At 40.4% G+C, this 144,179-nt stretch overlaps 3 protein-coding genes and 4 pseudogenes across 3 annotated transcripts; 6 read left to right on the top strand and 1 right to left on the bottom strand.

Moving 5' to 3' along the window:
• Positions 1-34,240: 34,240 nt before the first annotated feature.
• On the bottom strand, positions 34,241-53,008 carry LOC142106625 (nicotinamide N-methyltransferase-like). The gene is made up of 4 exons (XM_075189620.1): positions 52,985-53,008; positions 40,937-41,018; positions 37,528-37,754; positions 34,241-34,645 (listed from the first exon to the last, which is right to left on the bottom strand). The coding sequence occupies exons 1-4, from the start codon at positions 53,006-53,008 to the stop codon at positions 34,241-34,243; spliced, it is 738 nt and encodes a 245-aa protein (XP_075045721.1).
• A 6,843-nt stretch (positions 53,009-59,851) lies between these two features.
• On the top strand, positions 59,852-76,041 carry LOC142106624 (nicotinamide N-methyltransferase-like; annotated as a pseudogene).
• Positions 76,042-77,507: 1,466 nt separating this feature from the next.
• On the top strand, positions 77,508-80,411 carry LOC142106622 (splicing factor U2AF 65 kDa subunit pseudogene; annotated as a pseudogene).
• Positions 80,412-83,725: 3,314 nt separating this feature from the next.
• On the top strand, positions 83,726-101,841 carry LOC142107302 (nicotinamide N-methyltransferase-like). Its single transcript, XM_075190645.1, has 3 exons — positions 83,726-83,882; positions 87,926-88,133; positions 101,421-101,841. The coding sequence occupies exons 1-3, from the start codon at positions 83,726-83,728 to the stop codon at positions 101,839-101,841; spliced, it is 786 nt and encodes a 261-aa protein (XP_075046746.1).
• A 1,477-nt stretch (positions 101,842-103,318) lies between these two features.
• Positions 103,319-111,308, top strand: LOC142106621 (splicing factor U2AF 65 kDa subunit pseudogene; annotated as a pseudogene).
• A 4,116-nt stretch (positions 111,309-115,424) lies between these two features.
• Positions 115,425-128,593, top strand: LOC142108019 (nicotinamide N-methyltransferase-like). The gene is made up of 3 exons (XM_075191711.1): positions 115,425-115,575; positions 119,652-119,859; positions 128,173-128,593. Exons 1-3 carry the CDS (start codon positions 115,425-115,427, stop codon positions 128,591-128,593), a joined length of 780 nt encoding a protein of 259 aa, XP_075047812.1.
• Positions 128,594-136,404: 7,811 nt separating this feature from the next.
• LOC142106620 (splicing factor U2AF 65 kDa subunit pseudogene) lies at positions 136,405-139,605 on the top strand (annotated as a pseudogene).
• The last annotated feature ends 4,574 nt before the right edge of the window (positions 139,606-144,179 follow it).

The raw sequence follows: 144,179 nt of genomic DNA, 5'->3' as shown, positions 1-144,179 counted from the left end.
TTTGAGGTTAGTCATCACCTGAACATGGTTTAAAGTCTATTCTAACATCTGATACCGTGATAGCAAGATCTGACCAAAATTAAGATGGACCCCGATTGAGAACCTTCAGCAAAGGACATGTTGCAGCATTTGGTCATAGTGAACGTCAGGACGCTACTCAATTACAACTCCTACAGTGACTTCAAGCCCTACCATCTTGTTTGGAGTCTTTGCAAACGGCCTTACCGGTTACCCGGTCATCTACTGCTACTGAATCCAGAACCTCTGTCCAGGTGAAGACGCCATCTTCCTTACAGTTGCCTACCCCTCAAAAATTTGACAGTGATCCTAAATGTTGTTGAGAATTTTTGAACCAATGTTCAATTCAATTTGATTTGCTTCCACAAAATTTCCCTCCTGATAGAGCTAAAGTTACCTATATCATATCTCGTCTCACTGGACAAGCTCTGGCATGGTCTTCTCCTCTCTCTAGAGGGATGATTCTCTTTTGAAAGACTGTGCTGCATTCACAGCAACTTTTCGAAAAATTTTCGATGAACCTGCATGGCTGTCCTCTACTGCCTCAAGTATTCTCAGTCTACGTCAGGGTACTCACTCTCTAACTAAATATGTGATTCAGTTCGGATTCAGTTCCGTACACTTTCTTCTGAACTTCAATGGAAAAGCAAAGCTCTCGTGGCTACCTTTTGGCAGGGCCTTGCAGACCGAATTAAGGACGCCTTGGCTTCTCAGGAAATGCCCACTACAATAGATGTCTTAATCTCCTTGTGTCATCGGGTCCATATTTGTTGTAGAGAGAGAGCCACAGAGAAGAAGTCTCCTCGACGTAGTGCTAGTAAGATGGTTCCTCGTTTCCTGTCCTCTAACACTACAGATGAACCTATGCAACTAGGATGTTCTAGAATCTCTACTGAATAAAGGGGAAGAAGAGTGACTAAAGGACTTTGTATTTATTGTGCTGAACCTGGGCATCTCCTAGCCCAGTGTTGGCTAACCTGTGACACTCCAGGTGTTGTGAAACTACAAGTCCCAGCATGCTTTGCCAATATATAGAAGCTTATTGCTGGAAGGGTAAGCTGGGACTTGTAGTTTCACAACACCTGGAGTGTCACAGTCCAAGCCTCGTGCCCTAAATGTCAGGGAAAGGCCAAGCTCTAATCTGTGCTCGAGAGGTCAGGTTAGGGCGGTTTAAATCCTATCCAGAATTTAATAGATCCTCTGCTTGTATTGTCCCTGTCACTTTTCACGGCCCTAAGGGGTATAAATATCTTTCTGCTTTTCTGGATTTTGGGGCAGATGAGAATTTTATTTCATCCGCATTAGTAGAATCCTTAGCTCTGCCTACCCCTCATCTTTCTACTCTTGTTATGCTCAAAGCCATTGATGGAAGTCAGATTGCTAATGGAAGAGAACAGAAACGTATGGTACCTCTATTCCTTTAAACTGGGGCTCTGCACTTTGAGAAACTATCCCTCTACATGTTAAACCACACCTCCAGCCCAGTCATTTTCAGCTTGTCTTGGCTCTGTCTGCATTCCCCTCATATAGATTGGAGTTCTTTTCAAATACTTTCCCGGGGGCCATCTTGGTTTTCCAAATGCCTTTTACAAGTTAATCCATTACTTTCTGTTGCCTCCTTTGAAAAAAAAGTCAAAACCACACTTCCTCCTTGGTATTCATCATTTGCTGATATCTTTGATAAAGGGGGATCGGAGGTATTGACTCCATACCGTAGCTGGGAGTGCCCAATTGATCTCCTGTCGCCTAAAAGCCGTATTTACTCTCTGTCAGTTCCGCTAACACAGACCATGTCCGACTACATCAAGGAAAACCTTCAACAAGGGTTTAACCGTCCATCCTCCTCTCCGGAAGGTGCCGGTTTCTTTTTCATGAAAAAGAAAGACGCCACTTTACACCCCTGCACACACTATAGGGGTCTCAATGCTAATACCCTGAAGAATTGGTATCCTATTGCTCTAATAACCGAATTGTTTGACCGCATGAAAGGGGCGCAATTCTTTACAAAACTGTAGTTCGTGGGTGCATATAACCTAATCAGAATAAGGAAGGGTGATGAGTGGAAAACCGCTTTCAACACCAGAGACAGTCATTACGAATAACTGGTTATGTCCTCCGGGCATAGTAATGCACCTGCCGCATTTCAAGTGTTGTGAGACCTTCTCTATTCCTCAGTCCTAGTCTATTTAGACAATATTTTAATTTTTCTCAGAATCTGTCCTCCCACAGGCATCATGTTGCTGAAATACTATCCAGATTAAGGGCTAACCATTTATTTTGCAAGCTTAAAAAATGAGTCTTTGAAGTCACCGAAACTACCTTCTTAGGTTATGTTCGTTTCTGAACACAGTCTACAAATGGACCCTGAGAAAATACAAGCCATCATAGATTGGCCCATTCCTTAAGGCGTGAAAGCTATACAACGCTTTTTTGGGTTCACCAACTATTACAGTTTATTAGAGATTACTCCACCACTTTAGATCCCATTGTGGCTCTCCCTAAGAAAGGTGCTGACACTAAGAATTGGTCTTCGGCAGCTCTTTCGGCATTCTGAAAAAGACGTTTTCTACAGCTCCAGTTCTTAAACAACCCGATACTTCTCTACCGTTGTTTGTGGAAGTAGACGCCTTAGTGGTAGAAGTTGGCGCAATCCTTTCTCAAAATGCCACTTCCATCCCTGTGCATTGTTTTCACGCAAATTCCAGCTGGCTGAGAAGAATTATACCATTGCTGATAGAGAGCTCCTGTCAATAATACTGGCATTATCTGAATGGAGATATCTTCTGGAGGGACATTATTTCCTGTGACCATTTTTAAAGATCATAAAAATTGCTCTGTCAAGGGCGTTTCCTTGTGAATTTGAACCTCTGGATTCTGTCAGTCGTCCCCTTTTGGAACCCAGATTTCTACAAGTTACGTCAGTATCTCCTGACCCACTACCACCACCTGGTAGAAGCTTTGCACCTCCGAACCTTCGTAAAATAATTGTGCAATGGTTCCACTCTTCCAGATTTGCCAGTCATGCAGGACCTTCCAAAATTATTGAAGAGATTTCTTGGAATTACTGGTGGTTTACTCTCAGTTCCGATGTCAGACAATTTGTAGCGGCCTGTCATACTTGTGCTCAATTTAAGACTACTTGCCAGTCGCCTACTCTGCCTCTTTTGCAGATTCCAGTGCCGTCTAAACCATGGTCAGATATATCCATGAATTTTCTGACTGTACTTCCTCCCTGTAGAAAATTCAACACTATTTGGGTGGTCGTGGACCATTTTTCAAAGATGGCACACTTTGTTCGTCTCATTGGTCTAATGTTTAGCAAATTTGTTTGTCAAAGAAATTTTCCACTTACATGGATGTCCCCTCGAGATTGTTTCTGACCTCCCCGGTCAATTTACATCCAAATTTTGGAGGTCTCTATGTAAACTTTTGGATATTCAGTTGAATTTCTCCTCTTCATACCATCCTCAATCCAACAATCAAACTGAAAGAGTAAACCAAGATTTGGAGACCATTTATTCATTTGTACTCCTCCGCTTCTCAGGACAATTCGGTGGATCTTTTACCTTGGGCATAGTTTTTCCATAACAATCTCTACCATGAATCTACATCTTCTTCTCTGTTTTGTATTGGTCTTCATCCTAATCTTCCGAAGTTCAAGACCCTCCCTATCACCCAAGTTCTGGCTGCCAGTGATTTCCATTGGGACTTCACATCTATATGGAATCAAACACTTAAATGTCTCAGGAGGACTTCTTCTTGTTATAAATATTTTGCTGATAAGAAATGAGGGGCTGTCCCCCTCTTAAGCTTGGGGACAAAGGGTCTGATTCATTAGCGGTCTTTCCTTCTGCGGAAGTTGCGATGCATATTTTAAGAACAAACAGTGAGATAAGAAAATAGCGATTCAACAATGGACGGATGTTAAGAGACACGCCCATCTTAAACCCACAACAGAAAATAGGATGCAACATGGAGATCCGTACAAGGACGGATCTTAAGCAGTCAGTTAATTTTAAATTAAGATTCGCTTCTTATTTAAAGATGGTGTTATATAACAGCAAATGTACAGGTGCGAAGGGTTTGTTTACAAATGTTAAAACACAATCTGGAGTGTATTGTGTAGAATTCTTGTAACCTAATTTTTCACATTAGCATTTATATAATTATATTACCTTGGACAAATGATTTTAAAGTGGTATTGCTATAATATATTAATTGCAAACACACTGTTCAGGGAAGGGCTAGAGTGCTTTCATCACAGGGTAGGGAGGGGGGGGGGTGGAAAGGAACACCACATCTTCCTAGGGAATGCATGGAAAGACCACCTCATTGTACTCATAAGAAGGGGAGAATGCTAAAGTTTGGGAATACCTGCTACCCTCCTCACTCACAAACTTCATTATTACTAAAAATATATGGGAGATAAGATCAGCATATTACCTTAGTGATTACTACTTTGAATACCAAACATAGCCTTAGTATCTGTGTGCAGTTTGTGGGCCTGAATCATTAAGGAAGATAGACTTTGACCAAATCAGTAGATATTTTTAATTAGCAAGGGGTAGTATTAGGATAATATTTAGCACATAAGGAAAGTAATGGTTTGTTTTTCATGTAACAAGCAAACACAAACACTTGACAGCTTCATTTTTACTCTGATATTCAAAAGTGAATCGACACAAATAGAAATCGTGGAACCGCGCTCTCTAATAGTTTGCGCAAGAGCTGCACCAGCTAAAGGGTATCCCTCCCTTAAAATGCAATTGAATAACAGAATGACTGGGCGCTCATTTGCTATGGATCCCTATCTACCAAAGATATAGTGTGAAGTTATGTATGCAAAATGACAATAGGGTATGACAAACTGCTTAACAATTTAATCCAACTAAAAGCAAAAATAAAATGCAAAGATAAAAGATAAAAGGGTGCAGATAATATTATAGCGATTATCTGTATGTCACAAATGGCAAAATGCAAAGACAGTCAAAAACAATACAATGGAACAGCATTTAAAATGCCAATATCCTGGTATCATAAGCATTCTATACAATAAAAACCCATACAATCTGAATAAACAAATGAAATGACGATAGCTTTCAGCCAAAAATGTCAAGTGAGTGTTCCTATGCCGGATTCCAGGGGTGATTAAAAAATATTCTGAATAATGTTACCACCAGTGTTACATATCCATCCAGGCTGGTAATAATAGTGGTCCAGACAAGGAATCAGAGAGAGGTGGTTTATGGATAAGAAGTAATATACTTGCTTTTTCAAGGGTTTGTCAAATACATACATATGTAGCATGAGCCTCCCTGGGCGTCGTAAGTACACAAAGAATCACAGAGAAATATGCTAGATTAAATATGTTTAATATGAAAAATATTTTCAAGGCTTTTTTACAAAAAGGTAGTTGGTAAAATGTGACATGAAATGAAAAATTTTTTCTTCAAATCAAGTCCTTAATTTATTTCAAAAAGGAGATTGAAGACCATTTTTTGTAGCAACTTTTTGCAAATAAGGCAACAATATAAAATGATTCTGCACAAACATCTTCATATTCTTCAAATGGTTCATGACTTAGCAAAGGTGGTAGATGACAAAATACACATGTGAAGGTGTAGATCTCTCAATCTCAATCTATAGATCTCTTGTTCTGCAGCTATATTAATTCAGATCACTTAAAGAAAAACATCAGCAAAGGTTTGTTTAGCTGTGGATGCTGCAAAGCATGTACATACATTATATTATTATTATTATTATTATTATCATTTATTTATAAGGCGCCACAAGGTTTCCGCAGCGCCGTACACAATACATACATGATAGACAATAATTATTACGTGGTTCATTACATCCATTTCAGAGAAATTAAGGATGTTATTAATTGCAGATCCCAACACGTGGTCTATTGTTTCACATGTCCATCTTATCTTAATTATGTGGGAAAGAAAATTGAAACAAAGAATATTAGAACAAGAATTGGGCACAATCTACAATGCAAATACAGATCAGACTAAACATAAGATTCTGACACCAGTTGAAAAATTCTTCCTTACATACCTTTAGGGGAACCCCAAAGGAATTAGAGCGGAGATGGAGACCATCAAGCCAGCCATAAGAGGAGGAGATGTTGACAGAATATTAGAAAAAGAATCACGATTAATGGTTTTTTAAATCCAGTATTTTTATTGGAAATTTTCAAGGTACATACATACCAACAACAAAACAAAAAATAAACAAATACAGAAGAAAGAAAATACAGTCGCAAATATGTCAATATTAAATATAAAATATTGGTTAAATTGTAAGACACCAGTATCGCATAATGATAACATTTGTACAATACTTAATTAGGAATATACATCGTAAATACTCTTGCATACGTACTCTGCAGAGGCGGGGCTCTGCTTTTTGTTATGGACTTTATTATTGTTATTATGTAATCCAGGGGAACCAGACCCTCATGTATTCGGGACATCATGACTCGAGGATACAAAATAAAATGGAGACTCCACCCAACTGTACCATATATTCTCAAACTTTGGCAATGCCTGCCTGCTCATGTAAACAAATCTTTCATGCCCTATAGTGGCATTAACCAGGATTTTCCAAGTCTTAATTGTGGGACTCGTCGAGGCTAACCATAAGCGGGCTATGCTAACCTTAGCCACCATAAACAACTGGGAAATATAAATTTTTGTCAGCTTGTTGACCTTTCCCTTCAGACGGAGCCCAAATAAACAGGTGGCCGGTGACCTAAGTGGGACTTCAATTCCCGTTTTTTGAACACATCGTATGACTCTTCGCCAGAAGTTTTGTATACAGGGACATTCCCAAATGAGATGCCAGAAATTGCCATTTTCCGAACTACATTTTGGACATTTAGAAGTGCTATCGGGGCGGAACTTAGCCAGCCTAATAGGAGTCAAGTAGGCCCTATGCAGAATGAACACCTGTATTTGCTGGAATTTTAATGATGCTGTGTAGCCACTAGTGCTATCCATGACCATCCCCCATTCTTTGTCTGTTAAGGGACCAATATCTATTTCCCATTGATTTCTCAGGTCATTCAAGTCATTTACAGTGGATTCATACAAAAGACAGGAGTACATACATGAAATCAGACCCCTGTTGCTCAAAGCCTGTAACTGCTTTCTCAGTGGGGCTATGGCAACCACTGGTGGCTCCCCTTTGAATTTTGTGTACATGGCATGTCTCAGTTGGAGGTAGGAAAAGAACATTGTTCTAGGCACAGAAAATTCCCTGGACAACTGTTCAAAAGATTTAAGAACATTTACTTAAAATATAGTTGACCTACAGCCACCACACCATACCGGGACCACCGCCTGGACCCCACCACTGTGTCCAACTCCCTCAATCTCCTCGCCCCCCAAATAGGAGTACATGGATCTATATCTGTGAATCCCACCATTTTATTACTGACTGCCCAGATCTTAATTGCCTGAATCAGGAGCGGAGAAGCCTGTGGGCCGAGCCTCCCGGACAACAGTGACTGCAAAGGCGTATGATTGGCATTGAATTGATGAACTAATATCCAGTGTAGATCCTGGTAACCCGGATCGGAAATCCATGCCTTAAGGTGGGTCAGTTGAGAAGCAATATAGTACAATTTTAAATTTGGAAACGCAAGACCACCACTAGCCCTGGACCTGCACAACGAGCTGAGCTTAACCTTGGCCCTCCCCCCTCCCCAGACCAGAGAGGTCAAATAACGGTCAACACTGCGAAAGAAAGAGGGTGGGATATATATAGGTGATTGCTGAAGTATATATAAAAACCTTGGCTGCACCACCATCTTAATTAAGTTTATCCTGCCAGACACAGAAAGAGGGAGCTTCCTCCACACATGTATTTTTGATTTAAGATATTCAACATAAGGCTGTAAATTTAGTTCCATAAATTCTGAGGGGGTGTTAGTGATCCACAATCCCAGGTACTTTAATTTTGGTGTCCACCTCAGTTGGAGATCTTTTAGTGGAGTAACTGGACATTTCCAACCCACTGGGAACACACTGGACTTATCCCAATTAATTTTCAGACCGGAGAATACCCCAAAACACGATTAATGGTTTTAATGAATTGTGTGGCACCAAAAGGTCTGAATGAGAAAATAAACTATTCAGTATTTCTATAATCCAGTGGTGTTTCAGTTGTTTAGTGACCCAATGCTAAACCAATGTGTTGATTTATTTCTGAATTGTAGGGTTGACCTCAAAAGAAACCCTATATTTCATATATGTAAATTTGATATAATTATTTAGAAATATTCCACTTGCTCATTATATTATTAATGATTAATGAAAATGTTGTTGCATAGACACAGGGTTTAGGTACTTTTTCCACTGCCAGCAATTTTTTTTTCCCTGTAGATAAAATAATTTCAAAATGACTAGTAGACGCATAGGATAACCAATTGGACATCTGCTACACTTTATAGAGATTATGCATCAAAATTTAAGATGAATACTTTATTTCACAATTAACTTTTTTTTCGCTAGTTCATGTTTATTTCACATTATAGATATTACATCGATATTTCACATGCACTGTTTAGGCAATTAATTATATTGGGCCTGATTCATCAAGGAACTTATTCAAGAAATTTCTTACTTAAGTCTCCTGGACAAAACCATGTTAAAATGCAAGGGGTGCAAATTGGTTTTCTATTTTGCACATAAGTAAAATAATGTCTGTTTTTTCATGTAGTACACAAATACTTGACAGCTTATGTGTACACTGAAATTTAAAGTTGATATTTGTGTGCTACATGAAAAACAGACAGTATTTAAATTATGTGCAAAATAGAATTATTATTATTATTATTATTATTGTAGATTTGTAAGGCACCACAGCGCTCCACAGTGCCCTACAGTATGGAAAACAGTACATAAATAAAACAGGGACATACAAGGTAGACAAAATAAATGCAGAAAAGAAAACAAAGGGTATGAAGGACCCTGCTCATTAGAGAGCTTACATTCTAAGTGGAAGAGGGCACAACTGAAACAAGAGGATTAAACGTGTTTCAGAGTGGAGATTTGGATAGTTGTGAGGATGCATTAGTGTGAAAAGTGTTATCAAGGATACAGTCATCTCTAAAAAAAAGATGGGTTTTCAAAGAGCATCTAAATATTTGAAGGCTGTGGGAAAGTCTGATTGAGCGTGGTAGGGAATTCCTATAAGTGTCGAGCAGCACGGGAGAAGTCTTTTAGGCAGGAGTGAGAGGTGGTTACCAAAGACAAGACAAGGCGCAGGTCAGAGGGCGGGAGAGTGTTTTGATATGAGATTTGAGATGTATGCAGGAACTGACTATGGATAGTTATTGTCCTTGAAATTCTAGATACATGCAAATACATTAAAGAACTTGATTGATGTACAATTAGTGGATTATACCTAAATATACATAATGGGCCTATATAGACATAAAAAGAGTAACTTTGCACCTGGGCAACATCATGTTGCATTGGAGGGGGAGGTAAATTTAAAATGTGGGGACACATGTATAGTTGGGATAGGGCACGTCCCAGATAAATTTTCAGTTTAGTGTAAAATAAGCTATCAAGTATTTGTGTGCTACATGAAAATACAGATAGTATTTAGCTTATGTGCAAAATAATAAACTAATTTGCACCCCTTGCATTTTAACACGGTTTGTCCAGGAGCAAAATTACTCCTTTTTTTTGCTTTACACTTCTTAATGACTCAGGCCCAATGAACATATTTAGTGGTGTCTTAATGTGCTAGTATGCACACCTGTCGTATCTGTTGAAAACAGATGTGGTGAATAGGATCATTTGAAATTGCTTTAGCGATATAAAGATTGTTTATATATGCTGAATTTATTTTTTATTGAAAAGTATGTGTATTGCAAGTTGCACCCTTTTAGTGGGTTAACAAAAAAAAATTCTACATATTTTGGGGAAGCTTCAAAATGACTGGAATTGTGCAACTGTGGAAGAACTTGTTAGTTTCAGATAGACAACAAAGAGCTGGAGACGAAAATAACAGATCAGACTATACTATACACCTGCAAAAAACTTCATATCTGTCTTTCTGTTACTGACTTGAAAGTAAACAGTCTGCACAAAAAGTGATATCTTTGTGTTGACCACAATGTCACAATGTTGGAGGCGATGAATAAGGTTCCAATAACTAGGAGTTTGATAAATGCTAGCCCCAAGTAGAAGACAGGATTTTAAGTTTGGACTATAACAGTCATTGCAGGTCCCATCAGAGTGAATGAGTGCAAGAGTGCAGATAAATGACATTTTATTATTATTATCTTTTATTTATATAGCGCCATACAGAGTACAACAGTACAGAACAAAACGAGTAAAACTGAGACTCCAATAGCTCCAAGCATAACACGTACAGTGACATTGGAGGAGAAGAAATGGTAGTGAGACAGAAAAGAAGAGGGCTCTGCTTGTAAGAGCATACATACTAAAGGGATGGGAAACAAACCACGAGAGGAGTCAGTGGAGGGAATCAAGCGCAAATGGAGCACAAAAAGGGAAGAGGGAGGTGAGGAAAACAAGCATGGAGAAGGTTAGGAGTATGGTTGGTAGGCTTTGAGGAACAGATGGGTTTTGAGTGCCTATTTGGAGGTGCTCAGATTAGGGGACAGACAGATGGAGCAAGGGAGGTCGTTCCTGTGGATGGGGCAGCACAGGAGAAATCTTGAATTTTGGAATGGGATGAGGTGATCAGTGCAGAGGAGAGGCGACAGTCATTGGCTGAGCACAGGGAATGGACGGGAATGTGAATGGAGAGGAGGTTAGAGATATATGGGTCAGTGGAATGGGAGAGGGTCTTGTAGGTGAGGGTGAGGAGTTTAAAGAGGATTCTATAAGGGAAAGGGAGCCAGTGTAAGGCAAGGAATAGAGGGGAAGCAGACGAAGAGCGGCGTGAAAGAAAGATAAGTCTTGCAGCCGCATTGAGTATAGTGCAAAGGGGAACAAGGTGGAAGTGGGGGAGGCCGGTGAGAAGAAGGTTACAGTAATCAAGAGTGAAAATGATGAGAGCAGGGATAATTGTTTTGGTGGCATCCTGAGAGAGGAGGCGCCAGATGCGGGCAATGTTCCGTAGTTGGAATCGACAGGATTGGGAAAGAGATTGAATGTAGTGAGCAAAAATTGAGGGTTAAGTTGAGGGTGAAACCCAGGCAGTGGAGTTGGGGAACAGGAGAGATGGTGGTGTTGTTAACAGTGATGGAGAGGTCAAGGTGGGGTGAAAATTTAGAAGGAGGGCAAACAATGAATTCATTTTATTCTTTTGATTAATTTTATTCATTTATTTACTTCACATAAATGCATGCAAATCTAAATGTAAGTTTTTGGTGGTGTTATCCTTCTCCTGATATCATATTATAGCTTAGCATGTTGGTTGTTCATATCCTCATCTATTCAGCTCTGTTAGACATTTGACTACTAAGTATTTCAAGTAATAAGAATAGTCCATGAAACCTCACATTGGAGATATAAGTGTGTCACTGTGAGTAATGAGGGTTAATGACTTTCTCTTGGTGCAGCAATTGTTTTAAGAATCTCCTTGTTCTACATCCAAAGCGGATACAGGATATAGCTTTAACAATAGCACAGTGTGCATTTAATTTGACTTTATTGATGATAAATGTAAACTGCTACTTGGACAAACTAATACACTTACATTTTCACAATCATATTAGCAAACTTTTAATGATGACCCAGCTGCTGCACTGCCTAGTGAATCATGTCAGGGCAACCAACCATTACAGGCTGTGCCAACAAAGTCACATTGTTAGAAAATGATGGGTTGCATCTGTAATAAGGTCACATTATGGTGCACACAAAAGCACACAAAATTAGGGTTGTATATCAGTTTGTATAAAGACGCCCCCGGTGTTTTCAGCAGTTGAGCATTTGCCAGGGGGATTATAAGCATTCAAAGTGGGTTAAAAGTATCCTCATGTATCATGAATATAGACATGATTTCTGCACGGGGACAGGGGTTGTAATACATTTGCAGTGGTCACATGAAGCCAATTGCATTTTAACTCCAATTGAAAATGTGTAATGTATTGACAAATACATAATTATTGATACAATTTAAATATTAAAGCAAAATATCTGAAAGATTAAATCAAACAACAAATAAAAATGGATTAAATACTGTAAGGAAAAGTACATCGCCCACTACACTGACATAGCAGGAACATAGTTATAACCTGGTTTGTAATGTTACTGTAGCTAAGTCCTTAAAACAAAATAGATTACTGAATGGATGAATGGGTAGATGCATTATTATTATTATTATTATCATTTATTTGTTAGGCGCCACAAGGTATCCGCAGGGCCACACACAGTACTAACAGTAGTCTATACAGAACAATGAACAAAAAGTACCAATACTTCTGAAGCTCCAGCCAGTCATATGCAGTAAAGACGGAGCGGAAGAACAGGTATGGAGACAGGAGGGGAGGGGGCCCTGCTCATATGACCTTACATCCTAAGGGAGGGTAAACAGACCAGGCACAAGAGGAGCCAGTTGAGGCAAGAGGAGAGAAGGGAGGACGAGCAAAAGGGAAGAGATGGGGGTTAAGTAGATGGTTGGTAGACTTTGAGGAAGAGGTGAGTTTTGAGTGCACGTTTGAAGGAGCACAGAGTAGGAGAGAGACGTATGGAATGAGGGAGGTCACTCTAGAGAAGGGGGGCTGCACGGGAAAAGTCTTGCATTCTGGAGTGGGAAGAGGTGATAAGAGTGGAGGAGAGGCGGCGGTCGTTGGCCGAGCGCAGGGAGCGGGCAGGAGTGTGAATGGAGAGTAGGTTAGAGATATAAAGGGCAGTAGAGTTGGAGAGAGCCTTGTAAGTGGTGGTGAGGAGTTTGAAAAGGATTCTGTAGGGGAAGGGGAGCCAGTGTAAGGCAAGGCAGAGAGGGGAGGCAGAGGAGGAGCGGCGTGAGAGGAAGATGAGTCTTGCAGCCGCATTGAGTATAGAGCAGAGGGGGGAGAGACAGGAGTGGGGGAGGTCAGTGAGGAGGAGGTTACAATAATCGAGACGGGAGATGATGAGTGCATGGATGATAGTTTTGGTGGCATCCTGAGAGAGAAAAGGACGGATGCAGGCGATGTTGCGTAGTTGGAAGCGACATGCTTGGCAAGGGAGTGAATGTGGGGGGCAAAAGAGAGAGAAGAGTCGAGGGTGACACCCAGGCAGCGAAGTTGGGTGACAGAGGAGATGGTGGTGTTATTGACGACAATAGAGAGGTCATGGTGGGATGGGATATTCAAAAGGAGGTTCCCAGGCGCTTGATATGAAAGTGCCTGGTTAGGCGGCTGCAGACAATCTGCTCAAGTAATTTGGAGGCATAGGGGAGAAGAGAGATAGGGCGATAATTAGCAAGAGAGGTGGAGTCAAGACTGGGTTTTTTGAGGATAGGAGAGATGCATAAGTAGATGGATGGATAGGTTGGTAGGTGGATTTTGGCATTCATGGACGAGTGTGCCCATGCATGGGTTGATGGATGAATAAACAGATACAATGGGGGGTATTCAATTGTTAGCGAGATCCCCCGGAAATTGAGCGCTCAAAAAATATTACCGTTAATACGGTAATATGCGCGCAAATAACGTTAATATGGTAATTTACTCGTTGGATTTCAGCTCGCAGCTCAGGGAGCTGCAAGATGAAATTCAGCGAGTAATTACCGTATTAACGGTAATATTTTTTGAGCGCTCGTTTTCCGGGGATCTCGCTAACAATTGAATACCCCCCAATGGCTTTTAAATACAAGTGGTGGTCAGAATGGATCGCAGAGTCTATATGGGAGGCAGCAAACAATTGAGGTAAAAATTAAGTCATGTTAAAGATATACTGGGCACTCAGCAGAAAAACAAGATAATCTATCATGGTATCTTTCCACTGACCTGGCCTTACAGCTGCAGGCATGCACCCTGGCACTTTCTCTTAGCCCATAAGCTATGAGGTAGATCTCTAATCTGAAATTCAGTGCCCTTTGACCATATTTATTAATTAACAGAAAACAATATCAGTAAAAATATACACATGTTTTTACAGTGATATTTAGCTGTACAATTGTAAAATAGTGATAATGGGGGGTAGGAAGCTAATAGTCTGGGAAATTTGGTGATGACCATATAAAAACTTATTTATGACTATTAGCATCAGACTCCTTGCAAAAGCAGTTCTGATTTTATTCAATGCAATATGACCCCCCCCCCTTAACCCTTAATTCTCAGGACCAATAATAATAAACATATGCTTATATTTTCAAGAAATACTGTGTGCAAGAAGTAGCTTCAGTTCAAGTTATTTGTATTCTTAATTAACATTCTAATTGTTACACTGATATATCATACATACTCAACAGGTTTCATTTACTCTATTAGCATATTTGGTATAGCATAGATGTTCATACAATACATTACACTCATTGCCTGTTTTATAAACATATAAGTTATTGCGTGTGTTTGTAGCAACTATAGTAGTAAGTGTGCGTATGAGCCTGTATTGTGTGGTGGGAGGGTGTAGTATGAATCAGTGCCTATTGAGTAGTTTGTTTGTTTTGCATAACTTGGGGGTGGGTAGGTGCACCAGTAAGGTGATTCTCCTGGAGAAAAACTATGTTGGTTCTTTCCTGAAGGCTCCCTTCGCCTGCTTAGTCGGCAAATCCAGCCAATTTACATTATTGAGAGGACTTTCAATCCCATTATTGGTGTAAAGTCTAAAGATCATATATATCACAAGGAGAATAGTATTTGAGAGAAGAGAATAAAAATGAGTCTACCTGGATCCTAGGGGAATGGGTGGGTGAAATGAGGGAGTGCGATGAGTAGATGAGTATGTTGGTGTGACAGTTTAAGAATGAAAGACCCAAGGTTTTGCCCGGGTTCAGTGGGAATTTGACCATAAATATAAGGAGCTACTCCAAGGGAAGGGGGTATTTATTCTGAGGATTGATTCCTGGAAGGTGTGGGGCTGACTGGTGTTGAGTTTCTGTTTTCTCTATTAGCGGACCCTGAGATCATCGCTGTACTGTTCCTGGGGAAGCAAGCTTTTGCTCCATCTTAAGACTTGTACTCACATCATTCCATCAGGTGATACTCGTCAGGTTCTGGGTGAATTGGTGCATCAACAATGGAAAGAAGAACAGAAGATGCTGAATCTAGGTTTGGTGCACAATACAGTCTGCACTCAACCCCAAGTCAGAGCTCAGGTAGGCAGGTAGCAAACATCCCTGTCACTATAATTTGTACAGAAAGCCGGATAGCTTGGCCGGCACTAATTTTTCTATTGTATTAACAGGGATAATAGTACTGTATTGCTCCATACTAAGGACACGGAGATTCAGAAGGAATTGAGTTACCTCTTTTGATAATTGTCAAATTCTTACAACAATCTGTGTCAAATTTTAGACCAGCTGGATTCTAGGAGACTAATTAATTTATATTGTTATTCAGATACCCATTACTAGCAGATGATTCAGGCTAAAATAGGAATGAATAGACAGACATAATATACTTACAAGCTTTAATTTTTCAATTCCCATCACAGCATTTATAAATCACATTTTTATTTATATATCACCTATAAATTTTGCTGCTTTTAATTTCTATATATTTTATTAATGATCAATAAAATTTATATTTTAATATGATATTTTTGGTTTACATGTAAAACAAAGATCAGCATATTTGAGTACGGACTGTATTGTGAACCAGCTTCTTCAGTTCATCTTTCTCTTGTTGATGACTGTTAGGGCTGGTTGATAGCATCTCTATTTGATTCATTTTGGGTAATAATTCAAGATAGCTATGAACAACTATAAAATTTGACAGACTGGTTTACATTTTAATATTATAGTAAAGAGTTAACAATCCCTCCATAGCATACTAATGTGACAATATTTTCATTCATGTATATTAGAGCACCCACAGGCATAGGGAGACTGATATCTAGAGCACCACCATACTAAGCTTGGAAAAAATGTATGTCCTTGCTGCAGTGATTTTGCCAGGAGAGCCAAATTCCCAGTGAAAACTAAATAGAAGGGGAATACCCGTCAGTATTTGTAGTTGTGCTGATGGAGAATCCTAGTTACTGGCAGGGCCGACAACAAGGGGGGGCCTTACTATTTCCCCGGGCCCAGGCATGCCAAGGGGCCCGCCCCTCACTGCTCACATTTTTTTTTGTTCACTTAATTTCTTTAACTTCATTTTTTTAGCTGTTTTTCACATGATCGCAGGGCCGGCATCTCTCTTCCCTCCTCTGTTTGCACTGAATGTCGGATGTGACATCATCACACCACGCTGAACATTCAGTGAGGAGCGGCGCAGAGAGTGCCAAGACAGAAGAAAAGTGAAGAGATGAAAGAAGCCAACACAAAGGTAAGTAAAAGAACGGAGTAAAGCAGAAAGACACAGGGTGATGAAGAAGAGGGGGGGGGAGAAAGGCACAGGGTAATGAAGAAGAGGGGGGGGAGAGAAAGGCACAGGGTGATGAAGAAGAGGGGAGGGGAGAGAAAGGCAAAGGGTGATGCAGAAGAAGGTGGAGAGAGAAAGGCACAGGGTAAAGAAGAAGAGGGGGGAGAGAGAAAGGCACAGGGTGATGAAGAAGGGGGAGAGAAAGACACAGGGTGATGATGAAGAGGTGGGGGAGTGAAAGGCACAGGGTGATGAAGAAGAGGGGGGAGTAGAGAGAAGGGCACAGGGTGATTAAGAAGGAAGGGAGAGAGAAAGGCACAGGGCGATGAAGAAGATGGGATGAGAGAAAGGCACAGGGTGATGAAGAAGAGGGGGGAGAGAGAAAGGCACAGGGTGATGAAGAAGAGGGGGAAAGAAAGGCACAGGGTAATGAAGAAGAGGAGGGGAGAGAGAGAAAGGCACAATGTGATGAAGAAGAGGGGGGGAGAGAAAGGCACAGAGTGATGAAGAAGGGCGGAGAAAGAAAGGCACAGGGTGATGAAGAAGAGGGGGAGGAGAGAAAAAGGCACAGGGTGATAAAGAAGAGGGGGGAGAGAGAAAGGCACAGGGTGATGAAGGGGGAGGAGCAGCATGGCAGAGTGCGAAGGAGGGCAAACGCAGCATGGCACAGTGTAAAGAGGGGCAAATGCAGCATGGCACAGTGTGATGAAGGGGGGCCAGGTGAAGGAGGGTACAGAGGAGGTATGGTCTTTTGCGGCACCAACCTGCAGGTCGTGGTCCTGTGAGTGGGTGAACAGCAGAACGGTGTGGAGGAGCCAGGCGAAGTGAGTAGAGACTAGAACCCACAGGTATATGGTATGGGAACAGGAACACTAGAGATAAGACTGATGGGCAGCAACAAATGAGGTACTAGGAGAACGGAAGTCCTGTGGTATAACAGGGAAAGAGCAGGAGCTGTCACAATGGTGTATCCAGGAGTGATTGGTAGAGATACTGGAACAGCGGGAGTACAGCACTGGAGTTATGCTGAGCACACACGGGAAAGAAGAGGTAGCTTAGGGAAACAGCCGATGAGTCACCTAGGCAGTTGCAGCTCACAGTGATAACGGTTAGAGAACTGGAGCTGTCACGATGAAGTACATCAGAGATGGTATAATAGTACTGGAGCAGCAATAGTTCAGTACAGCGAGAGACTGAGAGTAAACTGACATGGTGAAGGTAACTCGTAGTAACAGCTGATGAGTCACAAAAGTAGTAAAGTCTCTGAGTGGTGGCGGTGAGAGAACTGGAGCTGTCACGATGAAGTACAGTTGAGATGGTAATATCAGTACTGGAGCAGCGATAGTTCAATACAGCCGGAGACTGAGAGCAAACTGAAGTAACAGAGGTAACTCGTAGTAACAGCTTATAAGTCACAGGTGTAGTAGCGGCTCTGAGTGGTAGCTATGAGAGAACTGAAGCTGTCGCAATGGATTACACTGGAGAGGGTAGTAGCAGTGCTGGAGCAGCAATAGCTCAACACAGAAGGAGACTGAAAGCAAACTGAAATAATTCGTAGTAACAGCTGATGAGTCACAGGTGTAGTAGCGGCTCTGAGTGGTAGCCGCTACTACACTGAGAGAACCGGAGCTGTCATGATGAAGTATACTGGAGATGGTAAGATAGGTACTGGAGCAGCGATATTTCAGCTCAGGCCACTAACAGAGAGCAGACTGGAATAGTGGAGGCAACTCGGATTAACAGCTGATGAGTCACAGGTGTAGTAGAGGCTCTGAGTGGTAGCAATGAGAGAACCGGAGCTGTCACGATGAAGTACACTGGAGCTGGTAAGATAGGTACTGGAGCAGCGATGGTTCAGCACAGGCCACAAACAGAGAGCAGATTGGAATAGCGGAGAACCACAGGGAGAACAGGAACCAGAACCACAGGCTACAGGAAGTGAGCTTGAAGAACAGGCATCAGACAGGCGAATCCAGGAGGTTTAAATAGTGCTCCAGAAATGCTCAGCCAATGGCAAGAGGAGGGAGATCCAGAAGTGCAATAGACTTGCAACTGTGCAGAACTGAATGTAGCTAAATGAATGAATGAAGTTTGTCTGATGCTGGAACATGGCAGTTTCCAGATGAATGAAATGTGGGTTACGAGACACGTACTATTTGCGGGACCGAAGCGTTACAGTATATTTATGAGATGTAAATACTATTTATTGCTGGGGCTGTTTGGATGGAGGGAAATAGGTTAATTTATTAAATGGGAATACTATTATTTTAATGTTGGGCCTGGAGGAAGGCCTAAATATTAATCGTGGGTGCTATTGATTTAATGCCGGGGCTGGGTGGATATTTCTAAATGTACCCATTTTTTTCCAAATAGGGCCCCCAACATTCCAGGACCCAGACAAGCTGCAACTTAAGAAACCTGCAGCCACAGGTGGTGAAAGTGACAAGAACAAGTAGGAGAGGGCAGGAGAGTCTGTGAAATGTTGTGATTCTTGTGGGACAATCCCAATTTTTGGTGACTGTTCTGCCCAATGTAAGGTGCAGACAAGACTGTGAACTCTTTATGTACACACTGCATTGTTTATATACTACACTGTGGTTCTTGCTGTCCTGAAAGTCAGGAGTGCTTGGACATATGTCATGCCCCAGCGAATTTAGGGTCTAGTGCTTTTCACCTGCTAGCCACGCCCCAGTGATGCATAGCAATGCCCCCAATGATATGACCACACACACTTTTAATTTTTTACTATGCTCAACTATAAGGGGGGCCCCATAAAGTTGTTGTACCAGGGCCCTGAATTCCTCTTGGCAGCCCTGGTCACTTGTTGAATGTCCCTAGGTTTTATGATGGTGGGGGGGAGTTAGGTTCTGAAACAACTGAAGTTACATATCTTGAAAATCAATTGCATCCACAGATCTTGTAGCATTTAACAGCATTCCTTAATTCGAAAGTAATGAAGGCGAACTAAAATATTCTGCAGCGTCTTATCAATAGATGGCTTAGCCTTAAGCGCTCTGTGTGACTGAACCATCAAGAGTTTATTATTATTGAGATCCGAAAGCAGATGCTTGAAGAAGCCATTCAGGGAATCAGGTAGGTAAGTTGTTCCTTCATGACCTATTCTCTTGGTCCTTTTGTTTCTCTTTGATGGTTTCCATTTCTGAGCGCAGAGTTGTGAGCTCCCATTCAAAGTTCGCTTGAGTACAGCAAAGTTCTGTCAGTTTTAAATTCAAGCGTATAAGTCCTTGAGTGAAGAGCCACTATTTCTGGTTTTGAATTTGACAATAGCTTTTTTTGTTGAAATGTAAGTTTGATGTTATTGCTAGGTATAGTGATAGCTGCTTGAACAAAGGGATCAATTTTGGCTTAAAATGGAGAAACAGGGCTAGAAGAGTGAGATTGATCAGAGAATTGTGAAGAGGCCATTATCTTTTTTGGGGATCGGCTAAGATAGGAGCTGTGCTGCCTGTTGCAATGTTTCTTTTTGGCAGGCATTTGCCAGAAAAGTTGCACAGCGCCCTCCACGTAAAAACCCCAAACATGGAAAAAAGGTAATAAGGGACAAAGAGGAAAGAATGGGAGGAAGGACAAGATGGTGCACTCCTACTAGTAGTCATAGTCATGGTTACTCGGGACCCTGGCCCAGAAGGGGAGCTTACATATGGTCAAAAAAGTTATAATAGTGGGCAAGTGTATTAGGGGTTTTGCAGAGGATGAGAGTCTCAATACGATGAAAACCAGGAGATACTGATTTTCAATCAACTAGAATTACAATCAGTTATACAAGTATAGCTGTAGTAAATACTATAAGCGTTGTAATTGCAATTGTCCACTGGAAGGCAGCAAAGCCTTGGAAATAATTTATTGTACTTGAAAATTGTCTATATATATATATATATATATATATATATATATATAAGATCAAATTTAACAAAAAAACAATATATATGCAACAACTTCCTGATTTAGTAAAAATATTGAGTCGGTCACACTGTACACAAAGTGATAGATTACTGTACTGTGAAAATTGCAATAGAGTACAAATGTAGCACCAGCTGTCACAAACCGCAGCGTCAATGCGAGCCGACACGGCTTGTTGTTTACTGACACCCTGCGATCTGGCCATTACCATGCAACAGGTTCGTCACTTCCTCATCGTCCTGGCCGTCACCAGGGCAACAGCCGGCTGTGCTTCCTTGCCGGAATGCGGTGCTGAGTGAAAGGAGCAGGACGCCCCTTTCACTCAGCACCGCATCCCGGCATGGAAGCACAGCCGGTCGAGTGCGCAACATTAATCAATAATTAACAGCCTTCTGGGGCTGATTAGTGCAGGAATAACCACTGCTTTCGGATTGGTCACCAGTTCTATTTAAGGCAGAGGGGACTTAGTCTCCCTGTCGGTTATAGCATCCTGTGTGCTGCACATTTTGCTGGCCTACTCTGTTCCTGTGCATACTTTGCTTCTTGACCTGATTCTCCATTATGACTCTTGGCTTGCTTCTGGACGCTGCATGCACTCTGTTTTCCTGACCTAGACTTCGTTTTTGGTTATTCCTGCTTGCTGCCAGCCCTGACCCTTTGGCCTGTCCCTGACTACTATACCTGCTATGGACCGCTGACCCCAGGCTACTTCTGACCACTGCTCTTGGCTATTGCCTCCTATTCCCGCTGCGCTACGGCTACCACAGATAAACTTTTACTATGCTAGAGCTTAAGACCTGGGTGCATCCAAGTACCTCCGAGCACATAAAGTTCTACGGGAAAAGCGGCTGCTAAAGGTGAAGACCTCTTTATCATCTGCTCTAAAAGTTTATCTTGGTAGCTGTTAGCCCTAATACCAGCACTGTATAGAATGTCTATGGCAGAGAAGTTTGCTTGGACAGAGTTTGTCACAAAAAATAAGAGAGACAGATTGACATTTGAGCCACTGAGGATATATGTGTTCTGTGGGGAACGGTTGAAAAGTAGCTCCTGTGTGCAGGGGCCTTGGGTTTGTGTGATGGTGAAGTCTGAACATTGGAGTGCTAGCAAGTGGGGAGTGACTAGTGGATTGCCAAGGAACATGGTGTACCTGGTCTCACTACTAAGTGTGCAGGAACAAGCTCCACCAGAATCTCCACCTCTCTGAAGTCAAAGTAAAAATTCAATATGGAGGCTCAATCACAAAGTGACAAGGCACAATGATTGCCACTTTAGCTTTATACAGTGTCTGCAGAATATTTTAGTGCCATTTGTTGTGTGTGAAGGCCCAGGACTTGGAGCGCCCCTAATTGACTTGGCATGCCCCACTATTGTGATTGAAGGGAATATGACAGGTACTCCATTAGGGACAAGTGAAAGGGAATCCGCAATTTTAGATATGGTATAGGAGGGATCCACTACTTACATACCTATGACCACACATGGCCTGAGAGCGAATCCGTGAGAAGCATGCTGAAATGTCTCATTCACTTGTAAACATGCGAGCAGCAAGCTTCGCCTGAAAGGTGCTGCAGGGCCTTACAAAGGTCATGGATCATTGCTTGAGTCCAGCAGCACTTTATGTCAGCAACACTGAAAAGAATCCAGACTACAGGGCTGCAAAAAGAATATGTGTTCTGTTATGTGCAAGCTAATTTCTATTCATATAAACTGCAAATATGTACTTGTGACTTATTTCCTAGTAATAGCTTGATATGGCTCAGAAGGAGCTGAGTACAGCCAAGGGTTAATTAGTTCAAACTGAGGGGCTTGTAGGTTAGAACCCAGACCCATGGCTATGAATGGGCACCTTGTATCCATTTATAGCAGGTCACAAAAGTGAAAACCTTAGAATTATCTCTTTTAGGACAATGATATGCACCAAAATCTAGACATCTCGACTACAGATTGCAATGGTCACCACACTCACTCAAAAAGATAATGCACTCTGTTAGGTTGTTTAAGGGTATGTGTGTGTGTATTTACATACACACATTTAAGTATTTATTTATATTTTATTTATCTTTGAATATCTTGTCTCTGTATTTCTCTTTATCTTTCATATATATATATATTAATGGTTAAGATTATAAGACACTAATGACTGTCAAAATGCTAAAGATCGCATCACTGAATACTTCTAGATGCTGATTTCTTTATTACAAAAAGTGTTTGTGCTATAATGATCACTCTCTGAGACTTATACACTGCAGGTATAGGGTTAATTTAACAACATGTGTTAATGATTTCTAATTAAGTTGAACCACATATAAGATCGCCAAGATCTATGTCTATTAGTTCTCTGATGAAGTTGCCTGGAGGCGATGAAACGTGTTAGATTGATTTTGCCACACTCTGATATTTTTATTTGTCCAACGTCCCATGGTGGTTTGAATATTTTTTGATTCACCGGATATTTGTGGACAGCCGCTATACACCTGAATATATTGGTCAAGACTGTCGTTTATGTGCTGCGCACATTTAGTGCGCTAGGAAGAGTTCCATCTGCTGTGCGTGTACAGCCAGCTGCTTCCTAAGAACTTAGTTCATTGACACTTTTTTCCAGGGACAGTGATTTCATTACACCAGGGACGTGAGCGCTCAAGTTTCTCCGTGGAGGTACCTTTCTATCATACCGTCTCTCCAGTTATCTGGTAAGGAATGCACACCATATATCAACACACGGTTGGGCTATCTCTCTGACTATAATCTCTCGATATCCTTGGTCCTATCAAGTTGTCATTTCAATATCTTCACTATTCTGGAACATTATATTATCTATGCGGCTTTGAATATCACCACGATTCATCTGTACCTATGGAATATATTTTATATATTTTTTATATTTTACAATTTCATTATTTTCCAGCTGTTGGTTTTTTATATGCGCATTAATTAGGTTATATGTAGGTGCACCTACTGTACCAATCATTGTGGTATATATTATAGTGGTTTTATACTACCTTGAGCACAAGTATATTTGTGCATGTGATAATTGTGTTGATTACATTCAATAAATATATTCTTTTTAACCCTCTGCAGTGCATTATATTTTTGAGTGAGTGTGGTGACTATTGCAATTTTTGGCATTATCATTGCATTTATTGTTTGGGATAGCAGATTCCATAGCTTTGGCATCTCACCACTCAGTCATTATTAGTACTGGAAATATTTGTTGTATCTCGACTACAGAAACTTGTTATATGTTGTTTCAGCTGTGTTATGTCAATGGACTAGGGAACAGGAAATTATCCTATCATAGTTTTAGGAGGCATGTGTGGTATGCAGTGGAAGAGGAAATTATGACCTGTTGTGTGGAGGTAAAATCATGTTTGTAAACCATTCTGGTGAGAAGTCGGGACAGGGTACTTAAAACCTGACTTAGAAGCTGTCGTCCACAGGCGCCATAAAACTCTAATTTGCATTTACACAGACCTTTCAGTTCTGACATCACAGAAAGGAGGACTGTGGGCCCTGCAGCATGGTTTTACCACTGGCCTGTGACCCTAAGGATTCGTTCACATTTGGGTGTCCATCTGATATTGAAGAATGTCCCATTTTCCTGTTTCTCCCAGCACCATAAACTTGAATATACGATTCTATATTTTATCCTTTTTATTTTATGAGACCATTGCATTATATATTTGTATCTAATTTTATTAATTGTTTTATCTTTAGCATTGTGGTTATAGTTTCCATATTAAATTACACTTATTAAGTTTAAGTCTCTGTGTTCTTACGAATTCACACGACAGTTTGATCAAAACGCTACATAGATGAAATCGGGGAGAAAATTGTGGTTTACGTTAACTCTGATTAAATTGTGATAGAATAGTTTTAAGGGAGACCCTATGGCTTCCTAAATAAGAGAAAAAAACCCTTGGTGGTAGCATAATTGGTAAGGCAAAGTTTGTGTGTGGCAAAGATAGGGTAAGATTTAAACATTTTAGTTAGAAATACCAGGTGGTTGTGTGTGATTAAATCTTTGTCACACACACATTACGCAGGCTCAGGTGAGGACTGATTGTTTATGGTCTATTCAGCCCTCATAAGTACGTTCTTGTTAATGATAGACGTGATGTTAAAAGAATTCTTAATGAGGCTGTGTGGACAATGTATATATATATATATATATATATATATATATATATATATATATATATATATATATATAATGTATAGATAGATAGACATAGATAGATATAATAGGAGCTTCTGTACAGATACCATAGTGCAGGTGGTAGGAGTAACTGGAGTACAGAAGACAATCCAGGAACAGTCCAATGGGTCATGGGTGCAAAACAAACAGAATAGTCTGAGAAAGGCCGAAGGTCAGGCCTCCGGAACCACTCATTGGTCGAACAAGTCCGATTCTTTCTTCTTCTTTCCTGCCGGGTCTGTGTTTGCAGTGTTCTTGTTATAGCGAGAAGCAAAAATACCATAAGCCTTTTGTTGATTTATTGTGACCATTATATTAAAAAAATTGTAATAAGTGTACAGCTGTGAACGGAGTTGATGAACGTACAATACACAGAAAGCTGTACAATAGAATGAATGGTGATTATGTTTTTGCTTTTCCTGAATCTCAAGCTTGTGTGTGTTGTGTGCACTGAGGTTCAACCCTTTATTTAAATTTATTTAGCATATTGCTGCTTGGAGGCCATATATCTTTACAGTGTGTACAGTGTCACGAATCTTTGAGACGATGGTTATGACAGACAAAAATCACATGTCGGCCATTAAATCATGTTAGAATCAAGTAAAACGTGTATAGTGTGTACGCATGAATCAGCATGCTGATTGGAACTTCAGTCATTGATCAAATTGCTAACGATATAGCATTATAAGAAATTTTCTGTAGTGCGTACCCAACCTAACTATAATGTAGAGGTGTTTAGCTCAACCTACAAACTAGTAACATCTTGAATCGCATAGGTATTCTTCTGTAGAATGCATTACCTCTATTTTGTACTTGTCTGCTCTCTTTTTTTTCTAATAATTTCTCATTAATATCCATTGAGGTTGTTAGCAATAGTTAAAGAAGGCAGAGATAAACGAGTATGCAAATGAGTAGCACTTAAGACTAATAAATAACGAAAGATAAAAGTGTAAACAAAGAAAAAAGGTTTGTAAGGAAATAAATGGTAAGTAGGATCAAATGTCTAATGTGCTGTGACATAGGTAAACTATACTACAGGATGTAATGCCTTATATTCCAGCATGTCTTATTACATCTGTACTGTACATCCCTGAGGTTGTATCAAGACATTTTCTGTTAAAATAAAAGGGTGATTTAAAAAGCACCAATTACCTAAAAATAGTTGAGGCACCCATTTTGTGATTCGGAACCAGTGATAGCACTGGGGCACTTCATGGTTAATATTCCTGAGGACTAACTAATACTCATGAGGCTCTGACTAAGAGGTTTTTATTTCTTCTGTTGATCTTTAAGTACCCTTTCCAGTTTTCTTACCGGCTTTTCTAAAATGAGTCTAGACATTTTACCTAATTGCAGTTGTTTCAAGAGGTAGCTTCTCAAATGTGTATGTATGTATCTATCTATCTATCTATCTATCTATCTTTAAATTTTCTAGCTTAAAAAAATAAGAGCATATATAGAGGGTTTTGGGGCAATATATGAAAGGGCTTTTATTGCTTCCATTTCCATGCATTCACCTGGTCCCCTAATTTTCTCAGCAGAGTAGAACAGGAGTTCATGAGAGATAGGTAAACCTTATCACTCTAGATAGTTTTTACAGTGAGCGATGAGTATCACATAGCTGCAATGGTGATAAAATGATGTTAAATTGTGGAAACCGAACATTTTTTTATCGCAGCCATGATCAAAATTACAGTTATTTCCGCGAAAAGTGTTAGCTTCATAAACAGGCCTCTCAGTCTGAGAGTATCACGACTCATCTATTACTTATAATTATAAGTCCACATAAGATTGCACAATTTTAGTTAGCTTTTTAAGACTAAAATCAGGCCCTTAATGTGCATGAAGTAAAACAATGTAATATTGCTGAAAAAGATATTGTGATCTCAACCATATTTGAAATATCTTTTGAACCACATAGATGAATAACCATGTTGTCATTTATTCAATAGATGTAGAACAGGTTTTGGCAAGAGAACTGTCTACATTTACATATCAAATGATATGAGCCAACTTCCTATCAAATGGATTCCTCACACACGAGGCTGGAATCTCTCTCTGTCTTACAATCATATGAAGACTTCATGGGCATGCACGAATTTATGGATTTTATTGGATTAAATGTAAGGAATTTAGTACCAGGCAGATATTTAGAGAGTGTTTTTAATGTGTGTATTTGGTTTAAAGATGGTTAGAATGTGAAACTGTACGTTCTAGAGTTTCTATGGTATTTTGAATGGATTGAATTGAAGGTAGTTTGTAATGTGAGTCTTTTTGAAGTAATGCAGCTTAGTGCTGGAGAAATTGAGTTCATGGATTGATAGTTAATATGGCAGCAATATGATATACAGTGTGTTAAGTGAAGACTGTGCTTATGCAGACAATAGAAAAAATAGAGGTTGATCTAATCCCTATATGCCTTCAATATGGCTGCCATTTTAAGTTAATATGATCACCATGATCAGACATGGTGTGAGATACATGGTGTGAGATACATAATATCTTTGCTGCAATGGTAAAAGTTTATATGTGAGCTAGGTGGAATGTGGACAGTGTGTAATGGCTGCTGCAATGCATGATGAAGCTTCCACTACACATTTTGAACTTAGAGATACGTGAAATTAAATAATAAGATAATAAATGTTATAATGAATGTGAGTAGAATGGGATATAAATGGTATTTGAGGCTTATATTGTTGTAAAATGTATGTTGAAAATTAAAATGTTTGTTGTTGGATCCTTAAAATGGAGTACAGTCAGAGGGTATCTCCCCCATAGCATACACCCCACCCCACACACAATACATATCACACACCCTACTCAATAGGCACTGAATAGGCTCATACACACACTTACTACTATAGCTGCCACACACACTCACAATAATGTATATGTTTATAAAACAGGCAATGAGTGTAATGTATTGTATGAACATCTATGCTATACCAAATATGCTAATAGAGTAAATGAAACCTGTTGAGTATGTATGATATATCAGTGTAACAATTAGAATGTTAATTAAGAATACAAATAACTTGAACTGAAGCTACTTCTTGCACACAGTCTTTCTTGGAAATATAAGCATACATTTATTATTATTGGTCCTGAGAATTAAAGGGGGGGGGAATCATATTGCATTGAATTAAATCAGAACTGCTTTTGCAAGAAGTCTGTTGACGCTAATAGTCATAAATAAGTTTTTATATGGTGATCACCAAATTTGCCAGACTATTAGCTTCCCACTGCCTATTATCACTATTTTTGTCACGGGCACTAGGAGTCTTTACCCAGGGATCACCAGGTGGTAAGCTTACCAGAGCAATGTAGATGGTAATAGTGTACTCTGGTAGCAGGGTGATCACGGAACAGGCAATAGTAGATGATGAGATGCTCAGGAAAGTCTATGACTAGCAGCACTGGTAATATGGAGGTAATAATACACGAGGAACTGTATGGACAAGGGCAAGTGGAGGTAGTCAGTGGTCTGCGTTAGCAAGTTGTACCACTGCTATAGTGAGGAGGAATGTCCAACAGAAACGAGGAGGTGATGAGAGTCAGCGGTCTGCGGATAGCAAGTGGTACCGCTGTCTGAGTGAAGGAATGGAATCCAAGTGGAGGTATCCGGGAAGTCAGTGGTCTGCGGTAGCAAGTTGTACCACTGCTATGTGAGAGGAATGGAACAGGTGATACCGGAACAGGAATCAGTGGTCTGCCTTCAGCAAGTTGTACCACTGAAAATATATGTGAGGAGGTGTACGGGGAGAGACTGCAACACAGGATGTACACGGGCACATTAAACACGATCCACAGTAATATGCACAATATATATAAATGACTGAACAGGTCTGCAAATGTAGGAAGTCTCTGAAGTAATCCAGCACAAGGTAACATAGTCTATGATGGCAAAAGACTCAGCGGATTGCAGACTCCAGAGGAGAACCAACACAGTCCAGCAAGATATGCAATACACCAGCACAGTCAATGAGAAGTATGCATACCGTGGTTCAGAAGGCAGTCAGATAGGAGTGCAGTGATACCTGGGCGGCAGGAGGCCGACAGGATGAGAAGTCCCTGGATGTAAGAGGCAGGAGTCTAGTAGGTGCAGCGCACAGGTAAGTAGACCAACAGGGACACGAATCCACAGGAATCAGTAAAACATGGAACTGGACTCATGGAGGACCCAGGAGAATGGAGATGATCTAGCAGAGGAGTAGCTGATGAGATACGAATCCAATGCTGACAGGAGGGTAGCGACCAGGGGAAACAGGAAGGCGTGGAGAGCGGATCAGCAGTAGATGGACGATAGGACTGGCAGCGGCAGCAGGACTCTGCGGACCCACGGGAGAGATGAGATGAGGCTGACGTGCACAGGAGCAGCGGATAGGAATCAGCTAGCAGTCACGATGATGAACACAGGCGAGTTGCCAGCTGGAGGCTGTAGTGCACGGAGGCAGCGGATAGGAATCAGCTCACGGTCACGATGATGAACACAGGCGAGTTGCCAGCTGGAGGCTGTAGTGCACGGAGGCAGCGGATAGGAATCAGCTCACAGTCACGATGATGAACACAGGCGAGTTGCCAGCTGGAGGCTGTAGTGCACGGAGGCAGCGGATAGGAATCAGCTCACAGTCACGATGATGAACACAGGCGAGTTGCAAGCTGGAGACTGCAGTGCACGGAGGCAGCGGCTAGGAATCAGCTCACAGACTTGATGATGAACAGGTGAGTGGATAAGGAGAGAAGGCTGTAGTGCACGGAGGCAGCGGATAGGAATCAGCAAACAGTCACTATGGAATATAATAGCGTTGAAGTGGTATAGGAGACTGTAGTGCACGGAGGCAGCGGATAGGAATCAGCAAACAGTCACAATGGAATATAATAGCGTTGAAGTGGTATAGAAGACTGTAGTGCACGGAGGCAGCGGATAGGAATCAGCAAACAGTCACGATGATACAGTTGATGGTAGAAGTGGTATGGAACCACAGTAGTAGAAGTGGTTTGGAAACCACAGAGGTAGAAGTGGTTTGGAAACCACAGGAATCAGCAGCGCTGAAAACACGAGGAATTCAGGAACACCTTCAGAGACTCATAGGGAATGAGACTCCAAGATCAGGCAACGTGGTGTTGACCACAGGTGCTTAATATAGGGAGTGTTGCCTGATCTGCCAATTAAGTTAAAGGGACATACACTGAAGGGTAGAAAAGGGCTGCGCATGCGCAGACCCTCAGGATGGAGGACGGCCACGGTTCCTAAATGTCCGGGAAGAGGCACTCACGGTCCGGTGAGTGACAGTACCCCCCCTTTTAAAGGTGGGCACAGAACGCCTGGAACCGGGCTTGTCCGGATTTTTGGAATAAAACTTCTTCAAAAGGGCAGGAGCATTAAGATCTTCAGCTTTGATCCAAGAGCGCTCCTCAGGACCAAAGCCCTTCCAATGAACGAGGAAACGGAGGACTCCTCGCGAAATTTTTGCATCCAATACCTCAGTAATCTCGAAATCCTCCTCCTGGTGAACTTGAACTGGCTGCGGAGCTGAGGGAGGAGTTGAGAAACGGTTGATGATAAGAGGTTTGAGTAAAGACACATGAAAGGCATTGGAAATCCGAAGATTCTTAGGAAGAAGAAGTTTAACACATACTGGATTGATTATTTGGATGATCCTATATGGACCAATAAAACGAGGGGCGAATTTCATAGATGGGACCTTCAAACGAATATTTTTGGTAGATAACCAGACACGATCTCCAATTTTTAGTGGTGGAATAGCCCGCCTCTTTTTATCTGCAAACGACTTATATTTGTTAGATGTCTTCTTTAAACAGGTTTTGACCTGAGACCAGATATTTTTGAAGGTCTGACAAACAGTCACCACAGCAGGAACTTGGGTGGGAGGGAGGGCAGGAAATTCCGGAAAAGACGGATGGTGACCGTGAACCACCAGCACTTGACTTTTTGAAGATGACTCCTGAGATCCATCTTCAACGTCCGATGACGTCACGAACGCCCGATGAGGAGGAAGGCGTTCAGACTGAACCTTATCACACAGATCCGTAGATGAAGGATCCTGTGGAGGAGGACCTGGTGGAATAGACGAATGCTGTCTTTTGAATGAAACCATTTGAGAGAGACAACGATGATGACATTCAGCTCCCCAAGATGTAACTTGAGAAGTGCGCCAGTCAATCTGGGGAGAATGACATTGAAGCCATGGAAGGCCTAAGACAATCGGACTTGTCGTAACAGGAAGAATTAAAAACGAAATCTCTTCATGGTGTAGCCCACCAATCTGAAGCGTTACTGGAGACGTACTCTGGGTGATGAGACCATTGATGAGACGTGATCCATCCATAGCAGTCACAGTAATCGGTGTTTTCAAAGTAATCACTGGTAGGGACCATTGATTCACTAGGGATTTAGAAATGAAATTTCCTGCTGCTCCAGAATCAATCAATGCCTGTGACTCAAAGGATTTGGTAGCAAAGGAAATCGTAACATCAAAAGCGCAGGCTTTTAATTTCGTAGAAGATGGAGAGGACTCCAGGAACCCTAACCTTATCTCCCCAGTATTGGTTAGAGCCCGGCATTTCCTGGGACAAGAATTGAGCATATGCGTAGAATCGGCACAATAGATACAAAGTCTATTCTTTATTCTTCGGTCCCTCTCCTCTAAAGTTAATTTGGAGCGACCTATCTCCATGGGTATCACCGGAGATGAAGCTGGGTGAAATTGAGGATTTGAGAGAAGAGGTGTTTTAACCGAAGTTGTTTTCTCAGGTTCTCTTTCACGAAACCTCAGGTCTACACGATGGCAAAGAGAGATCAAATCTTCTAAAGAGGAGGGTAGTTCTTGTGAAGTCAGTGCGTTTTTAATTTTATCGGAAAGCCCCTGCCAGAAGGCGGCAATTAATGCTTCAGTGTTCCATTGAAGTTCAGAGGCTAAGATCCTAAATCGAATGACGTACTGAGCCACAGTGCGAGATCCTTGGCGAAGACGGAGAATGCTAGATGCAGCGGAAATAACACGACCTGGTTCATCGAATACACTTCGGAACGTGGAAATAAACTCGGCACTATCCTGTAACAATGGATCGTTTCTTTCCCACAGAGGGGAAGCCCATGCGAGAGCTTGTCCAGAAAACAATGAAATAAGATAGGCCACTCTGGAACGATGGGTAGAAAAATTTTGAGGTTGGAGCTCAAAATGAACTGAGCATTGAGTAAGAAAACCCCTACAAGTTTTGGGGTCTCCATCGTATTTTGACGGAGTAGGCAGGTGAAGCGTGGAAGCTGTAAACACCTAGGATGGCACTGGGGAAACGGAGGAAGGCACAGGAGCATCAACAGTAGTTGTGGCATCTTGCACAGACGGTCTTTGGGAGGCTAACGCCTGGTAACACCGCAGTAAATGCCGTTGGCGAACTTCCTGTTGCTCAATACGGGTAACCAGATGCCGCAGCATCTCTTTGGCTGTAGGTTCCGTATCTGGGTCTGTCATGGCCTGATCTTACTGTCACGGGCACTAGGAGTCTTTACCCAGGGATCACCAGGTGGTAAGCTTACCAGAGCAATGTAGATGGTAATAGTGTACTCTGGTAGCAGGGTGATCACGGAACAGGCAATAGTAGATGATGAGATGCTCAGGAAAGTCTATGACTAGCAGCACTGGTAATATGGAGGTAATAATACACGAGGAACTGTATGGACAAGGGCAAGTGGAGGTAGTCAGTGGTCTGCGTTAGCAAGTTGTACCACTGCTATAGTGAGGAGGAATGTCCAACAGAAACGAGGAGGTGATGAGAGTCAGCGGTCTGCGGATAGCAAGTGGTACCGCTGTCTGAGTGAAGGAATGGAATCCAAGTGGAGGTATCCGGGAAGTCAGTGGTCTGCGGTAGCAAGTTGTACCACTGCTATGTGAGAGGAATGGAACAGGTGATACCGGAACAGGAATCAGTGGTCTGCCTTCAGCAAGTTGTACCACTGAAAATATATGTGAGGAGGTGTACGGGGAGAGACTGCAACACAGGATGTACACGGGCACATTAAACACGATCCACAGTAATATGCACAATATATATAAATGACTGAACAGGTCTGCAAATGTAGGAAGTCTCTGAAGTAATCCAGCACAAGGTAACACAGTCAATGATGGCAAAAGACTCAGCGGATTGCAGACTCCAGAGGAGAACCAACACAGTCCAGCAAGATATGCAATACACCAGCACAGTCAATGAGAAGTATGCATACCGTGGTTCAGAAGGCAGTCAGATAGGAGTACAGTGATACCTGGGTGGCAGGAGGCCGACAGGATGAGAAGTCCCTGGATGTAAGAGGCAGGAGTCTAGTAGGTGCAGCGCACAGGTAAGTAGACCAACAGGGACACGAATCCACAGGAATCAGTAAAACATGGAACTGGACTCATGGAGGACCCAGGAGAATGGAGATGATCTAGCAGAGGAGTAGCTGATGAGATACGAATCCAATGCTGACAGGAGGGTAGCGACCAGGGGAAACAGGAAGGCGTGGAGAGCGGATCAGCAGTAGATGGACGATAGGACTGGCAGCGGCAGCAGGACTCTGCGGACCCACGGGAGAGATGAGATGAGGCTGACGTGCACAGGAGCAGCGGATAGGAATCAGCTAGCAGTCACGATGATGAACACAGGCGAGTTGCCAGCTGGAGGCTGTAGTGCACGGAGGCAGCGGATAGGAATCAGCTCACGGTCACGATGATGAACACAGGCGAGTTGCCAGCTGGAGGCTGTAGTGCACGGAGGCAGCGGATAGGAATCAGCTCACAGTCACGATGATGAACACAGGCGAGTTGCCAGCTGGAGGCTGTAGTGCACGGAGGCAGCGGATAGGAATCAGCTCACAGTCACGATGATGAACACAGGCGAGTTGCAAGCTGGAGACTGCAGTGCACGGAGGCAGCGGCTAGGAATCAGCTCACAGACTTGATGATGAACAGGTGAGTGGATAAGGAGAGAAGGCTGTAGTGCACGGAGGCAGCGGATAGGAATCAGCAAACAGTCACTATGGAATATAATAGCGTTGAAGTGGTATAGGAGACTGTAGTGCACGGAGGCAGCGGATAGGAATCAGCAAACAGTCACAATGGAATATAATAGCGTTGAAGTGGTATAGAAGACTGTAGTGCACGGAGGCAGCGGATAGGAATCAGCAAACAGTCACGATGATACAGTTGATGGTAGAAGTGGTATGGAACCACAGTAGTAGAAGTGGTTTGGAAACCACAGAGGTAGAAGTGGTTTGGAAACCACAGGAATCAGCAGCGCTGAAAACACGAGGAATTCAGGAACACCTTCAGAGACTCATAGGGAATGAGACTCCAAGATCAGGCAACGTGGTGTTGACCACAGGTGCTTAATATAGGGAGTGTTGCCTGATCTGCCAATTAAGTTAAAGGGACATACACTGAAGGGTAGAAAAGGGCTGCGCATGCGCAGACCCTCAGGATGGAGGACGGCCACGGTTCCTAAATGTCCGGGAAGAGGCACTCACGGTCCGGTGAGTGACAATTTTACAATTGTACAGCTAAATATCACTGTAAAAACATGTGTATATTTTCACTGATATTGTTTTCTGCTAATGAATAATTATGGTCAAAGGGCGCTGAATTTCAGATTTGAGTTCTACCTCATAGCTTACGGGCTAAGAGGCAGAATAAATTTTTGCAATCAAATATACCCTCTGGAATCTGAAAGTTTGTAAACATTTTAAACTCTGCAATTTCACATCCACTTTCAGCCACTGCTTCCTTGACAATGTTTCCATCAAGTGACATACGTGGAAATTTTGCCTCTCCAATCAGGTAATATGAGACTCCACAGTAATCACTTAAAACCAAATGTCCACCTGGATTGATCAGAGATACAATATTCTTAACAGCAGTTTTAAAGTCTCTGGTGGTTTTGCAAGCACTAGTAAGGCATGCTACGGCGAGCACACAGTTCATCAAAGTAAGAGATTTGGGCTGCAGTGGGTTGGTCTTGGTGACATCACACTTCATAAGTGAGACGTTTCTTCTTAACTTCTCTGCTTTCTCCTCAGAGGTGATCTACAAAAATAATTTGAAAATAGATAAATAGTTTCAGAAGTGAAAAAAGAATGGCACATGTGTGATTGTTTTTTTGTAGCACAGAATGTGAAGGGGCACCCCTAGTAGCCTAAGCTGCAATTGTATGTGTACCTTGTGCCCCAGCTACCTGGTTGTTACTCGCATACATTACCATTCCCGAATACACAGATGTTTAACATGTGTGAAGCCTCTAGTATTGTGGTGTGGTGCAGTGCAGATGAAATTGGGTGCCAGACCATCACAGTTCAAAATACAAAAGATAAACTTGATTTAACTCCTCTTCCTCCAGCACAGAAAAGAAAAGAGCATTTGTAAAACTACACATTTTAATTGTCAGTCTCCTCCTGCTCATTTTCTTCAGCAGTTGTGATCACTATCTTCTCTCAACACACTCCTGCACAATACTTATAATTTCACAACATGTTTCAAGCTAGCAAGTCACATACCAGCTACTGCTACTGGAAGCAGTGTTTCCAGAGCACATTCCATGGTAGCATCACACAGGCTTCTCAAGTTCATTTAGCGCACCTGATTGCAGGCATGCAGATAGCCAGCTCACAAGTCCTCCAAAACCACTATCCCAATATCCAGGTACTGTCTACTTTATGAAGTACAAGAATCCCCTCATCCAGGGACTCCTCTGCCATGCAGTCTCCAACCTCCACACTATCCACACTCACAAAGCTATGCTGCACTGTGCATGGTATGTGGGCACTTTCCAAGGAGGCTACTCCATGGGAATACCTGATAATAGGAGTACTCAGACTTTCACACAGCCTTTAACCCTGTGGTGCCAAATACTGTCTATGTGCTGTGGTGGATCTTACTTCTGCGGCTTCATTAAACTGGGTCACATCATAGCTACTCCAACATGCTGGGGCCATTTCCACACTGTAGGGAATACCCTTTTGGTGACTCTTGTCAATTTGGCCCTGTTCACTCCCGTATGCAGTCCTTAACATGTCCCATGGTACCCAGCATGCACCCCCTTTTTCTTCTGGAGTTTTAACTGATGGAGATCTTGACTCCCTAATGGAGACACAATTACATGTCTCCTCGACATGTGCTGCACTCCCCATTACTCTTACCCCTCCCAGGACTACTTTACACCTATGCATTGTGACATAAACCCCACACACACCCCCTCTGCGAGGGACATAGGACCACACACCTATCTTCCAGGGTTTTAAAGGCTCGGGTCTCCACATGACCCAGCAATAGTCTGCACTGGTGCTTTTTTTGCCATGAGGCTAAGCGCCACCCACCCGGTGATACAGCTGTTTGCATCGCTGGCACCTACCATGGAACACTACCTTATTTATACTGAACACGCCCCACCCCCCAGTCTCCCCGGCTTCCATCACCGAGGGCTGGGCCTATCACTGTGATATGCTACAGGCATAAAAAAACGATGCAGGGCACATTAATAATTGCCTTCTGCTAACTAGCAAAAGTAAGTTAAATGACACTTTTTTAAATACATTTTTATCAGACATTCTTAAATTAAAAAGGAAGTTCATTGCATAATAAATAGTTAACTGGAAACTCTCCTTGTGCCAGTAACAATAGCAAGGGTGTGGTTTATTGTTCGGGGGGTACGCACTGCTTGGTGCTCCTGCAGTCCTCCATAATAGCAGCATGCAGCATACATTCCCCTCTCCATAATAGCAGCATACATTCCCCCTCCCTCCCTCCATAATAGCAGCATACATCCCCCTCCCCTCTATAATAGTAGCATACATCCCCCTCTCCTCCCCTCTATAATAGTAGCAACCATCCCCCCCTCTCCTGTCCTCCATAATAGCAGCATACATCCCCCCTCCCCTCCATAATAGTAGCAAACATCCCCCCTCCCCTCCCCTCCATAATAGCAGCATACATCCCCCCTCCCCTCCATAATAGCAGCACACATCCCCCTCCTCACTCTCTTTGAAGCTTGTGCTTGAAGTCCTACCATTTTCTCCTTCCTGTCCAGCAGTCGCTGCCTGGCTCTTCTCTGCTTCTCTGCTCCTCTGTTGACTAGCAACGTCATGACATCAGATGCTGAGGGGCAGAGGGCAGAGTTCAGAAGGGGGAGGAGCTGTGTGCCGGTCGCCATTTTGGATGCGCCGGGTGGCCGGCAGTCTAATTTTGAGGTCTGTTAGCTGTCAGTAAAAAGGCAGGTAGCGGGCAGCCACTGCTCCCCTTTGGGCTTGTGCCCTGCGTGCCGGCACCGCCCCGCACCTGCCTAGTTACGGCTCTGGCTGCCCTAAATGGCTATTCTTAGCTGTGTTGTAATTTTTATGGCAATGCATTTATTGCATTGTTCTGTAATACTATGTACTGTTTTGTTGTACACTCTCTGTTTGGCACTACGGACCTTATGTGACGCCCTACAAATAATGGATAATAATAATAATCTACATAATATTGCCTTTGTTTAAACTCAGATATTTTCAGCATCTCACACAATACAAACAAAGGACCATAAACATTTACAAACACTCTTGCTTCAAATATTTATTTTTGGAAATTATTCCTGGATGATCCCTTTACATGCTCAAGTTATTGTTTCCTTGTACGTAAATAAATGTTATTTGTATTAATTATATGAAATTAAATCTGGCCATGTAAACAAGTTACAGAGGTTGTCTACTTAGGGACATCTCCCACTCTGTGCGTTCTGCCCCCATCTAACAAATGAGGTATTTTTACCTCATGGGCTCTCTGTTGTCTTCCATCGGAAGTTGGTCTGGGCTGTGTATGTGAAGACGGCGCTGCACAGATGCACACTATTCATTTCTATTCAGCACATAGAGGGAATGCATTGCACCAAAAGTGGACACATCCTTTGAAATGTTATTGACTGATCTTACTATATACCTACCTGTTGATTGAAGGTGACAGACATATTTTAGGTATGGAGACCAATCAAAAGCCTCACTGCTATCTGTCAGCCATTTTTCAATTTCTTGTAGGTTTTCCTGGAGAGAATCAGTAAGGTAAATTTCTTCAAAGTTTACACAGGCAGGAAGAATATGATGTATAGAGGGACCTGCACCAATCTCTATCAAGCTCTTGCCTTTTACGTGATCTAATGAGAAAAAAATCTAGCATTTTATCTCTCCTATCAACAACTTTTCAAAGGGCCGAAAGAACAATATATTGTACAATGGGTGCACAAACATATACAAAGGCAGTCAACACATACCACAAATACTAATATCATAAAAATGCTCCTATTTTGCATGAACAGGCATCAATCTATACCTCTAACACACAGTTTGTGAAGTACTTTTACAATGTTACTTAACACTTGTCAGATCTTACTGTCAAGCAAGCAGAAACAGGAATACTAGGTCTTTAGTGGAACTAGAGATATGCGCAGACCCCCGTGTTTTGGTTTTGATTTTGGTTCTAGAACTTATTTGTGGTTTGGTTTGGTTCTGGTTTTGCACAAAAATCCTAAAAGGTTTTGGTTTTGGATACAGCTTTAATTAAAAAATGTGAAAAATAGGAAAAATGATATGATTTTGAGCTGTTTTAGATCCTACATTATTATTTATAACTTTAACAGTCATTTACAGTCTATTTTCTAATGATCTCTTTACAACTGCCACCTCATAACTGAAAGGGTTTCAGAAAATTGCTAAAGCAAATAAAGTGTGGAATTCCACCTTGTTACTACCTCTTGCTGGATGTGTTATATATGATTAACAGTTAGATTATCCGGTGGTAGTCACAAAAACGACTATGGAAAATCCGGCATCCCTTTTAAGGCAGTGCCGTGTGTACATCTACATTGTACATGCGGCGCTGCCTTAAAAGGCCACCTTAATAAGAAGAATGGGCAGGTCGCACTTTAACATGATGTTGTTTGTAAACGCCGGACTGTTCATTAGCCACAATTGTTTACAGCAGTTATTCCAACCTGTCGTTATCAGCTGAAGGGAGAAATCGTGAAATTCACACTTCTCCTATTGTAGAAAGTGATGTCTGATTTTCCATAGTTGTTTTTGGGTGTGTGGCTCAGATTCATACAGCATCCTGCTTTTCTCCACTAAATAGTTCAGATGTCTAATCTATATATACTATAATGTACTATTGCAACAACCAGTAGCCACTGCCATTATAGGACATGTTGCCAGAGTGGATGCAAGGGGCGTAGTTATCATTTGAGATCGTGATAGGCTGCTCTCCAACTCTTCCCATCCCTTTCAAATAAACGAGCAATTGTATCCAACTGTTCTCATTCTCGCGTGGCAGTCCCAATTTTCATAGTTTTACACTGTACTTATTATCAAGGGCAAGCTGCTTGCATCTAACAATAGTACACACACAGCTGGCCCTTAATGAGCAGTACAGTGGGAAGCAATTGAGGACATTGGGACATACCTCACAATTATCCTTGTGTCACTCACCGGACTGTGAGTGCTACTTCTAAGGCAGCTAGGAACCGTGTCCGTCCATTATTATGAGGTACTGCGCATGTGCAGTCCCTTTTAACCTTCAGTTCTGTTCCTTTAACTTAATTGACTGATCAGGCAACACTCCCTATATTAAGCACCAGTGGTCAATACCACGTTGCCTGATCTTGGAGTCTCATGGAGTCTCATTCCTCATGAGTCTCTGAAGGTGTTCCAGTGCCTCCTCGTGTGTTCAGCTAATGCTGATTCCTGTTTGCCGTTTGTGGTTTCCAGACCACTTCTATTCCTGTGTTTCCTAGTGACTTCAGCAGCTGATTCCTATCCGCTGCCTCCGTGTATCTACAGCTACAGATTACTGCAAACTCTCCTGTGTTTCTTCGTGACTCCAGCAGCTGATTCCTATCCGCTGCCTCCGTGTATCTACAACTACAGATTACTGCAAACTCTCCTGTGTTTCATCGTGACTCCAGCAGCTGATTCCTATCCGCTGCCTCCGTGTATCTACAGCTACAGAGTACTGCAAACTCTCCTGTGTTTCATCGTGACTCCAGCAGCTGATTCCTATCCGCTGCCTCCGTGTATCTACAGCTACAGATTACTGCAAACTCTCCTGAGTTACATCGCTACTGTTCCAGCTGATTCCTGTTCGCCACTTCAGCGTGTCTACAAAGTCTGCTCGTCTCAGCGCTCCAGTCTGCATTCTACCTGCCGTCAGCTGACCCGCTGCCTACTGCTTCTACAGTGTGTCCATTTGTGTCAACTCGCCTGTTGCTTCGAGTCTACGCTCCTCGGCTTCCAGCTTTGCTACATCGCTTCAACTCTTCCGTGGTCTCCTGCTGTTCTATTCAATATACTACTGCTTCCTGAGTATTTGTCATCTTTGCTGTCCTACCTACAGTGCGCTGCACCTACCTGCCGCTTCCATTCTGCAAGGACTTCGCATCTCGGCTGTTCCCGGCCTCTCAGGTATCCCTGCAGCTATCCCTAACAGCCTGCTCATCTGAACCACGGTATGCATACTTCTCATTGACTGTGCTGGTGTATTGCATATCCATCTGGACTGAGTTGTCCTCCTCCGGAGTTTCCATCCTCTGAGACTATTGCTATTATTGACTGTGTTTCCTTTTGCTGGACTATTTGAGTGACTTTGTTTATCTGTGCAGTGCTGTTCATTCATTATTATCATTGTGTGCAGTTCAACGTGGGATCAAGTTCAGTGTACCCGTGTAGACTCTACATAGCATTTATCTCCTCGTGTCCTTCCTCACATATATATTCAGTGGTACAACTTGCTAGAGGCAGACCACTGATTCCTGTTTCCCTGTGTCACCAGTTGCATATATCCTCTCACATAGCAGTGGTACAACTTGCTACTCGCAGACCACTGACTCCCCCGTGACCTTCACCTGGATTCCATTCCTTCACTACAGACAGCGGTACAACTTGCTATACGCAGACCGCTGACTTCCACCTCCTTATTACTCCTGGACATTCTTCTCACTATAGCAGTGGTACAACTTGCCATGCGCAGACCACTGACTACCCTCACGTGCCTTGTCCATCCAGATCCTCGTGTTCAGTTACCCATTGTTTACCAGTGCTGCTAGTCATAGACTTTCTGAGCATTCTCTAACCATCTGCTGTTTCCAGTTCCATTATCACCCTGCCATCAGAGTATCATATACCAACTCTACTGCTCTGATAAGACCATCAGCGGGTGATACTGGGTAAAGCCTCCTAGTGCCCGTGACACCTTGAAGTCGAGTCCTGGCTGAGTGAGACTGTCACACAAATTGGGACTGCCCCACCAGAATCAGGACAGTTGGCAGAATGCGCTGATCTCTCCTACCTTTCTTGAAACTTCTACTAGTTGCTGCTACCTGTATCTTAAGCTGAGTTGCTGCTTGTCTGGATCCTGGAATGTTTGGGCCCTGTTTCGAAAAATAGGTATATACATAAAATATGGAAAGTATTTCAGTGAGTGAACAATTTAGACCTCCTTCCCCTTCAACCAGTCACAATGTTAAATCAATAGGATCCACATTTAATAATAAGGCCTCCTTTACTGAAACCAGTTACATTACAGGAATAGCATTCATACTTAATAAATAGACCTATTGCCTCCTCACCAGCTCTGACATTAAATAGCATTTACATTTAATAATTAGTGCTACTTCCCACCAATCAGCACCAATATTAAAGTAATAGCATTCAGAATTAATAGATAAACCTACTTTCCCAAACATGCATTGACATCAAATAAATGGTACTCACATTTAATAAACACACCTATTTCCCTCTGAACAGCCCCAATGTTAAATAGTTAGTATTCCAATTTAATAATTAAACCTATTTCCCACAAATTATTTCAATATTAAATGAATGGTATTCACAATTAATAAATAGCTCTCCTTCCTAAACTCAGCACCATATTAAATAAATATCCACCAAACAATCCTAGCAATAATTAAATAATGCCATCACACCACCTTAAATTAAAAACATTACTATATGCCACAATTAAATGAAATAGCCCCATCATCAAATAAATTGACATCCACAAATAAATTAATATTCTCCACTTACTTTTCAATGATTATCAGCCTTCCTCACAATTAAATGAATAACCAGCCTCCAACCCTATTACAGTAAAAGCCGCCCCCCGACATTTACATTCTACCATCTGGCTCTGTAGATTTCAGGGCCAGAATCTTCTGTCTGTCTCTCTTATTTCCTTGCTGTCAGCACACAATTCTAGCAGATTGATCTTTAAATAAAGTGCAGTAAAATCACAACTTTTGCTATATAAATAGCCTCTTTCACCCTCTCCAGCCATCTCCAACCAATTTTCTTAGCACAGGATTACAGCCTACACCCTATCCACATGCTAAAATGACAGAGAACAGGGTGGAGGGCTATATATATATTAGTATTATTATCTTAGATTTGTAAGGCTCCACAGTGCCATACAGTTGGGAAAATGGTACATACAAAAAACATGGACATAAAAGGTAGACAAAAAAAACAAACAAATAAATATGAAAACAGAGAGCTTATATTCTAAATGGAAGAGGGCAAAGATGAAAGAAGAGGAGCAAATGTGGCTCAGAGTGTACATTGGGACAGTTGTGAGGGTTCATTAGTATGAATAGTGTTATCGAGGAAAAGTTCACCTCTAAAAAAGAGATGGGTTTGCAAAAGGCATCTAAAGATTGCAGGCTGTAGGAAATTCTGACTGAGTGTGGTAGGGAATTCCATAAGTGGGGAACAGCACGGGAGAAGTCTTGTAGGTGGGAGTAAGAGGTGGCTACCAGAGATGAGTAAAAGCAAAGGTTAGAGCTAGATCTAACAGGGCGGGAGCCAGAGTATTTTGATATGAGATTTGAGAAAGGTAGAGTTGTTGAGGGCTTTGTGGATAAGGGTGAGTAATTTGAATTTAATTCTGGAGGACACAAGGAGCCAGTATAGGGATTTGCAAAGTGGTGCAGCAGATGTGTAGCTGTGAGAGAGGAAGATCAGTCTTGCAGCAGCATTTATGATCAATTGAAGTGTGGCTATATGGGTGTCAGGAATGCCAGAGAGCAGGAGGTTGCAATAGTAAAGACAGGAGATGATGATAGAATGGATGAGAGTTTTGGCAGCATGTTGAGTAAGAAAAGGGCGTATTCTGGCAATGTTTTTTAGGTGGAATCGACAGGACTATGAGAGAGTCTGGATGTGAGGAATAAAGCAGAGTGCGGAGTCATGTGGGATACCAAGGCAGCGGGCTTTGGAGGAAATTGTGGTGTTATTGACAGGGAGGGAGATTTGAGGGGAGGTGGTGACTCTGGCAGGAGGGAAGATAATTAGCTCTGTTTTGGACATGTTGAGATTTAGGTAGCGTTGAGACATCCATGTGGACATAGCAGAAAGACGGTTACAGGAGATAGTACAGAAGGAGAGAGGTCAGGGGAAAAGATATAGCTTTGGGTGTCATCAGCATAGAGGTGGTCTTGGAGGCCGAATGAGCGAATTAGTGCCCCAAGAGAAGAGGTGTACAATGATAAATGTTAAGGGCCAAGAACAGAGCCTTGTGGGACCCCAACTGATAGTGGGAGTGGAGGAGAGGATGTACCAGAGGTAGAAACACGAAATGGGCTGTTCGATAGGTAGGAAGTGAACCAGGAAAGAACTGTGACACAAAGGCAAATGGAGTGAAGTTTGTGTAGTAGAAGTGGAGGACCAACAGTATCAAAAGCAGCAGAAAGGATATATAGAAGATATCGATCCAAAACTCTTGAGATCCGACATTTTACCAGAAATTATATTTTGCCTCTTTTTTTCCCATCCAAATTTGGCGCACAAATCCAAGTTGTGTTCTGGTTCAACTCGAATCCTCAAAGTTTCAATCTGTTGGATACTTTGAATCCGAACCGCTAATTTCTACTTGGAACTACAAAAAACAAAACACAACAGGTTTCAAAATTCCCTGTTAGGGCCTATTCAATTCCCAGTATTTCCGTATGACAATGACTTGACCTTCAACTCTATTTTCCCTAAAACGATAAATTAAAAAAATATATATTAATGTTATAAAACTATATATATGTTTAGAATAAAATATTATTCAAAATATATTATATTATTTTGTTGCCATTCCAAATAGAGAAAAATACTTTATTCAAATAAATAAACAATTTTTCTTTCAATATCTTCTACTATTGCCATCTTGAGCTATAAAGAAATCAGGATTGCAGTAGTAAATAGGAGTAGCCTTAGATAGCCAGGGAGAATCCCATCTCTTGCAGGAGATATGGGTTTATTTATGAAAGGGAGAAAAAAAACCTAAGTGCCACACCTACCAGAGGAATGGTGTCTGCTACCTATAGAAAAAGGTATATATGTGTATAAACTATACAATGTTGAAATCAGTTGCTCTTGACAACTCTTGAAATTATTAGACTTATAATTTACTTGTATTTAGAGCCCACAACACTGGGCATCTTAGCGGTGCTAGTCATTTCATCGGCTACCAACAACCCAATACTACTTACCCAAACAGGGATTACCCAACCATCACCTTTCCTACATACTTGTGAAGCCAAATATTTATTATAGTGATTTGCAAGATTTGAAATCATATAACAGGGCGCAAGCTGTAAATATTATCACTTTTAAACCCGACAGCATTAGCTGTAGTCTTAAATGCATAATTTAAGGAGGCGCTGCCTCTATAATTTAAAAGCCATACTAAAAGTCATTGTGGACCCGGCACCTCCTTAAATTATCTCTTTAAGAGCATAAATAATACTATTGGGTTTAAAAGTAATCTCATTTGCAGCTGCCGCCCTGATATATGATCGCAATTCTTGCACATCAGTATACTAAACAGTCGGCTTCACAAGTATGTAGGAAAAGAGCTGTTCAGATAATCCTTGTCAGGGTAAGTACTATTACCTTTATCATGCTCGGTTTAACGTACCACACTCTATCTTAGTGCACAGCATACTAAGTGATCTATTTACAGTCAGTATCTTTCCTACAGGATAAGTATGATTCAGTAGCACACAATTAGAAGTTAATAACACTAATAATATGGCTAATTTGGATTGCTATAAAATCAGTCATTTAATAAACTAAATCTAATTGGTAAGATACTTGGTTGAATAGCGCTAACATATGCGGATGAGACATCATAGCAAAGAAGGATACTGAGAAGATTGCTTTGGGTAAAAAAAATAAACTATGAGTAACAGTGCATAGCCAAATTTTTTGAAAATAACAAATAAAGTAATAGTATATAACTTAATTGTATAAAAAGTTTGGGAATTTAAGAAACATTTTCCTTAAGTGATACTAAATATGAGAGTGTGTATTTGCAAGCCCTATTGTGGAATAATGTGAATACAAGAAATCTTAGATTTTCAACATTAGCTATGAAAATTAACCCTCAATAATAGGGTCTAGGAAAATTCAGAGAGATAAGTTGTAGATATAGATATTTTAAGAAAAATATATCTCTACATCGTGACAAAGACCCAAAGATATAGATAGATAATAAGAGCATTGGGTATTTCAAAACAGGATTATCTTCTCCTCTTGATTTTAATTATAAAAATACATAGTTTTCTAAACTTTTCACAAATTAATTTAAAAACAATTTTTTCGTTTGGGAAGAAATTATAGCATATCAATTAGATTTGGTTTGAATATTAGCTAATAAAAATAAATTTTAATGAAAAAACAAAATTCAAGATAAGTCATTTGTGAATTCTTGTGACTCAATCCTGGTAATAGATAGTGTGCCTCCGAAATTAGAGCTCCCTTTTTCTTCTTTATCTTGATTACTATATTGGATCTAGGAGAGCACCCCTTGAGAGAAAATAAGTTATATAAATTTGGGACATATTACCAGTTGGAAGTGAAAAAAATGTTGATAGAATATAATTATGGTCCGGATAATATCTTCTTATATATAACATACTTGGAGGTACCAGCTGAAATTGCAGTACCCACAAGAGTTTTACCTAAATATTGTCATCATCAGCATTATTTATTTAATTATTTAGCCCCACCTTTCCTCAGTGCTGTACATAGAATATCTGTCATTCATATCAGTCCCTGCCCCATTTGAGCTTACAGCCTAAATTTCCTAACACACTGTGACATAAACACTGGAATAGTATTTTCGGACAGGCATGTTTGTCTCAGGTTTGTGATGTACATGTTTTAAAACCCCATGGAGAGTGTTTTGTGTGGGAAGGAACCTCCCAAAAAGAGTGTCCTCAACTTTAGGAAAAAGCTGGGAATGGTGACTAGGGTATAATTGGAGAGAGAAGGGCGGAATCCAATTATAAGGCTGTAAAAGAACTCATGTTTATGACATAATTGTGCACATTATCTTCTTATTCTATATCTGGATATGCTCGTTACATTACCATACGCATTACAATTTCCCTCTTATGACACACCTACTTCAGTCCTTTAAACCTAATTTATTGTATCACATAGATTTCTATTTATAATATTTCCTGTATCAATACATTATAAATTCATAACCACAACGCAGATATATATGTATGAAATAGAATCTTTACTTGTACAATAATGTAATAATATAATTTTTCATAACATAATCTTATACATGGTACATATAATAGATGACATTCTCTGGGTAGGTATAATATCTTATTAATTTATTACAATTATGTATATGTGCCTATGTGTATGTGTGTGTGTGTGTGTGTGTACATTACAATTCACATGTTGATTGCCTAAATGCACACTAGATCTATATATAACTATTCCAAACTATTACAATGCAAAGTCACCACCCAAAATGGCTGACCTCACTTAAGGCTTTGTTATGAGCACGTGCTACCAGAATGTGGCTCAAAAGCCTAATTTACTAACAATGCAATTTTCATAGCCACAGCAACAGATTTTAGCTTATTAGACTACACAACCAGTAATATATATTTATCTAGCATTGTCCACTAATTTCCCTTTGGTTTCACAGGGTGGGGATATCTACAAACTGTAAAAAGAAATCTACTTTTTGCCCTAATGAGAATATATGCCTCCAAGTAATGGTTTTTGAAGATATGGTGTAAAAAGATTTGGATAGTATTAAACTTAGATCAAAAATCAAATTGAGAAATAAATCCGACAATTTAAGAAAAGATGAAAGAAGAGCCATTAAAGAAATACAATCCTGGGAAGACGTAGTCATTAAGCCGTCTGACAAAGGTGGAAATATAGTAATATGGCCAACAACTATGTGCAAAGAAGAAATATACAAACAATTAAGAGATAAAAATTGTTATCGATTAGTATTTTCCAATCCTTTGAATGACTACAAATCATTGTACGACCGAATAATTAAAAGAGCTCTTGAAAATGGGGTCATTACAAAACCAGGCGAATGACGACCCAATGTTCAATTCTTTTCCGATTGATCTCCTTAAATTTATATTGAAGAAAAAAATTTGTTTTTGAGAACAAGTTTTACTTACAGGTACGGGGAGAGCGATGGGGGCAGCATGTGCCCCCACCTTCGCTAATCTTTATCTTGATAGATAGGAGAAAGAAATCGTTTTTAGTGATAGTTTGAGGAAATATACTGATGATATCATGATTTGAATGCGTTATATTGATGATATCCTTATAATGTGGAAGGTCAATCGGGAAATGTTCGAATGTGATTATTCTTAACGAAAACCCTAACAACTTACGTCTGACATACGAAATGCACCAAGAAAGTATTAATTTCTTGGATTTGGCCATCAAGAAGATGTGTGATAGAAGAGTACACAGATTTATGTTGTAAAAAAAACCAGCCACGAGCGATAGCTCCAATTTCCCAACTGTAATTAAAAATATACCTAAGGGAGAGTTTCTAAGATTAAAATAAAATTGTTCAAATTTATCTGACTTTGATGAAAGAGCTGAGGAGCTCAGTATTAGATTTTTACAACAAGGATATAATAAAAGACTAATTAAAAAAGCCTATAATAAGGTAAAAATGAGAGACAGAAATTAATTAGTGTATGTCAAAAACAAGTGTATGAGTGACAACAAAATTAGATTTGTGGGCAAATCTATTTTTGTCGGGACTGGAGAGAAATCAAAAAATATAATACTCCACTGGACCATTTTGTTGTCCGACGCAGACCTTGCCAAAAGATTGGCATGACTAGCAGGATGCCAAGAGAGAGTATTTTGGAACACGTTGGAATGATTAGAAATGCTAGAACAGATAAGTAAGAGTAAGTTTAAACAAATTACCTCTGTGGCATACTATTTCTTGCTAAAGCATGGAGGTAATCCTCGGGATATGAAGGCATTTGGCATTGAACATGTGAGAATGGGTATAAGAGGAGGTGATGTAACCAAGCAACTCTTACAAAGGGAAAGAAAGTGGATATTTTTAATTAATTCTGTGATACTGACTGGCTATGTTAGCTTTTTGTAAAAATATTCTAACATTCAGTGAAGTAAAACCTTGATATGTTAATGTGATATATCTACTATTGAGGTCCATCTACGACCCTATATAAGTATGCATAATAATTATTTCTATACAAATATGTCAATAATGTTTACAATTGACTAATGTTTTTATATTTGACACACTATTTTGAGGAATCTGTTCTTCAGTTTCACCCTTGGATATAGCTGAAATATTCAGGAAATACTGAATACTACATTACATTGGGGGAATAGCTAATGTCAGGCAAAATACATGGCCCTCAGGATTTAATGATTATAACTAATATTTTGATTGGGGATCTATATATTTAGCAATTGAGATATCCTTGTCCACATGTTTAATATTACTATAAATAGGTCCTTTGTTGCTATTTTGCTACCTTGATAGGTAGAAAATCTCTGCGCTCACTGGCTTTTAAATGATAAATAGCATAACATGTAATTCTAACTTGTCAGTCAGTACCTAGACAAATTGAATGCAAGAATAAATATAGTTCCCCATGAATAACTGTACCATATATAACTGGATATAAAAATAAAAGATTTATTAATTCTGTAAAAACATATAAACATAACCAAGAGGCCTCAAGGGTACAGTGTATTGGACTACTAAATACTATATACAATAAATACTACTATAATCGTATAAAAACATTAGAATACATAGGCAAAACCATGGGACATACAATTCAATTGACAGAGTAACAGATTATACTATCTCCAGCCAATCAGTCCTGGTATTATAATGTTTATCTGATAAATGGAATTGATGTATAGATCATATGTGGTTGTGCCAATATCAAGAGCTGTCAATAAATAGGTTGCCTGGACATAGGAGGCAAAAATAGGCCAGGAGTGGGTCGTGTCCAAATGAGGATAGTTCAATGCATGTTGGATCTATGCCTGATGAGGAGCAAATATGTGGTCATAAATCCAATAAGGTCTAGGACCTGTAGTGAAAATAACTCATCCTAGTATAGAATGATACTTGCGGTTGATGGTAAATTAGGGAGTTCCAAACGTGCCCGGTTAATAAATGATGTCCTGTGATGTTTGCTCTATAGTACAGCTTCTGGAGAGACTAGGTCAGGGAAGGAGATAGCGGGTGATCTTACCGCTATTGCCGGGATGCTGATTCTGCGTTCCACTAATGGAGTGCATACGTATTTCCGGTCGTGACGTCACTTCCGGTTTGTCTATTGGCCAATAGATTATGATGAAGGCTATCTTGGATATGTTTGGGGTACTATCTTATATAGTCCGTTAGACCACTTTTGGTATGTTTCTTGTGGTACCAACTAATTTATGACTATATATTCTGGAGCATATCATCAATTTTTGAGGCCTTTTCTTTTTCTTCAATTTTCATTGATCTAATAGATGATAAACATTAGTGAATATCATCTTCAGGTCAACATTCTTTAACATTTTCACTTTATTTTATTCACTTTGATATAATTTAATAATAATGACACACTTATCACCTCTGTATTATTTTTTATTTACATTTTTTATTTATATTTTTTATCATGCTACATTTTTAATTTTTCACATATACTTTTTTATTGTATCAACAATATTATTACTCAATACTAATTCAATAATAACTATACACTGCAATCAGTGCTCATCTTGTGGAAAATAGAATATCACTAAATAATTTATACATATCTATACACCCATTATAGTCTAATACCTGAGATTCAACTCTTTTCACTTTCACTTATAATATGGCAACCTGACATACGTGATATAATAAAATAATAACCAAAATTATAATAAACAATAACAATAAAAATCACAAATGAGAAATTTAAAAATTAAAAAACAATATAAAGAATAACAATTAATAAATAAAAATAAACAATACGAAAAACAAAAAACAAAAACAATAAATAAAAATACACAAAAATACACAAAAATATATAACAAATTAAATAAAAAAAAATATATAATAAATATATATACAAAGTAAAATAATAGAATTATAAGCTATATAAAAAATAACCAAAAGGATAATTTTCTTGAATAATAAAAATATAAAAATAATAAGAACCTTTATTTGATATTGTTCTAAAGAGAGGAAATCATTTTCATTTTGTATGATTAAATATACCCAATTGTGTACTATGAATATGTCAAAGAATTACCAGCATTTTTTTCTGACTATGTGCTATAAGATAATGTTAAAAACCAACCTATAACCTGTATTACATTGGTAATTTATGATTGGCTGAGATACTTGTCAATCAACTTAATGGATGCCGATTGGCAGTTTGAAGCATAAAACTATCACCCTGGCAACAGCCAAGTAATCCCCATGACTAAGCCATCATAGGTGAAACGTACATCTGGCCAGACGTCATGTCATGTGACGTAAGCCCTGGAAGTGGTAGGGACTGTTTACGGTGTTCGGCCGCTAGCTGGCGCTTTTGGTATCTGCTCTAGTTATAATTCTTAGTGCAATTAAGTCTGGTCACAACGAGTTTAAAGATGAGTGAATGCATAATACCACTAAGATGTGCCTGATACAATCGACTACTATTTGGCAGAAAATCTGCATACTACTGCCCTTCTGATATATAGGGGGAAGATAATCAATGGCACTTTACCATTGTGGCTGCACACTCTCAATTATTATTGGATTATATACAGTAGCTAACTAACACACAGTGTAATTATCTGAGTAACTGATTGAGGACAGTTAGATGATGTTAATGAGGAATATTAAGAAACAAATGAAATTGTATATACCAATTAGGGAAACAATGTTGCTATAGATAATCCTTTATGTAATAGGCATAACTGTAGGACCTAGATACAAACAACACCAACGTTAGACATATTGTCTTATTACCTAGTATATAATTGTTGCTTTTGACCAATATATGGGAATCTTCTTATGGTTCATGCAAAAGGATTACAGAAAGATGAATAAAGAATATAAGAATGCCCATATGGCTCATGTTTAAGGATTATAGAAAGATAAATAAGGAATAAGCAAACAAGATAATACAGAATGCTATATATTGTTTGCATTGGTTTTGAAAGAAAATCAAATAAGAGGCTTAGAACATAGCCATAAGATGTTACAATACCATACATTAACTTTATAATGGAAATGTTCTAATTGGTCTAAGCCATGTGAGATCTAATATTGTTAGGTCCAACATTTGGGGCATTAAATATGTATGATCAGTTCCAACATAGGGTCTATCTTGTTATTTTAATCACTTTTTTCCTACTTCAACACTTTATTTTTATATATTCGCCTATTATTTTGGTTGATAATTGATATTTTAATATTACTTAATAAAGTTTCATTTTAGTTGTTTGTGGCAACCAATTGAGACCAGAGTGTTTCTAGATTCAACTCTTGTTCCTTTTGTCCTTCCATGTGCTTACTGAATGTTGAAAGAAGCACCCCCTTACAATATAGTAATAATTAACATTAATAGTGAGGAAGGTCATAACTTGGTGCTGAGCCTATTTCCCCCTTTCCCTTCTTTGACATGTCTACAAACTTCCCAGCAACATTCCCTAATTTCAATTCAAACTATGTGCAACCAAAGAAGTCTTTCTATCTTATCACACATCTGTTTAACTAGTAGCCATTAAGGCGAGGGGATGAGACCCAGCAAGGCAGATTACACAATTATAGGCACAGTCAAATACAATGTATTTCAATATATACACTTAAAACTAACACATCCTTAAAGTAACATCTTATTTAACTTATATCTTCCTAAATAACACACTTACAATCAAACACTTCTTAAAAGATATACCACATGGCCTGTGGCTCTTTCTTCTATTTATAACAAAGAATTTTTGTATTCTTAATATCACCTTGCTGCCATATCCAGCAGGCACATGATGTCTATTGCATGGCACAATCCAACTCCTAAGATATTTCAAAACCTTAAACTGCATTACTTTTTAAACACACTAACATTTTGTAAGAATATATGTATTACAATAAACAATAATGCGCTATGGAAATATATTTAACCGTTATCTACTCCCTCATGTTCAAAATGATACCAATGCCCAGAAAAGGGCCCATGTAGCAAAATCCTTGTGTCTGTCTGTTTCCAAAATGGAGAGAGAAATCATCTGTGTAACACACAGTCTGATTCAAAAGGACTGCCTTGGTCTCACAGAGCTGATCACAAAACTTAGAGGAAGGATAATGGTATGGGACTGGTTTTCAGAGTTTGGGCTAGGCCTCTTATCTCCAGTGAAGAGCAATCTTAATGTTTCAGCTTACCAAGTCATTTTGGACAATACTTGCTTCCAACCTTGTGACAACAGTTTGGGGAAGGTCTTTTTCTATTCCAGCATGACTGTGCCCCAGTGCACAAACCAAGGACTAGAAAGACATGGTTTGATGAGTTTAGTGTGGAAGATCTTGACTGGCCTGCACAAGCCCTGACCTCAACCCCATCAAACACTTTAGGGATGAACTGCAATGAAGATTGCGAGTCAGGCCTTCTCGTTCAACATCAGTGCCTGACCTCATAAATGCTCTACAAAATGAATGGGCACAAATTCCAACAGAAACACTCCAACATCTTGTGAAAAAATGAAAAAGCCTCCCAAGAAGGGTGGAAGCTGCTATCACTGCAAAAGGTGGACCAACCCCATGTTAAAGTATATGTATTTAAATACAATGTAATTACAGACCTGCTGGTGTAATGGTCAAGCGTCCACATGCTCTTGTCCATGTACCGTGTACATGTATATATATATATATATATATATATATATATATATATATATATATATATATATAGACTAGTGGTTGCACCTGCAAGGCATGTTTACAAGGGATGTCAGTGTGATCAGTCTGAGTCTCTGTTATCTGTTGTGAGTAAACTGTGTTTGCTGGAACTTGTTATGTTTTTGTTAAGCCCAATTAACTTACCTGAATGTTTTGGAGTATGTCCATATTAGCAAAAAGGAGAGCAGGGATTTTATCTTAGCTTAGAACAATAAATAAGGAATAGACAATAAATTATTGAATAGTAAACAATCACTATGACATCACAGGGTCATGTGATCACAGTGGTCACATGGTACATAGTGCAGGCTGCTGGAATTCCATGGTAGTCAGTGCAGGAGCTGCAGCATCACTGTCTGTTAATGGAGTCACTCATGTAGAAAAAGGTAAGAGGAAGGGGTAATGACGGGGAGCTAGCGTGTGAGATTGAAGCTGCAGTGCAAGTGGTGGGGCATGTGTGAAGGTGCTGGGCAGAGGAGGGCATGTGTGAAGCTGCAGTGCAATAGGGGGGCAGGTGTGAAGGTGCTGGTCAGAGGGTGGCATGTGTGATGGTGCTGGGCAGAGAGGGTCATGTGTGAAGATGCTGGGCAGAGGGGGGCATGTGTGAAGGTGCAGTAAAATAGGGGGCCATGTGTGAAGGTGCAGTGCAACAGGGGGGCATGTGTGAAGCTGAAGTGCAAAAAGGGGGCATATGGGAAGGTACTGGGTAGAGGGGGGCATGTGTGAGTAAAGCATGTGGGTAGAAGCCTCTTCCCCACACGGCTCCTCCTACACCAACAATACCCTGACAACACTCGCCAGGTTTTCTCTGATATTCCCCATGACACAGGCTCATAATGTTTTCCCTCACATGCCCCGCTGCCTCAATCCCAACACCCCTCTTACTTCAAAATGAAAAGAGGCACCTTTTATTTCAAAGAGGAGTAGAGCCTTATCAGCAAATGAGATAATAATACAGAGACAATTATTGCCATAGATGTTGTGGTTTTGTTTTTTAAAAAATACTGTATCTAGTCCCATTTTACTCCGATGATATTATCATTACAGGCCATAAGTATAATTGCTTTTGTCACAACACCATACATAAAAGATTATCTCACAAAAATAACAATACATCCAGTTTTCTTCCCACTTTTTATGTGGCATACTTCAGCCTTCTCACTTATCCACAACTTTTACATTTTGATATTTTTCAGGCATTCATTGCAGGACACCAGGAACCATTGGAGGACAGTGCAGGGACCAGGCGTAAGACCAATTTAAGACATTGTAGAAGTTCCTCCTGCTCTATACCCCTCTCCTATTAGGCCATCAGTTTAATTTAATTGCCCAGTTTAGCAGGGCATATTTTTTATTACTGGGGTGGTCTTCAAAGTCTGCGACTTAAGTGTCACAGCGCGGATGATTGTGAAACTCTCTGAGCAGGAGATCGGAGGTAATGAGGTGGAGCTTACGCTAATACCCCCACTCACAGTGCTGGATTCCTCTGCAGGACCTGGCCATAGTTGCTACAGGGGTTCCCAGGCAATGATTGCAGGAATGGCAGTCACTGCTTCTCAGTGCTCTGTAGGACGGCAGGACTGTGACTGTTAACCTTTTATACCACAGTGCTGGAAGATAGGTTTAGCAAGTTGTTATGGGCCACAGAAATGGGTACCTCTTAATGTGGGTGCAGGCTTCATGTTTCCATAAGGTGCCTGGGTCAGGTGGGGGATACTGGGTATATGTAAGCCCCTACTAGGCATTGGACTGGTGGAGGGTTCGTCCTTTTGATCAGCTGCCAATGCATTTCTGGGGGAAGGTGGTGCTTTCTTTTCCCTGCACTTTCTCTCCAGTGGTCTGTCAGTCCACGTGTGCAGTCACCAGAACAGAAGTCATCTTGGATCACCAGCACTCCTTTTCTCTGTTCCTCTTAAGGTAATAGGTTTTTTGGGTTTTACTAAGTGATTGGTCCCAATGATTTATTGGGCTTTAGGGTTGCCTTGCACTTCTTTTTGTGATTGTGTGCTGCTTCTATCTGTTCTTGTATTTTTTATTCTATCTGTGCTTATGTCAGATTGGAGGTTGATTCTCGAGGGCTATGGCTGGGGTAACTTATATGATAAAGTTTATCTGTTCCAGATGAAAATTTAAATCCCTGGGATAGGTCCCTAGCCACCTCTATGGCTTAGATTGCTCAGCTAGTCAGTTCCCTTTGGCTCTTCAGGGAGTCTGGCTTTTCCAGTGTCTGTATTGTTGGGCCAAGGTCATTCGGGTCCTGTGGCCGCAGCCTGGTTTTGGTTTTCTCCATTTTGGAGAGGATGTTGGAATCCACTAAGTGTAATTCCAGGAGGCTGGTGATACACCAACCTGAGAATGAGCCAGACTCTGAATGTTCTCCCCATAGGGAGGGCAAAGGGCTATATATGTAGCACTCCTGCTTTGGGCAGGAAGTCACCACTTACTGTCAGGGGGTGAAGAAGTTGATACAATGCTATAAATATGCAGATGAAAATTAGCCACAGTGGAGCGTGACAAGGATAAACACAATAGCAGTCTATTCACAGCACAGATGATAATATGCAGGTGTCCAATAGCCACGGCGGAGCGTGACAAGGATAAATACAATAGCAGTCTTGTTATATGCACATGAACAGACTTGCAGCAGGCTGTGAATCAGTAGAGGCACAATAGAGAGAAAACACAGTCTTTGTAATATGCACAAGATGATACTTGCAGCAGGGAAGTCCCACTAGAAGTGCTCCAGCACTGGGTAGAGAACTGAAACTCATACACAGGAAAGACACAGGGTCAGGATACACAGGAGTCCAAGGAATCAGGCTAGCAACAAGTTGCACTCACAGTGAGCAGATGTCAGTGCTGGGTTTAAATAGAGCAGGTTATAGTGACCCGCCCTGAGGGTGAGTCATGTGATGCACAGAAAAACAGAGCAGACAGGGAAAGTAACAAAACCTGGTCAGGATTGTTACACTGAGACAGCAAAGGTGGCGATGTCCATCACCTTGGCAGGTATTTCCCACTTTCCATGGCTCCACGGGCCAGTGGATGTGGCTCTGAGTTTTTTCTCATGGGCACAGCCTTGCTGGGGCTGGGCTTTTAGGCATGTGCAGCTTCTCTGCTATCCTGAACTTCTGTTCTACCTTTTCTTCTCTTTCTGCCTTTGGGTGACACATGTCTTTGTCGCTTGTTGCTTTTAGATGCAAGAGCACAAAGGGATATTATCTTATTCTTCCTCTACAAGTAGGCCTGATTGGCTGTTTGGCACCACAAGGTTTTTTATAGTTTTATCTTTGCTTGTGTCTCGTGTTCAATTTATTTGGTTTCTTATTCTCTGGTTTGTTTCTCCTCCCTTTTTCCTTTTCCCTGCCTCTTTTTCCTTGCTGTTCTCTTGGGCCATGACTCCTGCTGCTCTCTATCCTGTGCTGCTCTGGTCTGGCACTGTGTTGAGCTCCTCCGTGATGTCATGCCTTAATGTCTTCCTGTTTGGATACGATCTGGCGTGAATACATTCCCTATAGCCTGACTTGGTCCCCTGCTGGTCCAATGTAGTTCCCCGGGGCATATGGAGGTCTTTCCTGCTAGGTTTGGTTAGAAGATGTGGTGGTCAGTTACTAAAGGTGGCCAGGTTTATGACCCCCCCTCTTTTGGTGGTTTGGGGTGCAAGCACCTTTGACTTTAAGCCCATTATGCTCGTCTTTATTGCTAATGAGGGTCTCAGTTTGTTTATGGGAGTTTACTCAGTGTAAGTTTAAATATGGTGGCAAGCATCGGTTCTTGATGAGCCAGACATGGCCAGAAAACACTGCAATCGGCACACAATGCTTGGTTGGTACACATTACTTTGGTTTGGGGCATTCCTAACCCATATCCCTTCGAAGAGTTGACTTTGGTGCAAGTACCAACCTTGGGTCTGCTTGTTGTTTGCGGTCCTTTCCGCACAGAAGGGATTTGAATCTGGGGATGACTAGGATAAGTGATTCTCAAGTTAATGTTAAGGATAAATGTGTTCCCGGGTGAAAATTTTACCCAGTTTGATTGATATCCAGAGGGTAAAAGACTTGCGTGGTGATATAGAGTTTTGGGGCTTAGCTGTACTGATGACTAGTTTCTCCTCCACCATATGGTGTTTCTTGTTGCTAAGTAAACTCCTTTTTATTTCAAACAATTTGTCACACATTGCACCTGCTAAACCTGCATTATGGTCACTGTTTTCACCTGTTTCCCTCTTTCTGCATTCACTTGCTGGGCTGAACTGAGCAGACACACACCTGGTCTACTCAATACTTCCTGCAGTCTCTTGATTGGCTAGTTGCCTGTCAGCTCTGTCTATTTAAAGCGCCTGATTCTCTACCAAGTTGCCAGATCTTAAGGTCTACTCTTCTGTTCATATGTCCTGTTCCCTGGCTCCTGTTTGCTGCCTGTTCTCTGAAGTCTCCAGCACATCTATCCACAGATTATGACAGCCTTTGTGACTACTCCACTACCCTGTGGTAGCGCTCTGCAAATTATTGCTACCTGTTCTCAGAGTCTCCAGCACATTAATCCGCAGATCATCACAACCTCTGTGTCTTCTTTATTATCCTTGTGGTAAACACTCTGCCGGTTAATGCTGCCATTGCTACCAGACTTCTGTGTTAATCAGCACACTACTATACTGTCTCCTAATCTCACAGCCATCCTGGTACTCCTCATCCGAAGCATCTTCAGTTATAGTCCTAATTCTCTTTACAATTTCACTCATTACATCCTAGGAGAACCGCGACCTGCAGTCAGGGAGCTACGAAGATCAAGCGCCCTTGCAGGAGCCCCTGGCGGAAACCTCCCACTCCGTTAGACTCCGCGCCTTCTTGGAGGTAGTGCCAACATGAGAAGACTACTTTGACCCTACTGGTTGTGACTATTGTATCTTGGTGTCAATTATTTTAGAGTAAGTTTAAGAGAGTAGAGAGGTAATTGAAGGTAATAACATCAACTATTAGGCATTTAAAGATGTTACCTGGGATGAAGTTAGGGGAACATGGGGAGTATGTACAAACATAGAAAATAGATAAGGGATAGGAGATAGGATGCATGGAAGACATAAGGGAGACATGAGGAAACACTCAAGGCATTAGAGAGATATTGGAAAATGGGAGATTTTAAAGGAAGGTGAGGTGATACAATAAACATGGGGGAGATGTGAAGGAAAAGAGGGAGGAAGCTTTACAATATTCAATATGTTTTATATTATACTATATATCGTGTTAAATAGCATGTAAAATTTATTTCACACTATCAAAATCCCTAAAGTTTCTATGGGCCTGTGCAGCCACAAGGCAATCTCTTCACATTTTCATACCAGCACTTCTACATTCCCACTTCAATCACTGATCTGCTGGTCTGGGATGTCCACAGGTTTTAATGTGGGTGGGGATAGAACAATATGTAACCATTCTGATTATCAGGACAACAACACTAATTATTTCAGGTTGTGATTGTGCTGATCTTGTGGACAGTAACTCAGTCATGTGATTATATTAGTGAGGGCAGTGTTACATGTTATAGGTTGTGTGTGATAATGTGGGGATGGGAATGGAGGTAAGTGGGAAGCCACATACTGATAATTAGATAATTGAATAGGCAGAGTCCCGAAACGGTGCAAAATAAGAATTTGAGGAACCTGTCATACTAACTGAGGAAGATTGTGATGACAAATGTACCTCTATATATAAAAAAGTTTATACAATCAACTGCCCTCCCACTACCCAAAGCAGGTTTCAGTTGTTGTGGAACTACAAACACCAGCATAGCAGGTATGCTGGACGTGTAATTCCAATGCAATGGGAGGGCAACAAGCTGCTTATACTGACCTGTTTCTGTCTACTTCTAAAGCAGACCAGTATTATACAAATAGTTTCCCTTCAGCTATTGTGGAATTACAAGCCTCTCTATGTCTTCTGGAAATACAGGTATCACATCTGACTTTGAAAGATCAAGACCTTTTGTTCCTGTACTGTGATTGGTACTAAACCGGTTTACTGATACATTTTCGAAACAATGTGTTACATCAGATCAGTATGAATTTTTATGAAACAGGACGGGACCATATACTATGCAATAGACTGCTAAACTGGTCAAAATATAATACAACTGTCCAATTAAATCTAAATGCCTGACAAAGAGAGAAATATTAACATTGACATTCACACACATGTGCATTTCATCTAATTCTCTAAGACGAAATACTTCGCATTTTTTGATAGTAAGAACAGCTGCTTCAATGTCAGTCTTATATTTCCTATTTATTAGATACATGTAAACACACACTAGTTGTAGACTTACTGCTTCACTATTTAAAAGGTAAGACATTTATATCTTTATGTTTAAATATTTTAATGTAATGCGCATATATAAAAAGTAAATCCTGACAATTCTTGAGAGGAATTGTGAAATCCCTTTACACAAAAATGATGTGCCTGCCCTGATGAGTTTTGCAGCAATAAAAGGGTTAATAAACATCACAATTAATGTGTAAGGTTTCTGATTATACTACTGTAAAAAGAAGCAGACTCTTTCAAAGAACAGCATTAAAAGATAGCAAATATATTGTACTTAGCAATTCCAAGGTAATTTACAAGCTGGACACACAGTCGGAACACCAAAGGTAGGTGAGAATATCAGTCTACAGCCAACACAAAGTGTTAAATTAGGATGCTTACATCTTAAAAATATAAAATAATTTTGTAAAGATTTTATTTCCTACACCAATCATTTGATATACAAGATTTATGTACAGTTTTAATTTTTTTCAAGGATTGATATTATTTGCTGCTTAGGATACAGCTAACAACAATTGGGAATAGAAAAGACATGGATGTGGGATTATGAAAATGACATTCTTGCAGTCATATGACATAAAAGAACTCTGAATATTGTTGGGCTACAGAGAATAGTATTAAATTATTTTCTACATTACAATAAAATGTGTAGATTCATTCTCACCATATATTAACAGGTTGGTTGAAGTCAAACATGGAGTTTGTATCCAAAACGGAAGATCTTGTGAATGACAATAGTTTTGATGGAAAGAAATACCTTGATACGTACTATTCGATAAACCCCAAAACTCAGAAATTTGATGAAGACGTAATGTTGGTGCTCAGGTTTCTGGTTAATGTCTTTTCTTCAGGTATGTGATAATTTTGCAATGTAAGAAAATTCATGTCAGGTTAGATTAGGTCTAAGTAGTAGGGTCGGCTTATTTATGTAATCAGTTTTTAAAACTGTATTTTACATGTAAGGCGAACTAAACGATTGCTTTATACCAGGTATACTAAGCATTGTAGATATTTTACTGATGATTTAAAAACAAGTTCTGTAATGTTTACTAAAACATGTTATATTATACCAAGATTAATTTAAATGAGTAAGTAACAGCTGCAGCAAGAGGAGTCAGGTGTGCCGTGACTGCAATTCAATCTGGGCCAAATTCATCCTGTCCAAACATTAATAATAATTAATATTCATGTACCATATACACAGTGTTATGACCACTTTTTTCATTTGACATATCAACAAAGTAACTAGCACTTTTTGAGACTTTGGAAGAAAGGAATGTGCATTTTTAAATTCTTACATTTGAATGCCTAGTAAAACTTGCTGAGCAAGACTGTTTTCCTATTTGCTGCAACACATGAATACACCTTAGTTAGGGATGGTCAATACAGGGTTTCCAAACCAATGTAGCAGACGTGTCAATCGTAAATAACATTGAGAGAGCGTAGATAAAACTATGTTACATTATTTTTCTTGCATTGTTGCTTTAAACTGCTTATTCCTCAATTGAAATATGACCATTAGAAAAAACATAATCAGAGCTATTAACCCAACAGTAAAGTATGTTAGGAAGATTACCCTTAGCGCAACCTAGACAATTTGAAAATGAACGAAGTCTAACTGAAACAGAAACAGACTTAAATGATTCCACCAGCTATAAGGAGTCCACAGCCAGAACAGAGAGATTTGTATGATGCAATCCAGACATCTGAATACAAATAATGCAAAACCAGGAACCAATGCAAAGTCAGGAACAACTTATACAATATAAATTAAACATGAAGTAGCCATTAGGAATCAGGCCTGTCCTATGCTATTAATCTCTATCACTACAAAACATGATGGCAGGAAGGATCGTTAAATAGTGCAACTCACCAATCAGCTATTTAGAGGAAGACACACCTGTACTGCAGCTCACAACTGATTAAAGTATAGATGCAGGGACAAGTTCTTCCATTGGAAATACACCTACAAAGATGCTTTAATTTGATTAAAGATTCAGGGAACAACCAGCTGAAATTTTACACCTGTATTCTTAACTCAAGGTTAAAATGGTAAAACAATGTAAATAACATCTAGCTTTTGAATATCACATTCGGGGCAAATAGATAACCTTATTGCACCCTTAGGTTAACTGTTTTCTCTAATGCAAGCAATTCCCATTGTTAACATGTGCATAAAAACAAGTATAGAGCCATGCACTCTTCATAGTCAAACAGCAGTAGAATGTCTGTGCCATAGGATGCAACATTTACCACATGAAATGTTGTCAAATTTCTGCCCTGCTAGAGCTTCCCTGGTCAACTGTAAGTGTGTGGCCTTCCATGAACATAACAGGACTGCCGACTGCTGAAGCACGTAGTTCATAAAAATAATTTTTCCTTGGTTGCAACACTCATTACAGTGTTCCAAACTGCTTCTTGAAGTAACATCTGCACAAGAACTGTTCATTGTGAGCTTGGATTGCTACCCATTAGTTCCAGTGAAGGGATATCTTAATGCTATAGCATACAATGACATTCTATAGACTTCGTGGCAACAGTTCTGGGAAGGGCCTTTCTGTTTCAGCATGACATTCCTCTGTGCACAAAGTGAGGTCCATAAAAACACTATTTACCGGGTTTGGTGTAGAAGATCTTGTCTGACTTACACAGAGCCCTGACCTCAACCCCAACAAACACCTTTTCGATGCATTGGAACACCAATTGCAAGCCAGACCTTATTCTCTTGTAGTTTAATCAATGTGAATCCCCCTAGCTATGTTCCAAAATCTAATGGAAATCCTTCACAGAAGAGTGATGACTGTTATAGCAGCAAATGAGGACAAACTCCAAATCAATGTCCATGGTTTTGGAATGAGATGTTCACCAATCAGATATTGATGTAATGTTTGGGGTGTCCACATAAGGGACCAGTATACAAAGAACATCTCAACCTGTCCTTAATTTATTTAGACCTCAAATCTGATGGCTAGTAAATATTGCATACAGGCAATTCGAGGTTTATTTGCTTTTTTCTTATAGATTATGGGAAGAAATTTGTGTGGTGCACATCACCAGAGAAAGATATGTGTAAAAATGAATGTATTAAATTAAATAAAAACACTGTTATTACAATATATTAATGATGCAAAGTAGCATGACTACTAACCATTAATATGGACATGCATGGTTTTGTTGAAAGAAAATACTTATTGCACCATAGAAGTGAAAATGTAAATATGTAATATGTAAATAAAAATACTGTCTATATAAGCAAATGTCTATTCAAATGCCTACATATAGTTTCGTATGTGCCCATATAGCCTAACTACCAATAACAGAGCCAATCTAGCTCCATATAACCTTACAAACAAGCAGAGAAAAAATATGACAGATAAAGCCAAAACACCTTTACATAGCCTCACATGCCAGTATATTGCGAAAATGCTCACATGGCCAGTATGCTCACATAGTCTCACATGCCTCTAAATAGTTAATAGTTCATAGTTAATGGTTGCAATAGCACAAACCGTTGAGAAATTGAATTACATTAACCTAAATTATCATGCATATAAACAGGGAGTAGAATAGAAAAACCCAGTATTCCTGCTTCTGCTTGGTAGAAAAACATATCTGACTAAGTTTTGTGTTACCTATGTCACAAACGCTGTAAAGACTATATTAATAAGTGTTCATGCAAATAGGGTCATTTTTATTGTATTACTATTGGTGGTGTGTGTTGGTTGCCTTCACATATGTGAAGGCATCTGCACTCTCCTCCATTTGCTGATAGTTGAGATAAAATGCTTTTTTAATTTTTCTCATTAGACCGTGTAAAAGGCAAGAGCTTGATAGATATCGGTGCAGGTCCTACAATACATCATATTATACCTGCCTGTGAAAACTTTGAAAAAATCTACCTTACTGATTATTTCCAGGACAACCTACTACAAATTGAAAAATGGCTGAAGAATAGCAATGATGCTTTTGATTGGTCTCCATTCCTAAGATATGTCTGTGACCAGTGTCGGACTGGGACATGAAGGGCCCACCGGGGGAAATGCAGCGGTAGGGGCCCACTACAATGGGGTGTGGCCAACTGTAAGAGGGGTTGTGGTCAGTCATTAAAGGGGATGGGGTCAGGCCATGGAGGACAACGTATAGCACCTTAGTATGGTCCATAAAGAAAAAGAGGACATTTGCAGTGAGGAGCCGCGAAGGAAAAGACAGAAGAGAAGAAAGAAGTCAATAGGAAAGTAAGTGAAGGGGAGCAAATGCAGCATGGAGGGCACTGTGTGAAACAGGGGAGACAGGGAAAGGGGAGGGATGAATTGAATACAATCAATCATCATCAGCTATTTGTGTGCTGTCCATTCTTTGTGGTTAGTGTTCTCTCCCCTCATAGTGTACACAGAAAACAAATGCTATACTACAGTACTAGAGATCAACCATTCATCATATGAAAACCACAATATAAGGGTATAGCATACTTGCCAACTTTTCCTCGTTGGCTTCAGGGAGATCCCAGGGGAGGTGGGCGTGCGGGGTGGGGCTTGACAAATCACATTTGGTCCCGCCCCTTAAACGATTGTCACAATTTTGGCCAATTACAGCAGGGGGTGGGGCTAAAATGTCACAATATTTGCACAATTAAGCCCCGCCCCCATCACTTATCTATTGCAGGGGCGAGAACTGGGAGGTTATCCTGCTCTCCCAGGAGCCCAGCAGGTCTCCCAGAAATGCGGGAGTCTCCCGGAGAGTAGGCAACTATGCGTTAAAGAAAAGCAGCTAATGAATCTCTAGAGACTGAAGTGTCTCTTACATTTCTGTCTCCATTACTGAAGTCATGTTGTCTTACCTGTCAGTCTTTGATTAAATCTTGGTCTCTATGAAAATGGCCACCTCCATAGACATCAATACATGGACATAGGACACAATTTCTGAACTGTGTCATTATGCCACAGATGGCGAAGCCAACCATGTCTTGTACTGGCTCAGCATCAGGGAGAATTCCAGACTCTTCAGGGAGTGAGGGAGATCACCCTTATTTCAGGGAGTCTCCCTGACATTCAGGGAGAGTTGGCAAGTATGGGGTATAGACTAAAAATTAATATATCCATGAAGCACTATGGAGACCACAAAATTATTAGCATAAAAATATATGCACATTTAAAATATTACATAAATCTAATTACACTCTAGACACTGGCAAATAAAAACAGGACTCTAAAAAATGATCTACCCACAAAATGTACACTCAATAATAATCCAATGCCACTACAAAGGACAAAAGCAAAACATTAATATTAAAGCATATAGCAGATGCAATCCTATAAGGACCTAACTGTCTGAATGTGTTTTATTCTGATTAAGATATGCTTCTATAGGGAATAGAGTCCCACAATTGATTGAAAACAAATAAACATGGAACATGATATAAACAGTGAATTTGGTTACTAGTTTATTAGGAATCCATTCATTGGTCAGCTGCAATAGGATCCTTTTATAGAGGCACTGAAGACGTATATTGCAATGAAGCCATTCTAATTTATCTCCCTCCCTCCGAGGTCACACAGTGGAGAGCTCTAGAGAAGTTTGCACGATTTATTACTTACTGATTACACGGACTCACACTGCAGTTAGGATGGCAACTTTATGACTACAGGACGCCTGCAACTACAGCAGAAGGAGTAATCTGAGATCTGTGTCACTGTGAAGCATTTCTGCCTCTCTCTGTCTCAGGAGCAGGAAGTGTTCTCACGTGCTGGCTGTAGGCAGGGATTAGTTTGACAGTCTCCGTTTCATATGTAGACTGACCGCAACTCGGTAATTCTCTGCTCTGCCTCACCAACAAAGAGGGCGGGGTTATCAGGCAACAGGGCCTCCCGGGGGATACCCCGGCTCCCCGGCAGGCCAGTCCGACACTGTCTGTGACCTTCAAAACAACAAGTAGTTCTAGAAGATCAATTATTAAAACTACAAAGGCTTGCCCACCTTTGGGCAACTCTTTCTTTGTATTGACATAGTCCTAATAGTATATTTAGTAATCTGCGGGTTTGAAAAAGTGGAGATGTTGCCTATAGCAACCAACCAGATTCTAGCTTTCATTTATTTAGTGCATGCTACAAAATGAAATCTAGAATCTGATTGGTTGCTATAGGCAACATCTCCACTTTTTTAAACCCGCCGTTTAGTAAATCTAGCTCCTTGTGTGCAAAGCTAAATAAGACTGATTTGATTGTGTCCTTCTGTGCAGTGCCACATCTACATACAATCATTTATTACACGGGCGGTATAACATACAGAGGGGTAGATGTCCATAAGTAAGTGACCCATTAAATTTGTTTACATACGCAGGATTAATGTCCTATACCTAATACTCAATATATTTACAGACTAGTAGACAATAATTTGAACATGTAAATGGGTGCAGAAATTAATTAATTTACAAAAATAAAAATTTGCAGCAGGACAATTTGCAAATATTCATGGTTATTCTTTCTTTGTGTCTATATGTTGCTCTGAATTAAACAAAGGTAATATTATATAGATCTGTAGAAAGCTCAGTCAAATACACCCAAACTGCAATAATTACCCTACAGACAGACTTTTTTTTACAGTTTTGGGGGTCATAAATGTAGGTAATGTTTTTGGCTCATAATTTAAAACATTTTAGATCCAGTTTTGGTGAAACAATGAGACGAAAGTGGGAGAAAATTAACGTATATACTTTTGGGTGGCTTAGCACCTATATAGCCTCTGTTAAAATTACATTGAAAATTGTAACAATGCTTCCCACACACAATTTTTTCACAATTTTGTCAAGTGTTCAATCTACTTACACCCACCAAGCAATATACTACAGTTAGATGTATAATTGGCATGGAGTAATTTTTTATGCCAATTGAATTGCTGAAGCTGCCATTCAATGATTGTTCTCAAAATAAGAGGTTGCAGCAGCAATTCTCCTTCCAACTATAGCAGGAGACTAAGCCATTATAGAGGAATTAACCAGTGTCTAACCCCAAACACACCATTATTATCGTTATTTGGACAAGGAGAATATCCAGAATTTCCAGTCTTTAAAAAAATGGCTCTTTAAACTGACATTTCTAGTTACCTAAAATATTAGATCTAAAAATCACCTGTATATATACTAGAGATGGGCGGGCTCGGTTTCCTTGAAACTGAACCCACCCGAACTTTGGGGTTCCGAGTACCGAGCCAAGTCGGCTCGTTACTCTCGCGCCTATTCGGATTCCAAAACGAGGCAAAAGTCATTGTGACATTGTCGGGTCTTGCGAGTTTTAGAATCAATAAATACCCACCTCCACGGCGATCTAGCGCCATTTGAGAGAGGGACAGAGAAGGGTTAGGTCACAGTAGAGCAGGCAAAGTGATAGAATAGAAATAGGAGGGTGGGTATTTTTCTGAATTTGCACTACAAAGTGTTTGGGGTCTTATATGCCCCCTTATAAATAAAAAGCTGTATTTGCTGAAATCCTAATATAGCACTGTATTTTTCTGAATTTACACTACAAAGTGTTTGGGGTGTCAAATACCCCCTTATAAAAAAAGCTGTATTTCTGAGTGCTGAAATTCTAATATAACACTGTATTTTTCTGAATTTGCACTGATAAGTGTAGGGTCTAATATACACCCAAAGACGAGTGCTCAATAGCTGACACTCAAAAATGAGGAGGAAGACAAGCAGGCTTGTGTGTAGAATTTGCAGGCAAATTCTACTGTGTTATATAGGTAACACCCAAAGAGAAGAGCTCCATTTCTCTATTGCTAATTAAAAATGCTTAAATAGAAATTATAGGCCTGCCTGGCTTGGGCTAAATCTGCAGTTACATTTTATTGTACCATAGCTCACTCAGAAACAGGAGAGGTGGCAGGGTTCAGTGCTAAAACAGAAATTGTAATAATAGGGCTTTCAGTGTTCTTCAAGTCTCCGTGACATTGTAGTGTGCCATAGCTCATACAGAAACAGGAGGGGTGACATTGTTGGTGGCACTCTCCAGTCTCAGTCATGAAGATACTAATCCTCTAACTTATGTGCTAAAGCCTATGTTGAAGTGCATAGTGGTTTTAAGTCAGGTAAACAAAAATGTAAATAAAAAGCTTGTACCTTTTTAAAGAAACAAAAACCTCTCTAAAAAAGGTGAAAGTTTATTGTAGAAAAACATAAAATTGCCAAGATACCATTCTACCCAAAATATTACCAAACATACCAGCATCAGGTAGCTCCCTTCTTTTAGCTAGATTTCAGCACCTGCTGCAATCTACACTGTCATCATATTCACCCTCATCATTGTGTACATCTTCCTCAAACAATACTAATTCATCCCCGCTGGAATCCACCATCATAGAAGTCTGTGTACATTGAGGTAATTGCCGATAATAGCCTTCCTCATGGAATTTGTAGGTCATTTTACGGCAGAGCTGTCACAATTTTTGGGCAATTCTATTAGAGCAGAGAAAATATCAAAATGTTGTGTTGACTCATCTGCATCACCACTGGGTGTCTTGAGAGAGCTAAGTTTTTTCCGACAAGAAGTTGCCAGAGAAACTGAAGCAGTTGATGTCATTACAATATAGTTAGCAGATTTACTTTGTTTTATTTCATCCGTAAAATTTCTCTAGCTGCTTCTCAAAAAGTATAATTAAGGCAATCACTTGACTCAAGCTAACCGTGTCTACACTCTCTTCACAGATGACTACTTCGCTGGACTAAAGTACATTCCCCTCAAATTCTAGTCTTCTTGTAGCTGCTGCATTCTCCTACATGCTGTTGCAGAATTCCGAAAATGACCCTAAATTTTTCAGGACACAATCAGCATCTCCTGCATGTCATTGTCATTTTTTAAAAGTTCTGTAACACCAAGTTGATTGTGTGAGCAATACAGGAAATGTGATGGAATTCCCTGCCGCTGTAATGCTCTAACAATATTGGTGTCGTTATCAGAAATCGCATATCCTCAGGAGAGTCCAAGCAGGATTAGCCATGTTGCAATGACATCCCTTACTTTTTGTAACAGATTGTCAGCTGTATGCCACTGATAGACAGAGTAGTCTACTTCTGAAACATGTGACGTACTTGGGTATAAGCTGCTGCTGTTCCTGCTGGTGAAGGCGAATCACCAGTGGGCTATCACAGTCATATAATCTTTAGTTTGCCCAGTTCCGCTTGTCCCCACATCTGTGGTTAAGTGTACAGTGGATATCCCAATAATTAATTTTTATGAACCTTCTGGTAGAGGCGAGCGATAGCTTTTCTAGTAAAATGGTGTCATGATGGAATTTGAAAATAGGGACAGAAGACCTCAAGTAACTGTCTAAAACCAGCTGCATTAATAGTGGACATTGGACGCAGATCTAATACTAGCATAGTCCCCATGGCGTCTGTGATCTGCTTTGCGACTGGGTGACAGCTTTCTTACTTTCTTCCTCTAGCAAAAGATTGTTTAACAGTCAATTGTTGTAAACTACTAGTAGTCTTCATCTGGGTTGAAGATCCACCCCCAGCAGCAGCAGCAGCAGCAGCGGGACTAATGCTCAATAATTCTTCAGAAGAATCATGGTTAGTGGAGGAGTCATCTAGAATTAGGAACTTGGATGCAAGACTAACTCCCATCACTTCTGGGGATATTGATGATGAAGGTATTGGGGGTGTAGATTGCAGGTGATGGGAAATAGATGAGAGAAGGGAGGTAGATGATGCTGGACTGCTTGTTGTTATTTTTTTTAACATAAATTTCTGAAATTACCAACAGCTTTCCACGAACTCGCTTCAAATGCCGCAACATGGATGAGGATCCTAGATGATTAAGGTCCCTATCTCTACTGAGTGTGGCTTTAAAAACGCTACAAATGACTAGACAACTGTTGTCAGGATTTGTGTAAAACTAATTCCACACATAACAGGTGGATTTTTGGTCTTATGCCCAGGCATGACAATGGCCTTTCTCTTATCACTGGCAAGAACTGCTGCAATCTTTGTTTGAAAGTGTATGAAAATAATATTGTGACCTGTGAGGTGGTCAAAATTGAATGGAAATGAATGGAAATTAGTGTTAGTGAGGTTAATAATAATGTAGGTACAAAATAATACCTATATTATGTGATTTTAGCCCAAAAGATTTAATTCTGAACAAAATAGCAAACCAAAACCAAAACACGCAAGGGCGGTTTTAGCAAAAACAAAACCAAAACCCAAAGGTAATCCAGATCCAAAACCAAAACCAAAAGACGGGGGTCAGTGAGCATCTCTAATATAAACATATGTGGGCCGAAGCCTTTATTTAGAGAATATAGGTGAAATATTAAAATTAGAGATGGGCGGGTCCGGTTCTCCGAGAACCGAACCCACCCGAACTTTGGGTATCCGAGTACCGAGCTGAGCAGCTCGGTACTCTCCCGCCAATTCCGAATCCAAATCGAGGCCGAACGTCATTGTGACGTCGTCGGATCTCGGGACTCGGTTCTCGCGATACTTCAACTTTATAAATACACGCCTCCACAGCAATCCATCGCCATTTGACAGAGGGAGAGAGCAGGGTGTAGTCATAGGCTAATTAGAGCAGGGACAGAGAAAGAATACAATATTGTTCTTGCAATTGCTCTAACCAAAATCGCTAGTGCAGAGAGGAGGATAGAGGTTTATTATTTTTTCTTCATATTTGGCACTCCCCAGCGCTTTTGGGTTGTCCCCCATAATTGTGCATTAATATTTCTGGCTGTCAAAAGTCATATCTGTCAGCAGTATCTACTCAATAAATGTTAGCACTCCTCAGTGTTTTTGGGGTGTCCTCTCTAATTGTGCATTAATATTTCTGGCTGTCAAAAGTCATATCTGTCAGCAGTATCTACTCAATAAATGTTAGCACTCCTCAGTGTTTTTGGGGTGTCCTCTCTAATTGTGCATTAATATTTCTGGCTGTCAAAAGTCATATCTGTCAGCAGTATCTACTCAATAAATGTTAGCACTCCTCAGTGTTTTTGGGGTGTCCTCTCTAATTGTGCATTAATATTTCTGGCTGTCAAAAGTCATATCTGTCAGCAGTATCTACTCAATAATTTTAAGCACTCCTCAGTGTTTTTGGGGTGTCCTCTCTAATTGTGCATTAATATTTCTGGCTGTCAAAAGTCATATCTGTCAGCAGTATCTACTCAATAATTTTAAGCACTCCTCAGTGTTTTTGGGGTGTCCTCTCTAATTGTGCATTAATATTTCTGGCTGTCAAAAGTCATATCTGTCAGCAGTATCTACTCAATAATTTTAAGCACTCCTCAGTGTTTTTGGGGTGTCCTCTCTAATTGTGCATTAATATTTCTGGCTGTCAAAAGTCATATCTGTCAGCAGTATCTACTCAATAAATTTTAGCACTCCTCAGTGTTTTTGGGGTGTCCTCCCTAATTGTGCATTAATATTTCTGGCTGTCAAAAGTCATATCTGTCAGCAGTATCTACTCAATAAATGTTAGCACTCCTCAGTGTTTTTGGGGTGTCCTCTCTAATTGTGCATTAATATTTCTGGCTGTCAAAAGTCATATCTGTCAGCAGTATCTACTCAATAAATTTTAGCACTCCTCAGTGTTTTTGGGGTGTCCTCCCTAATTGTGCATTAATATTTCTGGCTGTCAAAAGTCATATCTGTCAGCAGTATCTACGCAATGGATTCAAAGCAGTCCACATATGATCTAAATGAGCAACCAGGTTCTGTCACCAGTCCTGATGTTAGTGTTCCCAGTACGTCATCTGGCCAAGGCGATGTCAAACAACAGAGTGTTTTCAAATTAGTGCAAAAAACAAAAACCAAAAAAAAATTTACTGTATTGAAGCGAAAAAGAAGTGTAACTGAGCAAAAGTTAAGTGACGATAAAAAAAAAATTGCAAGCATGCCATTCTACACACGCAGTGGCAAAGAGAGAATGAGGCCTTCACCTTTGGCTATTAGTGGCAGATCCCAAAAAGTTACCCAGCCTACAATTGGTGCACAACTACTGTTACGCGTCAAAGCCGAGCTGCAAGATAACAGTGAGGCATTACAGGAGAATATTTGCTCTGATTCACAAATGACAACAATCCCTGTGGAGAGTCCATCCAACAGTGGGATGTCTAATCGTGACCATTCTGTTAGTCTACCCATAAAGAAGGGCCCTTTCAGCAGTTCTGCTGATATGTGCCTGAACAGCCCGAGTGTAGCCGGTGATACACCAAGTGAGGATGACACTTTGTCTTTAGAAGAGGATGTGGGGGAGATTTGGGTATCCGACGATGAGGATGCGGTTGATTGTGTAAGTCCTGCAGCAGTGTGGCACCAGTGGGAGCAGTTCTGGCATGTGAGGTTCTGGCACCAATATGCACTTTCCAAACACAAGCAGGGATGACGCAGGGGGCAGACCACAACAGTTTGACATCTGGGCTGGTTTGAAGGATTTGTCAAAAAAATGTGTGACCTTGACCATAATTCCAACCAATCCTACTATTAACATGCAAAGGATGGTGGAGGGCCTATCAGGGATTAAACTGTATTTTTCATAATTTTCACTAATAATGTTTGGGTGTAATATACACCCAAAGACGAGTGCTCAATTGCTAAGAGTCATTGATGGAGAGGAAGACAAGCAGGCTTGTCTGTAGAATTTGCAGGCAAATTGTGCTGCGTTATATAGGTAACACCCAAAGAGAAGAGCTCCATTGCTCCATTGCTAATTGTAATTGCTGAAATAGAAATAATAGGGCTGACAGTCTTGGTCTAAATCTGCAGTTACATTTTATTGTACCATAGCTCACTGCGAAACTGGAGAGGTGGCAGGGTTTAGTGATAATCTTCCTCCAACAATACTAATTCATCCCAATATCCCAATATCATAGAAGTCTGTGTAGTATGATGTAATTGCTGATAATGGCCTTCCAAAGGGAATGACTAGTTGATTTTAGGGCAGAGCTGTCACGGTTTTTGGGCAATTCTTTTACAGCACAGCAAATATCAAAATGTTTAGCGGACTCATCTGCATCACCACTGGGTGTCTTGGGAAAGCAATTTCTTTTACTACAAGCAGTTGCCAGAGAAACTGAAGGAGAAGACGTCCCAACAAGATGTTGATAAGTCTGGGATCCTTGCAAAGAAAATTAAGTATTTCATCTACAATTAAAATATAGTTAGCACATTTACTTTGTTTTATTGCACACTATAATTTTATGTAGCACCTTTTCAAAATCTATTATTAAGGCAATCACTTGACTCAAGCTAACCGTGTCTGCACTTTCTTCACAGGTAACTACTTCGCTGGACTAAAGTATATTCCCCTCAAATGCTAATCTTCTTGCAGCTGCTGTATTCTCCTACATGCTGTTGCAGAAACCACAAATTGACCCTAAATGTTTATGGACACAAACAGCATCTCCTGCATGTCATTTTTCAAAAGTTCTGTAACACCAAGTTGATAGTGTGTGCAAAACAGGAAATGTGATGGAATTCAGCCCCGCTGTAATGCTGGACCAATATTGGGGTCGTAATCAGAAATGACATATCCTCAGGAGACTCCAAGCAGGATTAGCCATCTTTCAATGACATCCCTTAGTTTTTGGAACAGTTTGTCAGCTGTATGCCTCTTAGTGAAGCTGCTGATACACAGAGTAGCCTACTTCTCAAAAATGTGATGTACCTGGGTACATGCTGCTGCTGTCCATGCTGGGGAAGGCGAATGACCAACCCAGTGGGCTTTCACAATCATATAATATTTTGTTTGCCCAGTTACGCTTGTACACATATCTGTGGTTAAGTGTACAGTGGGTAGAATACCATTTTGTCACCCAATAATGACATTTTTAGTAAACTTTCGGTACAGGAGAGAATTAGCTTTTCTAGTAAAATGGTATAGTGATGACATTTGCTAACAGGGACATAACACCTCAATTAAATGTCTTAAACCAACTGTATTAATAGTGAACATTGGACGCAGATCTAACACTAGCATAGTACCCAGGGCGTCTGTGATCCGCTTTGCGACTGGGTGACAGGTTTCATTCTTGCTTCCTCTTGCAGAGGATTGTTTAACTGCCAATTGTTGGGGGGGAAGACTGCAGGTGCTGGGATGTAGATGAGAGAAGGGAGGTAGATTATGCTGGAATGCTTGTTGTTATTTTTTTTTTAACCGAAGTTTCTGATTTTCCCAACAGTTTTCCAATAACTCGCTGAAAAATGACGAAACATGGATGAGGATCCCAGATGGTTAAGGTCCCTACCTCTACTGAGTGTGGCTTTCAAAATGCTACAAATGGATAGACAACTCTTGCCAGGATTCGTGTAAAAATAATTCCACACTTAAGAGTGGATTTTTGGTCTTATGCCCAGGCATGACAATGGCCTTTTTGTTATCACTGGCAAGAACTGCAGCAATTTTTCTTTTCAAGTGTATGAAAATCATATTGTGACATAGGAGGTGTTCAAAATTGAATAAAAAATGACTGGAAATTAGTGTTACTGAGGTTAATAATAATGTAGCTACAAAATAATACCTAAATTATGTTATTTTAGCACCAATAAATGTAATTTTTATAACAAATTGCAAAACAAAACCAAACAAAACCAAAACCAAAACCAAAACACGCAATGGCGGTTTTGCAAAACCAAAACCAAAACCAAAACACAACGGTAATCCAGATCCAAAACCGAATCCAAAACCAAAACACGGGGGTCAGTGACCATCTCTAATTAAAATGAAAGATGTGAAAAAAGTAAGAAAACAAGTGTAAAATAAAATTAAAAGAAACCCTTCAGTAGCAGCCGCACTAAGCTATGGATCAGAATAGAATTCTTAATGCATTATTCAATCAAAATGGAATTAAACTATTGTCCTTCATGCAAAATAATTTGTTTGATGTCAAACTTGACGTCATAGACCCGGAAGTAACAGCCGACATGGCTAAGCAGCTGTGATGATTTGCACTGTCTATATGTAATTGCATCTCTCCTAAAATTGACTATAGTTGTCAATTTCATCTATATATGCACATAATTTATCAATTTTTTTGGTAGATATGGTGGAGATTGTTATGGATGTGTGGAAGCATGTATGGTACTATATATGAAGGCAATCCCCGAAGATCATGAGTTACTCTAATGAGGCTTGAACTCACAGGTGCTAATGAGTAATACTAATAATAATATTAGAAGAAAAACTAAAATGACAAACAAATAATTTGATTATATTGAGATTGAGCCACTATTAAATGGCATCATATCTGTCTATCTATTCTCTATGCATCTTTATATTATAATCATTCAGCCTATATTTATAATTAGAGTGATTCTCAGATATAACTCCCAATGGGAATACATACCACTTCATGTAAAATATGTAAAACACTTATAGAGATTATTTGATTGAGGAAACTCTTACATAAATACTGATTTAAGATAAAACTACAAGACAGTGATATATATTTTCAGAAGTTGAACTATTATTTATGCCCATGCAAGCAATGAGATTGCAACAATAGTGGATGATAACCTAAGGGAACAATATAATGCATGGTGGTCAAAATCATCAGAGTTTAAAATTTGCTCTCTCAATTAACATTAGGTAATGAGCATTATCCATAATACTAATAAACGGAGGGAGAAGCTATCTAGGAATCATTTTGCATGAAGGACAATAGGTTCATTCCATTTTGATTGAAAATGCATTCAGAGTTCTATTCTGATCCATAGCTTAGTGCAGCTGCTACTGAAGGGTTCTTTGGATTTTATTTTACACTTCTTTTCTTACTTTTTTCACATTTTCATCTTAATATTTCGCCTATATTCTCTAAGTAAAAGCTTCGGCCCACATATGTTTATATACAGGTGATTTTTAGATCTAATATTTTAGTGGTCTGGAGTGCCCTATCATTGATTCGAATTCCAACTCTGGTCTATTTGACATATTTCCAATTAATTTGTTGGTGATGCACTCCCTCATTAGATAATATGATGGATTGAAAGTGATGCGGAACACTCCTATCTTTATTTAGATCTAATATTAATAAGGAAAGTCCAATTCATTTTGCGAGTACATCTTTCTGGTTGTGAATTTTCTAGTTACCACAAGGTAATTAGATATTAATCCTGGCAATCTTATAATAGATTTAATATCATTGCAATATAAATAACATAATAAATTCATATTTGCAATGAATATATGTGGTACACTATGGCATATAATGTCTAAGACCTACAGCTGTTTCATTTAGTATTTCTCTTTGCAGAGTAATTTACTTTAACTCAATTATATGTATCAGCTTTTTACAGTGATATTTATCTGTACAATATTGTCTTACTATATTTCATGCACATCAAGGTTCTGATTTAGAATTGAATATAATTGCAAAATCTGTGGTGCTGCGAATAAGTACATTTTGGCATGTACACATAATAACTCATTTACCGTAATCCTTACGTCAGACACATTTCGTTATGCTGACCATTCTTTCTGTACCACAAAAATCACAACGTGCCATTCTTATATCACTTTTGAAAGTATTTTTTATATTCCCAAATTCCTTTTCTAGATCCACCCCTGAGGGGAAAGCAGACATAATAAGAAGAAAAGTCTCAGTGATGAAGTGTGATGTCAACCAGACAACCCACCGCAACCCAGTTCCCTTCCTTTGACAAACTGTGTGATCACTGCAGGGTGCCCTATGAGTGCTTCCAAAAGCGTTAAAGAGTTTAAAACTGCTCTTAAAAATGTTGTATCTCTAGTCAAACCAGGAGGGTATCTGATTTTATGTGATCACTTTGGAGCTTCATATTGCATGGTTGGAGAGGCAAAACTTCCAGTTTTGCCACTTGATGAAAAGAATGTCAAGGAAGCAGTGGCTGAGAGTGGATGTGAAATTGAAGAGTTTTAAATGTCTACATTCTTCCAGACTCAAGAGGAAGTATTTGATTGCCTCTTAGCCCGTAAAATATGAGGTAGAAGTCAAATCAGATTTAGAATCCATTGACCAAAATTATTCAATAAAACATAATAATATCAGTAAAAATTTATACAGCCTTTTACAGTGATATTTATCTGTACAATATTGTCTTACTATCTTTCATGCACATCAAGGTTCTGATTTAGAATTGGATATAATTGTAAAATCTGTGTTGCTGCGCATAAGTACATTTTGGCATGTACACATAATGCATCATCATCATTTATATATGTATTGGTGGCATCTACCGTATCACTTTAAAATTGGGAACAAACACAGTAATAAAACAATACTGGGTTATACAAACTGAGAGGTGAGTAAGTTGAGACGAGCAGTTTGGATTCTGTCATTATGGAAAGCAAAGCATAAAACAGGAGTAAGTTAGCACATGGCCAAAACCATGTTGCATTGGATGGGGAGATAAATATAAAATGTGGGGACAGATTTATAGTTGGTGTAGGCTTGTCCTGGATCAACTTTCAATTTCAGCGTAAAAATAAAGCTATCAAGTATTTGTGTGTTACATAAAAACACAGCCAGTATTTACCGTATATGCAAAATAATAAACCCATTTGTACCCCTTGCATTGTAACATGTTTTGTCCCAGAGAACATTTACTCCTTTTGTTGCCTTACTTTCCTTAATGACTTTCAATTCAGCTGAGATATTTAGTGAAAATTAATGCCTGTGTCATGTATTTTCCAATGCTAATTGAAATCTTGCTTTGTACTGTTTCACAAAACTAGACACAGCTTTGGATAACAGTGGTCATCTTTCTCAATTGTGACAAATGACAATAGTTATCATCACCCTCATCAAAGATGTCTACATCAATTACATTTTCATTTGAAAAAGAAGATATACAAAGTAGGTAACTGTTAGGCAGTATGTGTGACACATTGGAGAGGGTCAGTAGCAACACATTTATAAGGGACGCCAGCAAAACATTTGAGAGGGACTGCAGAAAAATATTGAAGATAGCAGCAGCCAATACAGTGGAATGGCACATGCAATCTCATTAGATGGTCAGTGTCGGCATCAATGCACATTATTTAACAGATGATGAGAGAATAAGGGCACAATATTAAATGATGCAAGATAGCATTGCCCTTGGGAATATTTTGAAAAGGACATGCACATAGTTTAGCAAACCAATCACAGGGACAGGGACTGCCACTTTTGTGTTTGGGCTCCACAAAAGCCAACATTTTGATTTTTTAACTGGAGAACAGATATTTAACAAATGAATCATAGGCATTTGTATAACTGTTGTCAGCTTCCTCAAAGGTGAGAAATGACAATGTCATCAATCATCATTATCATTATCAAAGATGTCTAAATCAACGAGATTTTCATCTGAATAAAAGTAGATACTAAATAGGTAACTGTTAGCCAGCATGTGTGACACGTTGGAGAGGGTCAGCAGCAATTGGATAAGGTCAGAAGCGGCAGTATTAGAGCTCATTAGACAGACAGCACGCAGCATCTGTTGACATTTAACAGATGATTAGAGTCAAAGGGAACAATGTTAAATGGTGCAAGATGGCATTCATTGGGCCCAACCACCCCTGTGTGAATATATGTTTGACAGTTAAATAATTTACTTAATAGGTTGGGCACCCTAATAGGCAGGATAGGAAGCTTAACAATAATAGAATCAACAGTATTATTATGACAACAATTGAAAGAAAGACAATATTTATTAGGTGCACAATTCAAATTTAGACAATATTATCCCTAGCCCTATACCTGTCCATAACCCTGCCCCTGTCCCTAACCCTGTCCCTTTTTAAACACCCACCCATATGTTAAAATTGGTCATGCACAGTTCAACAAACCATACACTTTGTCACTCACCGGACCATGAGTGCCTCTGCTCTGGTACGTGGTTCCCTATCCTTCCTGCCGGCGCCTGTCCTGAACCGCGGCCGTCCGCCATCTTGAAGGACTACGCATGCGCAGCATCCATGAACTCTTATGACCTTGCTTTTAACCTAATTGGTGGATCAATCACCTCTCCCTATTTAAGGCACCTGTGGCCATTGTATCGTTGCCTGATCTTGAGTCTCATTCCCTGTGAATCTCTGAAGGTGTCTGCTGTGTCCTGCTCGTATCTTCAGTTTCCTGCTGGATTACCTGCTCTGCTCACCTGCGGTTCCCATACCCGCTACAGTCTCTCAGCTCTCCTGCTGTGCCTGCATATCCTCGTTGGACAAGCTTCTCTACTCAGCAGCGGTATGCATACTTGTAATTGACTATCAGCTGTTATCCTGCATATCCGCTTTGGACAAGCTTCTCTACTCAGCAGCGGTATCCATACCCGCTATAGACTATTAGCCGTTACGCTGCATATCTGTTTGGGACTAACTCCTCTACTCTCCAATTGTATTTATACAGTCATAGACTCTTATCACTCCTCCACTTATCAGCACCTGGACAAGTCCTCACCTCATCATAGCAGTGGTACAACTTGCTTTACGCAGACCACTGACTCTCCCGCTACCTACCTGCACCTGGACAAGTCTTCTCATCACAGCAGTGGTACAACTTGCTGTACGCAGACCACTGACTCTCCCGCTACCTACCTGTTCCTGGACAAGTCTTCTCATCACAGCAGTGGTAAAACTTGCTGTACGCAGACCACTGACTCTCCCGTTCCCTTCCTTCACCTGTTCACGTCCACTCTACTCTCCTACCAGTACAGCTGCAAGTCACTGACTCTCATCTATTCCATTGGCATTCTCTCTCCATCTGCTGTTATATACGTTCCTGCTATTCACCCTACTGCCCAGAGGTCCGCTGTGTAAACCCCGCCCCTCTGGTAAGCATTATCAACTGGTGAATCCTGGGCAGAACTCCTAGTGCCCGTGACACACTTCAACTTCAGGAAGTGTATGGTTTGTGGCTGAAGTGCTTGATTTGTTTGGGCCCCACAGAAGAGAACACTTTGGTTATTGGTTGATGATTATGACAGAATAGATAGGGATTTATTTATTTTAACAAATTACTAAATTACTACTTAATACTAAATAAGCAAGAGCGAGACAAGGATAACCATCATCAAAAATGTAGACAAAGCCACTCTAGAAGCAATTACAAAGTTGCAGTAGAGACTGCCGTGCTAGAGAGCAGCATAGTGGATCCAGATATTGGCTGAGATGCAGCCGGTCCACCAGGCATGAAAAAAGAAGATCTGTAAATACTGGGATGCTCCACCTCCAGGCTTTGAACATATCACTCCTATACAGTATAAATCCATTCAAACTGCTGGTCAGATTCCTGCTACAGCTCTGCTTCCAACATTGACATCTTTTGGGCTAGCTGTTACACCCATAACTGTGCCTACTGTGGACAGTTAGATGACCAGACAGGACTGCCGACTTTACGCTGGAAATATTACTTTTGGGATAACAGACGAAGCAATGATGGATATCTTTAATGCTCAGATGCGCCTTGGTGGGTTAACACAAGCACCAGTAAAGCCTGTCCTTGCAGAACAGATCAGTCAAGACAAAAACTTTGCTTTCTTGGAGTTTCGTTCTGTTGATGAAACTACACAAGCCAAGGCTCTTGATGGCATCATATTACTAGGCCAGTCATCAAAGATTTAACACCCTCATGACTACCAACTCTTACCTGGCATATCTGAAAAACAAAATATACATGTACCAGGGGTTTACCCAACTTTCTGAATGATGAAATGGTTAAAGAGTTGCTTACACCTTTTGGACCTTTGAAAGCTTTTAATTTGGTAAAAGACAGTGCTACAGGTCTATCTAAGGGACATGCTTTCTGTGAATATGTGCATATCAATGTCACAGATCAGACCATTGCTGGACTTTATGGGATGCAACTGGGATACAAAAAGATTCATCTACAAAGAACAAGTGCTGGCGCAAAGAATGCAACACTGAGCACAATAAAAAAGACTCCAGTAATGCTGTAAGTTCCTGGGCTCGTGAGTTCCCAAGTGCAGATAGGAGGTCATCCAATAGAAGTATTTTTTTTGATGATCATGGTTTTGCCAGTAGAACTACTTAATGACGATGAGTAGGAGGAAATTGTTGAAGATGTACGAGAAGAGAGCAGCAATTATGGCATTGCTAAATCTATTGAAATACTGCGTCCTATTGATGGTTTAGAGGTACCTGGATGTGGCAACATTTTTGAGGAATTCACTACAGTATCCGACTGTCAGAAAGCCATGCAAGGAAGGACTTGCAGGATGCAAGTTTGCTAATAGAGTGCTAATTACAAAGTAATGTGATCCGGATGGTTACCATCGTCGTGATTTCTGGTAGATGCAGTTGAATACTGCAGATGTAGTGGAAAGAAAAATTGAGCTTCAGAGGGAAGTGGAAGCTCAGAAGGACATACCTGTCTCCTCTCCCCAACCACCCTTTTTCTTTTTTGGCTTGTTTCCTTCCAAGAGGTTTTTTCTGATCCAGTGTTTATATTTTATTATTTCCTCATAGTTCCCTGAATATCCAAAACCACATTCTCTTTTTAACGTATACATTAAAAAACATTTTTGCCCTACCCAACTACGCATGTAAATGAAAAGCAATTCCTGGATGAGTCCCCAAACTGTTATATCCATTTGTAACATATGTAATAAAGATTCCCCACTGTGATCTATTTGGTTCTAAAACAGAACGGTTTTATTTTCAAAATAGGTTATAGGCCAAAGTATAACATGCATACACTTGCGCAGTTGGCACCAACACAAGCTTCTAAAAGAACGCTCTTGTTTCCAAAGCAGAGCTGAACAATTTATACACTGTAGAGTCATAAAAGCTGTGACATCATAAAGATACACAGATGCAGTATTAAGTTCCACAATTCATAGGTCGATGGGTCATGACCTCCCAAGTACTCGATGCCCCATTGGTTGATTTCTTTGGTCATTGCTCCTTGAGGTGGGGGGCATCTTTCCATATATCGCCAGGTGTCCTTTCCTCAGGTTCCCACCTCTAGACCTGTATAAACTGGTTCTGTTATGACATCTCTGGAGTTGCTATTTGGTGTATAAAAGCAATATTAGGTAGAAATAGCGTTAGCAATGTGCGAACGTTACATAAATAATACCAGAAATGTTCTCATGCAAATGCAAACAGAATGATTCCAAACTCGATGCAGTTAATGTGTTGGAAACATTAATTTGCTTATTCACCACATATTTTATATTAAATGATAGAAATACATTAAACTTATTTAAATTTTGGTTGATAATGATTAGGTTGCGTACCAATCGCATCGCAGCTGATTATCGTGTACAGAAATGATTGATTACCACCTATGTCCAATTATTAAACTTCAACAATACATATAAAACATTTATATTATAGGGTATTAATGGTTCTAATATATAATATTGGATCTTCCAAGTGCTGGCTTATTTCTTTTCTGTTTTTGTTTCAAATTATTGTATCCTAGAGCTTACAAAAACTTCAATACTTTCAGCACTGTGTTCACTACTTGCTCTGTGCACCCGCGTGGTGATATCTAGTTTGGAACCTAGCTGTACTGCTGACAGTTTTCTCCTCCACCATGTAGTGTTTTTTGTTGCTAAGTAAACTCCTATTTATTTGAAACAATTATATCTTGGTGTCAATTATTTTTTAGTAAGTTTAAGAGGGTAAGAGAGGTTATACATCAACTTTTCAGCAGTTTAGGGTGTTACCTGGGATGAAGTTAGGGGTACATAGGAAGTATGGACAAACATAGGAAACAGATAAGGGATAGGAGATAGGTCACTTGGAAGACATAAGGAAGAGATGAGAAAACAGTGGAGACATTAGAGAGATATTGGAACACGGGAGATATTAAAGGAAGGTGAGGTAATACAATAGACCTGGGGGAGATAGGGAGGAAAAGAGGGAGGAAGTTTACATTATTTAATATGTTTTATATTATACTATATACTGTTATAAAGCATGTAAAATTAATTTCACACTATCAAAATCCCTAAAACTTCTGTGCACCTGGGCAGACCCCAGGCAATCTCATCACATTTTCATACCAGCACTTCTACATTCCAACTTCAACCACTGATCTGCTGGTTTGGGATGTCCACAGTTTTTGATGTGGGTAGGGATAGAACAATATGTAACCATTCTGATTATCAGGACAACAGCACTAATTATTTCAGGTTGTGAGTGTGCTGATCTTGTGGGCAGTAGCTCAGTCATGTGATTATATTAGTGAGGGCAGTGTTGCATGTAATAAGTTGTGTGTGATAATGTGAGGATGGGAATGGAGGCAAGTGGGATGCCACATACTGATAATTAGAAAGTGGAATAGGCAGGGTCCCAAAACAGTGCAAAATAGGGATTTAAGGAACCTGTCAAAGTTACGTAAAAGATTGTGATGACAATTTTACCTCTGTCTGTATCACAGTTTATACAATCAACTGCCCTCCCACTACCCCAAGCAGGTTTCAGTTGTTGTGGAACTAAAAACACCAGCATAACAGGTAAGCTGAACTTGTAATTTCAATGCAATGGGAGGGTAACAAGCTGCTTATACTGATCTGTTTCTGTCTAGTTCTAAAGCAGACCAGTATTATGCAAATCGTTGCCCTTCAGCTATTGTGGAATTACAAGCCCCAGCACACCAGTCTCTATGTCCTCCTGTAATGCAGGTATCACACCTGACTTTAAAAGATCCAGATCTTTTGTTCCTGTCCAATTAAATCTAAATGCGTGACAAAGAGAGAAATATTAACATTGACATTCACAACTATGTGCATTTCATCTGGTTCTCTGTCTTTTTGAAAATACAGAATCTCTGGAATTCCCCCCAAGCAAAAATGCTTCATATTTTTTGACAGTAAGAACAGCTACTGCAATGTCAGTCTTATACTTCCTATTTATTAAATACATGTAAACACGCAGTGAGTTGTAGACTTACTGCTTCACCATTTAAAAAGGTAAGCCATTTATATCTTTAGGTTTAAATATTTGTATGTAATGGATATATAAAAAGTAAATCCTGACAGTTTTTGAGAAAAATTGTGAAATCCCTCTACACAAAAATGATGTGCCTGCTCCATTTGGGTTCTGCAGCAATAAAAGGGTTAATAAATGCCACAAAAAATATGTAAGGTTTCTGATTACACTACTGTAAAAAGAGGCGAGCTCTTTCAAAGAACAGCATTAGGAGATAGCATATATAGTCTACTTAGCAATTCAAAATTAATTTACAAGCTAGACACCGCAAGTCTGAACACCAAAGGTAGGTGAGAAAATCAGTCTACAGCCAACACATAGTATTAAATTAGGATGCTTACATCTTAAAAATATAAAAGAATTTTGTAAAGATTTTATTTCCTACACCAATCATATGATATACAAGATTTATATACAGTTTTAATTTTTTGCAAGGATTGTTATTATTTGCAGCTTAGGATACAACTACGGTAGCAACAACTGGGCACAGAAATGACATGGATGTGGGATTATGAAATTACATTCTTGCAATCATATGAGATAAAAGAACACTGCTTTCCCAACTCTGTTAGACTACAGAGAATAGTATTAAAGTCTTTTCTACATTACAATAAAATGTGTAGATTCATTCTCACCATATATTAACAGGTTGGTTGAAGTCAAACATGGAGTTTGTATCCAAAACGGAAGATCTTGTGAATGACAATAGTTTTGATGGAAAGAAATACCTTGATACGTACTATTCGATAAACCCCAAAACTCAGAAATTTGATGAAGACGTAATGTTGGTGCTCAGGTTTTTGGTTAATGTCTTTTCTTCAGGTATGTGATAATTTGCAATGTAAGAAAATTCATGTCAGGTTAGATTAGGTCTAAGTAGCAGGGTCGGCTTATTTATGTGATCCGTTTTGAAAATTGTATTGTACATTTTAGGTGAACTAAACGATTGCTTTATACCAGGGATACTAAGCATTGTAGGTATTTTACTGATGATTTAAAAACAAGTTCTGTTATGTTTACTGACACATTTTATATTATACCAAGATTAATTTAAATGAGTAAGTAACAGCTGCAGCAAGAGGAGTCAGGTGTGCCGTGACTGCAATTCAATCTGGGCCAAATTCATCCTATCCAAACCTTAATAATAATTACTATTCATGTACCATATACACAGTGTTATGACCACTTTTTTCATTAGACATACCAACTAAGTAACTAGCACTTATTGAGAGTTTGGAAGAAAAAAATTAGCATTTTTAAATTCTTACATTTTAATGTCTAGTAAAACTTGCTGAGCAAGACTGATGTCTTATTTGCTGAAACACAGGCCTACGCCTTAGTTAGGGATGGTCAATACGGGGTTTCCAAACCAATGTAGCAGATGTGTCAATCTTAAATAACATTGAGAGAGAGTAGGTAAAACTGCATTACATTATTGCTCTTGATTTGTTGCTTTAAACTGTGTATTCCTCAATTGAAATATGACCATTAGAAAAAACATAATCAGAGCTATCAACCCAACAGTAATGTATGTTAGGAAGATTACCCTTTAGCGCAACCTAGACAATTTAAAATGATGGGAGTCTAACTGAAACAGCTATAAGGAGTCCACAGCCAGAACAGAGAGAATTGTATGATGCAATCCAGACATCTGTATACAAATAATGCAAAGTCAGGAACAACTTATACAAGGTAAACTGAACAAGATGTGGGCATTAAGACTCAGGCCTGTCCTATGCTATCAAACTCCTTAAATAGTGCAGCTCACCAATCAGCTATTTAGAGGAAGACACACCTGTACTGCAGCTCACAACTGATTAAAAGCATAAGATTAGGGAACAAGCTGCTGAATCTTTATACCTGTATTCTTAATTCAAGGTTACAATGGTAAAACAATGTAAATAACATCTAGCTTTTGAATATCACATTTGGTGCTATTAGGTAACCTTATTGCACCCTTAGGTTAACTGATTTTTCTAATGCATGCAATTCCCATTGTTAACATGTGCATAAAATCAAATATAGAGCCGTGCACTCTCCATAGTCAAACATTAGCAGTAGAATGTCTGTGCCATATGATGCAACATTTACAATATGTCATTTTGTCAAATTTCTGCCCTGCTAGAATTTCCATGCTCAACTGTAAATCATTGGGGCAACTGTAAGAGTGTAGCCTGCATGAACATAACGGGACTGCAGACTGCTGAAGCACGTAGTGCATAAAAAAAAAATTGTCCTTGGTTGCAACACTCACTTCTAGGGTTGGATTGGCCATACAATCTAACAGAACTTTACTGGTAGAATGTAGAATGCTGGCCTCAGTAGGCCGCTGAATGTATTTTTTGCTTTTGTAAAAAAAAAAGTAAATGAAAAAAACAGAACGGGTGCTAGAGGAGTGGGTCAGTATGATACTGGGTGGCTGGCCCCATCTTCAGGACCAGCCACCTTCCTTAATGTGGCCGCGGCGCGTATCCCTGTGTCTGCGTCCTCCTATCAGAGCTATAGACAGGAGTCACATGAGACGGCACATGTCACGTGATGCGCGTCCCATGTGACTTCTATCTATAGCACCGATAGGAGGAAGCAGCCACACATGCAGAGTGGCAGGAGAGGCTGTGAATGTTACAAGGTAAGTGTGAGTGTGTGATTCGGGGAGGCTTTTAATAAATAGATAGTGTGTGAGAGAAGGAGGGGTATGTTAATTTAGTGTGTGAGTGTGATGGGGTATTTTTTTTTAAAAAAAAAAATATATATATTTATTGTGTGAGGGGGGGGGTTCTTAATATAAAGTGCGTTGAATGGGATGGAGGGTTGGTTCTTAATATTATGTGCAAGGGATGGAGGGGAGGGAGGGCTTTTAATATTGTGTGCGAGGTTTGGAAGTGAGGGGGGTTCTTAAAATAGAGTATGAGGGGGGTCTTAATATAATGTTTGTGGGAGGTAGGCTACTAAATTAATGGTGGTGTTTAGGTGGGGGCTAATTATTTAATAGGTAATATTTTATTTGTGGGGCGATGGGACAATTTAATTTAATGGTGGGGCCTATTAATTTAAAATGTAGTAGGTAAGGGGTCTATTAATTGAATGAGGTGCTGAGTTTGGGGAGAGGATGGCTATTTAGTAAATGATTATACAATTGATTTAATTGCGGGCATGGTTGAAGTTTTCTAAATTTCATGTACCCATTTTTTTTCCAAATACAGCTTCCAACATTCCAGGATCCAGACAGAACAGCAACTGAGCCACTGAGACACCCACTGCCACAGGAGGTGAAAGTGACAAGAACAGGACAGACATATACAGGTACGCACACTGGGCACACACATGGGCAGACACACTGGGTGCTCACAGATACTGGGCCCCGCCTACCATTTATTTGGCCCCGCCCACATGAGGCCACTTTTAGACTTTTTTCCAGTGCCACTTTAAGTTACTAATCCGCCCCTGCTCACTACAGTGTTCTAAACTGCTTCTTGAAGTAACATCAGCACAAAAACTGTTCATTGTGAGCTTGATGGATTGCTACCCATTAGTTCCAGTGAAGGGATATCGTAATGCTATAGCATACAATGACATTCTATAGACTTCGTGGAAACAGTTTGGGGAAGGGCCTTTCTGTTTCAGCATGACATTCCTCTGAGCACAAAGTGAGGTCCATAATAACATTGTTTACTGAGTTTGGTGTAGAAGAACTTGTCTGACTTGCACAGAGTCCTGACCTAAACCCCATCAAACAGCTTTTGGATGCATTGGAACATCAACTGCAAGCCATACCTTATGCTCTTGTAGTTTAATCAATGTGAATCCCCCTAGCTATGTTCCAAAATCTAATGGAAATCCTTCACAGAAGAGTGATAACTGTTATAGCAGCAAATGAGGACAAACTCCAAATCAATGTCCATGGTTTTGGAATGATATGCTCACCAATCACATATGGATGTGATGTTTGGGGTGTCGACATAAGGTACCAGTATACAAAGAACAACTCCACTTGTTCTTAATTTTTTTAGACCTCAGATCTGATGGGTAGTAAATAATGCAGACAGGCAACTTGAGGTTTTCTTATAAATTGTCACCAGAGAAAGAAATGTGTAAAAATTAATGTATTAAATTAAATACAAATGCTGTTATTACAATATATTAATGATACAAAGTAACATGACTACTAACCATTAATATGGACACGCATGGTTTTGTTAAAAGAAAATACTTATTGCACCATAGAAGTGAAAATGTAAATATGCAATATGTAAATCAAAATACTGTCTATATAAACAAATGTCTATTCAAATGTAAATTCAAATAGTTTTGTATGTGCCCATATAGCCTAACTACCAACACATAGCCAATCTAGCTCCATATAACCTCATGTACAACCAGAGACAATATATGCCTAAAACCTTTACATAGCCTTACTCTCCAGTATATAGCCAAAACGCTCACATGGCCAGTATGATCACATAGTCTCACATGCCTCTAAATAGTTAATAGTTCATGGTTAATAGTTGCAATAACACAAACCGTTTAGAAATTGAATTGCTTTAAATTAATAATGTTCTGCATTTTCACATATGGTGCATTATCATGCATATAAACAGGGAGTATAATAGAAAAGCCCAGTATTATTGCTTCTGCTTGGTAGAAAAACATATCTGACTAAGTTAGGTGTTACCTATTTCACAAGTGCTGTGAAAACTATATTAATAAATGTTCATGCAAATAGGATCATTTTTATTGTATTACTATTGGTGGTGTGTGTTGGCTGCCTTCACATATGTGTGTACACCTATTATAGAATACTCTTTACTCTCATCCTTTTGCTGATAGTTTAGATAAAATGATTGTTTACTTTTTCCTCTCACTAGACCGTGTAAAAGGCAAGAGCTTGATAGATATCGGTGCAGGTCCTACAATACATCATATTATACCTGCCTGTGAAAACTTTGAAAAAATCTACCTTACTGATTATTTCCAGGACAATCTACTTCAAATTGAAAAATGGCTGAAGGATAGCAATGATGCTTTTGATTGGTCTCCATTCTTAAGATATGTCTGTGACCTTCAAAACAACAGGTAGTTCTATAAGATCAATTATTAAAACTTCAAAAGCTTGCCCACCTTTGGGCAGCTCTTTCTTTGTATTGACATAGTCCCAGTGGTATATTTACTAAACTGCGGGTTTGAAAAAGTGGAGATGTTGCCTATAGCAACCAACCAGATTCTAGCTTTCATTTATTTAGTGCATTTTACAAAATGAAATCTGGAATCTGGTTGGTTGCTATAGGCAACATCTCCACTTTTTCAATCCCATCGTTTAGTAAATCTAGCTGCTTGTGTGCAAAGCTAAATAAGACTGATTTGATTGTGTCCTTCTGTGCAGTGCCACATTTACATGCAATCATTTATTACACGGGCGGTATAACATACAGAGGGTTAGATGTCCATAAGTTAGTGACCCCTTAAACTTGTTCACATGGGCAGGATTAATGTCCTACACCTATTACTCAATATATTTACAGACTAGGGGAAAATAATTTGAACATGTAAATGGGTGCAGAAATTAATTCATTTACAAAAATAAAAATTTGCAGCAGGACAATTTGCAAATATTCATGGTGATCCTTTCTTTATGTGTATATGTTGCTCCGAGTTTAACAAAGGTAATTTTATATAGATCTGTAGAAAGCTCAGTCAAACACACAAAAAATGCAATAATAACCCTTCAGAAAGACTCTTTTACAGTTTTGGGGGTTTATTACTATAGGTAATGTTTTTGGCTCAGAACTAAAAAGATTCTAGATACAGTTTTGGTGAAACAATGAGACGAAAGAGGGAGGAAACTAATGTATATACTTTTGGGTGGCTTAGCACCTATATAGCCTTTATTAAAATTACAGTGACTATTGTAACAATGCTTCCAAAACACAATTTTTTCACAATTTTGACAAGTGTTCAATCTACTTACACCCATCGAGCAATATATCACAGTTAGATGGAGTAATACATGCCAATTGAATTGCTGAATCAGTCATTCAATGATTGTTCTTGAAATAAGAGGTTGCAGCAGCTGTAGTATTCAAAATTATCCTTCCAGCTGGAGAATAAGCCATTATAGAGGTATCAACCAGTGTCTAACCCCAAACACACCATTATTATCGTTACTTGTACAAGGAGAATTTCCAGTTACTTATTTACTATGGTGTGAAATTTGCTTTTAATGTAAGAATATTGAATTAAAAAATGTCTTTAAAAAAATGGCACTTTAAACTAGAGATGGGCGGGCTCGGTTCCCCAAAATCCAAATCCTACCAAACTTAACCTATCCGAGTACCGAGTCGAGCACGTTCGGATTCGAAATCGAGGCAAAACGTCACTGTGACGTATTCGTTTTTCTGAGCTCGGTTCTCGCGAGATTTGAAAAACATAAATACCAACCTCCACAGCAATCCATCGCCATTTGACAGAGGGAGAAAGCAGGGTTAAGTCACACTGGCTATATCAGCGCAGGGATAGAGCAGTAATTGGACACATTATTGTTTCTATTCAATACCATTCTAATCTTAATACCAGTTGTTACAGCAGTAAGAGGAGAAGAGAGGAGGGTTTTTGTTCAGTTTCTGGCACTCCAAGTTCTTTTGGGGTGTCCTCCATTCTTTTGCATTAATTTTTCTGGCAGTCAAATGTCCTATTTGGCAGCAGTGTCAAAAAAATATATTTAGCACTCCCAAGTGCTTTTGGGGTGTTCCCCATTCTTTTGCATTAATTTTTCTGGCTGTCAAAAGTCCTATTTGGCAGCAGTGTCTAAAAAATATATTTAGCACTCCAAGTGCTTTTGGGGTGTCCCTCATTCTTTTGCATTCATTTTTCTGGCTGTCAAAAGTCATATTTGTCAGCAGTATCTAAAACAATTTGTAGCATTACAAGAATGGATTCAAAGCAGTCCACATATGAGCAGAATGAGCAACCAGGTTCTGTCACCAGTCCTGATGGTAGTGTTCCCAGTACGTCATCTGGGAAAGGTGATGTCAAACTACACAGTCTTTTGAAATCAGTCAAAAAAACACACACCCAAATTTTTTTTTTACCGTGTTGAAGCAAAAAAGAAGTGGAACTGAGGAATAATGTTTGCTCTGAATCACAAATGACACCAATCCCTGTGGAGAGTCCATCCAACAGTGGGATGTCTAATCGTGAGCATTCTGTTAGTGTACCCATAAAGACGAGCCCTTTCAGCAGTTCTGCTGATGTGTGCCTGAACAACCCGAGTGTAGCCGGTGATACACAAATTGAGGATGCCACTATGGAAATAGAAGAGGATGAGGGGGAGATTTGTGTAGGCGAAGAGGGCGCTAATGAGGATGTTGATGAGAATAAGGTTGTATGTGTAAGTCCTGCACCAGTGGCAGCAGTTCTGGCACGTGACAAGAAAAAGGCCATTGTCATGCCTGGCCATAAAACAAAAAAATCCACCTCTTATGTGTGGAATTATTTCTACCCCAATCCAGACAACAATTGTATAGCCATTTATAGTGTAGTCAAGCCCAGAGTCAGTTGAGAGAGGGACCTTAACCATCTTGGAACCTCGTCTATGTTACGCCATTTAACTAGAGTTCATGGCAAAGTGTTGGGAAAAGCTGAAAGTTCTTCCAAAAAAAATACCAGCACTTCATCATCAGCTAGGACCCTCCTGTCACCAACATCCCGACGGCTACAAAATACACCCACCACACCATCCTCATCAGTAGCGCTCGGAGTTAGCCCTGCATCCCACTTAGTAAGGCTGGATGACTCCTGCTCTATAATTGATTCTTCTGAAAAAAACGTTAGTCCCACTGCTACTGCTGCTGTTGCTGCTGCTGCGGGTGAGTCCTCAGCCCAGAGGAAGGCCAAGAAAATGAGCAATCCAACATTTCAGCAATTAACTGTGAAACAATCATTTGCTGGGGGAAGCAAAAATGACAGTAGTCACCCAGTCGCCAAGCGAATCACAGACGACATGGCTGCCATTTTAGTGTTAGATCTGCGTCCAATATCCACAATAAACGCAGCTGGTTTTTCACAGTTAATTGAGGTTTTGTGTCCGCGTTACAGAATTCCATCTCGACACCATTTTTTCCGTAAAGCTATTCCATAACTATACCAAAAAGTGTGTAAAAATGTAGAGATTGCGCTGAAAAATGCCATTCTGCCCACTGTCCACTTAACCACAGATATGTGGACAAGTGGAAGTGGGCAAACCAAAGACTATATGACTGTGACAGCCCACTGGGTTGGTCATTCACCTTCACCAGCAGGAACAGCAGCAGAATTTACACTACTATGTAACATTTGTCACAGGCAGGCTACTCTTTGTATGACCGGCTTCACTAACAGGCATACAGCTGACAATTTGTTATGCAAACTAAGAGATGTGATTGAGACATGGCTTATACCACTTGGACTCTCCCCAGGATATGTCATTTCTGAAAACGCCAGCAAAATAGTGCAAGCATTACAGCTGCGTGAATTCCAGCACAATCCCTGTTTCGCTCACACCATTAGCTTGGTGGTGCAGGGCTTTCTACGAAATAACCGTGAGGTGCATGAGATGCTTTCGGTGGCCCGTAAAATTTCAGGCCATTTCAGGCATTTTGCCACAGCATGTAGGAGATTACAGCAGCTCCAAGAGCAGTTTAACTTGCTCTGCCACCAACTTAAGCAAGAGGTAGTAACTAGGTGGAATTCCACCCTGTATATGCTTCAGAGGATGGAGAACAAGGCAAAGCCATCCAAGTGTATTGCACAAGCCATGACATTGGGAAAGGAGGGGGGATATATTTCAGTATTGCACAGTGGGGAATCCTTTTAGTGCTGTGCAAGGTGCTGAAACCATTTGAAGTTGTGACCTGTGAAGTGAGTGCAAACTCTGCTAGTTTGAGCCAAATCATTCCTTTAATTAGACTATTGGAAAAGCAGATTGAGAAACTGAAGGAAGAGATGAAAGCAAGCAATTTAGCAAAGTATGTTGGCCTTGTCGATCAAGTATTTAATTCGCTTCACAATGATCCTCGAGTTATTAAGATCTTGAACTCGGATCAGTACGCTTTAGCCACTGTGCTTGATCCAAGGTTTAAGACCTACCTTGAGTCTTTACTTGTAAATGAGAGAGATGTGAACTTTTGCAAGGAGCTATTTCTCAGCAAGTTGGCCGCTGAACTGGGCCTCGGCTTGACGACATGTCCTCCTTCACTTTCTCAAGCTGCTGCTGCTCGTAAAAAATTTAATTTCCCAAAAAGAAGCAGGGAAGACGCAGAGGGCAGACCAGAACAATTTAACATCTGGGCTGGTTTGAAGGATTTATCAAAAAAATGTGTCACCTTGCCCATAACTCCATCCAATACAAGTATAAACATGCAAAGGATGGTGGAGGATTATTTTCAAGAGGTATTTGATATGGAAATGTCAGACAGTCCCTTTCCTTACTGGAGGGAAAAGCAGGCCATTTGGAAACCCATGTACAAACTTGCTTTGCAATACCTAAGCTGCCCACCCTCCAGTGTGTACTCTGAATGAGTGCTCAGCACAGCAGGGAACTTAGTCAGTGATCGCCGTAGAAGGTTACTTCCCAAAAATGTGGAGAAAATGATGCTTATAAAAATGAACTACATCTTCCACGAGGAAGGCCTTCACCATCAAAGACATCCAAGCACTTACTGTTCTCTAATGGCGGATTCAAGCGGCGATGAATTGATAGTCTGTGATGATGACGTACACACTGATGAGGGTGAGGATGAAGCTCCAGATGATGATGATAACAATTTTTTAAAACTTTCTTTTTAAATCTAGGGTGCAATCTACCCCCGAAGAGGAAAGGGACTTGGGGCATTTCCATATCACGTACCGTCTTGAAAGGCTGCTGTTTTGGCAATTTCTCATTATGGGTAGGGTGTCATACACAGACTGAACCCAAACTGCCTTTGTCCATTTCAATTAATATTGTACAGTCTATAACGGCTGTTATTTTTGTATTTTCTACAACTGGAGGGGGTCCTAGAGAGAGAGAAACAAAACTGCCTTTGTCCATTTCTTTACATATTTATCTATAAGTGTAGGGTGGATTATACACCCAAAGACGATGGCTGCATTGCCAATATGCATAGATGGAGAGGAAGACAATGTGGTTTGTGTGTAGAATTATGGAAGGCCTATCTACCAGGAATTAAACTGTTTTTTTGATAATTTATTAGCTTTACAATTACATTACTTATCCAAGAAACAGGTGGGCACTAAATTTGGTTATTTTATGCCCAAAAACATTGATTTTCCAACAAAATAGCAAAACAAAACCAAACAAAACCAAAACCAAAACACGCAATGACGGTCTTGCAAAACCAAAACCAAAACACGACGGTAATCCAGATCTAAAACCAAAAACAAAACCAAAACACGGAGGTCAATGAGCATCTCTACTTTAAACTAGGGATGAGCGCACTCGGATTTATGAAATCCGAGCCCACCCGAACGTTGCGGATCCGAGTCGGATCTGAGACAGATCCGGGTATTGGCGCCAAATTCAAAAGTGAAACTGAGGCTCTGACTCATAATCCCGTTGTCGGATCTCGCGATACTCGGATCCTATAAATTCCCCGCTAGTCGCCGCCATCTTCACTCGGGCATTGATCAGGGTAGAGGGAGGGTGTGTTAGGTGGTCCTCTGTGCTGTTTAGTTCTGTGCTGTTTAGTTCTGTGCTGTGCTGTGCTGTGCTGTGCTGTGTTCTGCAGTATCAGTCCAGTGGTGCTGTGTGCTGTGCTCTGTCCTTCTGAGGTCAGTGGTGCTGCTGGGTCCTGTGCTGTGTCCTGTTCAGTCCAGTGGTGCTGTGTCCTGTGCTCTGTGCTTCTAAGGGCATAGTTATTTCCCCAATATTCCCCTGTGTTTAAAAAAATAAAAAAAAGTTTTTTAAAAAAATACCAAAAACTACTTTAATTTTTTTTAATTACCACAAAATTTGCACAACCAATCCTGCAGTATAAGCCCATTGGTACTGCAATATTACCAAGTTCACACATTCAGCAGTAAAAGTCCAGTGGTACTGCAATATTACAAAGTTTACACATTCTGCAGTATCAGTCCAGTGGTGCTGTGTCCTGTGCTCTGTCCTGCTGAGTTCCGTAGTGCTGCTGGGTCCTGTGCCGTGTCCTGTTCAGTCCAGTGGTGCTGTGTCCTGTGCTCTGTGCTTCTAAGGGCATAGTTATTTCCCCATTATTCCCAAGTTTTTAAAAAATAAAAAAAAAGTAAAAAAAAATAAAAAATTTAAAAAAAAAAAAAAATATATAATAATTATAACCAAATTTGCAAAACCAATCCAGCAGTATAAGTCCATTGGTACTGCAATATTACCAAGTTCACACATTCTGCAGTATCAGTCAAGTGGTGCTGTGTCCTGTGCTCTGTCCTGCTGAGTTCCGTAGTGCTGCTGGGTCCTGTGCCGTGTCCTGTTCAGTCCAGTGGTGCTGTGTCCTGTGCTCTGTGCTTCTAAGGGCATAGTTATTTCCCCACTATTCCCAAGTTTTTTAAAAATAAAAAAAAAGTAAAAAAAAATAAAAAATTAAAAAAAATAAATAAATATAATAATTATAACCAAATTTGCAAAACCAATCCAGCAGTATAAGTCCATTGGTACTGCAATATTACCAAGTTCACACATTCTGCAGTATCTTGTGCTACATATAATGGAGACCAAAAATTTGGAGGATAAAGTAGGGAAAGATCAAGACCCACTTCCTCCTAATGCTGAAGCTGCTGCCACTAGTCATGACATAGACGATGAAATGCCATCAACGTCGTCTTCCAAGCCCGATGCCCAATCTCGTAGTACCGGGCATGTAAAATCCAAAAAGCCCAAGTTAAGAAAAAGTAGCAAAAAGAGAAACTTTAAATCATCTGAGGAGAAACGTAAAGTTGCCAATATGCCATTTACGACACGGAGTGGCAAGGAACGGCTTAGGCCCTGGCCCGTGTTCATGACTAGTGGTTCAGCTTCACCCACGGATCTTAGCCCTCCTCCTCCTCCCCCCCCCTACAAAAAATTGAAGAGAGTTATGCTGTCAGCAACAAAACAGCAAACAACTCTGCCTTCTAAAGAGAAATTATCACAAATCCCCAAGGCGAGTCCAAGGGTGTTGGTGGTTGTGAAGCCTGACCTTCCCATCACTGTACGGGAAGAGGTGGCTCGGGAGGAGGCTATTGATGATGTAGCTGGCACTGTGGAGGAACTTGATGATGAGGATGGTGATGTGGTTATTGTAAATGAGGCACCAGGGGGGGAAACAGCTGATGTCCATGGGATGAAAAAGCCCATCGTCATGCCTGGTCAGAAGACCAAAAAATGCACCTCTTCGGTCTGGAGTTATTTTTATCCAAATCCAGACAACTAATGTATGGCCATATGTAGCTTATGTAAAGCTCAAATAAGCAGGGGTAAGGATCTTGCCCACCTAGGAACATCCTCCCTTTTACGTCACCTGAATAACCTTCATAGTTCAGTGGTTAGTTCAGGAACTGGGGCTAGGACCCTCATCGGTACAGGGACACCTAAATCCCGTGGTCCAGTTGGATACACACCAGCAACACCCTCCTCGTCAACTTCCTCCACAATCTCCATCAGATTCAGTCCTGCAGCCCAAGTCAGCAGCCAGACTGAGTCCTCCTCAATACGGGATTCATCCGAGGAATCCTGCAGCGGTACGCCTACTACTGCCACTGCTGCTGTTGCTGCTGTTAGTCGGTCATCTTCCCAGAGGGGAAGTCGTAAGACCGCTAAGTCTTTCACAAAACAATTGACCGTCCAACAGTCGTTTGCCATGACCACAAAATACGATAGTAGTCACCCTATTGCAAAGCGTATAACTGCGGCTGTAACTGCAATGTTGGTGTTAGACGTGCGCCCGGTGTCCGCCATCAGTGGAGTGGGATTTAGAGGGTTGATGGAGGTATTGTGTCCCCGGTACCAAATCCCCTCGAGATTCCACTTCACTAGGCAGGCGATACCAAAAATGTACAGAGAAGTACGATCAAGTGTCCTCAGTGCTCTTAAAAATGCGGTTGTACCCACTGTCCACTTAACCACGGACATGTGGACAAGTGGTTCTGGGCAAACGAAGGACTATATGACTGTGACAGCCCACTGGGTAGATGCATCCCCTTCCGCAGCAACAGCAACAGCTGCATCAGTAGCAGCATCTACAAAATGGCTGCTCATGCAAAGGCAGGCAACATTGTGCATTGCAGGCTTTAATAAGAGGCACAACGCTGACAACATATTAGAGAAAATGAGGGAAATTATCTCCCAGTGGCTTACCCCACTTAGACTCTCATGGGGATTTGTGGTGTCAGACAATGCCAGTAACATTGTGCGGGCATTAAATATGGGCAATTTCCAGCACGTCCCATGTTTTGCCCACACCATTAATTTGGTGGTGCAGCATTACCTCAAGAGTGACAGGGGTGTGCAGGAGATGCTTGCGGTGGCGCGCAAAATTGCTGGACACTTTCGGCATTCAGCCAGTGCCTACCGCAGACTAGAGGCACATCAAAAAAGCATGAACCTGCCCTGCCATCACCTCAAACAAGAGGTTGTGACGCGCTGGAACTCCACCCTCTATATGCTGCAGAGGATGGAGGAGCAGCAAAAGGCCATTCAGGCCTACACAGCCACCTACGACATAGGCAAAGGAGTGGGGATGCGCCTCAGTCAAGCGCAGTGGAGACTGATTTCCGTGTTGTGCAAGGTTCTGCAGCCATTTGAACTTGCCACACGAGAAGTCAGTTCCGACACTGCCAGCTTGAGTCAGGTCATTCCCCTGATCAGGCTGTTGCAGAAGCAGCTGGAGAAAGTGAGGGAGGAGCTGGTAAGCCATTGTGATTACACCAAGCATGTAGCTCTTGTGGATGTAGCCCTTCGTACGCTTTGCCAGGATCCGAGGGTGGTCACTCTTTTAAAGTCAGAGGAATACATTCTGGCCACCGTGCTCGATCCTCGGTTTAAAGCGTATGTTGTGTCTCTGTTTCCGGCGGACACAAGTCTACAGCGGTGCAAAGACCTGCTGGTCAGGAGATTGTCCTCTGAAGAGGACCGTGACATGCCAACAGCTCCACCCTCATTTTCTTCCACATCTATGGCTGCGAGGAAAAAGCTCAGTTTTCCCAAAAGAGGCACTGGCGGGGATGCTGATAACATCTGGTCCGGACTGAAGGACCTGCCAACCATTGCAGACATGTCTACTCTCGCTGCATTGGATGCTGTCACAATAGAAAAAATTGTGGATGATTACTTTGCTGACACCATTCAAGTAGACATGTCAGACAGTCCATATTGTTACTGGCAGGAAAAAAAGGCAGTTTGGAAGCCCCTGTACAAACTGGCTCTATTTTACCTGAGTTGTCCCCCCTCCAGTGTGTACTCGGAAAGAGTTTTTAGTGCAGCGGGGAACCTGGTCAGTGAGCGGCGAAGGAGGTTGCTTCCTCACAACGTTGAAAAAATGATGTTTATAAAAATGAATAATCAATTCCTCAATGAAGTACAGCACTGCCCTCCAGATACTACAGAGGGACCTGTGGTTGTGGAGTCCAGCGGGGACGAATTGATAATGTGTGATGAGGAGGAAGTACACACTGTAGGGGGAGAGGAATCAGAGGTTGAGGATGAGGACGACATCTTGCCTCAGTAGAGCCTGTTTAGTCTGTACAGGGAGAGATGAATAGCTTTTTTGGTGTGGGGGCCCAAACAAACCAATCATTTCAGCCACAGTTGTTTGGTAGGCCCTGTCGCTGAAATGATTGGTTTGTTAAAGTGTGCATGTCCTATTTAAACAACATAAGGGTGGGTGTGAGGGCCCAAGGACAATTCCATCTTGGACCTTTTTTTTTTGCATTATATGACCAATCAACAGTCGTTTGCCATGTTCAAAAAGTAAAACCAAATTTAAAAAAATACAAGAAATTAAACCAAAAGTAAAATGCCGTGTCATAATTTAAAACAAGAGGTATTGACGTGCTCTAAAACTACTGTATTGTTGTTTATATTTTATAAACACTACACTTGACAGCTTGAGTCTTTCAATAAAAAAGTAACTGTCCATTGCACGAATATTTGCAACAGGGACAATTTTAGGGTTAAGAAAGTCAACTAATAACACTTCGACGCTGTCTGTCTTTATAAACACTACACTTGGAAGTTGGAGGAGGTATTGTGGCCCCGGCACCAAATTTACTACCGGGGCCACTCCACTGTGCAGTCCATATTTAGGTGTATCAGATATTAAACAACGGTGACAGTTGATGCCCAATTTTTTAATTATATTGTGGCCTCGGTACCAAATTGTGTACCGGGGCCACCACACTACGCAGTCCAGATACTTGTTTGGTGGAATTCAGACCAGTTGAGGGTTTTATTATTATATTGTGTGGACCACTCTATCTATACCACACTACAACTCTATACCACTCTATTTCATACTTTAATTCTATTTCATACTTTAATTCTATTTCATACTTTAATTCTATTTCATACTTTAATTCTATTTCATACTTTAATTCTATTACTAATTACCATAAAGAGGAACAAAATAAACCAATTTTACCAAAAGTATAATATGACTTAGACTTACAAACACTACACTTGAAAGATCGTGCCTTTAAATGAAAAAGTCAGTCTTCATTGCACGACTATGTGCAACAGGGACAGTTTTTTGGGTTTTACAAAGTCAAACAATAACACTTTGACCCTGTCTGTCTGGGATCTCAATGACGAATTGTCTGTACCATGTTTGGAGGAGGTATTGTGGCCCCGGTATCAAATTGGGTACCGGGGCCACCCCACTATGCAGTCCAGATACTTGTTTGGTGGAATTCTGACACGTGGAGGGTTTTATTAATATTATATTGTGTGGACCACTCTATCTATACCACACTACAACTCTATATACCACTCTATTTCATACTTTAATTCTATTTCATACTTTAATTCTATTTCATACTTTAATTCTATTTCATACTTTAATTCTATTACTAATTACCATAAAGAGGAACAAAATAAACCAATTTTACCAAAAGTATAATATGACTTAGACTTACAAACACTACACTTGAAAGATTGTGCCTTTAAATGAAAAAGTCAGTCTTCATTGCACGACTATGTGCAACAGGGACAGTTTTTTGGGTTTACAAAGTCAAACAATAACACTTTGACCCTGTCTGTCTGGGATCTCAATGACGAATTGTCTGTACCATGTTTGGAGGAGGTATTGTGGCCCCGGTATCAAATTGGGTACCGGGGCCACCCCACTATGCAGTCCAGATACTTGTTTGGTGGAATTCTGACACGTGGAGGGTTTTTTAATTATATTGTGGCCTCGGTACCAAATTGTGTACCGGGGCCACCACACTACGCAGTCAAGATAGATAGATGCGTATTCCGTATCATAGATAAAGTACATTCAGTGGTGTGGGGCAAATTGAAAAATATTCAAAATGCACTGACATTATCAAAAACAAGAGGTTGTCACACGCTAAAACTCCAACATGTATATGATGGAGAGGATGGAGGAGCAGCCGTATGTGTAGTGTAATGCAGATCTGTTGAAGGTTTTTTATATATTTTATTGTGGTGCCCAGTGCCCACTCCTCTACGCAGTCCAGGTACATTTATTGGTGCGAATCATAAAAGTTCAGGGTTTTTAATATATTGTGGTGACCCACTCCTCTACGCAGTCCAGGTACAATTATTGGTGCGAATCATAAAAGTTCAGGGTTTTTAATATATTGTGGTGACCCACTCCTCTACGCAGTCCAGGTACAATTATTGGTGCGAATCATAAAAGTTCAGGGTTTTTAAGATATTGTGGTGACCCACTCCTCTACGCAGTCCAGGTACATTTATTGGTGCGATTCATAAAAGTTCGGGGTTTTTAAGATATTGTGGTGACCCACTCCTCTACGCAGTCCAGGTACATTTATTGGTGCGAATCATAAAAGTTCAGGGTTTTTAATATATATTGTGGTGACCCACTCCTCTACGCAGTCCAGGTACATTTATTGGTGCGAATCATAAAAGTTCAGGGTTTTTAATATATATTGTGGTGACCCACTCCTCTACGCAGTCCAGAAAGATACCTTGTTGCAACGTTTTGGACTAATAACTATATTGTGAGGTGTTCAGAATACACTGTAAATTAGTGGAAATGCTTGTTATTGAATGTTATTGAGGTTAATAATAGCCTAGGAGTGAAAATAAGCCCAAAAACTTGATTTTTAAACTTTTTATGTTTTTTTCAAAAAAAATCCGAATCCAAAACCTTAAATCCGAACCGAGACCTTTCGTCAAGTGTTTTGCGAGACAAATCCGAACCTCAAAAATAACGAAAATCCGGATCCAAAACACAAAACACGAGACCTCAAAAGTCGCCGGTGCACATCCCTACTTTAAACTGACATTTTCTTATTACCTAAAATATTAGATCTAAAAATCACCTGGATATAAACATATGTCGGCCGTAGCCTTTATTTAGAGAATATAGGCAAAATAATAAATTTAAAGATGTAAAAAAGTAAGAAAACAAGTGTAAAATAAAATCCAAAGAACCCTTCAGTAGCAGCCGCACTAAGCTATGGATCAAAATAGAACTCGTAATGCATTATTCAATCAAAATGGAATGAACCTATTGTCCTTCATGCAATATAATTCCTAGATAGCTTCTGCCTCCGTTTAGGAGTATTATGGATAAAGCTCATTACCCAATGTTAATTGAGAGAGCAAATCTTAAACTCTGGTGATTTTGACCACCATGCATTATATATCTAATTATTTAGTGTTCTGGAGTGCCCTATGGTTGTTTCCAACTCTGGTCTTTTTGACATATATCCAATTGATTTGTTGGTGGTGCACCCCCTCATTAGATAATCTGATGGATTGAAAGTGATTGAAGCTGATCACTCCTATCTTTATTTATATCTGATATTAACGAGGAAAGTCCAATTCCATGTGCGAGTACATCTATTTGGTTGTGAATTTTCTAGTTACCACAAGGTAATTAAATATTGATCCTTGAAATCTTATAATAGATTTAATATAATTGCAATATAAATAACATTATGAATTCTTATTTGCATTGAATATATGTGGTACACTATGGTATATAAGGTTTACACCCAACAGCTGTTTAATTTAGTATTTCTCTTTGCAGAGTAATTTACTTTAGCTCAATTATATGTTACGTCAGACACATTTAGTTATGCTGACCATTCTTTCTGCACCACAAAAATCCCAACATGCCATTTTTATATCCCTTTTGAAAGTATTTATATATTCCCAAATTCCTTTTCTAGATCCACCCCTGAGGGGAAAGCAGACATGATCAGAAGAAAAGTCTCACTGATGAAGTGTGATGTCAACCAGACCAACCCACTGCAACCCAATTCCCTTCCTTTGACAAACTGTGTGCTCACTGCAGGGTGCCTTATGACTGCTTGCAAAAATGTTAAGGAGTTTAAAACTGTTCTTAAAAATGTTGTATCTCTACTGAAACCAGAAGGGTATCTGATTTTATGTGATTACATTGGAGCTTCATATTACATGGTTGGAGAGGCAAAATTTCCAATTTTGTCACTGGATGAAAACATTCTCAAGGAAGCAGTGGCTGAGAGTGGATGTGAAATTGAAGAGTTTAAAATGTCTACATTCTTCCAGAGTCAAGAGGAAGTATTTGATTGTAAAAATGTATTCTGCCTCTTAGCCCGTAAGCTATGAGGTAGAATTCAAATCAGATTTAGAGTCCATTGATAATAATTATTCATTAAAAGAAAATAATATCAGCAAAAATAAATACAGCTTTTTACAGTTATATTTATCTGTACAATATTGTCTTACTATATTTCATGCACATCAAGGTTCTGATTTAGAATTGGATATAATTGCAAAATCTGTGGTGCTGCGCATAAGTACATTTTGGCATGTACACATAATTCATCATCATCATTTATATATGTATTGGTGGCATCTACCGTATCACTTTAAAATTAGGAACAAACACTAATAAAAAATACAAGGTAATACAGACTGAGAAGTGAGTAAGTTGAGATGAGTAGTTTGGATTCTGTCATTATGGGAAACAAAGAATAAAAAAGGAGTAACTTAGCAAATGGGCAAAACCATTTTGCATTGGAGCAGGAGATACATATAAAATGTGGCGACAGAATGATAGATGGGGAAGGGCTTGTCCTAGATCAACTATAAAATACAGTGTAAAAAGAAAGCTATCAAGTATTTGTGTGCTACATAAAAAAATAGCCAGAATTTAACGTATATGCAAAATAGTAAACTCATTTGCACCCCTTGCATTGCAACATGTTTTGTCCCAGGGAACATTTATTTCTTTTTTTGCCTTACTTTCCTTAATAAAATTCAATTCAGCTGAGAGATTATGTTAAAAGTAATACGCAGGAAATAAGTCTCAATCTATGACAAACCTGAGCTGGTTGAAAAACCCATTTAATTAATTCCAATAATTTTCCGATGCTAATTGAAATCTTGCTTTGCACTGTTTTTCAAAACTATCATCTTCCTCAATGGTGACAAATGACAATAGTTATCATCACCCTCATCATCATCCTCATCAAAGATGTCTACATCAATTATATTTTCATTTGAAAAAGAAGATATACAAAGTAGGTCCGTTAGGCTGTATGTGTGACACATTGAAGAGGGTCAGTAGCAACACATTTATAAGGGACAGCAGCAATACATTTGGGAGGGACAGCAGCAATACATTGGAGAGGGTAAGCAGCAAAATATTGAAGAGAGCAGCAGCCAATACAGTGGAAAAGCACATCCTCATGCACAGCTCATTAGATGGACAGTGTCGTCATCAATACACATTATTTAACAGATGATGAGAGAATGAGGGCACAATATTAAATGATGCAAGATGTCATTGTCCTTGGGAACATGTTAAAAAGGACATGCACATAGTTTAGCAAACCAAGCATAGGGACAGGGACTGCCACTTTTGTGTTTGGGCTCCACCAAAGACAACATTTTTTATTTTTTAACTGGAGAACAAATAGTTAACAAATGATTCATAGGCATTTGTATAACTGTAGTCAGCTTTCTCAATGGTGACAAATGACAATGTCATCAATCATCATTATCATTATCAAAGATGTCTAAATCAATTACATTTTCATCTGAAAGAAAGTAGATACTAAGTAGGTAACTGTTAGGCTGCATGTGTGACACGTTGGAGAGGGTCAGCAGCAATTGGATAAGGTCAGAAGCGGCAGTATTAGAGCTCATTAGACAGCGCAGCGTCAGTTGACATTTAACAGATGATTAGAGTCAAAGGAAACAATGTTAAATGGAGCAAGATGGCATTCCTTGGGCCCAACCACCCCTGTGTGAATATATTTTTGACAGTTAAATGATTGACATAATAGGTTGGGCACCCTAATAGATAGGATATGAAACAATAATAGAATCAACAGTATTATCAGGGCAACAATTGAAAGAAACACAGAATTTATTAGGTGCACAAATCAAATTTAGACTATATTATCCCTAGCCCTATCCCTGCCCCTAAACTTGCCCCTATACCTGTCTATATCCCTGCCCCTGTCCCTAACCCTGTCCCTGTCTCAACACCCACCCACCCATATGTTAAAAAGGACATGCACAGTTCAACAAACCATACACTTCAACTTCAGGGGTGGCCACCTTTGTGGCTGAAGTGCTTGATTTGTTTGGGCCCCACAGAAGAGAACATTTTGGTTAATGGTTGATTAATAGGACAGAATAGATAGGGATTTTTTTTTTTAGCAGAATACTAAATTGCTACTTAATACTAAATAAGCAAGAGCGAGACTCAGATAACCGTCATCGAAAACGTAGACAAAGCCTCTCTAGAACAAATTACAAAGGGATCGACTGAGATGCAGCTGGTCCCCCAGGCATGAAAAAAGAAGATCTGTAAATACTGGGATGTTCCACCTCCAGGCTTTGAACATATCACTCCTATACAGTATAAAGCCATGCAATCTGCTGGTCAGATTCCTGCTACAGCTCTGTTTCCAACATTGACATCTTTTGGGCTAGCTGTTACATTTACACGTGTGCCTGCTGTGGGCAGTCAGATGACCAGACAGGCCTGCTGACTTTACGCTGGTAAAATTCCTTTTGGGATAACAGACAAAGCAATGATGTTGATGAAACTACACAAGCCATGGTTTTTGATGGCATTTTTTATTAGGCCAGTCATTAAAGATTCAATGCCCTCATGACTACCAACTCTTAACTGGCATATCTGAAAACCAATATGTACCAGGGGTTTATCAAACTATCTGAATGATGACCAGGTTAAAGAGGTGCTTACACCTTTTGGACCTTTCAAAGATTCTAATTTGGTAAAAGACAGTGCTACCGGTCTATCTAAGGAACATGCTTTCTGTGAATATGTGCATATCAATGTCACAGATCAGACCATTGCTGGACTTTATGGGATGCAACTGGGATACAAAAAGATTCATGTACAAAGAACAAGTGTTGGCGCAATGAATGCAACACTGAGCACAATAAAAAAGACTCCAGTAACGCTGTAAGTTCCTGAGCTCATGAGTTCCCAAGTGCAGGTGGGAGGTCATCCAATAGAAGTATTTTTTTTGATGATCATGGTTTTGCCAGAAGAACTACTTGATGATGATGAGTAGGAGGAAATTGTGTAACATGTACGAGACGAGTGCAGCAATTATGGCATTGCTAAATCTTTTGAAAAACCGCGTCCTATTGATGGTGTAGAGGTACCTGGATGTGGCAACATTTTGTGGAATTCACTACAGTATTCGACTGTCAGAAAGCCATGCAAGGAAGGACTCGCAGGACGCAAGTTTGCTAATAGATAGAGATTAGCGCACTCGGATTTTGTGAATCCGAGCCCACCCGAACCTTTCCGATCCGAGTCGGATCCGAGACAGATCCGGGTATTGGCGCCAAATGACAACTTGAAACCGAGGCTCTGAGTCATAATCCCGATGTCGGATCTCGCGATACTCGGATCCTATAAATTCCCCGCTAGTCGCCGCCATCTTCACTCAGGCATTGATCAGGGTAGAGGGAGGGTGTGTTAGGTGGTCCTCTGTCCTGCTATATCTCGTGCTGTTCAGTTCTGTGCTGTGCTGTGCTGTGCTCTGTGTTCTGCTCAGTCCAGTGGTGCTGTGTCCTGTGCTCTGTCCTTCTGAGTTCAGTGGTGCTGCTGGGTCCTGTGCTGTGTCCTGTTCAGTCCAGTGGTGCTGTGTCCTGTGGTCTGTCCTTCTGAATTCAGTGGTGCTGCTGGGTCCTGTGCTGTGTCCTGTTCAGTCCAGTGGTGCTGTGTCCTGTGCTCTGTGCTTCTAAGGGCATAGTTATTTCTCCATTATTCCCAAGTGTTTTAAAAAATAAAAAAAAGTTATAAAAAAAAAATACAAAAAAAAAAAAAATAAATAATTACAACTAAATTTGCAAAACCAATCCTGCAGTATAAGCCCATTGGTACTGCAATATTACAAAGTTCACACGTTTAGCAGTAAAAGTCCAGTGGTGCTGTGTGCTGTCAATTTTGAGTTCAGTGGTGCTGCTGGGTCCTGTGCTGTGTCCTGTTCAGTCCAGTGGTCCAGTGGTCCTGTGTCCTTTGCTCTGTGCTTCTAAGGGCATAGTTATTTCCCCATTATTCCCAAGTGTTTAAAAAAATAAAAAAAAGGTATTAAAAAAAAACAAAAAACTAATTTAATTTTTTTTTAATTACAACAAAATTTGCAGAACCAATCCTGCAGTATAAGACCATTGGTACTGCAATATTACCAAGTTCACACATTCAGCAGTAAAAGTCCAGTGGTACTGCAATATTACAAAGTTCACACATTCTGCAGTATCAGTCCAGTGGTGCTGTGTCCTGTGCTCTGTCATGCTGAGTTCAGTGGTGCTACTGGGTCCTGTGCTGTGTCCTGTTCAGTCCAGTGGTGCTGTGTCCTGTGCTCTGTGCTTCTAAGGACATAGTTATTTACCCATTATTCCCAAGTTTTTAAAAAATAAAAAAAAGTTATAAAAAAACACACTAAAAAAAAAAAAAAATTATAACTAAATTTGCAAAACCAATCCAGCAGTATAAGTCCATTGGTACTGTCTGCAATATTACCAAGTTCACACATTCTGCAGTATCTTGTGCTACATATAATGGAGACCAAAAATTTGGAGGATAAAGTAGGGAAAGATCCAGACCCACTTCCTCCTAATGCTGAAGCTGCTGCCACTAGTCATGACATAGACGATGAAATGCCATCAACGTCGTCTTCCAAGCCCGATGCCCAATCTCCTAGTACAGGGCATATAAAATCCAAAAAGCCCAAGTTAAGTAAAAGTAGCAAAAAGAGAAACTTAAAATCATCTGCGGAGAAACGTAAAGTTGCCAATATGCCATTTACGACACGGAGTGGAAAGGAATGGCTTAGGCCCTGGCCCGTGTTTATGACTAGTGGTTCAGCTTCACCCACGGATCTTAGCCCTCCTCCTCCTCCCCCCCTACAAAAAATTGAAGAGAGTTATGCTGTCAGCAACAAAACAGCAAACAACTCTGCCTTCTAAAGATAAATTATCACAAATCCCCAAGGCGAGTCCAAGGGTGTTGGTGGTTGTTAAGCCTGACCTTCCCATCACTGTACGGGAAGAGGTGGCTCGGGAGGAGGCTATTGATGATGTAGCTGGCGCTGTGGAGGAACTTGATGATGAGGATGGTGATGTGGTTATTGTAAATGAGGCACCAGGGGGGGAAACAGCTGATGTCCATGGGATGAAAAAGCCCATCGTCATGCCTGGTCAGAAGACTAAAAAATGCACCTCTTCGGTCTGGAGTTATTTTTATCCAAATCCGGACAACCAATGTATGGCCATATGTAGCTTATGTAAAGCTCAAATAAGCAGGGATAAGGATCTTGCCCACCTAGGGACATCCTCCCTTATACGTCACCTGAATAACCTTCATAGTTCAGTGATTAGTTCAGGAACTGGGGCTAGGACCGTCATCGGTACAGGGACACCTAAATCCTGTGGTCCACACCAGCAACACCCTCCTCGTCAACTTCCTCCATGATCTCCATCAGATTCAGTCCTGCAGCCCAAGTCAGCAGCCAGACTGAGTCCTCTTCAATACGGGATTCATCCGAGGAATCCTGCAGCGGTACGCCTACTACTGCCACTGCTGCTGTTGCTGCTGTTAGTCGGTCATCTTCCCAGAGGGGAAGTCGTAAGACCGCTAAGTCTTTCACAAAACAATTGACCGTCCAACAGTCGTTTGCCATGACCACAAAATACGATAGTAGTCACCCTATTGCAAAGCGTATAACTGCGGCTGTAACTGCAATGTTGGTGTTAGACGTGCGCCCGGTGTCCGCCATCAGTGGAGTGGGATTTAGAGGGTTGATGGAGGTATTGTGTCTCCAGTACCAAATCCCGTCGACATTCCACTTCACTAGGCAGGCGATACCAAAGATGTACAGAGAAGTACGATCAAGTTTACTCAGTGCTCTAAAAAATGCGGTTGTACCTACTGTCCACTTAACCACAGACATGTGGACAAGTGGTTCTGGCCAAACGAAGGACTATATGACTGTGACAGCCCACTGGGTAGATGCATCCCCTTCCGCAGCAACAGCAACAGCTGCCTCAGTAGCAGCATCTACAAAATGGCTGCTCGTGCAAAGGCAGGCAACATTGTGTATTACAGGCTTTAATAAGAGGCACAATGCTGACAACATATTAGAGAAACTGAGGGAAATTATCTCCCAGTGGCTTATCCCACTTAGACTCTCATGGGGATTTGTGGTGTCAGACAATGCCAGTAATATTATGCGAGCATTAAATATGGGCAATTTCCAGCACGTGCCATGTTTTGCCTACACCATTAATTTGGTGGTGCAGCATTACCTGAAGAGTGACAGGGGTGTGCAGGAGATGCTTGCGGTGGCGCGCAAAATTGCTGGACACTTTCGGCATTCAGTCAGTGCCTACCGCAGACTAGAGGCACATCAAAAAACCATGAACCTGCCCTGCCATCACCTCAAACAAGAGGTTGTGATGTGCTGGAACTCCACCCTCTATATCAGGGGTGGGCAAACCTGTCCTCAAGGGCCATATCCAGTTCATGTTTTTAGGATTTCTGTCTGTAGAAACAGGTGGGATAATTACTGACCCAGCCAAATAGATTAACTCAGCTGTACATGATTAAAGAAATCCTAAAAACATGAACTGGATATGGCCCTTGAGGACAGGTTTGCCCACCCCTGCTCTATATGCTGCAGAGGATGGAGGAGCAGCAAAAGGCCATTCAGGCCTACACAGCCACCTACGACATAGGCAAAGGAGTGGGGATGCGCCTGAGTCAAGCACAGTGGAAACTGATTTCCGTGTTGTTCAAGGTTCTCCAGCCGTTTGAACTTGCCACACGAGAAGTCAGTTCCGACACTGCCAGCTTGAGTCAGGTGATTCCCCTGATCAGGCTGTTGCAGAATCAGCTGGAGAAAGTGAGGGAGGAGCTGGTAAACCATTGCGATTACACCAAGCATGTAGCTCTTGTGGATGTAGCCCTTCGTACGCTTTGCCAGGATCCGAGGATGGTCACTCTTTTAAAGTCAGAGGAATACATTCTGGCCACCGTGCTCGATCCTCGGTTTAAAGCGTATGTGGTGTCTCTGTTTCCAGCGGACACAAGTCTACAGCGGTGCAAAGACCTGCTGGTCAGGAGATTGTCCTCTGAAGAGGACCGTGACATGCCAACAGCTCCACCCTCATTTTCTTTCACATCTATGGCTGCAAGGAAAAAGCTCAGTTTTCCTAAAAGAGCCGCTGGCGGGGATGCTGATAACATCTGGTCCGGACTGAAGGACCTGCCAACCATTGCAGACATGTCTACTGTCGCTGCATTGGATGCTGTCACAATTGAAAAAATGGTGGAGGATTATTTTTCTGACACCATTCAAATAGACATGTCAGACAGTCCATATTGTTACTGGCAGGAAAAAAAGGCAGTTTGGAAGCCCCTGTACAAACTGGCTCTATTTTACCTGAGTTGTCTCCCCTCCAGTGTGAACTCGGAAAGAGTTTTTAGTGCAGCGGGGAACCTGGTCAGTGAGCGGCGAAGGAGGTTGCTTCCTCAGAACGTTGAAAAAATGATGTTTATAAAAATGAATAATCAATTCCTCAATGAAGTACAGCACTGCCCTCCAGATAGTACAGAGGGACCTGTGGTTGTGGAGTCCAGCGGGGATGAATTGATAATGTGTGAGGAGGAGGAAGTACACACTGTAGGCGGAGAGGAATCAGAGGTTGAGGATGAGGACGACATCTTGCCTCAGTAGAGCCTGTATAGTTTGTACAGGGAGAGATTAATAGCTTTTTTGGTGTGGGGGCCCAAACAAACCAATCATTTCAGCCACAGTTGTTTGGTAGGCCCTGTCGCTGAAATGGTTGGTTTGTTAAAGTGTGCATGTCCTATTTCAACAACATAACGGTGGGTGGGAGGGACCAAGGACAATTCCATCTTGCAACTATTTTTTTGGCATTATGTGACCATTCAACAGTCGTTTGCCATGTTCAAAAAGTAAAAGAAAATGCCAACAAATTCAATAAATTAAATTAAAAGTTAAATGCCCTGTCATTATTTAAAACAAGAGGTTTTGATGTGCTAGAATTAGTGTAGTGTTAAGATGTTATAAACACTAGACTTGGAACTTGGAGGAGGTATTGTGGCCCCGGTATCAAATTGGGTACCGGGACCACCCCACTACGCAGTCCAGATACTTGTTTGGTGGAATTCTGACCAGTTGAGGGTGTATTTATTTTATTGTGGCCCCGGTATCAAATTGGGTACCGGGGCCACCCCACTACGCAGTCCAGATACTTGTTTGGTGGAATTCTGACCAGTTGAGGGTGTATTTATTTTATTGTGGCCCCGGTATCAAATTGGGTACCGGGGCCACCCCACTACGCAGTCCAGATACTTTTTTGGTGGAATTCTGACCAGTTGAGGGTGTATTTATTTTATTGTGGCCCCGGTATCAAATTGGGTACCGGGGCCACCCCACTACGCAGTCCAGATACTTGTTTGGTGGAATTCTGACCAGTTGAGGGTGTATTTATTTTATTGTGGCCCCGGTATCAAATTGGGTACCGGGGCCACCCCTCTACGCAGTCCAGATACATTTATTGGTGCGAATCATACAAGTTCAGGGTTTTTAATTTATATTGTGGTGACCACTCCTCTACGCAGTCCAGGTACATTATTCGGTGCGATTCAGACCAGTTGATGGTCTTCTTATTATATTGTGGTGACCACTCCTCTATGCAGTCCAGATACATTTATTGGTGCGAATCATACAAGTTCAGGGTTTTTAATTTATATTGTGGTGACCACTCCTCTACGCAGTCCAGGTACATTATTCGGTGCGATTCAGACCAGTTGATGGTTTTCTTATTATATTGTGGTGACCACTCCTCTACGCAGTCCAGATACATTTATTGGTGCGAATCATACAAGTTCAGGGTTTTTAAATTATATTGTGGTGACCACTCCTCTACGCAGTCCAGGTACATTATTCGGTGCGATTCAGACCAGTTGATGGTTTTCTTATTATATTGTGGTGACCACTCCTCTACGCAGTCCAGATACATTTATTGGTGCGAATCATACAAGTTCAGGGTTTTTAAATTATATTGTGGTGACCACTCCTCTACGCAGTCCAGGTACATTTTTTGGTGTGATTAAGACCAGTTGATGGTTTTCTTATTATATTGTGGGGACCACTCCACTACGCAGTCCAGAAAGATACCTCGTTGCAACGTTTTGGACTAATAACGATATTGTGAGGTGTTCAGAATATACTGTAAATTAGTGGAAATGATTGTTAGTGAATGTTATTGAGGTTAATAAAAGCGTAGGAGTTAAAATAAGCCCAAAAACTTGATTTTTGAACTTTTTATGCTTTTTTCAAAAAAAATCCGAATCCAAAACCTTAAATCCGAACCAAAACCTTTCGGCAGGTGTTTTGCGAAACAAATCCGAACCCAAAACATCGCAAAAATCCGAATCCAAAACACAAAACACGAGACACCAAAAGTCGCCGGTGCACATCCCTACTAATAGAGTGGTGGTAACAAAATACTGGTATCCAGATGGTTACCATCGTCGTGATTTCTGGTAGATGCAGTTGAATACTGCAGATGGAGTGGAGAGAAAACTGAGCTTCAGAGGAAAGTAGAAGCTTAGAAGTACATTCCTGTCTCCTCACCTCTCCCCAACCCTATTTTTATTTTTTTTGGGATTGTTCCCTTCCAAGAGGCTTTTTCTGATCAAGTGTTTATATTTTATGGCCAAATTATGTTCTCATAGTTCCCTGAATATCCAAAACCACATTATCTTTTTAACGTATACATTAAAAAACATTTTTTCCCTGCCCAACTCCGCATGTCAATGAAAAGCAATTCCCGTATGAGTCCCCAAACTGTTATGTCCATTTGTAACATATGCAATAAAGATTCTCCACTGTGACCTCTTTGGTTACAAAACACAAAGGTTTTATTTGCAAAATGAATTATAGGCCAAAGTATAACATGCATGTGCTTGCGCAGTTGGCACCAACACAAGCTTCTATAGGAACACTCTGGTTTCCAAAGCCAGTGCTGAACATTTTATACACTGTACAGTCATAAAAGCAGTGACATCATAAAGATACACAGTTGCAGTATTAAGTTCCACAATTCATAGATCGATAGGTCATGACCTCCCAAGTTCTCCATGGCCCATTGGTTGATTCCTTTGGTCATTGTTCCTTGCAGTGGGGGGGCATCTTTCCATGTATAGCCAGGTGTCCTTTTCTCAGGTTCCCACCTCTAGACCTGTATAAACTGGTTCTGTTACAACATCTCTGGAGTTGCTATTTGGTGTAAAGAGCAATATTAGTTAGAAGTAGCTTTTGCAATGTGCGAATTCTACATAAATAATACCAGAAATTTCCTCATGCAAATGCAAACAGAATGATTCCAGACTCGGTGCAATTAATGTGTTGGAAAAGTTAATTTGCATTTTTACCACATTATATTTTATATTAAATAATAGAAATACATTAAACTTATTTAAATGTTGGTACGATAATGATTAGGTTGCATATCAATCTTATCGCAGCTGATTGTCGTGTACAAAAATGATTGATTACCACCTTTGTCCAATAATAAAACTTCAACAATACATATAATGCATTTATTTTATAGGGTATTTATGGTTCCATATATATTATGGGACCATCCAAGTGCTGGCTTATTTCTTTTTCAGTTTTTGTTTCAATATATTGTCTCCTAGAGCTTAAAAAGGCTTCAATATTTTCAGCACTGTGCACTACTTGCTCTGTGCACCCGCGTGTTGATATCCAGTTTTGGGGCCTAGCTGTACTGCTGACTGTTTTCTCCTCCACTATATAGTGTTTTTTGTTGCTAAGTAAACTCCTTTTTATTTGAAACAATTATATCTTGGTGTTAATTATTTTTGAGTAAGTTTAAGAGGGTAAGAGAGGTTATTGAAGGTAATAACATCAACTGTTCAGCATTTTAAGGTGTTACCTGGGATGAAGTTAGGGGTACATAGGGAGTATGGACAAACATAGGAAACAGATAAGGGATAGGAAAGAGGACACTTGGAAGACATAAGGGAGAGAAGAGAAAACAGTGGAGACATTAGAGAGATTAGAGAGATATTGGAACATGGGAGATATTAAAGGAAGGTGAGGTAATACAATAGACATGGGGAGATGTGGAGGAAAAGAGGGAGGAACCTTTACATTATTTAATATGTTTTATATTATACTATATAGTGTTAAAAAGCATGTAAAATTTATTTCACACTATCAAAATCCCTTCTGTCCACCTGGGTGGCCCCCAGGCAATCTCTTCACATTTTCATACAGCACTTCTACATTCCCTCTTCAACCACTGATCTGCTGGTTTGGGATGTCCGCAGTTTTTGATGTGAGTAGGGATAGAACAATATGTAACCATTCTGATTATCAGGACAACAGCACTAATTATTTCAGCTTGTGAGTGTGCTGATCTTGTGGGCAGTAGCTCAGTCATGTGATTATATTAGTGAGGGCAGTGTTGCATGTTATAGGTTGTGTGTGATAATGTGGGGATGGGAATGGAGGTAAGTGGGAAGCCACATACTGATAATTAGAAAGTGGAATAGGCAGGGTCCCAAAACAGCGCAAAATAGGGATTTGAGGATCCTGTCATACTAACCAAGGAAGGTTGTGATGACAAATGTAAATCTGTATATAACAAAGATTATACAATCCACTGCCCTCCCACTGTCACAAGCAGGTTTCTGTTGTTGTGGAACTACAAACACCAGTATAGCAGGTATGCTGGACGTGAAATTCCAAAGCAATGGGAGGGAAACAAGCTGCTTATACTGATCTGCTTCTGTCTACTTCTAAAGCAGACCAGTATTATTCAAATAGTTGCCCTTCAGCTATTGTGGAATTACAAGCCGCAGTATACCAGTCTCTATGTATTCTGGTAATGCAGGTATCACACCTGACTTTGAAAGATCCATACCTTTTGTTGCTGTACTGTGTTTGTTTAAACCTGTTTAGTGAACCATTTCCAAAACAATGTGGTACATCAGATCAGTATGAATTTTTATGTAGCAGGACGGGACCATATACTGTTCAATAGACTGCTAAACTGGTCAAAGTATAATACAACTGTCAAATTAAATCTAAACGCACGACAAAGAGAGAAATAATAACATTGACATTTACACCTATGTGCATTTATGAGAAGTGTGTCCCTCAGACTAAACGCAGTTAAAATCATGCGGGTGAGTGACTTACCAAAGAACCTATTAGCTGTGGATCCCTGTAAGTTTCAGCCAATGAGTGCAGGAAGGGGTTGGGACTTATACACAGTTATAAGTCAGTGTGCAGATGCTTCTGCCCTTCCTGCTTCCGGATTCCGCCCGCCCTCCCTACAATTGGTTACATAACTTTGAACGTAGTTGTTGAGAGTAGGAGAACAGTGTAGTCTGTAACTGTGCATATGGTGCTTGGGTGATCTTGTCATAGGTCACTACCCCCCCTGCGGTTATGGTGTCATACCATGGTTGGTCCGTTTTGTTAGTAGGACCTTTGGGCCAGTTTTGTATGGTTTATACTGGCGGAGTTTATTGGGGGTGTAGTCTTGCCGTTGGACTTGATCTTAGCACCGGCCAATAGATAAGGTATGATCCTGGGTTGGTGGTATTATGGTCTGACCTTTCCACCTTATTGGTTTTGCGTTCCTGACTGCCCTGCTCTCGTCCGCCTTACAGTCCTATTAGTTTAATTATAAATAAATACCATCATTCATTCCAACTTTAATTTTGTGTCCGTGTCTTTATTTGGTTTGGAATAAAGGTTTATCCCAGGTGTGTTATTTGGGAAAAACTTCCCTGCTATGCATTTTATCTGTTTCTCGGTCTTTTTGAAAACACAGAATCTCCGAAATTGTTTGACAGTAAGTACAGTTGCTGCAATAGCAGTATTATACTTCCTATTTATTAGATACATGTAAACACGCAATGAGTTGTAGACTTGCTGCTTCACTATTTAAAAATTAAGGCATTTATATCTTTATGTTTAAATATTTGTATCTAATGCATATATAAAAAGTATATCCTGACAGTTCTTGTGAAGAATTGAGAAATCCCTCTACACAAAAATGATGTGCCTGCTCCATTTGGGTTCTGCAGTAATAAAAGGGTTAATAAACACCACAAAAAATGTGTAAGGTTTCTGATTACACTACTGTAAAAAGAGGCGGGCGCTTTCAAAGAACAGCATTAGGAGTTAGCTTGTATATTGTACTTAGAAATTCCAAGGTAATTTACAAGCTGGACACTGCAGTCTGAACACTGAAGGTAGGTGAGAATATCAGTCTACAGCCAACACATAGTATTAAATTAGGATGCTTACATCTTAAAAATATAAAACAATTTTGTAAAGATTTTATTTCCTACACCAATCATATGATATACAAGATTTATGTACAGTTTAAATATTTTGCAAGGATTGATATTATTTGCTGCTTAGGATACAGCTAACAACAATTGGAAATAGAAAAGACATGGATGTGGGATCATGAAAATTACATTCTTGCAGTCATATGACATAAAAGAAATCTGAATATTGTTGGGCTACAGAGAATAGTATTAAAGTATTTTCTACATTACAGTAAAATGTGTTGATTTATTCTCACCATTTTTATTAACAGGTTGTTTGAAGTAAAACATGGAGATTGTATCGGAAGATCTTGTGAATGACAATAGTTTTGATGGAAAGAAATACCTTGATATGTACTATTCGACAAACCCCAAAACTCAGGAATTTGATGAAGACATAATGTTGGTGCTCAGGTTTCTGGTTAATGTCTTTTCTTCAGGTATGTGATAATTTGCAATGTAAGAAAATTCACGTCAGGTTAGATTAGGTCTAAGTAGCAGGGTCGGCTTATTTATGTAATCAGTTTTTAAAACTGTATTTTACATTTTAGGTGAACTAAACGATTGCTTTATGCCAGGGATACTAAGCATTGTAGGTATTTTATTGATGATTTAAAAACAAGTTCTGTATACTGACACATGTTATATTATACCAAGATTAATTTAAATGAGTAAGTAACAGCTGCAGAAAGAGGAGTCAGGTGTGCCGTGACCGCAATACAATCTGGGCCAAATTCATCCTGTCCAAACATTAATATTCATGTACCATATACACAGTGTTATGACCACTTTTTTCATTAGACATACCAATAAGGTAACTAGCACTTATTGAGACTTTGGAAGAAAGAAATTTGCATTTTTAAATTCTTACATTTAAATGCCTAGTTAAACTTGCTGAGCAAGACTGTTGTCTTATTTTGTGCAACACAGGAATACACCTTAGTTAGGGAAGGTCAATAAGAGGTTTCCAAACCAATGTAGCAGACGTGTCAATCTTAAATAACATTGAGAGAGAGTAGGTAAAACTGCATTACATTATTGCTCTTGCATTGTTGCTTTAAACTGCGAATTCCTCAATTAAAATATATGACCATTAGAAAAAACATAATCAGAGCTATTAACCCAACAGTAATGTATGTTAGGAAGATTAACCTTAGCGCAGCCTAGACAATTTGAAAATGATGGGAGTCTAACTGAAACAGAAACAGCTATAAGGAGTCCACAGCCAGAACAGAGAGATTTGTATGATGCAGTCTAGACATCTGAATACAAATAATGCAAAGTCAGGAACAACTTATACAATATAAACTGAACAAGATGTGGGCATTAAGAATCAGGCCCGTCCTATGCCATCAAACTCTATCATTACAGAGCATGAACGCAGGATGGGTCCCTAAATAGTGCAGCTCACCAATCAGCTATTTAGAGGAAGACACACCTGTACTGCAGCTCAAAACTGATTAAATGCATAGATGCAGGGACAAGTTCTTCTACAAAGATGCTTTAATTTGATAGAATGCAAGATTCAGGGAACAAGCTGCTGAATCTTTATACCTGTATTCTTAATTCAAGGTTAAATTGGTAAAACAATGTAAATAACATCTAGCTTTTGAATATCACATTTGGTGCTATTAGGTAACCTTATTGCACCCTTAGGTTAACTGATTTTTCTAATGCATGCAATCCCCATTGTTAACATGTGAATAAATCAAGTATAGAGCCATGCACTCTCCATAGTCAAACATTAGCAGTAGAATGTCTGTGCCATAGAATGCAACATTTACAGCATGTCATTTTGTCAAATTTCTGCCCTGCTAGAATTTCCATGCTCAACTGTAAGTGATTGGGGCAACTGTAAGAGTGTGGCCTGCATGAACTTTACGGCACTGCCGACTGCTGAAGCACGTAGTACATAAAAATAATTTGTCTTTGGTTGTAACACTCACTACAAGGGTTGGATTGGCCATACAACCTAACGGGCCCGGTAGGACGCTGGCCTAAGGAGGCCACCGAATGTATTTTTTGCTTTTAAAAAAACTAAACAAAAACAAAAAAAAACAGAACGAGTGCTAGCGGAGTGGGTCAGTATGGTAGTGGATGGCTGGCCCCTCCTTCGGGACCAGCCACCTTCCTTAATGTAGCCGAGGTACGTATCCCTGTGTCTGACTGCTTCCTCCTATCAGAGCTATAGACAGGAGTCACATTAGACGGCACATGTCACGTGATGCGCGTCCATGTGACTCCTATCTATAGCACCAATCAGAGGAAGCAGCCACACATGCAGAGTGACAGGCTGTCTGCATCTCTCAGACAGTGAATGTTACAAGCTAAGAGTGAGTGTGCGATTGGGGGGGCTTTTAATATATGGATAGTGTATGAGTGAAGGAGGGGTATGTTAATATAGTGTGTGAGTGTGATGGGGATTTAAAAAAATAATATATATATATATATATATATATATTGTGTGAGGGGGTTCTTAATATTATGTGCGAGGAATGGAAGGGAGGGTGGGATTTTAATATTATGTGCGAGGGATGGAAGGGAGAGGGGTTCTTAAAATAAAGCGCAAGGGGTGGGTCTTAATATAATGTTTGTGGAAGGTAGGCTATTAAATTAATGGTGGTGTTTAGGTGGAGGCTAATTATTTAATGGGTAATATTTTATTTGTGGGGTGATGGGGGCAATTTAATTTATTGGTGGGGCCTATTAATTTAAGATGGGATAGCTTGGGGTCTATTAATTGAATGTGGTGCTGAGTTTGGGGAGAGGATGGTTATTTAGTAAATGATTATGCTATTGATTTAATGCCAGGCATGGTTGGAGTTTTCTAAATTCCATGTACTCATTTTTTTCCCAAATACGGCCTCCAACATTCCAGGATCCAGACAAGCAGCAACTGAGCCACTAAGACATTCGCAGCCACAGGAGGTGAAAGTGACAAGAACAGGACACATGTATACAGGTACACACACTGGGCACACACACGGGCAGACACACTGGGTGCACACACATACTTGGCCCCACCTACCATTTATTTGGCCCGCCTACATGAGGCCACTTTCAGACTTTTTTCCAGGACCACTTTAAGTTCCCAGTCCGATCCTGCTCACTACAGTGTTCTAAACTGCTTCTTGAAGTAACATCAGCACAAGAACTGTTCATTGTGAGCTTGTTGGCTTGCTACCCATTAGTTCCAGTGAAGGCATATCTTAATGCTATAGCATACAATAACATTCTATAGACTTCGTGGAAACAGTTTGGGGAAGGGCCTTTCTGTTTCAGCATGACATTCCTCTGTGCACAAAGTGAGGTCCATAATAACATTTTTTACCGAGTTTGGTGTAGAAGAACTTGTCTGACTTGCACAGAGCCCTGACCTAAATCCCATCAAACAGCTTTTGAATGCATTGGAATTCCAACTGCAAGCCAGACCTTATGTTCTTGTAGTTTGATCAATGTGAATCCCCCTAGCTATGTTCCAAAATCTAATGGAAATCCTTCACAGAAGAGTGATAACTGTTATAGCAGCAAATGAGAACAAACTCCAAATCAATGTCCATGGTTTTGGAATGAGATGTTCACCAATTAGATATGGATGTGATGTTTGGGATGTCCATATAAGGGACCAGTATACAAAGAACAACTCCACTTGTTCTTAATTTATTAAGACTTCAAATCTGATGGCTAGTAGATACTGTAGACAGGCAACTTGAGGTTTATTTGCTTTTTTCTTATAGATTATGGGAACAAGTTTGTGTAGTGCACATCACCAGAGAAATAAATGTGTAAAAATGAATGTATTAAATTAAATAAAAATGCTGTCATTACAATATATTAATGATACAAAGTAGCATGACTACTAACCATTAATATGGCCATCATGGTTTTGTTAAAAGAAAATGCTTACTGCACCATATATAAGCGAAAATATAAATATGTAATATGTAAATAAAAATACTGTCTATATAAGCAAATGTCTATTCAAATGCTTACATATATTTTCATATGTGCCCATATAGCCTAACTACCAATACAAAGCCAATCTATCTCCATATAACCTTACAAACAAGCAGAGAAAAAATATGCCTGATAAAGCCAAAACACCTTTACATAGCCTCACATGCCAGTATATTGCGAAAATGCTCACATGGACAATACGCTCACATAGTCTTACATGCCTCTAAATAGTTAATAGTTCATAGTTAATGGTTGCATTTTACATGTGGTGCATTATCATGCATATAAACAGTGAGTAGTATAGAAAAGCCCAGTATTCCTGCTTCTGCTTGGTAGAAAAACATATCTGACTAAGTTAGGTGTTACCTATTTCACAAATGCTGTGAAGACTATATTAATAAGTGTTTATGCAAAAAGGATCATTTTTATTGTATTACTATTGGTGGTGTGTGTTGGCTGCCTGCACATATGTGTGTGCACCTATTGTAAAATAGTCTTCTCTCTCATCCTTTTGCTGATGGTTGAGATAAAATACTTATTTACTTTTTCCTCTCACTAGACCGTGTAAAAGGCAAGAGCTTGATAGATATCGGTGCAGGTCCTACAATACATCATATTATACCTGCCTGTGAAAACTTTGAAGAAATCTACCTTACTGATTATTTCCAGGACAACCTACTACAAATTGAAAAATGGCTGAAGGAAAGCAATGATGCATTTGATTGGTCTCCATTCCTAAGATATGTCTGTGACCTTCAAAACAACAGGTAGTTCTATAGTTCTATAAGATGAATTATTAAATCTTCAAAGTGTTGCCCACCTTTGGGCAACTCTTTATTTGTATTGACATAGTCCTAGCTAAATAAGACTGAATTGATTGAGTTCTTCTGTGCAGTGCCATATTTACATACAATCATTTATTACATGGGCGGTATAAAATACAGAAGGGTAGATGTCCATAAGTAAGTGACCCATTAAACTTGTTTACATGGGCAGGATTAATGTCCTACACCTAATACTCAATATATTTACTGTCTAGGAGACAATAATTTGAACATGTAGATGGGTGCAGACATTAATTCATTTACAAAAAAATTTATTTGCAGCAGGGCAATTTGCAAATATTCATGGTTATCCTTTTGTTGTGTGTATATGTTGCTCTGAGTTAAATAAAGGTAACATTATACAGATCTGTAGAAAGCTCAGTCAAATCACCCAAAATGCAATAATAACCCTACAGACAGACTTTTTTACAGTTTTGGGGGGTCATAAATGTAAGTAATGTTTTTGGCTCGCAATTAAATTCATTATAGATACAGTTTCGGTGAAACAATGAGATGAAAGAGGGAGAAAATTAAGGTATATACTTTTGGGTGGCTTGGCACCTCTATAGACTTTGTTAAAATTAAAGTGAGTATTATACTCCCACCGAGCAATATACCACAGTTAGATGTATAATTGGCATGGATCAATATTTTTATGCCAATTGAATTGCTGAAGTAGCCTTCAATGATTGTTCTCGAAATAAGAGGTTGCAGCAGCTGTAGTATTCCAAATTCTCCTTCCAGCTGCAGCAGGAGAATAAGCCATTATAGAGGCATCAACCAGTGTCTGTCCCCAAACATACCATTATTATCATTACTTGGACAAGGAGAATTTCCAGTTACTTATTTACTATGGTGTGAACTTTACTTTTAATTTAAGAATATTGAAATAAAAAAAAGTATTTAATAAAATGGCACTTTAAACTGACATTTTCTACTTACCTAAATTATTAGATCTAGAAATCACCTGTATATAAACATATGTGGCCGAACCCTTTATTTAGAGAATATAGGTGAAATATTAAAATTAAAGATGTGAAAAAAGTAAGACAAAAAGTGTCAAATAAAATCAAAAGAACCATTCCGTAGCAGCTGCACTAAGCTATGCATCAGAATACAACTTTTTTTTTTTTCAAAACATTTTTATTGAAGATGTCCAGACATCAATCATACAATATTGTTTGTATCATACAGAAAAAGAAGCATTCTATTGTAAATACAATCAACACACATGTACATAGATATTGTTACATTTTTTTATAGGTTCTACTTGAGGAGGTTTGACAATACCTCGCTACATATAATCCAGGATATGTATATCTGATATTAGTCTATTATAGGACTGTAGCATGAAGTAGGACATTACTATAATAGGATAACATCTGTGATGAGAACAAATAAGTCACCCCCCCACAATGAGAGGAGCGTTCGCATCATTGCAGTTTCCCCACTTCCAACCCTTCATCAGGGTGCGGAGGGACCAGAGGGAGAGGACAGGCCCGCTCCATCATCTCGTACAAGAATTGGAGGGTCTTGAAGAAGTACCCTTGTTTCATACCACAGTGTCTGGTGAAAGCATTCATAAAGTTGGTTTCGTAGTTGGGAGGGTAGGATATCAATATAACTTTCCCAAGTCTCAAAAAATTTGAGAGTTAGGGTACTCTTCTGGAGAGAAGCCTCCAGCCAGTCCATTTTCAGGAGAAAATACATCTTTTCTTTAAATAGATCGAGTGTTGGAGGGGCGTTCTGGATCCACATATGGAGAATCGATTTCCTTGCAGCCGCAGATAAGGCCATAATCAACCTTCTTCCTCCTACAGAGGTTCGTGCATCGGAAGGCAAAATACCCAATACTGCCCATTCGGGAGTGAGTGGCAAATAATTAACTAAATCTGCAGTTGCAAACCTCCATACCCGGGTCCAGAAGGCCCTGATTATAGGACATGCCCATAAACAATGGTATAGGTCTGCTTGGGATTCACCACATTTAGGACACCTAGAATCAGCTGAAAGACCAATAATATTTCGATGATGCGGTGAGAGGTAGCCTCTATGGAATATGTTGAGGAACATCTCTGCATATATAGAGGTTGGGAAAAGCTTCATCGAAGTGGCCAGCCCTTTCAACAACACCTGCTCTGTTAATTGGGGGAAATGGCGCAGCCATCCACTCAGGCCCGAATTAATTTTGGTGTGATCTATTATAGTTCTCAGAAAAGCATAGTTGGACGAGATCGCTCCCCTCTTGGAGGAAACAGCTAATAATAAAGTATCAAGAATGTTATCCCAATCCACTGCAGAGAAGAGCGATATCACCTCTCGGACATAATGCTGAGCCTGAATGAAAGAAAGACCACATGGACCCAAAAATGGAAACAACTCCAGTGCCTCCGTGTGGCGGAGTGGCTTCCTCCCAGTCCTGCTCAACAACTGTCCTACTGTCTGAAGCCCCTCTCTCTCCCACACAGTGAAGGGGCAAGCCGCCATGCCATTCTGAAGCGCGGGATTTTTGATAAACGGTAGATGTATAAATTTATAGGGATTAAGATGAAGTTTATGTCTCAGAATATGCCAAATTTTCCTAACTGAAGCAACAAGGGGGTTTTCAAGAGTATGAGGAGGCAACTCCTGGTCATGTAAATGAAGAAAAGCCTTTAAATGGATGTCCGAAGAAAATTGTTTTTCTACTGCTAAATTGGTAAAAGTGCTCTGATTCATTAACCAATCCTTCAGGTATCGCAGATGAGCTGCATGGCTGTATTGTACTATGTCCGGGAAATTTATGCCTCCATTAGATCTGGGTTGTTGAAGTTTAATAAGGCTAATCCTGGGGTGCTTTTTTTTCCAAATAAATTTACGGAATAGATAATTGATTTTTTGAGCATCTTTTTGTGTTAGAAGGAGTGGTAATGTTTGCAGTGGATATAGTAATCTTGGAAACGATTTCATCTTCAGGAGGTTTGCCCTGCCCAAGTAGGATACATTGAGTCGTTCCCAACCCTCTAACTCCCCTTGCATGTCCGTTTTGACTTTGCTAATATTAAGATTGTAGAGAGTGCCCATGTTCTTCGGGAGTCGGACCCCCAAGTATGGTATTGACCCATTCGCCCACTGCAGCCCAAGTGACCGAGCCCACTGAGGCTTCGCCGGACCTCTCCCCAAATATATTGCCGTTGGTTTTTCAAGATTTACTTCAAAACCTGAGACAGACCCTATTTCCAGAATTTTCTCCATCAGTGAACCCAGACAAGACTGTGGGTTTGAGATATGAAGCAGAATATCGTCGGCAAATGCCGTCATTTTTGTGCACTCCGTGCCAAACGAGATATCTTTCATCCGGGGCCACTGCTGGATCAATCTTAGCATTGGGTCTAGTGATAAATAATAGCGGGGACATCGGGCACCCTTGTCGAGTGCCTCTTGACATCACTAATGGATCTCCTAATAATGCATTAATGATTATAGACGTTGATGGGGTTTCATAGAAATAATTTATCACTGCTATGAAATCTTGACCAAACTCCCTCTCATTCAATACAGCTGATAAGAAAGACCAGGACACTGTATAAAATGCTTTATGAGCATCCAAGCTGAGAAGCATATTAGGTGAGCTAGGGTCTTGGGAAGAGGCAATTATTGAAGCTATTGCTGTACGAATACCGCGTACCGAATGGCGTCCGTGCACAAAGCCTAGTTGGTGTGAGGTTAACAGGGAGGGCAGTATTGTCTGGAGGCGCTTGGCCATTATACGGGAAAGAATTTTAAAATCCAGGTTTAGCAGAGTTATAGGGCGATATGAAGACATTGACATAGGGTCCTTGTTTGGCTTAGGGATTAAAGTAGTGTATGCCTGGTTAAAAGATGGGTAATGAGGGTGGTGGCGGTGGATAGTCCGATATAGCTCCAGTAGGGTCGGAACTATCTCTACTTTCAGTAGTTTATAATATTCCCCCGTAAATCCATCTGGGCCAGGAGATTTATGAAGCTTCAGATCTGAGATAGTATCCAAGATCTCTTGAGATGAAATTTCTGTATTTAGTAATTCTTGTTGTTCAAGAGACAGTTTTGGCAAATTAGCCTCCTGCATTATTTCACTCAGGAGTGCATCATTAGATGGGGTAGCTATATATAGCGTCTGATAGTATTTTAAGAAGGCTCCCGCTATTTCTTGAGATTCAGTGAGGGGCAGTGGTGATTCTGGTGTTTTGATAGCCACTATATGACTTTTACGTCTAAAAGGTTTTGAGAGATTCGCCAAAAGTCTACCAGTTCTGTTACCCCACCTATAGTACCTATTTTTTGTGTAGTCTATTTTAGACTGAGCCTGGGTCAGTAAGAAATTTTCTAATGTTTGTTTTGCCTGTTTATAGCTGGCATATGTTGTATCTTTAGGGTCGGAAAGGTAGGCATTGTACTGAGTTCGCATTGTCCGTGAGAGGGATTGGTAGAGTTTATTTGATTCTTTTTTGCGATTGGCCATATATGTTATTATATTCCCTCGCAAGACTGCTTTAGATGCCTCCCAGAATATTATATGGTTGTCAAAATATTCAATGTTATTATCTTGGTAATCCAACCAATGGTATTGAAGATGCTGTTTAAAATTCTCTGAGGTATATAAATAAGATGGGAATCGCCAAGTTTAATTCCGTTGTCCTTCCAAGGGCAGACGGAGCGTTACTGTTATAGGGGCATTGTCAGATATAAGTATAGGGCTGATATCAGTCTTAAGGACTTCAGTTACTAAGGAATCAGCTAATAGTATCTAATCAAGCCTGGAAAAAGAATTATGCACTCTCGAGTGAAATGTGAAAGACCTATCTGAGGGATTTAGTAGTCTCCACGGGTCTGTGAGATTATGTGCCATTTTTAGAGTAAAAATTTGATTCCATATCTCAGATCTGAGGTTTTGTGGAACAGGGTTTTTATCTACAGTTGGATCATCTACCACATTAAAATCGCCTCCTATTATTAAATTTGGCGTTTCATTGAGGAGACCAATTAGGATATAAAATGCAAAAATTATTTTTGATTTACATTGGGGGCATATATATTTAGGAGTGTATATTTATAGTCATGGATTTGGACATCAAGTAGTATATATCTACCATTTGGATCAATTATTTTGTCTGAAACGGTATAGGACACATTCCTCCCGAACAACACGGCCACTCCCCTGGACTTATTTTTGTATGGGGCTGATATGCACTCAGCAATCCAAGTATCTTTAAGGCTAGAGTCATCCCCCGTCTTCCAATGCGTTTCCTGCAAGAAGATTATATCGGGCTTATGGCGCTTAAGGTGTGTTGTAACTTTTTTCGTTTTATAGGGGTATTTAGACCGTCTACATTCCATGAAATTACCTTCAAGGGTGGGGGAGGACGGGGAGATGAATCCATGTCAGAATGTGTAAACGGCATGGTCAGCTCGCCCCCCCACCCGGGGATCGGTTACTTATGAACTGCAGTCCTTCTTGATATGTATTTAAGATGACGGGAAGGCGTGTCTCCAGCCCTTCAAGAATACAACTTTTAATGCATTATTCAATCAAAACGGAATGAACCTATTGTCCTTCATGCGAAATGATTCGTTTGACGTCAGATTGGACGTCATAGACCCGGAAGTAACAGCCGACACGGCTAAGCAGCCATGATGATCTACAAGACAGTGATATATATTTGCAACAATAGTGGATGATTACCTAGGGGAACAATATAATGCATGGTGTTCAAAATCAGTTTAAGATTTGCTCTCTCAATTATCATTAGGTAATGAGCATTATCCATAATACTCCTGTTATGCATGTTTTGTCGCTATCCAATAATGATTGTCGAATCTCGATTTATGTTTCCAACGCACAAAGATTTATTATCCAAAAGTAGCAGAATATTTCAAGCGAAATATAATAAGTACAGCCATTACTTATTGCAGGCGCTCTGGATCCAGTGAACAGTCATTCAGGTTTGAAGTCTGTGGTCAAAGAAGACTGCTCACTAAACCCAAAGCTCTTGCTTATATGCAGTCAGAAATACAGTAAAACAATGCAAATGATGTGGCTTGATTCTATTGGTCCAGGCTTCAGGAAGGTCCAGGGTTCTGCAGGTCATAGGCCAGTTCAAACCAAAATATCCAAAGGTGGGGGTCATCTCTCCAGGGGATGTGCTCCGACTCCAGTTTTAACTAGTCTATTAGCATTTTATAGTCAGTATCACTCTAATCATTTATTCCCTAACGTCAATAACTAGAGTTTGCAATGTGCGATCTCTTCGGCGGATGAACCGGACAGCTGCTGATGAATAGGGGATTACAATGATACCAGGGCTTATTGCCAAGCAGCTGGTACCATATATAATGTGGGATGTATCAAGCGCAGGCTTATTTTTCTCTGGTTTTGTTTCAAAATATTGCCTTTTTGTCATAGCAGCTGTCTATCAAGCCTATTTAAGGCACATTTGGGTGTGGCTCACAAGCCAGCCTTTGCTAGATGCAAACCCCTATACCTGGGAGGTGAGTGCATCAGATTTTAACTGCATTTTAATAGTGTTTAAAGCATATAGGTCAGTGTAGGACCTGCATATAATGAGGTACCCTTGACGTTGGGATGCAGGCTTAAGTCTTTTGATGAAAATATGAACTAATACCTCATGTTTTCATTTTGCTAGACACACACAGATATGCAGTTTAAAGGATAAGCACTGACTACTGTCTTTTTTGTTTTGTATACATATATGGGCATTTATATTGCCACACAGCTGGTACCACATATAATATGGGATATACCGAGCGCGGGCTTATTGCCAAGCAGCTGGTACCATATATAATGTGGGATGTATCAAGCGCAGGCTTATTTTTCTCTGGTTTTGTTTCAAAATATTGCCTTTTTGTCATAGCAGCTGTCCATCAAGCCTATTTAAGGCACATTTGGGTGTGGCTCACAAGCCAGCCTTTGCTAGATGCAAACCCCTATACCTGGGAGGTGAGTGCATCAGATTTTAACTGCATTTTAATAGTGTTTAAAGCATATAGGTCAGTGTAGGACCTGCATATAATGAGGTACCCTTGACGTTGGGATGCAGACTTAAGTCTTTTGATCAAAATATGAACTAATACCTCATGTTTTCATTTTGCTAGACACACACAGATATGCAGTTTAAAGGATAAGCGCTGACAACTGTCTTTTTTGTAATGATACCAGACATGACACATTTCCTATAACCTGAACCTTATGTTTTACTAACATGCATATAACTTATAATATTAAACATAAATACTACTATATTTTGACATAAATAACTCTGTTGCAACTACACTTAATGTGTACTAATTACAAATGTGTGTGTTTGTGTAAATGAGTATAAAAGTGTAAAAACTGTTATTGTCACGTGTTGCAGCTGGATACGCCCTTCCACGCCGTAGCGTGCTCTACGCATCTTTTCTGACAAAGACAACCAAGTTTGCTCGATATTAATTGAAATGACTTTATCCAATTTGCTGACTTCGACACTCCTAAGTGGAGGGAGAAGCTATCTAGGAATCATTTTGCATGAAGGACAATAGGTTCATTCTATTTTGATTGAATAATGAATTGCGTTTTATTCTGATCCATAGCTTAGTGCTGCTGCTACTGAAAGGTTCTTTTGATTTTATTTTACACTTGTTTTCTTACTTTTTATTTTGCCTATATTCTCTAAATAAAGGCTTCGACCCACATATGTTTGCATACAGGTGATTTTTAGATCTAATAATTTAGTGTTCGGGAGTGTCAATTGATTTCTTGGTGGTGCACCCCCTCATTAGATAATCTGATGGATTGAAAGTGATGCTGATCACTCCTATCTTTATTTATATCTGATATTAACGAGGAAAGTCCAATTCCTTGTGTGAGTACATGTTTCTGGTTGTGAATTTTTTAGTTACCACAAGGTAATTAAATATTGATCCTTGCAATCTTATAATAGATTTAATATAATTGCAATATAAATAACATAATAAATTCATACTTGCAATGAATATATGTGGTACACTATGGCATATAATGTCTAAGCTGAACAGCTGTTTAATTTAGTATTTCTCTTTGCAGAGTAATTTACTTTAGCTCAATTATATGTATCAAGCTCTCTTTAACTCATTTACCATAATCCTTATGTCAGACACATTTATTTATGCTGACCATTCTTTCTGTACCACAAAAATCACAGCGTGCCATTCTTATATTACTTCTGAAAGTATTTATATATTTCTAAATTCCTTTTCTAGATCCACCCCTGAGGGGAAAGCAGACATGATACGAAGAAAAGTCTCACTGATGAAGTGTGATGTCAGCCAGACCAACCCACTGCAACCCAATTCCCTTCCTTTGACAAACTGTGTGATCACTGCAGGGTGCCTTATTAGTGCTAGCAAAAACATTAAAGAGTTTAAAACTGCTCTTAAAAATGTTGTATCTCTAATCAAACCAGAAGGGTATCTGATTTTATGTGATTACTTTGGAGCTTCATATTACATGGTTGGAGAGGCAAAACTTCCAGTTTTGTCACTTGATGAAAACATTCTCAAGGAAGCAGTGGCTGAGAGTGGATGTGAAATTGAAGAGTTTAAAATGTCTACATTCTTCCAGACTCAAGAGGAAGTATTTGATGGTAAAAATGTATTTTGCCTCTTAGCACGTAAGCTATGAGGTGGAAGTCAAATCAGAATTATAGTCCATTGACCATAATTATTCAGTAAAAAAAAATAATATCAATAAAAATTATACAGCTTTTACAGTGATATTTATCTGTACAATATTGTTTTACTATATTTCAAGCACATCAAGTTTCTGATTTAGAATTGGATATAATTGCAGAATCTGTGTTGCTGCGCATAAGTACATTTTGGCATGTACACATAATGCATCATCATCATTTATATATGTATTGCTGGCATCTACCGTATCACTTTTTAGAATTGGGAAGAAACACAGTAATAAAACAATACTGGGTAATACAGACTGAGAAGTAAGTTGAGACGAGCAGTTTGGATTCTGTCATTAAGAAAAGCACAGAATAAAAAAGGAGTAATTTAGCACATGGGCAAAACCATGTTGCATTGGGGGGGAGATAAATATAAAATGTGGGGACAGATTTATAGTTGGGGTAGAGCTTGTCCTAGATCAAGTTTAAATTTCAGCGTAAAAATAAAGCTATCAAGTATTTGTGTGCTACATAAAAAACAGTCAGTATTTAACGTATATGCAAAATAATAAACCCATTGCCACCCCTTGCATTGTAACATGTTTTGTCCCAGAGAACGTTTACACCATTTTTTTGCCTTACTTTCATTAATGACTTTCAATTCAGCTGAGATATTTGGTGAAAAGTAATGCCTGTGCCATGTATTTGTGCCATTGTTCTTATTTCATACGTTTAAAGGTGTCACGACTGATAGTGGGTACCTGCTGTTGTTGGCGCAACTCAGAGGAAGGCGCGGAGTCTAACGTGCCCCTGGTATTCACCAGGAACCCCCGCAAGGAAGTATGGACTCCGCTGCAGGGACACGCAGGTCGCGGTCCTTCCTAGAGTCCACAGCGAGATACAAGGAGGTGTCAGACAGGCCGGGTCAGCAACGTTCAGGTAGAAGAGGTACAAAGGGAAATCCAGAAGAATGGTGAGGCAAGCCGGGTCGGTAACTTTCAGGGAGAACAGTACAAAGGCAGAATCTAAATAGGGGTGGTCAAACGGTCCGGGTCAAAAGGTCACAAGCAGCACGAGGATAGTCAGGAACGAATACAGCAACTGTATACACAAACGCTGGAGGCAGGAAGACCTGATACTCTGGCACTGGTGGGAGGGCAGGAAGAGGTTTAAATACTGTGGTAACCCAATCAGAATCAGCGCTGCAGCGCTGTCATACCTGCCGCCGGGAATCCTTCATAGCGTCCCGTTGCCTAGCAACGGGGCGCGTCATCACACCCAGAGGTCGGACGGCAGGGGGATCCGGAAGTGATGCGTCTGGTTGCTATGCAACCAGACGCGCTGTCAGCAGACAGGCGGCCGTGCGGAACGGCGCCTGACAGTATACCCTCCTCTTCTTCCTCCTGTTTGAAGGAACCTTTTAAGAATTCTAGGAGCGTGAAGGTCCTGCTTGTCCACCCATGATCTCTCCTCTGGGCCAAATCCTTTCCAATGGACAAGAAATTGCTGTTTGCCACGAAGAATGCGAGAGGCCAAGATCCGATTGACTTCGAATTCTGTTCCAGAAGAGGTTTGTATTGGTGGGGGACGACAGGGAGGTCGATAGAATTTATTGAGTACCACTGGTCGTAGTAATGAGACATGAAAAGTATTATGACATCTCAGAGAAGGAGGAAGTTTCAATTTAAAGCATACAGGATTAATTACTTGCATGATGGTGTACGGGCCAATAAATCGAGGAGCCATCTTCATAGAAGGAACTTTTAGTCTTAGGTCCCGGGTGGATAGCCATACTTGGTCTCCCACCTTTAAGAGAGGAGTGGCCCTCCGATGACGATCTGCAAAGATTTTGTGATGTTGAGTAGCCTTGAGTAAAGCCATCTTAGTCTTAGCCCAAATGAGAGAAAACTCCCGATAAAGAGTATCTACGGCTGGAACCGGTGAAGCGGACACTGGAAAAGGATCCGGAAGCACAGGATGACTTCCATATACAATAAAGAATGGGGAGAATCCGGTAGACTCATGAATGTGTTGGTTATGGGAGAACTCCGCCCAAGGAAGGAATTGAGACCATTTATTCTGATTGTCAGAGGTAAAACAGCGAAGAAATGTCTCGAGATCCTGATTGATTCGCTCCGTCTGTCCATTGGTTTGAGGATGATATCCCGAAGAGAATTTCAATTCTATGTTCAATCTCTTACAAAAGGTTCTCCAAAAATGGGATGTGAATTGGACTCCACGGTCCGAAATGATCTCCTTCGGGCAACCATGTAATCTGAATATCTCCTTGATAAAGATATCTGCCAGATGACTGGCCGTGGGCAGTCCAGTTAGAGGAATAAAATGTGCCATCTTCGAAAATCGATCAATAACCACCCAGATAGTGGTAAACCCTGCACTGTGGGGTAGGTCTGTGATAAAATCCATGGCCACACTTTCCCAAGGAGCATCGGGGATAGGGAGTGGACGAAGAAGGCCTGCCGGGACTCTTCTACAAGTCTTGTGTTGAGCACTAGTGCAGGAAGCAATAAATTTACAAATATCGGCACGTACAGTAGGCCACCAGAAGCGTCGGCAAAGCAGCGATGTTGTCTTCTTTATTCCAGCATGGCCGGCAATGCGGGATGAATGAGCCCACTGCAGGGTCTTGAGCCGGAGATGAGGTTCCACGAATGACCGGCCTGGAGGAGGAGAGGACGTTTTGGTCCTAGTGAGGGCTACAATATTAGAAGGATTATTAATATGCTGAGGAACCAACGGTCTTAAACGATCGGAATCGTCAAATGAGCGAGATAATGCATCGGCACGTCCGTTCTTGGCTCCAGGGCAGAATGTGAGCTTCATGTTAAATCGAGCAAAGAAGGATGCCCAGCGGGCTTGCCGAGGATTAAGGCAACGAGCCTCTTGAATGAACACTAGGTTCCGATGGTCGGTAAACACAGTAACAGGAAATATAGCCCCCTCCAACAGATGTCGCCATTCCTCCAGAGCCGCCTTGATGGCCAGTAACTCCTTGTCCCCTATTCCATAATTACATTCACTTGGAAGAAATCGTCTGGAGAAAAACCCACACGGGTTGTGTGAGCCAGCAGGAGACTCTTGAAAAAGCACCGCCCCAATGCCTACAGAGGATGCATCTACCTCTAAGAAGAAAGGTCGTTCTTGATCTGGCTGGGACAGAACTGGAGCTGAAGAAAATGCTTTCTTTAACGTTATGAAGGCAGACATGGCTTCCGAGGACCAAACCCTGGGGTTGGCAGTCTTCCTGGTTAAAGCTGTAATGGGGGCTATAATGGTGGAGAATCCCTGAATAAATTGGCGATAATAGTTTGCAAAGCCAATGAACCTTTGAATCGCTTTAAGGCCTTGTGGCTGAGGCCAGTCCAGAATAGCTGACACCTTGGTGGGATCCATACAAAGACCTTGACCCGACACAATGAAACCAAGAAAAGGTACCTGGCTAATCTTAAACACACATTTCTCCAGCTTGCAGTAGAGGTGATGTTTCCGGAGTCTACATAAGACCTCCTTTACTTGTTCCCGATGAGTTTTCAGATCTTTAGAAAATATTAATATATCGTCTAAATACACTACCACAGAAGTGTATAACAGGTCATGAAAGATATCGTTAACAAAGGTTTGGAAGATGGCTGGAGCGTTGCAGAGGCCGAAGGGCATCACCAGGTACTCGAAATGTCCATCTCTGGTGTTAAAGGCCGTTTTCCATTCGTCCCCCTTCTTGATGCGAATCAAATTATAGGCCCCACGGAGATCTAATTTGGAAAAAATTTGAGATCCACTGAGTTTGTCAAAGAGGTCGGAGATGAGAGGTAGTGGATATCGATTTTTGACAGTGATGCGGTTGAGAGGACGATAATCAATACAAGGCCGAAGAGACCCATCCTTCTTCTTAACGAAAAAAACCCCTGCACCCGCTGGGGAAGTGGATTTGCGGATAAATCCCCGTTTCAGGTTTTCTGAAATATATTGAGACATGGCTGACGTCTCTGGACGAGATAAAGGGTAGGTCCGCCCTTTGGGGATGGGTTGGTCAGGAGATAAAACAATAGCGCAATCCCAGGGACGATGAGGAGGCAAGATCTCCGCTTCCACCTTACTGAATACATCTTGGAATTCCATATAGGCCTCAGGAAGATGGGTTAGCTCGGAATGAGCCATTACTTGACATTTTGAAGGCAAGACTCTAGACAGACATTCAAAGCGACATCCTGAACCCCACGACATAACTTGAGCGTGGTCCCAATCCATCTGAGGAGAATGCTTTCTCAGCCACGGTAGCCCCAAGATGAGGGGATTAATGGACCTCGGCAACACCAAAAGTTGGATCATCTAGCTATGAAGTACTCCTACCATCAACCGAACAGGAGAAGTCACGGAGGAGATGGAGCCGTGAGTGACACGACTACCATCGACTGCCGTCAGAGATAACGGTTGAGGCAATGGGTTTAAAGGTATTTGGAGCTGCGAAGCTAGATCCGCCGAAATGAAGTTCCCGGAGGAGCCGGAGTCCACAAAGGCCGTGGTGGAAAAGGTACCCTTGGGGGTGCTCAGGATGATAGCCATCTGAAATTCTGGGGAATTTTCTTTAGAATAGGGAGCAACTGTGGATTCTCCTAAAACGGCCTCCCCGCCACCGTTTAGGAGGAAGAGTTTCCCGGTTTCTTGGGACAAACTCTTAGCAGGTGTCCCGGATCTCCACAATACAGACACAGGCGTTGTTTGAAGCGTCTCTCCCTCTCTTCAAGGGATAATTTAGAGCGTCATACTTGCATTGGTTCGTCCACTGGCAGGATGGGATTTTGGAACTGGGGTGCTAGCCGTGGTATGAACCGTTTGCCAGGAGAGCATTCCTGCGTGCGCTCTTGGTAGCGCAAATCCACCTTTATGCACATGGAGATGAGAGAATCTAACTCGGCCGGGAGTTCTCTGGAAATTAGCTCATCCTTAATCCGGTCAACCAGACCTTGCCAAAAGGTTGCCACCAGTGCTTCGTTATTCCATTTTAACTCGGAAGCCAGGGTCCGAAATTGAACTGCGTATTGCCCCACGGACAGGTCACCTTGGCGGAGGTTTAACAAGCTAGTAGCTGCAGAAGCAACTCTTCCGGGATCATCGAAGACTTTTCTGAAAGCTTCAATGAAGGAGTTGGAGCTATTAAGAAGTGGACCCCCTTGTTCCCATAAAGGTGAGGCCCAGGCAAGGGCTTGACCACTGAGGAGGGAGATGAGAAAGGCTACTTTGGTGCGTTCTGAAGAAAAGGCCCCTGGGTTGCACTCAAATTGAATGGCACATTGGTTCAGAAAGCCCCTGCACTTCTTGGGATCACCGTCAAACTTTTCGGGTGTCGGGATGCGTAAACCGGAGGCCGCTGTAGAGACCGTAACCACACTGGATGCTGTGGATGCAGAAGAGGTTATGGCTGGTGTAGCGGGTGAAGCATTCTGAAATGTATCGAAGCGGGTAGCAATCCCTTGGACACATTGTAGGAGATGCGCTTGGGCTGCTTCTTGTTGCTCCACTCGTTGAGCCAAATGCAGGAGTAGGTCACGAGCAGACGGTTCACCAGACCCCTCCGTTGTCATGGCCAGAGTATACTGTCACGACTGATAGTGGGTACCTGCTGTTGTTGGCGCAACTCAGAGGAAGGCGCGGAGTCTAACGTGCCCCTGGTATTCACCAGGAACCCCCGCAAGGAAGTATGGACTCCGCTGCAGGGACACGCAGGTCGCGGTCCTTCCTAGAGTCCACAGCGAGATACAAGGAGGTGTCAGACAGGCCGGGTCAGCAACGTTCAGGTAGAAGAGGTACAAAGGGAAATCCAGAAGAATGGTGAGGCAAGCCGGGTCGGTAACTTTAAGGGAGAACAGTACAAAGGCAGAATCCAAATAGGGGTGGTCAAACGGTCCGGGTCAAAAGGTCACAAGCAGCACGAGGATAGTCAGGAACGAATACAGCAACTGTATACACAAACGCTGGAGGCAGGAAGACCTGATACTCTGGCACTGGTGAGAGGGCAGGAAGAGGTTTAAATACTGTGGTAACCCAATCAGAATCAGCGCTGCAGCGCTGTCATACCTGCCGCCGGGAATCCTTCATAGCGTCCCGTTGCCTAGCAACGGGGCGCGTCATCACACCCAGAGGTCGGACGGCAGGGGGATCCGGAAGTGATGCGTCTGGTTGCTATGCAACCAGACGCGCTGTCAGCAGACAGGCAGCCATGCGGAACGGCGCCTGACAAAAGGACTCATTTTCTACCCAATTGACTGTATGAATTCAATTGTACAAAATGAGTCCGGTAAACGTATAAAATAAGACTCAATCTACGACAAGCCTGAGCTGGTTGAAAACCCCATTTAATTAGTTTTAATAATTTTCCAATGCTAATTGATATCTTTTTTTGCACTGTTTCACAAAACTAGTCACACCTTTGGATAACAGTGGTCATCTTCCTCAAAGGTGACAAATGATAATAGTTTTAATTACTGTCATGTGCAAGCTAAAATTTAGGTCTATAAATCTGCAAATATGTGTTTGTGAATTAAGTCCTAGAAACAGTGTGACATGGCTCAGAGAAGCTGTTTAAATCAATGCGTTTTGTTTATGTTTAACTACCTAGAGGGGCCTGGACGATGAGAGCCTGGATTCATTGTAGCATCTTGTATCATTTATTGCAGATCACAAAGGTGAAAGCCTTTGAAAATATCTCTTTCAAGACAATGAAGTCTAACACATCATCATCATTTATTTATATAGTGCCAACATATTCCGTAGCGCTTTAAAATTAGGGACAAACATAGTAAACTAATAAACAAACTGGGTAAAACAGACAAAGAGGTGAGAAGGCCCTGCTCCCAAGTTTACAATCTATGGGACAATGGGAGTTTGACACATGAGGCTAAGGCTTATTCTACATTTTGCATTTCGGCCCAGCCAGGCTGCAAAGGTAAACACATGTCTGGGAGGCCCCAGACATGCCGACTGCAGAGACAGGGTTATATGTTAATGACAAATTCAAGCTGAATAGGGTCACAGGAAAATATCATATCACTTTCTCCAATATCATACTTACCAGAGGCATGTGTGGTATGCAGATGAAGGGAAACTTATGACCTGTTGTGTGGAGGTAAAATCATGTTTGTAAGTCATACTGAAAAGTTAGGACAGGGTAACAAAAACCTCACTTAAAGGTGTTTCTACAGCAGAGTCCTAAAACCCTAATTTGCATTCTCACAGACCTGTTTGTTCTGACCTCACAGGAAGGGGGGCTGTGGGCCCTGCAGCTTGAAAACTGCACTATGACTGTAAGAGTTTGTTCACTTTTGGGAGTCAATCTGAAATTGAAGAGTGTTCCATTTTTCCTGCTTCTCCCAGCATCAGAAACTTGATTATAAATGCGTTATCAATTCTGTGTTTTATTGCATTATATCTGTATTCCTTTTATTAACTGTTTTATCTTAAGCATTGTAGATGTATTTTTCATATTAAATTACACTTATTAAGTTCAAGTCTCTGTGTTCTTATGCATTCACTTGGCAGTTTGGCCAAGACGCTACATAATTGAAACGAGAACATTTGTGGTTTATGTTAACTCTGATTAAAGTAAATTGTGCTAGATTAATTTTAGGGAGAACCGAAGGCTTCCTAAATAAGAGTGTCAGCTCTTCATAAAAAAAAACCTTGCTGGTGGCATAGTTGGTACCGCAATGCTAGTGTGTGGTGTAGATAGGTAAGGATTTAATCATTTTAGACAGACCAGATGGTTGTTTTTTGGTTAACCCTGTGTCACACACGTGTCATGCAGGCTCAGGTGAGTGCTGTCCGTGACAATCACCCTCATCATCCTCCTCATCAAAGTTGTCTACATCAATTACATTTTCATTTGAAAAAGAATATAAACAAAGTAGGTAACCGTTAGGCAGTATGTGTGATGCATTGGAGAGCGTCAGTAGCAACACATTTATAAGGGACAGCAGCAAAACATTTTAGAGGGTAAGCAGCAAAATATTGAAGAGAGCAACAGCCAATACAGTGGAATGGCACATCCAAGCTCATTAGATGGACAGTGTTGGCATCAGTATACATTATTTAACAGATGATGAGAGAATAAGGCCACACTATTAAATGATGCAAGATGGCATTGTCCGTGGGAATATGTTGAAAAGGAAATGCACATAGTTTAGCAAACCAAGCACAGGGACAAGGACTGGCACTTTTGTGTTTGGGCTCCACAAAAGCCAACATTTTGATTTTTAAACTGGAGAACAGATAGTTCACAAATGAATCATAGGTATTTATATAACAGTATGGAAAATTCCCTGGCGCTCCACAAATGAAAACAAATCTGTAGGATAGTATAAATATCAAACTTTATATCGCAGATAAAAAAGCTGAAATTGCACTGGCCAGAGTCTAACAGCATAAATAAGCAAACATAGTACACTGGATAAACAAAAGTTACACAAGTACAGGTGTAGCTCACAGATAATACAAATTTTCACACTACAATTGTGTGGGATTAAACCTCGATATCCCAGTCTTGATATGAACATCTAACAGAGATGTCTGTATTATATGGGGATATTTCCCATTAGTTATATCGCCAGGCCAACAGTTATAATAAGGCTCTGAGAGTAACTCACAGTTCGCTGGGGAATATATCTATTCCGTCCTTCGATGATTTAGACGGTGCTCCTTCCGATCCTCTGATTGTCGAGAGAGAGCAGTTGGCTTTCGGACTTCCCCACTACATGTTGCGTCTAAGTTGGGAGCATGCGCACAGGATGGTAGTTCTCCCGGACACAGGTAATTCTCACAGCCGGCTGTGGGATCCGCTCTGAGGACTTACAATGTATTTTTGAATGGTAGGGAGACCATTCACATCCCTAAAGGCAGCACCCAAATACACTATTGTTTATGTAATTTAAGATAGATAGTGCTTGGCTTACAACCTATATATTTGTATAACAGTAGTCAGCTTCCTCAATGGTGACAAATGACAATGTCATCAACCATATTATCACTATCAAAGATGTGTAAATCAATAACATTTTCATCTGAAGAAAGAAGATACTAGGTAGGTAACTGTTAGCCAGCATGTGTGACACGTTGGAGAGGGTCAGCAGCAATTGGATAAGGTCAGAAGCGGCAGTATGAGAGCTTATTAGACAGACAGCGCGCAGCATCAGTTGACATTTAACAGATGACTAGAGTCAAAGGGAACAATGTTAAATGGTACAAGATGGCATTCCTTGGGCCCAACCACCCCTGTGTGAATATATATTTGACAGCTAAATGATTAACATAATAGATTGGGCACCCTAATAGGCAGGATAGGAAACTTAACAATAATAGAATCAACAATATTATTAGGACAACAATACAATTCAAACTTGGACAATATTATCCCTAGCCCTATCCCTGTCCCTAAGCCTGCCCCAATACCTGTCCATAACCCTTTCCTTGTCCCTAACACTGTCCCTGTCTAAACTTCCACCCACCCACCCATATGTTAAAAAGGACATGCACAGTTCAACAAACCATATACTTCAACTTCAGGGGCTGCCACCTTTGTAGCTGAAGTGCTTGATTTGTTTGGGCCCCACAGAAGAGAACATTTTGGTTATTGGTTGATGAATAGAACCGAATAGATAGGGATTTTTTTTCTTTTTAACAAATAGCTAAATTATTACTTATTACTATATAAACAAGAGCGAGACAAGGATAACCGTCATCGAAAACATAGACAAAGCCGCTCTAGAAGCAATTGCTGAAAACAATGGAATTGCAGTAGACACTGATGTGCTAGAGAGCAGCATAGTGGATCCAGGTATCGGCTGAGATGCAGCCGGTCCACCAGGCATGAAAAAAGAAGATCTGTAAATACTGAGATGGTCCACCTCCAGGCTTTGAACATATCCCTCCTATACAGTAAAGCCATGCAAGCTGCTGGTCAGATTCCTGCTACAGCTCTGCTTCCAACATTGACATCTTTTGGGCTAGCTGTTACACCCATACCTGCGCCTGCTGTGGGCAGTAAGATGACCAGACAGGTCTATCGACTTTACGCTGGAAAGCAATGATGGATATCTGTAATGCTCAGATGCGCCTTGGTGGGTTACCACAAGCGCCAGAAAAGCCTGTCCTTGCAGAACAGATCAACCAAGACAAAACTTGCTTTCTTGGAGTTTCGTTCTGTTGATGAAACTACACAAGCCATGGCTTTTGATGGCATCATTTTCTTAGACCTGTCATTAAAAGATTCAATGCCCTCATGACTACCAACTCTTACCTGACATATCTGAAAACCCATATGTGCATGTACCAAGGGTTTACCAAACTATCTGAATGTTAACTAGGTTAAAGAGTTGCTTACATCTTTTGGACCTTTGAAAGCTTTTAATTTGGTAATTTGGACAGTGCTACAGGTCTATCTAAGGGACATGCTTTTTGTGAATATGTGCATATTAATGTGACAGATGAGGACATTGCTAGACTTAATGGGATGCAACTGGGAAACAAAAAGCTTCATGTACAAAGAACAAGTGTTGGCGCAAAGAATGCAACATTGAGCACAATAGAAAAATACTCCAGTAACGCTGTAAGTTCCTTGGCTCATGAGTTCCCAAGTGCAGATACTTCATCCAACAGTAGTAATTTTTTTGATGATCATGGTTTTGCCAGAAGAACTACTTGATGAAGATGAGTAGGAGGAAATTGTTGAAGATGTATGAGACGAATGCAGCAATTATGGCATTGCTAAATCTATTGATACCGCGTCTTATTGATGGTGTAGAGGAACCTGGATGTGGCAAAATTTTTGTGGAATTCACTACAGTATTCGACTGTCAGAAAGCCATGCAAGGAAGGACTCACAGGACGCAAGTATGCTAATAGAGTGGTGATTACAAAATACTGTGATCCGGATAGTTACCATCGTTGTGATTTCCGGTAGATGCAGTTGAATACTACAGATGGAGTTCAAAGAAAAATGAAGCCTCAGAGGGAAGTGGATGCTCAGAAGTGCATACCTGTCTCCTCTCCCCACACCCTCTTTTCCTTTTTCTTTTTTGGTTTGTTCCCTTCCACGAAGCTTTTTCTGATTAAGGATTTATATTTTATGGCCAAATTATTTTCTCATAGTTCCCTGAAAATCCAAAACCACATTTTCTTTTTAACCTATACATTAAAAAACATTTTTTCCCTGCCCAACTTCGTATGTCAATAAAAATCAATTCCCGGATGAGTCCCCAAACTGTTATGTCAATTTGTAACATATGCAATAAAGATTCTCCACTGTGATCTCTTTGGTTAAAAAACACAAAGGTTTTATTTGCAAAATGGATTATAGGAAAAAGTACAGCATGCATACGCATGTGCAGTTGGCACCAACACAAACTTCTACAAGAACGCTCTGGTTTCCAAAGCCAGAGCTGAATATTTTAAACAATGTACAGTTATAAAAGCAGTAACATCATAAAGATACACAGTTGCAGTATTAAATACCACAATTTATAGGTTGATGGGTCATGACCTCCCAAGTACTCAACGCCCCATTGGTTGATTCCTTTGTTCATTGTTCCTTGAAGTGGGGGGCAAGTTTCCTTGTATGGCCAGGTGTCCTTTCCTCAGGTTCTCACCTCTAGACCTGTATAAATTGGTTCTGTTATAACATCTCTGGAGTTGCTATTTGGTGTATAAAAGCAATATTAGGTAGAAGTAGCATTTGCAATGTGCGAACGCTACTTAAATAATACCAGAAATGTTCTCATGCAAATGCAAACAGAATGATTCAAAAATCAGTGCAAATAATGTGTTAGAAACATTAATTTGCTTTTTCACTACATTATATTTTATAATAAATGATAGAAATAGATTAAAATTAGTTAACTGTTGGTACGATAATGATTAGGTTGCGTATCAATCACATAGCAGCTGATTGTCAAATACAGAAATGATTGATTGCCATCTTTGTCCAGTTATTAATCTTCAACAATACATATAAAGCATTTATTTTATAGGGTATTAATGGTACCATATATAATATGGGATCCTCCGAGCGCTGGCTTATTTCTTTTCTGTTTTTGTTTAAAAATATTGCCTCCTAGAGCTTACAAAGGCTTCAATACTTTCAGCACTGTGCACTACTTGTTCTATGTACCCTTGTGGTGATATCCAGTTTTGGCGCCTAGCTGTACTGCTGACTGTTTTCTCCTCCATCATATAGTGTTTTTTGTTGCTAAGTAAACTTTTTATTTGAAACAATTATATCTTGGTGTCAATTATTTTTGAGTAAGTTTAAGAGTGTAAGAGAGGTTTTTGAAGGTATTAACAACAACTGTTCAGCATTTGAAGGTGTTACCTGGGATGAAGGTATGGGTACATAGGGAGTATGGGCAAACATAAGAAACAGATAAGGGATAGGAAATAAGACACTTGTAAGACATAAGGGAGAAAACACTGGAGACATTAGAGAGATATTGGAACATAGGAGATATTAAAGGAAGATGAAGTAATACATTAGACTTGGGGGAAATGTGAAGGAAAAGAGGGAGGACACTTTACATTATTTAATATGTTTTATATTATACTATATTGTGTTAAAAAGCATGTAAAATTTATTTCACACTATCAAAATCCTTAAAGCTTCTATGCACCTGGGCAGACCCCAGGCAATCTCTTCACATTTTCATACCAGCCCTTCTATATTCCCACTTCAATCACTGATCTGCTGGTCTGGGATGTCCACAGTTTTTGATGTGGGTAGGGATAGAACAATATGTAACCATTCTGATTATCAGAACAACAGCACTAATTATTTCAGGTTGTGAGTGTGCTGATCTTGTGGGCAGTAGCTCAGTCGTGTGATTATATTAGTGAGGGCATTGTTACATGTTATAGGTTGTGTGTGATAATGTGGGGATGGGAATGGATGTAAGTGGGATGCCACATACTGATAATTAGAAGGTGTAATAGGCAGGGTCCCAAAATAATGCAAAATAGGGATTTGATGATCCTGTCATACTAACCGAGGAAGATTGTGATGACAAATGTACCTCTGTATGTAACAAAGTTTATACAATCAACTGCCCTCCCACTAGCCCAAGCAGGGTTCAGATGTTGTGGAACTACAAACACTAGCATAGCCGATATGCTGGACTTGTAATTCCAATGCAATGGGAGGGCAACAAGCTGCTTATACTGATCTGTTTCTGTCTACTTCTAAAGCAGACCAGTATTATGCAACTAGTTGACCTTCAGCTATTGTGGAATTGCAAGCCTCTCTATGTCTTCTGGTAATGGAGATATCACACCTGACTTTGAAAGATCCAGACCTTTTGTTCCTGTACTGTGATTGGTAGTAAACCTGTTTACTGATCCATTTTCAAAACAATGTGTTACACCAGATCAGTATAAATTTTTATGTAGGAGGATGAGATCATATACTTTTTATCCTTGTTTCAAAGAAACCTGTACAGTTGTAAATTCTTCTGGGTGCTTCTGATGCTCCTCTAAACTCTGTCCTCTCCTTCTGTCCTGTGTTCTCCTTCCTTCACGCCTGGTACCAGCTCCCTGTAGCCCTCCTTTACCACTAATACCTTGCATTTCACTTCTACTTAGCATAGTTTCTCTTAACCCTTATCCTATTCTTACTTCACGCTACACTGCCTTTGCGACTGCCTCTCCGTTCTCTCCGTGCCCTACCCTGTTGTTTTACTTTTTTCCTCATCCCTATTTATTCACTTTCTGTTCTACTTCTTAGCTATTTATTGTTAGGAACCCCACCAACCAATACAACACCACTCGGAGTCTACTCTGATAGTCAGGTGTTCGCTGAATGTTAGGAACTACATGAACCAATACAACACCACCCGGAGTCTACTCTGATAGTCAGGTGTTCGCTGGAGCCCCTAGTGGTAGGGACAGGCTTGGCTGCAGACTACAGAGGGTCGTGTGGCATGTACTAGCGGCGGGGAACCCAGGAGCAGAGGATAATGGCAGACAGCAATTCCAAAGGACAGGCCGAGGTCAGCGGTCACTTGCTAGGAAGAATCGTCAGGAAACAAGCCAAGGGTCGAGGTCACGGGCAAATCGGCATAAACGGTGGTACAGGCCAGAAGGTCAAGGGCACAGGCAAACAGCAAATCCAGTAAACAGGCAGAGGTCATACACAGAAGGCAACAATCCAAAGGAACACCAGGAGTACAGGAGTACAGAAGCAGGCAGCAACACAGGAACCAGGAAGCTATAACCGCCAGGGAGGCTAAGCCCTCCCTGCCTTAAATACTGAAACAGACCAATGAGAGCCCAGTACTCTAATTGCCCACAGGCTGTCCCTTGATAGAATTAATTAGCCCGCAGGCTTGCCCCGCTGTTGCGCATGCGCCCGGCTGCCCTGTAATGCGCTGGACAGAAGAGTGTCTGGCCGTTGCTACGGCAACGGTCGGCGAGCCCCCGGAAGTGATGTCCCAGTCGTCATAGCGATGGCCGGGACGGTGGTAGGAGAGTCGCGGCGGCTGGGCACCGCCGCGGCTCGTAACACTTTTTTACTGTTTCTCCTTTTCTGCTTTTTACACACTTACTTACTGTTTTCTCTGTTCTGTTAGTCCTCAGCTCTGCTCTGGCTGTTCTGCCCTTCTCTTGCTCCCTATTCCCCTTGTTAATGTGCGTATCGTCGCTAACCAATAACGATTGTCGAACCTCGATTTGTGTTTCCAAAGCACAAAGATTTATTCGCAATAAGTGGAAAAATATGCTCAAGCGAAGTAATAGTAAATACAGCCGTTACTTATCGCAGGCGCTCTGGATCCAGTGCAGTCATTCAATCCTGAAGTCTGGGGACAAGATGTCTGCACTCTGGATCACAAGCTGCTGCTTATATACACAATCAAATACAGTAATACAATGAAGATGGTATGGCTTGCATCTATTGGTCCGGGTCTCAGGAATGTCCAAGGGGTCGTCAATCATTGGCTGGTTCATCCTAAGGAATCCAAAGGAGGGGGTCATCTCTGCAGGGGGTATGCTCTGCTCTTCCCGCCAGGATTCCTTAGTCTTAAGTAGTTCATAATTCCCTATCATTCATAACTTGCGTATGCACTCTGCGATTCCCTCGCAGAGTGAACCAAACAGTAGGATATGTAACAAGGTTCATTATGATACCACTCATGATGTTATTCCTTTAACCCGTTCCGTGTATTTCACTAATATGCATGTAACTCTGATATAACATATAAATACTACTATATTTCGACATAACTGACTATGTGTTGCAACTACCATTAATGTGTACTATTTTATAAGTATGCGTGTTTGTGCGAATGTATGGTAAAAGACCCATTACTTTTGCTGCCACGTGTAGTGGATGCGTACGCCCTTTTACGCCGTAGCGTGCCCTTGTACGTCGATGCGTACCGTACGCATCTTTTCAAACAAAGACAACCAAGTTTGCTAGACTTTAATTGAAATTACTTTATCCAATTTACTGACTTCGACACCCTGCTCTCACAATGCCGACCCGCTCGGCTCCTATACCCATGCTCTCCCCTCACCACCTCCATGGCCCCAACTCTC

Source organism: Mixophyes fleayi, chromosome 11 (genome assembly GCF_038048845.1).
Source record: "Mixophyes fleayi isolate aMixFle1 chromosome 11, aMixFle1.hap1, whole genome shotgun sequence".
In the NCBI taxonomy this organism is placed as follows: domain Eukaryota; kingdom Metazoa; phylum Chordata; class Amphibia; order Anura; family Limnodynastidae; genus Mixophyes; species Mixophyes fleayi.
Note: the sequence above shows the minus strand (reverse complement) of the source record. Positions and strands in the feature narration are given on the sequence as shown.

Coding starts and splice junctions, on each gene's coding strand:
- LOC142108019 (XM_075191711.1), top strand. CDS start 115,425: ATGGAGATTGTATCGGAAGATCTTGTGAATGACAATAGTTTTGATGGA. Junction 115,576..119,651: donor GGTTAATGTCTTTTCTTCAG/GTATGTGATAAT, acceptor TCCTCTCACTAG/ACCGTGTAAAAGGCAAGAGC. Junction 119,860..128,172: donor TGTGACCTTCAAAACAACAG/GTAGTTCTATAG, acceptor TTCCTTTTCTAG/ATCCACCCCTGAGGGGAAAG.
- LOC142106625 (XM_075189620.1), bottom strand. CDS start 53,008: ATGGACATACTCCAAAACATTCAG. Junction 41,019..52,984: donor ACATACTCCAAAACATTCAG/GTAAGTTAATTG, acceptor TTTTCGAAACAG/GGCCCAAACATTCCAGGATC. Junction 37,755..40,936: donor TAGTAGAAGTTTCAAGAAAG/GTAGGAGAGATC, acceptor TTTTCTCATTAG/ATCACGTAAAAGGCAAGAGC.
- LOC142107302 (XM_075190645.1), top strand. CDS start 83,726: ATGGAGTTTGTATCCAAAACGGAAGATCTTGTGAATGACAATAGTTTT. Junction 83,883..87,925: donor GGTTAATGTCTTTTCTTCAG/GTATGTGATAAT, acceptor TCCTCTCACTAG/ACCGTGTAAAAGGCAAGAGC. Junction 88,134..101,420: donor TGTGACCTTCAAAACAACAG/GTAGTTCTATAA, acceptor TTCCTTTTCTAG/ATCCACCCCTGAGGGGAAAG.